The sequence below is a fragment of the Somniosus microcephalus genome, unplaced genomic scaffold (assembly GCF_052327205.1).
Source record: "Somniosus microcephalus isolate GS21.2 unplaced genomic scaffold, FLI_Smic_1.0 unresolved_chr1, whole genome shotgun sequence".
Classification (NCBI taxonomy): Eukaryota; Metazoa; Chordata; class Chondrichthyes; order Squaliformes; family Somniosidae; genus Somniosus; species Somniosus microcephalus.
In genome coordinates, this window is record NW_028225179.1 from 137,105,778 (window position 1) to 137,249,956 (window position 144,179).

The following is a 144,179-nucleotide window of genomic DNA, read 5'->3' on the forward strand; positions in this document are numbered from 1 at the left end:
TAGTTTGCAAATGGTAACCGTCAAGGCAGAGAAAGGCACACCCACACCACGCGCGCATCTGCGCATTCTTTGCTCAATGTTGCCAGAGAAATCGCGTGTTCAGCTTGTAAGATTCGAAATTTTCAGCAAAAATCACGCAAGAAAACTGGATAAAATAAGACTGTTTATTGACCAAAGTAAGCTTGCACAGAAAAACCTTTGATAAAAGGGCATACAAAATGGCCGCCAGGCCCCGTGATCAGTTTCTGAACCATTTTATTTCTGTTACTGCAAGCCAGACAGGCTTGTGGATTGAAGACAGTAAGCCCGCGAAAGCCAGTATCTGGGAACCGAAACTCAGGGAAACAGCATACATATTCAATGGATTCTAAGTACAGGATGGGGCCCATCAAGATATGGGCGGACAATGCAAAAACACTTATACCCATTTATTGTACAAAGGAAAAACCGTTTAGCAGCCATCAAGGAAAATCTCCGGACCGATCAATATGCGAACCGAGCCGCGGTGACAATGCAAAAGACATTAAAAGACATTATCGGCCAGGAAGGCCAATTAAGTCATCACCGGCTCCCGTTATAAGACAAAGCGCCCCTGCAGAGATTTCTGCCCACCAAAATTAATACAAAGACAGGACTATGATTTGGCGGGAGATAAGACTGTCCCAAAAGAGTATAACTATGGATTGAAAGTCCATCTACGTGACTACTGCTTCTTCTTGGACGACTTCAGACTTCTACTTCTTCAAGAACTTCTTCTACAAGGAATGAACGAACGAACGAAGGACGGACGGTGCCAGGATTGGCGCCTCTTCCACTTCGGTAGATGCGGAATCGATGAAGACGTTTTGTCTTTTTAAAGACAGACAATTTCGGTGAAAAGACAACGTGGTCGGTGTTCAGCCAAACAAGGCTCGGCCACGACGAGAAGACGACGAGGGTGGCCCGGGTACTGAGGTCGGGAGATCATCGACGACCCAGGCCGACGGAGAAGAAACCCTCTGGAAAACCGACGATCCAGGCCGGAGAGAAAGGACATTCCGGGCCTGACACTTCCGTGTCTCAACATCCCATCTGGTTGTTGGTCTGCTCCATGAACCAAAATCGACAACAGACTTAGGTATCTTCAACCTTGACGAGCGCTCATCGAGACTGTGTCTACCCCACCGCCTCGAGGGAGAGAAAATACCGACTGCGCCAGAAGTTTCCAAATCCACGTGACGACGGAAAGCGGTGCCAAAAGGCTGCGAACCCCCTTTTTCGCGATTTTGAGAGTGGTGAGCATGATCCCAGGTCCCCCAGGTCGAAACTTAGTTTAGGTATAGGGGAGGGAGTTAAGGGTATTCGTAATGTGTTTCCCCTTTTACGATGTGCCGTGTGTTCCCCATTTCCATAGAGTCAAATTCATAAATTTGTGCATGGTTGTAGTTACTTTAATCTGTGCCTATGACATGTATTTTGTAATGCTTCAAACTGTTTAAAAATAAAAGCATCCATTTCGTGCTATTCAACCTGGTCTATTGAGTCCTTTCTCTGCACTACTGTTCTCTGCATCTAAGTCCAAGGTCTAGAACCGTAGGGGGAGTGGGTCGAACCACTCAAGGGTAATTATTGCACGAAGCCTGGCAGGAGACCAGAACGAGCAAGAGAAACCCCCTACAAGCTACCGGAACGGGACGCACTGTGCACATTCCCGCACCACAACATTTCGGGATGGAGATGGCGGACGCCCACTCCCATGCTTGAATCAGACCACTGCGAAGACAGGTGGACGTCTCGGACTCACGCGAGAGTGTACAGACAAGAGGGTCAAGGGCAAGGAGAAACACTGGGATCCGTGCCGACAAAAAACACCCTCTCTGACTCGCTATGGGATGTCCGTCTTTCACCGGCGACAGAACAAGAGGAACCCTGAGCCTGAAAACCAGCCTTAACTGGACCGCCCTGGGCCCTCCCATGTCGGACGTGAGTCGCCAAATCGATCAGGTGGACACTGAGCGCACGACACAGAGGAACTTGGTGCAAAAATTGCGTGTTGCTCATCTGCTCAGTGGTCACAGGCCCTGACCGGTTCAGAGGCACCTGTGTGTTTGACAGACAGGAAATGAAACTTAGATGCTGGAATTATAGTTTGTTTCTGCTGTCTGTCTGCAATTTTAGATTCAAGAGTTCAAAAAGTCCACCATAAACAGTTATAATGACTTTCGATTACTCTTTGAAAGGTCTCTAGCTTGATAATAGGAGCCTTTCAGCAAAGTGACACTTTACGGGCATTTTTAAAAGGTTGCAACAGGAAATGGGATCAACCTCTGTAAAGACAGTTTGGATATTGGAGTAAATCAAATTGTCTGGGGAACTGTGTAACCTCAATTCATCCTAACAATCGATCCACGAAGGAGCAGTCCCCACCCAAAACACAGGACCCATCCAAAACATGCATAATGCAAATCACATCGCCAACCTACATAGAAATCTCAGGCTCAGACAGGATACTCGAAACCTGAATATAACTATGACAATGAACTAGGTGATCAACAACTCATTGACTAAACAGTACAACATCCCAAAATCATTTTTCAAATTTTAATCAAGTTACCTCAACGAGCCCGCCCAAATCAAACAATAAACTGGGACTGATTTTGCGCGCAGATTAGGAGGCCCCAATTAGTATAATTAAAGGCCTGTTTTCTAAAGAAGACACACTCTCCAGAAGTCTGAGACAACTCAAGAAGTTCTCTCTCAGAAAACTTGCCCTAGAAGCAACACACAAGAGAAACCGAAGCATCGCAACGGGGCAGCATTCTACTGTACACCCAAGTTCAACAGCTTCAGTGACCCAGGATATCGTCAGACACCCCGTGGCAACAAGAGCCTTACGAAACTACGAAAAAAACATTACCACCAACCAATCCGGTAATATTGAGCCACCGCGACCAAAGAAAAACAACTCAGGAGAAAAACCGAAGATTCAAAAGTTTCCACTCTACAATCTATTCCTGACTTGCCCCGGGTAAGATTTTACTTAAAAAGAACTCTAAACCCTAGCTCTACCGAAGAAAAGTGGGTACTCACCCCATAGATCCAAAACGCACCCTACTGCATCAGCGGACTCGCGAAGACTGACCAGCAGATAGTCAAAGTCCTCTACCGCATACAGGGTACGGCAGACACTGACCAACACATCCAGTGAACCCTGAAACCGTGAACCAGCTCAACTATCAAGGATTCGTTTTGGTGAGCATTTTCCCTGGCCCTCTAGAGTGAAACTTAGCTAGGAAGTGGGATTGGGAGGGGTGAGGTATTTTTCTACTGCATTTTCCCTCGTATGTATTGAAATGTTCCCCAATTTTATTAGAATAAAGATTGCTGTGTTATATTTTCTTTCTTGAATAAAAATCAAAGGGGGAGAAATTCGGTTGCTAGCGCAAGCGATTAGCGCCTAAAGAGGCCGAGAATTGGGGCGTTACCCAATTTTCGGGCGGGCGAAGTGAACCCAGTGCCTCTTGCCATATTGAGTAGGCTCTTAGCGCTGGCGCTAAATCTTAGCACCCACTTGTGGGCGCAGGCAGATCATGACGTCATTTCAGTGTGCAACGCCTTTCTGGCGCCCCGGACTGGAAATTCAGTGGCGCCCGCCTCCGTTCCACCTGGCGCTAATAGTGACAGCTTGTTGGAATGTTACCAAGTCGCTTTTGGGCTGGAGCAGCGTTATTTAAAGGGGACTGGTGTGGTTTAAAAGCGGCAGCCATTTTTGGAGCACAACTTCCTCGAGAGCTACAAAGAGTTGCTGAGCTGCACACTGAGAGCCATTTGACCACTGAGCCAGCGCAGGCAGATGACCTTCAGCCTTCTGACCATCACCTTGCTGTTGGTGAGCCTTGACAACAGGGAACCTTCCTGTGGGCACTTATTATGGGGGTTGCATTGGAGGGGAATGTCCTGCTGCTGAATCATCTGGAAAGGGCACTGAGACACTGGGAGAGGGGGGTGGGCCTGGCCAGACGGAGGAGGGCCAACAGACGTCGCCACAGCAGACCTTACGCTGGCAGGGTTTTCCGACAGCAGTTTTCCTACATGAACATGCCGGAGGAGCAGTGTGTCAGAAGGCTGCGATTTAGAAAGGAGGTGATGACTGAGCTGTGCCAGCAGCTTCAGCCAGATCTGCAGCCTCAGATAAGGTGCAGGACATCTCTGTCGGTGGCTGAGCAGATGTCTGCTGGCCTGAACTTCTACGCGAGCGGCTCTTCTCAGGCTGCGCGTCAGAGGCTGATCAGAAGTATCTTCTAGGCCCCTCTCATGGAATGCTTGCTGCCATTCCAAGAACAGGAATGGAACCGGTCTGACACCCCCAAGCCTGTGAAGGGCAATATAGTAATCTGGGATGTAATGTTTAAGTTATCCACCAGATGGAGCCAAAGATTAAGGTTTCACATTCACCAGTATTTAAGGCAATGGGTCATGTATTCAATGTCCTGGTACACCAGTTTATACGGTAATGTGGCATTGCATTATGGGTATGACTCAGAGGTTCTCCTCCATCTTGCCATCGTGCAGTTAGAATTGTGTGTTTTGCTTGCAGCCTGTAAGAGATGTTTCTCTGCTACACCGGGTAAATAAACAGTTGGGTTTCGTTCCTAGTATCTCGCTTCTCTCAGTTTCTGACCTTCCCACTCGGATATCACATATTGGCGACGAGGATCAACAGATCACATCTTGAAGAAGAAATAAGAAAAAAGAAAAAGAGCGCTGAATAGAGGATCATGGATGCTATGGTAGGAAAGATCTCTGCTTTTGATGTTCAGATGCAGACCTGGGATGAATACTGCGAGTTGCTGATGCATTTCTTTGAAGCAAATGATGTAAATGATGTCGGAAAAAGGAGAGCTATTTTGCTCACTTCCATGGGAAGCCAGACGTATAGGTTAATGAGAAATTTATGCAGTCCTGAAAAGCCTGGAGACATAACATTTGCTAACTTAGTGGCCTTGCTGAAGGACCATTTCAATCCCAGACCGAGTGAGATTGTACAGCGTTTCAAATTTAATTCACAGAACAGAAAACCGGGCGAGACTGTATTGGATTATGTAGCGGTGTTGTGAAAATTGGCACACGATTGCAATTATGGCACCAACCTGAAAGGCATGCTGAGAGATAGGCTAGTTTGCGGGATAATGGATGATCGAATGCAGCGGAGATTATTGTCCGAGACTGGGCTTACATATGAAAAAGCGTTGGAACTTGCTCAAGCCATAGAGACAGCAAACCGTGATGTAAAAGAAATACAAGGTTCCGACTGGGCTACCACAAAGCAAGTTGTAAGTCAGGTTGTTGTGCACAAGTTAAAAATGCATCAGAAACCACAACGTGAGCATGTAAAGGCATGTTATAGATGCAATGGTGATCACCTGGCGAGGGAATGCAGGTTTCTGGAGGAAAAGTGCCACAAGTGTGGGAAAAAAGGACATATAAAATGGGCATGCAGGGCAAAAGCAACCGTGGAGGAATACAAACCAAAAGGGGGAGGAAAGCAAAACCTAGGAAGAGAAGTGAAAAAACAGGGAGCACATCACATCAGCGGAGAAGCTGAGAAAGAAGACGACATGTTCATAATGCATAGTATGATAGAGAACATTCCAAAAGTGGATCCTATCACTTTGCAACTGACAATAAATGACTCTAAGGTCAACTTTGAAGTGGATACAAGATGCGGTGCAACCATAATGAACAGGGAGGAGTACTCAAAATTGTGGAACCGTGCAAAAGTTCCAGAGTTAAAGTCTTGCTCTATGCAGCTTAAAACATATACTGGTGAACGAGTGGCGACATTGGGTACAGCTACTGTAACTGTGCAACACAGGGACACCGTGGAACAGCTACCTGTAGTTGTAGTATCGGGTTCCGGACCAAACCTGTTAGGTCGGGGCTGGATACAAGAAATTAAATTAGATTGGGGAGCAATAAATCAAATAGAGGGAGGCAAACAGTTGTCTTTGCAAGAAGCGTTGATTGAACGTGTTCAAGGAAGAACTTGGCACATTTAATGGCCCCCCAGCTAAGATTTATGTAGACAAGGAGGCACTGCCAAGGTTTTTTAAACAACGACCTGTGCTGTATGCCATGAAACCGAAGGTAGAGGTTGAGCTTGACCGTCTTTTGAGAGAGAACATTCTGGAACCCGTGAAATGTTCAGAATGGGCAGCTCCCATTGTACCTGTTTTAAAACCGAACAATTTGGTAAGACTCTGTGGAGATTATAAATTGACTGTAAATAGGGTGTCTAAACTAGAACAGTATCCTATTCCCAAAACAGAGGATCTCTTTGTAAACCTGGCTGGATGGAAGAAATTCACAAAGCTGGATATGAGCCATGCATACTTGCAGATTACACTAGATGAGGAATCCAAGAAGTATGTAACCATAAATACACACAAGGGTTTGTTTACCTATAACTGCTTACCATTCGGTGTCTCATCTAGTCCAGCTATTTTCCAGAGGACTATCGAGGGTGTACTGCAAGGGATCCCACATGTTTCAATCTATCTGGATGACATTCTGGTGACGGGAAGAACTGACCAGGAGCATCTGAGCACTGTGAGAGAGGTACTACGAAGATTGGATAAGGCAGGGTTCCGGCTCAAGAGGAGAAAGTGCACTTTCCTGGGGAATGAGGCCGTGTTCCTGGGACACAGAGTGGATGCCACCGGGCTCCATCCAATCAAGGAGAAGGTACAAGCACTGCAGGAGGCCCCAGCTCGTACCAATGTGACTGAGTTAAAAGCTTACCTGGGACTGCTAAACTATTATAACAGATTTTTACCAAACTTGGCAACAGTGTTAGCACCTCTTCACAAACTTCTGTGCAAGGAGACACAGTGGCAGTGGGAAGAGGAACAGAGGGTTTCATTTGAACAGTCCAAGGAACTGACGCTGTCGTCGGATGTGCTAGTTCACTACAATGCAGAGAAATACATCATCCTCTCTTGTGATGCTTCACCTTATGGGGTGGGGGTGGTTCATTCACACAGCTTGGAAGATGGAACAGAAAGACCGATAGGGTTTATGTCTCGAACTCTGACACCAGCGGAAAAAAACTATTCCCAGTTAGATAAAGAGGGGTTAGCAGTAATGTTTGTGTTACAGAGATTTCGCAAGTACATATATGGCAGGAAATTCACCATATGCACCGATCATAAACCTCTTCTATCTCTTTTTAATTAAATGAAAGCAATACCACAGATGGTGTCACCCCGGATCCAGAGGTGGGCAGTGACATTGAGGGCATATGAGTATGTCATCGTTTACAAGGCGGGCAAGTACCATGGGAACGTAGATGCCTTGAGCCGTCTTCCACTGCCAGGTACACCTATCCGTGCAGATCCAGAGGACAGAGTTTTGATGTTGGAGGACACGGACACGGCAATTGTGACCGCAGAACAAGTAAGGACATGGACCGGTAAAGATCCAGTACTGTCTAGAGTCCGAGAATATGTGATGAGGGGCTGGCCACAGCATCTGGAAGGGACTGGTTTCACACCTTACAGTGTCAGGAAGACAGAGCTGAGTGTGTAGGATGGTTGCGTGTTGTGGGGAGCACGAGTGATTATTCCACAGCCAGCACGACAGTCTATCCTAGGGCAACTACATCAGTGTCATCCTGGAGTTTCGCGTATGAAAGCCTTGGCAAGGAGTTACTTGTGGTGGCCAAAGCTAGATGAGGAGATAGAACATCTAGTCAAGACATGCAGCACTTGTCAAGTACACAGGAAGGCACCAGCAGCGGCTCCTCTCCACCCCTGGGAGTGTCCGGGTAAACCATGGAGAAGATTACATGTAGATTATGCGGGTGCATTCTTGGGAAAGATGTTCCTCATAGTCATTGATGCCCATTCCAAATGGATGGATGTTTATCCTGTAAATTCTGCTTCATCTACTGTTACTATAGACTGCCTGCATAGGGGTTTTAGTAATCAAGGGCTACCGGAGATCGTAGTAAGTGACAATGCCACGTGTTTTGTGAGTACAGAAACAAAGAGTTCATGAGAAACAATGGCATAGTGCACATGACCTCAGCTCTATATCATCCATCTTCAAATGGACTTGCGGAGAGAGCCGTACAAACATTTAAGGAGATGATGAAAAAAAGTGCAGAAGGGAGTTTGGCAGACAAGGTGTCACGAGTTCTGTTCAGCTACAGAATAACACCTCAATCTACCACAGGACTCTCTCCTGCTGAGCTGTTGTTAGGACGTCGACTACGCTCCGCTCTTGACCTGGTTCACCCAGACCTAAAAAGGAAGGTGGAAAACCGACAAATCAAACAAAAGGAGAACCATGACAGAAGGACAAAGAGCCGCAGTTTTGGAGAAGGAGATGCGGTCCTTACCAGGAATTTCTGTTATGGTCCAAAATGTATTCCTGGCATCATAGACTCAATGACCGGTCCAGTATCATATACGGTCATGGTGGGAACTGGTCAGGTAGTACGCAGACATGTAGATCAGATACTGACCAGACAAGGGGAAATCGAAATGAAGGTTCCAGAGGAGATGTTGGAGGACAAGTTGGCCCCAAGTTATCCAAATGCATCGGTGGTACCACCACCACGAACAGAGCCAGTTCCACCTGGACCCCTTCGTCAAGAGGAAACCATTGTAGCAGAGTCAGATACTCTGAGTACTGCTCAGGAGCAGCAGGTGGCTCAACCACAACCAAGCAGGGACTTGACTGTAAGACATTCACCAAGAACTCACAAGCTGCCAGAGATTGATATCGACCTGCTAGATTCGTTCAGTATGGACTATTGTTAAAGGAGTTTCCTTAAGGGACATTTTAAGAATGTTGTTAAGAAATTAATGTTAAACTTAAGAGGGGGTGATATAGTATTCTGGGATGTAATGTTTAAGTTATCCACCAGATGGAGCCAAAGATTAAGGTTTCACATTCACCAGTATTTAAGGTAATGGGTCATGTATTCAATGTCCTGGTACACCAGTTTATACGGTAATGTGGCATTGCATTATGGGTATGGCTCAGAGGATCTCCTCCATCTTGCCATCATGCAGTTAGAATTGTGTGTTTTGCTTGCAGCCTGTAAGATATGCTTCTCTGCTACATCGGGTAAATAAACAGTTGGGTTTAGTTCCTAGTATCTCGCTTCTCTCAGTTTCTGACCTTACCACTCGGATATCACAGGCAAGATGCATGTAAATAGCAGGCATGGCCATTGTAAATGAAGAAAGTGTTTCATTACACAAAATGTGGTTCCTTCAAACATGAGAAAGCTATGGCAACAGAAAGCAAAACTAATACACTGACACATAACTGCCTCTCACACCCGGGAGACTGTCCAAAACATAAATCACATTCTGACCATCTTCCTTGGCCTTGATTCCACTGCACCAACCAAAGCATCCAATGCCCCATCAGTGAGGCGTTCCGCCCTCTGCCTCACCCTTTCCATGTCTTGCTAGGCTGGTGCGCCACAGGTAGGCTCCCACCACTTTGAAGGCCTACAAGGCAGTGAGTGTGTCTGGTGATGCCAATTGACCTGCCCCTTTAAGAGCTGGCCGGCGCCAGTGTGTCTCAGGGGAAGTGATTATTGACAGCACCTTCGCTGCTCCCTGCCGCGGCAAAATTGGGTTGCGCCGCCGGGTTAGCGCCTTAAGAGTAGCGTGCAGCACCTGATTTAGCGCCGCAATCACCTTTAGGGGCGCTGCAACCCAATATCGCACTAGGTGGCGCTAAATTGTGCCTGGCGCTAAACTTTGCACATCGCCAGGACTAGCGCCCCAAACGTGACTATACCGAATTTCTAGACCAAAGTTTCTTGCACCAAAACCAGTTGTCTGCTGCACTTTTGTCACAACCCCCAAATAAGCCCAAGGTCTAGAATCAAGGGAGTGGGAGCGATTCGAACCACTCAGAAGTCAGAGGGGAAGCTGACCCACACCCCACCCCCTACAGGGCACCCCGCCAATCCCCAAAGACAGGAATGACAAGTGTCAATTCAGCGGGTCAATTTGTCACCTCCTTCCAAACATCTGCACCCAAATCGCCGCAATGGAGGTTTTTAATTTTGGCACCTGCTAACTCATTAACCAGTGCTCGGGATCTTTCTGTGATAGATGCACAGGGACCTTTTTCCGGGAGCGACTCGCTAGCCTTCAGCCGCTGGTGGGTAAGGCGGCCGATTCCGATCCCATCGGACTTCCGAAAAGGGGTGGGATTTCACTCTCCCTCGCGGCCACGGCTCGCTCACTCACTTCAGCCCGGCCTGCACTTTGGTTAATCAGTTAGCCCTGGTCCAGGCTGTCTCTCCTTTTTAATTTTTGTTTAATGATTTGCCCAGCCTGGGACTTCGTCTCTCCAGCAACCAAGACCTTTACTGGTTAATGATTTGCCCAGCCTGGGATTTCATCTCTCCCGCAACCAAGACCTTTACTAGTTAATGATTTGCCCAGCCTGGGACTTCGTCTCTCCAGCAACCAAGACCTTTACTGGTTAATGAATTGCCCAGCCTGGGACTTTGTCTCTCCAACAACCCAAGCCTTTCTTTTTGGTTAATGATTTAGCCGCCGGGGCGTCCCCGGCCTGAACTCGGGTCTATCGGCTGACTTTGGATCTCCTTTCGGGGTTTAATCAGGTAGAATACGGTCCCTTACACAAGTGATCCGAAGTCCCAGCCTCTGTCAGGCGTCGGGCTACTGTTTTTTAAGCCTGATGAAAAACCGGAAAAATGGGTGAAAATTGAAAAACATTCTCACCCAAAAAGGGTTAAAAGTCAGTTGGACGGCGGCCCGGATCTGTCTCTACAGACCTGGAAGCTCTAGACATTAGTCTGGAGAACAGACCAAGTCTCGATTTGCCGACGTCTGGAACTAATTTACCGCAAACGCGTTCAGATCGTTCGGCTTCCGTACTTCCGATCCGACTTTGACAGGCCATATCTCGGCATTCACCAATCGCAGCCACCCCACTCTGACACCCATCGACGCAGCTCCCCGTGCCCAGTCGAATGCCGCCTCTGGCGGCGGCAAGGCACAAATACGCTAAAAAAAAATTTGAATTGTCTGAATCCATTCCCCGAGCGGCTTAACCAATTGGTCACCTTGGACTTTAACCCCACCGTGTTATTTGGACCTAATCAAAAGATGAGGTGCTGTTCCTCGAGCTTACATTGAGCTTCATTGGAACAGTGTAAGAGACCGAGGACAGAGAGGTCAGAGTGGGAGTGGAATGGAAAATTAGTGACAAGTGACCGGAAGCTCGGGGTCACCCTTACAGACTGAATGGAGGTGTTCCGCAAAGCGGTCACCCAATCTGCGTTTGGTCTCCCCAATGTAGAGGAGATTGCATCATGAGCAGCGAATACAGTGTACATTGATAGCGTCTTGTCTATTGCACACATCCACTTTACTTCATAACTTTGGGAAGAGAAGACCCCTCTCCTAACCACTCCTACTCCCCCCTCCACCCACTGCACACACATATTACAAAGCCCGTGCTGCTTCACTGGGAGGGAAGTGTGAATATAAAGTCACCAGTGGTTTGGAGCACAGATCCACAGTACAAAACTGACCCTAATCTGTGATGAAATGGGAATTCTCACTCAGTGCTCTACTGTCCCATTAATTAATGGTTCCCCAGGCCTCCCCTATTCCAATTATAGATTCACAGAATCTTACAGCACAGAAGGAGGTCATTCGGCCCATCGTGCCTGTGCCGGCTCTCTGAAAGAGCGATCCAATTAGTCCCACTCCACCCTGCTCCTTCCCCATAGTCCTGCAAAATTATCCTTCTCAAGCATTTATCCAATTCCCTTTTGAAGTCGCTATTGAATCTTTTTGATCTGAGATTGATTGGCACATTCCCAATCAAACACAAGAAGGAGATGAGGGAGCGATGGAAGGTGAGCTGGGTAACAGAGACAAAGGGAGGGCAGGTCACAGAGAGGAGCAGAACTTCCTCGCGGTGGACATTCCTGGAGAAGTGGCAGTGAATTAAACAATACCAACAAACAGCAACATCTGACGGTGATCTGACAAAGGCTCCACTGCTCAGACATCGAGCTGTCTGCTCTGTCCACAGTTGCTGCCTGGCCTGCTGTGTGTTTCCAGCACTTCCTGCTGTTGTTTGTGATCAGTCCTTGTTGCTTTGTCTACTGATGCCTCCTGTCTGATAAGAATAAGGAAAAATATCTCAAGAGATTGTTGACCGAAATATTTATCCGGAGTTCTTGCTAGACAGGAGTGATCTCTCAGCGTGCATTCAGTGTCTGCTGGGCACGTTCTCTGCACTGTGTGAAAGCAAAGCATCAGAGCAAATACCTGGAACAATTCTGACATCTGCTGGTGGCACTGAGAAGTGGTTTATTTATTCTAACTCATTCATGGTGGGTTTGTTAAATGCAATTCTCATTTTGAATGAACTTTGATTTATCACGGAATCATGCAGCACAGAAGCAGGCCATTTGGCCCATCGTGCCTGTACCAGCTCATTGAAAGAGCTATCCAATCAAGGGCAACGAGGGATGGGCAATAGATGCTGTCCCTGACAGAGACCCCCATATCCCCAGAATGAATTTAGAGAAGGACAAGGGGACACAGGATCAATATAGTAAAATGCAAGCTCGAGACTGAAAATAGGAAGTTCTTCTCCACACAAAGAGTGATTAACACTTGGAATGAGCTCCTCGATATAGTGGAAGTAGAAACTCTGAAATTATCCAATAGAAATTGGAATGCTGCAATGAAGGGGGAACAGTGGAGTCTTCCTGGATAGATCAAGTAAGATGGGTTGAAAGTGTTAGTAAAAGTTTACTTACCTTTGTTTCTTCCTGCAGGCTTCAAGAGTTGGGTATACGGAGAGTCTCGCACCTCCGCGTTGGGGATGACAGGTGGCCGTTGCATTCTCTAATGCAGCAACCATCGAATTTCTGCTAAAGAAAGAGGTTTGATGAGGTCTTGAATTCAAGAACTCATCAAACTACAGAGAATGTCAGTGACAGTTCATCTGTTCTCTGTAACCGGCTTTCCCTTAATTGGCCTGCTGGGCGGCTTAACAAGGTCAATCAAGGGACAATATCGTGGGTTGGCCAAAAGTTGATGGAGGCGGGACTAAAACTCGACAAGTGGGAGTCCCGCCTTCAAAAGCTCCCAATTGGCAAAATCCAGCCCAGAGAAACTATTTCTGCCGGTCGGGGAAGCAAGAAGAAGGAGACATAACCTTAAATTAGAGCCAGGCCATTTAGGAGGGAAATCAGGAAGCCCTTTCTCGCACAAAGGGCAGTAGAAATCTGGAACTCGCTTCCCCAAAAGACGGGATGTCGGGTCAATTGATATTTTCAAGGCTGAGATCGATAGATTTTTGTTGGGTAAGGGGAAAGGCCATGGAGGAATTTGAAAATTTGGATGAGAATTTAAAATTGATACATTGCTGTACTGGGAGCCAATGTAGGTCAGTGAGCACAGGGGGCAATGGGTGAACAGGACTTGGTGCGAGTTAGGAGACGGGGAGCTGAGTTTTGGATGAGCTGAAGTTTATGGAGGGTGGAAGATGGGAGGTCGGCCAGGAGAGCATTGGAATAGTCAAGTCTCGAGGTAACAAAGGCATGGATGAGGGTTTCAGCAACAGATGAGCTGAGGATGGGGCGGATTCGGGCAATATTACGGAGGTGGAAGTACACAGTCTTGGTGATGGAGTGGATGTGTGGTCGGAAGCTCAATTCAGGGTCAAATACAACCCCAAGGTTGCAAACTTGTTTCAGCCTCAGACAGTTGCTGGGGAAAGGGCTGGAGTCAGTGGCTGAGGAACGGAGTTCGTGGTGGGGACCGAAGACAATGGCTTCAGTCTTCTCAATAATTAGTTGGAGGAAATTCTGCTCATCCAGTATTGGATGTCAGACAAACAGTGTAACAAATTAGAGACAGTGGAGGGGTCAAGAAGGTAGTGGTGAGGTCGAGCTGGGAGTCGTCAGCGTACATGTGGAACCCAACATTATGTTTTCAGATGATGTCGCCGAGGGGCAGCATGTAGATGACCAATAGGAGGAGGCCAAGAATAGGACCTTGGGGGACACCAGGAAGAGAATCCATTGCAAGTGATTCTCTGGCTATGACTCAACAGATAAGAATGGAACCAGGCAACAGGAACTGATAACACCTGTTAGCCAAATGATGTACTGTGTCCCTAAATATAATTTGAGTTCAGGCCTGTTCAATCAGACACGACTACATAGATATTGATTAAAATCAATTGAAGCTTTATTTGCGAGAGACGTGAAACATACCAGCAAAGCAGCAACATGTCACAGCAGGTACAGGACATCGTACAACATTCCCGCCAGAAGACAGCCTCACCTAACAGGGCACAGTGATCACAATGATTGTCTCTGTCCTGGGAACTACGCCAACCAAGGCTTCTTCTGTGGAGGATTCACCGTAGCTCTCCTCCTCGGTTCAGGCTCTCTATTTTTATACCCTCTCTTATCATTGTCCTGTGATTGTCAGCATGTCTCAGCAGCTGCGTTGCCTGGTCCTTCCCACTCTTTGATTATCAGAAAGTGTCAACACAGATGTTTTTCTTCCTGCTGGACTGAGCACCCAAGTCCTTGTAGCTCCTGTCAATGGGTAACAGCACCTTCTCATCCCACCCATTCTTTCGTGTAGATGCTCAGTCCGTCCTCACTGGGAACCTGGTCGCCCCCAAGCTTGATTCTGAACTGTGTCTCTCTTTAGGCACTGGTTTGTCTGTCCCTGGCACCCTTTCTACATTCCTGTGCTGGCTTTACCTTGACTATAGTAATCTGGGATGTAATGTTTAAGTCATCCACCAGATGGAGCCAAATATTAAGGGTTCACATTCACCAGTATTTAAGGTAATGGGTCATGTATTCAATGTCCTGGTACACCAGTTAATACGGTAATGTGGCATTGCATTATGGGTATGACTCGGAGATGGGTCCTCCATCTTGTGCTCGTGCAATAAGAATGTGCCTTGCCTCCAGCTTGTAAGAGATATGTTTCTCTGCTACACCGTGTAAATAAACAGTTGGGTTTTGTTCCTAATATCTCGCTTCTCTCAGTTTCTGACCTCACCACTCGGATATCACATATTGGTGATGAGGATCAACAGATCACATCATGACGGAAAAAAAAAAGCACTGAATAACGGATCATAGCTGCTATGGTAGGAAAGGTCTCTGCTTTTGATGTTCAGATGCAGACCTGGGATGAATACTGCGAGGTGTTGATGCATTTCTTTGAAGCAAATGATATAAACGATGTCAGAAAAAGGAGAGCAATTTTGCTCACTTCCGTGGGAAGTCAGACGTATAGTTTAATGAGAAACTTATGCAGTCCTGTAAAGCTTGGAGACAGATCATTAGCTGACTTAGTGGCCTTGCTAAAGGACCATTTCAACTTCAGACCGAGTGAGATTGTACAGCGTTTCAAATTTAATTCACGGAACAGAAAACCGGGAGAGACTGTATTGGATTATGTAGCGGTGTTCGAAAATTGGCACATGATTGCAATTACGGCAACAACCTGAAAGACATGCTGAGAGATAGGCTAGTTTGCGGGATAATGGATGATCGAATGCAGCGGAGATTATTGTCTGAGACTGGGCTTACGTATGAAAAAGCGTTGGAACTTGCTCAAGCCATAGAGACAGCGAACTGAGATGTAAAAGAAATACAAGGTTCAGACTGGGCTACTACAAAGCAAGTTGGAGGTCAGGTTATTGTGCACAAGTTAAACATGCATCAGAAACCACAAAGGGAGCATGTAAAGGCATGTTATAGATGCAATGGTGATCACCTGGCGAGGGAATGCAGGTTTCTGGAGGAAAAGTGCCACAAGTGTGGGAAAAAAGGACATATAAAACGTGCATGCAGGGCAAAAGCAACCGTGGAGGAATACAAACCAAAAGGAGAAGGAAAGCAAAACCTAGGAAGAGAAGTGAAAAAACAGGGAGCACATCACATCAGCGGAGAAGCTGAGAAAGAAGACGACATGTTCATAATGCATAGTATGGTAGAGTACATTCCAAAAGTGGATCCTATCACTTTGCAACTGACAGTAAATGACTCTAAGGTCAACTTTGAAGTGGATACAGGATGCGGTGCAACCATAATGAACAGGGAGGAGTACTCAAAATTGTGGAACCGTGCAAAAGTTCCAGAGTTAAAGTCTTGCTCTATGCAGCTTAAAACATATACCGGTGAACGAGTGGCGACATTGGGTACAGCTACTGTAACTGTGCAACACAGGGACACCGTGGAACAGCTACCTGTAGTTGTAGTATCGGGTTCCGGACCAAACCTGTTGGGTCGGGGCTGGATACAAGAACTTAAATTAGATTGGGGAGCAATAAATCAAATAGAGGGAGGCAAACAGTTGTCTTTGCAAAAAGTGGTGATTCAACATGAGAACGTGTTCAAGGAAGAACTTGGCACATTTAATGGCCCCCCAGCTAAGATTTATGTAGACAAGGAGGCACTGCCAAGGTTTTTTAAACAACGACCTGTGCCGTATACCATGTAACCGAAGGTAGAGGTTGAGCTTGATCGTCTTTTGAGAGAGAACATACTGGAACCCGTGAAATGTTCAGAATTGGCAGCTGCCATTGTACCTGTTTTAAAACCGGACAATTTGGTAAGACTCTGTGGAGATTATAAATTGACTGTAAATAGGGTGTCTAAACTAGAACAGTATCCTATTCCCAAAACAGAGGATCTCTTTGCAAACCTGGCTGGAGGGAAGAAATTCACAAAGCTGGATATGAGCCATGCATACTTGCAGATTACACTAGATGAGGAATCCAAGAAGTATGTAACCATAAATACACGCAAGGGTTTGTTTACCTATAATCGCTTACCATTCGGTGTCTCATCTAGTCCAGCTATTTTCCAGAGGACTATCGAGGGTGTACTGCAAGTGATCCCACATGTTTCAATCTATCTGGATGACATTCTGGTGACAGGAAGAACCGACCAGGAGCATCTGAGCACTGTGAGAGAGGTACTACGAAGATTTGATAAGGCTGGGTTACGGCTCAAGAGGAGAAAGTGCACTTTCCTGGGGAATGAGGCCGTGTTCCTGGGACACAGAGTGGACGCCACCGGGCTCCATCCAATCAAGGAGAAGGCACAAGCACTGCAGGAGGCCCCAGCTCCTACCAATGTGACTGAGTTAAAGGCTTACCTGGGACTGCTAAACTATTATAACAGATTTTTACCAAACTTGGGAACAGAGTTAGCACCTCTTCAAAAACTTCTGCGCAAGGAGACAGAGTGGCAGTGGGAAGAGGAACAGAGGGTTTCATTTGAACAGTCCAAGAAACTGATGCTGTCCTCGGATGTGCTGCTTCACTACAATGCAGAGAAAGACATCATCCTCTCTTGTGATGCTTCACCTTACGGGGTGGGGGTGGTTCTTTCACACAGCTTGGAAGATGGAACAGAAAGACCGATAGGGTTTATGTCTCGAACTCTGACACCAGTGGAAAAAAACTATTCCCAGTTAGATAAAGAGGGGTTAGCAGTAATGTTTGGGTTACAGAGGTTTCACAAGTACATATATAGCAGGAAATTCACCCTATGCACTGATCATAAACCTCTTCTATCTCTTTTTAATGAAATTAAAGCAGTACCACAGATGGTGTCACCCCGGATCCAGAGGTGGGCAGTGACGTTGAGGGCTTTTGAGTATATCATTGTTTACAAGGCGGGCAAGTACCATGGGAACGCAGATGCCTTGAGCCATCTTCCAATGCCAGGTACACCTATCCATGCAGCTCCAGAGGACAGAGTTTTGATGTTGGAGGACACGGACATGGCAATTCTGACCGCAGAACAAGTAAGGACATGGACCGGTAAAGATCCAGTACTGTCTAGAGTCCGAGAATATGTGATGAGGGGTTGGCCACAGCATCCGGAAGGGACTGATTTCACACCTTACAGTGTCAGGAAGACAGAGCTGAGTGTGCAGGATGGTTGCGTGTTGTGGGGAGCACGAGTGATTATTCCACAGCCAGCACGACAGTCTATCCTAGGGCAACTACATCAGTGTCATCCTGGAGTTTCGCGTATGAAAGCTTTGGCAAGGAGTTACTTGTAGTGGCCAAAGTTAGATGAGGAGATAGAAAATCTAGTCAAGACATGCAGCACTTGTCAAGTGCACAGGAAGGCACCAGCAGCGGCTCCTCTCCACCCCTGGGAGTGTCCGGATAAACCATGGAGAAGATTACATGTAGATTATGCGGGTCCATTCATGGGAAAGATGTTCCTCATAATCATTGATGCCCATTCCAAATGGATGGATGTTTATCCTGTAAATTCTGCTTCATCTACTGTTACTATAGACTGCCTGCGTAGGAGTTTTAGTAATCAAGGGCTACCGGAGATCGTAGTAAGTGACAATGCCACGTCTTTTGTGAGTACAGAAACAAAAGAGTTCATGAGAAACAATGGCATAGTGCACATGACCTCAACTCCATATCATCCATCTTCAAATGGACTTGCAGAGAGAGCCGTACAAACATTTAAGGAGATGATGAAAAAAAGTGCGGAAGGGAGTTTGGCAGCCAAGGTGTCACGAGTTCTGTTCAGCTACAGAATAACACCTCAATCTACCACAGGACTCTCTCCTGCTGAGCTGTTGTTAGGACATCGACTACGCTCCATTCTTGACCTGGTTCACCCAGACCTAAAGAGGAAGGTGGAAAACCGACAAATCAAACAAAAGGAGAACCATGACAGAAGGACAAAGAGCCGCAGTTTTGGAGAAGGAGATGCGGTCCTTACCAGGAATTTCTGTTATGGTCCAAAATGGATTCCTGGCGTCATCGACTCAATGACCGGTCCAGCTTCATATACGGTCATGGTGGGATCTGGTCAGGTAGTATGCAGACATGTAGACCAGATACTGACCAGACAAGGGGAAATCGAAATGGAGGTTCCAGAGGAGATGTCGGAGGACAAGTTGGCCCCCAGTTATCCAAATGCATCGGTGCTACCACCACCACGAACAGAGCCAGTTCCACCTGGACCCCTTCATCAAGAGGAAACCATCGTAGCAGAGTCAGATACTCTGAGTACTGCTCAGGAGCAGCAGGTGGCTCAACCACAATCAAGCAGGGACTTGACTGTAAGACGTTCACCAAGAACTCACAAGCCGCCAGAGAGATTGATAACGACCTGCTAGATTCATTCAGTATGGACTATCGTTAAAGGAGTTTCCTTATGGGACTTTTTAAGAATGTTGTTAAGAAATTAATGTTCAACTTAAGAGGGGAGGGATATAGTAATCTGGGATGTAATGTTTAAGTCATCCACCAGATGGAGCCAAATATTAAGGGTTCACATTCACCAGTATTTAAGGTAATGGGTCATGTATTCAATGTCCTGGTGCACCAGTTAATACGGTAATGTGGCATTACATTATGGGTATGACTCGGAGGTGGGTCCTCCATCTTGTGCTCGTGCAATAAGAATGTGCCTTGCCTCCAGCTTGTAAGAGATACGTTTCTCTGCTACACCGTGTAAATAAACAGTTGGGTTTTGTTCCTAATATCTCGCTTCTCTCAGTTTCTGACCTTACCACTCGGATATCACATTGACCAAATAACATTCATGTGTCCCTCCTGTGTCAAGTCAATAAATAGCAAGTAATTCCCCTGGACACACAATGCTAACATTGATTTGATGTTCTAAGACACCATGGTTTGGAGTATTGCATCCAGTTCTGGTCACCTCACTTTAGGAAGGAAGTGAAGGCCCTTGAGAAGGGGCAGAGGAGATTTACCAGAATGGTTCTGGGGATGGGGGATCTTAGCTACAAGGACAGGTTGGAGAAGCTGGATTTGTTTTCATTGGAGCAAAGGAGGTTGAGGGGTGATTTGATAGAGGTGTACAAGATTATGACGGGTTTGGATAGGCTAGACGGGGAAAGGCTGTTCCCTGTAGTTGATGGTACAAGGATTAGGGAACACAGATTTTAGGTTTTGGGCAAGAGATGTGAGGAAAAAAAATTTATGCAGCGATTGGTGAGGACCTGGAACCGGCTGCTGACAGAAGTGGTGGAAGTGGAGACACTCTGGCCTAGAAATTGAGTGCCCTTAGCACCGATTTTGCGGCGCTAGAGGGCCTAGCGCTGCAATTGGCGCTGACGCCGAAATTGCCTGGGGCCCTTACGCCGCGGTAGACCGGTAGCGCTGCGCCGGCACCGATGACGTCATCGGTGTGCGCAGCGTCCCGGTTGCCATGCCGACGGGCCCCAGCGCCGAAATTCAGTTGCGGCCGCCTCGCCCGTGACAGCCGCAACTAAGACTCTGGCAACAGAGTCTTACGAGTCTTTGCGCCGGCGCATTAAAGGCCCCGCGGCGGCCGGCCGCTTTCCCGCCGGCCGCCTGGCCGCAGCTCCCTCCCCGGACTTCCCCCCCCCCCCCCCGGAACAGAAGCAAGCCCGGCACTTGTCCGAGGTGCCGGGCTCATTTTTTAAAAGATTTTCGCGGGCCACGATCGGGTGCAGGCAGCTCCTCCTTAAGGGAAGGAGGAGGCCTGCACTTCCCGAGCCTGCCGCACCGCATCGGGTGCCGCAGCGCCGGAATTGCGGCGCGAAACGGCAGTTAGCGCCGATTTACCGCCGCAAAGACCCTTCAGTAGCGCCGGCAGCCGTTTGGGCGCGGCCCTGCTGAATTTTTGGCGCGCGCAGGGGGACTTAGCGCCGGCACTAACTTCCGGCGCTAAAGCCCTGGCTAAGCCAAAACTCAATTTCTAGGCCTCAATGTTTTCAAGGGGAGACTGGATAGGCACTTGAGGGAAATAAACTTGCAGGGCTACGGGAATAGAGTGGGGCAATGGGACTGACTGGGTTGTTCTACAGAGAGCCGGCACGGAATTGATGAGCCAAATGGCCACCTTCTGTGCCATTATGACTCTGACTCTATATTATAGATACATAGATACATAGAAGATAGGAGCAGGAGTAGGCCATTCGGCCCTTCGTGCCTGCTCCGCCATTTAATGAGATCATGGCTGATCCTTTAATTCAGTATCCCGTCCCCGCCTTCTCTCCGTAACCCTTAACCCCTTTTGCCCGTAGAAATATATCTAATTCCCTCTTAAATATATTTAATGAGCTGGCGTACACTGCCCTCTGTGGCAATGAGTTCCACAGGTTCACCACTCTCTGAGTGAAGAAATTCCCCCTCATCTCTGTCCTAAATGGTTTAGCCCTTATCCTTAAATTATGTCCTCTAGTTCTGTTCTCACCCGCCAAGGGAAACATTCCTTCTGCATCCAGTCTGTCTAGACCTGTCAGAATTTTATACACTTCTATGAGGTCCCCTCTCAATCTTCTAAACTCCAGTGTGTACATCCCTAAACTACATAGTCTCTCCTCATAGGTCATTCCCGCCATTCCTGGTATCAGCCTGGTGAATCGCCGCTGCACCCCCTCCATGGCAAGAACATCCTTCCTCAGATGAGGCGACCAAAACTGTACACAGTACTCGAGGTGTGGTCTCACCAGTGCCCTGTACAGCTGCAGCAAGGTATCCCTGTTCCTGTATTCTAACCCTTTTGCTATGAAGGCCAGCATACCGTTTGCCTTCTTGACCGCCTGTTGCACCTGCATGCTCGCCTTCAGTGACTGGTGTACAGGAACACCCAGGTCTCTCTGTACTTCCCCCTCTCCCAATCTATTGCCATTTAAATAATAATTTGCCCTCCCGTTCCTGCACCCAAGGTGGATAACTTCGCACTTGTCCACATTATAGTGCATCTGCCATTTATCCGCCCAATCGCCCAGTCTGTCCAAATCGCTCTGGAGCTTCCTGGTCTCTTCCTCTGAGCCCACCCCACCTCCTAGTTTAGTGTCGTCTGCAAATTTGGAAATGCTGCATCCGACTCCCTGATCCAGGTCATTAATGTAAATTGTGAACAGCTGGGGGCCCAGGACAGATCCCTGTGGTACCCCACTTGTTACTGCCTGCCATTCAGAAAATGAGCCGTTTATTCCAACTCTCTGTTTTCTATCTGACAGCCAGTTCCCTATCCACGCCAAAACTTTCCCCTTTATCCCATGAGCCTCAATTTTCCATGCTAATCTTTTATGTGGGACCTTATCGAAGGCCTTTTGGAAGTCCAGGTACACCACATCCACCGGCTCTCCCCCATCTATTCTACCAGTTACTCCCTCAAAAAATTCCAATAGATTAGTCAAGCACGATTTACCCTTTGTAAATCCATGTTGACTCTGTCCTATCCTGTCCCCATTTGCTAAGTGCTCCGCTATTTCATCCTTAATGATGGACTCCAGCATTTTGCCCACAACTGATGTAAGGCTTACAGGTCTGTAATTACCTGCTTTTTCCCTACCCCCCTTTTTGAATAGTGGGGTAACGTTAGCTACCCTCCAATCCATCGGCACTGTTCCCGAGTCTAATGAATTCTGAAAAATCATCCTTAGTGCATCCGCTATCTCTAGGGCCACCTCCTTCAGTACCCTAGGATGCATGTTATCAGGCCCTGGGGATTTGTCCACCTTCAATCCCTTTAGCTTCCTTAACACCATATCCTTAGAGATATTGATTTGCGTCAGTTCCTCCTTTGCCAATGTCCCTATTTTTCCCGATATCCCAGGGAGGTTTTTTGTGTCTTCCTTCGTAAAGACTGACCCAAAGTATGCATTTAGTTGATCTGCCATTTCCTTATTTCCCATTATATATTCCCCCGTATCTGACTGCAATGGACCAACTTTGGTTTTCACCAGTCTTTTCCTTTTGATATATTTATAAAAGCTTTTGGAGTTAGTTTTTATATTTTCCGCCAGCTTGTTTTCGTAAGCTATTTTGCCCCTCTTGATCATGCCCTTTGCCCTCCTTTGCTCTATCTTAAACTGTTCCCAATCTTCCGCTCTGGCGCTTTTTTTGGCTATTTTATACGCCCTATCTTTGGATTTTATGCTGTCTCTAATTTCCCCTGTTATCCACGGTTGAGTCACCTTTTTAGATTTCCTTTTATGCCAGATTGGTATAAACAATTTTTGCAATTTTGTCATTCTATCTTTAAATGTTTGCCATTGTTTATCTACCTCCAGTCCTCTCAGGAACGTTGTCCAATCAGACCTACTCAGTTCCCGTCTCATGGCATCATAATTCCCCTTGTTTAAATTCAGGACCTTAGTCTCTGAGTCAATTTCTTCGCTCTCCATTTCGAGTGAGAAATCGATCATGTTATGATCGCTCTGACCCAAGGGTCCCCGTACAACAAGATTACTGATTAGTCCCTTCTCATTGCACAGTACCCAGTCCAATATAGCCTGTTCCCGAGTTGGTTCCTCGACATATTGATCCAGATAACCATCCCTTAAACACTCAAGGAATTCCTCCTCCTCATTATTTTTACTGATTAGGCTAGTCCAATCTATATGTAAGTTAAAGTCACCTATGATGACAGCTGTGCTCTTATTGCACGCTTCTCTAATTTCCCTCGTGATGCCTTCCCTAACCTCTATTTTACTATTTGGAGGCCTATATACCACTCCTATTAATGTTTTTCGCCCCTCGCTATTTCTTAGCTCCACCCATATAGATTCTGTATTAACTGAGTTAATATCCTTCCTTTCAATTGCATTTATCCCCTCTTTTACTAGCAATGCTACCCCTCCTCCCTTTCTTTTTTGTCGATCCTTCCTAAATACTGAATACCCCTGTATGTTAAGCTCCCAGCCCTGCTCACCCTGCAACCATGTTTCCGTAATCCCAATTAGATCATAATTATTAACCTCTATTTCCACAGCTAATTCATCTACCTTGTTCCTGATGCTTCTCGCATTAAGGTATAAAACCCTCAGGCTTTTTTTATGCTCACATTTTTTATGAATTAGTTTGGCCCTTTGTTTTTTGTTCCTCACCCTTTTACCATTTATTTCTGTCTGCCTTTCACTTTCCTCTATTTCACTACATAGGTTTCTAGCCCCCTGCCATACTAGTTTAAATGCTCCCGAACTGCTTTATCAAAAATTACCCCGAGAACATCAGTTCCATCTCTGCACAGGTGTAGACCGTCCCTTTTGTATAGGTCACACCTACCACAAAACTGGTTCCAATGCCTCAAAAATTTAAAACCCTCCCTCTTACACCACTGCTCAAGCCACGTATTTAGCCTAACTATCCTGTTCTCTGTACTCTTACTAGCACGTGGCACTGGTAGTAATCCAGAGATTACTACCTTCGAGGTCCTACTTTTTAGCTTGGCTCCTAACTCCCTAAATTCTACTTGTAGGACCTCTTCCCTTTTTTTAGCTACGTCGTTGGTACCAACATGTATCACGACAACTGGCTGTTCCCCCTCCCCCTCCAGAATGTTCTGCACCCGCGCCGAGACATCCTTGACCCTTGCACCAGGGAGGCAACATACCATCCTGGAGTCTCGGTCGCGACCACAGAAACCCCTATCTATTCCCCTTACAATCGAATCCCCTATTACTATAGCCCTGCCACTCTTTTTCCCTCCCTTCTTTGCAACAGAGCCAGTCATGGTGCCATGAGCCTGGCTGCTGGTGCCTTCCCCCGATGCGTCACCCCCCCCGACAACAGTACCTAAGACGGTGAACCTGTTGCTAAGGGAGACAACCCCAGGGGATTTCTGCACTACCTTCCTGCCCTTGCTCTGCCTTTTGGTCACCCATGTACTGTCTACGCTGGCCTTAACCTGCGGTGTGACCAACTCACTAAATGTGCTATCCACACCCCTCTCAGAATCGTGGATGCTCCAAAGTGAGTCCATCTGCAGCTCAAGGGCCGTCATGCGGTCCCACATGAGCTGCAGCTGGACACACTTCCCGCACACATAGTCGTCAGGGACACAGGAAGCGTCCCTGATTTCCCACATGTTACAGGAGGAGCATGACACAGGTCCGAGCTCTACTGCCATGACTTAACCCTTATATTACTTTTTAATTTTCTAGTTTTAGTTTATTTATCGACTTTTGTTTTCCCGAAGCTTACTTAGACCAATGTATACTGTACTCCTCTTATTCCTTTTTAAACTAACCAAATCCCACTAGTTTTGGTTTTACTTTCTAGGAAGGTTTGAGGAAAGTACTTACCAGTTAGTCTTACCTCCCTGGTCTTTCGCTGACTTCCCGGTCTTGTGTCCCCTTGGTCCTACGCCGACTTCCCGCTCCTCCCGGTTCCTGCCCTGCTGAAAAGAAACTGAGACCAAAAAATTTGTGACCTCTGTTTTTAGACAGCTGCTAAAAGACTACTAGGTTAGAGGAGGAGGGTGGGTGGGGTTTCCTACTCTGTAGGAACTCGGGTTTAAGCCACCACCCTCCTTAAATACCTTTCACCTGGGTGCTTCCCACCAGGTCCGCTTCTGAAAAAAAGCTCACGAGCTGGACTTCCGCCTCAGCTGTTTTTTTAAATGGCTTTTTAACTCTCTCCTTCCCTGAGATTGGAGATTGGTGAGGCCTACCTGGGCCTCTGGAGCCTCTTGTAGTCGCTCTGCCGCTCAGCTCCGCCTCCACCCGCTGCCGATGCCGCACTGGGGCCTACCTGGGCCTCTGGAGCCTCTTGTAGTCGCTCTGCCGCTCAGCTCCGCCTCCACCCGCTGCCGATGCCGCACTGGGGCCTACCTGGGCCTCTGGAGCCTCTTGTAGTCGCTCTGCCGCTCAGCTCCGCCTCCACCCGCTGCCGATGCCGCACTGGGGCCTACCTGGGCCTCTGGAGCCTCTTGTAGTCGCTCTGCCGCTCAGCTCCGCCTCCACCCGCTGCCGATGCCGCACTGGGGCCTACCTGGGCCTCTGGAGCCTCTTGTAGTCGCTCTGCCGCTCAGCTCCGCCTCCACCCGCTGCCGATGCCGCACTGGGGCCTACCTGGGCCTCTGGAGCCTCTTGTAGTCGCTCTGCCGCTCAGCTCCGCCTCCACCCGCTGCCGATGCCGCACTGGGGCCTACCTGGGCCTCTGGAGCCTCTTGTAGTCGCTCTGCCGCTCAGCTCCGCCTCCACCCGCAGCCGATGCCGCACTGGGGCCTACCTGGGCCTCTGGAGCCTCTTGTAGTCGCTCTGCCGCTCAGCTCCGCCTCCACCCGCTGCCGATGCCGCACTGGGGCCTACCTGGGCCTCTGGAGCCTCTTGTAGTCGCTCTGCCGCTCAGCTCCGCCTCCACCCGCTGCCGATGCCGCACTGGGGCCTACCTGGGCCTCTGGAGCCTCTTGTAGTCGCTCTGCCGCTCAGCTCCGCCTCCACCCGCTGCCGATGCCGCACTGGGGCCTACCTGGGCCTCTGGAGCCTCTTGTAGTCGCTCTGCCGCTCAGCTCCGCCTCCACCCGCTGCCGATGCCGCACTGGGGCCTACCTGGGCCTCTGGAGCCTCTTGTAGTCGCTCTGCCGCTCAGCTCCGCCTCCACCCGCTGCCGATGCCGCACTGGGGCCTACCTGGGCCTCTGGAGCCTCTTGTAGTCGCTCTGCCGCTCAGCTCCGCCTCCACCCGCTGCCGATGCCGCACTGGGGCCTACCTGGGCCTCTGGAGCCTCTTGTAGTCGCTCTGCCGCTCAGCTCCGCCTCCACCCGCTGCCGATGCCGCACTGGGGCCTACCTGGGCCTCTGGAGCCTCTTGTAGTCGCTCTGCCGCTCAGCTCCGCCTCCACCCGCTGCCGATGCCGCACTGGGGCCTACCTGGGCCTCTGGAGCCTCTTGTAGTCGCTCTGCCGCTCAGCTCCGCCTCCACCCGCTGCCGATGCCGCACTGGGGCCTACCTGGGCCTCTGGAGCCTCTTGTAGTCGCTCTGCCGCTCAGCTCCGCCTCCACCCGCTGCCGATGCCGCACTGGGGCCTACCTGGGCCTCTGGAGCCTCTTGTAGTCGCTCTGCCGCTCAGCTCCGCCTCCACCCGCTGCCGATGCCGCACTGGGGCCTACCTGGGCCTCTGGAGCCTCTTGTAGTCGCTCTGCCGCTCAGCTCCGCCTCCACCCGCTGCCGATGCCGCACTGGGGCCTACCTGGGCCTCTGGAGCCTCTTGTAGTCGCTCTGCCGCTCAGCTCCGCCTCCACCCGCTGCCGATGCCGCACTGGGGCCTACCTGGGCCTCTGGAGCCTCTTGTAGTCGCTCTGCCGCTCAGCTCCGCCTCCACCCGCTGCCGATGCCGCACTGGGGCCTACCTGGGCCTCTGGAGCCTCTTGTAGTCGCTCTGCCGCTCAGCTCCGCCTCCACCCGCTGCCGATGCCGCACTGGGGCCTACCTGGGCATACGTGACAGACTAAAGCTGAGACTTGACATTGCTCATTGACATTCATAGAACCTTACAGCACAGAAGGAGGCCATTCGGTCCATCGAGCCTCTTTGAAAGAGCTATCCAATCAGTCCCACTCCCCGCTCTTTCCCCATAGCCCTGCAAGTTCCTCCCTTTCAAGTATTTATCCAATTCCCTTTTGAAAGTTACTATTGAATCTGCTTACACCCCGCTTTCAGGCAGTGCATTCCAGATCATAACAACTCGCTGCATCAAGTATCTCCTCATCTCCCCTCTGCTTCATTACTGCACTAACAAACTTCATGAATTCACTTCAGCTTAGCTGCAGGAATCCCTGATTAACCCTTTCCATCCCTGGTCTGTTACATTCATCCGATGTTAACTGGAGTCTGATCACCTATCAGACTAACGCGGTCACTCTGTCAGACGGGAATAATTGTAATAAGTGCGTCGGCAGGAATCTTGAGCGGCAGAGCGGGGCTATAAAAGTCCCAGAGACCAGGTAAGGTCTCAGAGCGTCAGCGGGAATCTCGAGCGGCAGAGCGGGGCTATAAAAGTCCCAGAGACCAGGTAAGGCCTCACAGCGTTGGCGGGAATCCTGAGCGGCAGAGTGGGGCTATAAAAGTCCCAGAGACCAGGTAAGGCCTCACAGCGTCGGCGGGAATCCTGAGCGGCAGAGCGGCGCTGTAAAAGGCCCAGAGACCAGGTAAGGCCTCACAGCGTCAGCGGGAATCCTGAGCGGCAGAGCAGCGCTGTAAAAGGCCCCAGAGACCAGGTAAGGCCTCACAGCATCGGCGGGAATCCTGAGCGGCAGAGCGGCGCTATAAAAGTCCCAGAGACCAGGTAAGGCCTCACAGCGTCGGCGGGAATCCTGAGCGGCAGAGCGGCGCTATAAAAGTCCCAGAGACCAGGTAAGGCCTCACAGTGTCGGCGGGAATCTCGAGCAGCAGAGCGGGGCTATAAAAGTCCCAGAGACCAGGTAAGGTCTCAGAACGTCGGCGGGAATCTCGAGCGGCAGAGCGGGGCTATAAAAGTCCCAGAGACCAGGTAAGGCCTCACAGCGTCGGCGGGAATCCTGAGCGGCAGAGCGGGGCTATAAAAGTCCCAGAGACCAGGTAAGGCCTCACAGCGTCGGCGGGAATCCTGAGCGGCAGAGCGGCGCTGTAAAAGGCCCAGAGACCAGGTAAGGCCTCACAGCGTCAGCGGGAATCCTGAGCGGCAGAGCAGCGCTGTAAAAGGCCCCAGAGACCAGGTAAGGCCTCACAGCGTCGGCGGGAATCCTGAGCGGCAGAGCGGCGCTATAAAAGTCCCAGAGACCAGGTAAGGCCTCACAGCGTCGGCGGGAATCCTGAGCGGCAGAGCGGCGCTATAAAAGTCCCAGAGACCAGGTAAGGCCTCACAGTGTCGGCGGGAATCTCGAGCAGCAGAGCGGGGCTATAAAAGTCCCACAGACCAGGTAAGGCGTACCAGTCTCCAGTCTGGGAACTCGGAGGGAAGGAGAGAGGTAAAAAGTAATCCAAGTGTGACGTCACCAGAAAGCGGGTAAGTGATTGGTTGGTAAGTATTTCTCCCTTTTTAAGCTTAAATCTCTTTGGTTTATAGTTTCTAAGGTGTGATATTCACCATCTAGATTCGGGGCAGAGGGTATTTAAGAATAATATTAATAAATTTAATTAATTACATAGAATGGGAGATCAGGTGATGTGTTGCTGCTGCAATATGTGGGAGCTGGTGAACACCATTGATGCTCACGGTGATCACATTTGCAGTAAGTGTTGGCTGCTCGAGGAACTCCGGCTCCGTGTTGAAGAGCTGGAGACCGAGCTTCAAACACTGAGACACATCAGGGAGCGGGAGAGTTACCTGGACTCTGTGTATCACGAGGTATTCACACCAATTAGATTAATTAATTCAGATGTAGTCCGTGGCCAGGGTCAGGATGGTGTGACTAGAAGTGAGGCAGGTACGGGGATCCAGGAGGTAGTGTTGGAGGAGCCGCAGCCCTTGCACTTGTCCAACAGGTTCGAGGCTCTTACTCCCTGTGAGGATGGGAACAGGGACTGCGGGGAGGATGAGCAACCTGACCACAGCACCGTGGAGCAGGGGGCCATTCAAGTGGGGGGTGTTAAAAGAAATGTTGTAGTGGTAGGGGATAGTATCGTTAGGGGGATAGATAGAGCTCTTTGCAGCCGAGAGCGAGAGTCCCGAAGGCTGTGTTGCCTGCCCGGTGCCAGGATTAAGGATATCTCCTCTGGACTGGAGAGAAACTTGGAGTGGGAGGGGGAGGATCCAGTTGTCGTGGTCCATGTTGGTACCAACGACATAGATAGGACAAGGAAGGAGGTTCTGCTGAGGGAGTTTGAGCAGCTAGGGGCCAAATTAAAAAGCAGAACCACAAGGGTAATAATCTCTGAATACCTGAGCCATGAGCGAATTTGGGTAGGACAAATAAAATTAGAGAGTTATATGCGTGGCTCAAAGACTGGTGTGGGAGAAATGGGTTTTGCTTCCTGGGACACTGGCACCAGTACTGGGGCAGGAGGGAGCTGTTCCGTTGGGACGGGCTTCACTTGGCCAGTGCTGGGACTAGAGACCTGGCGGATCATATAACTAGGGCCGTAGAGAGGGCTTTAAACTAACTAGTGTGGGGGAGGTTCCTAGAGAGCAAATAATATAAATGACAACAGAGAAGGTCATAGACTTAGGTAGCAGTGGGGAAATGAAAAACCAGAGCGTGTCAGGAAGGGGCAGAAGGTATGGAGTAAAAGGTAAAGTAATAAAAAGGGCAAAAGCAGGAACTAAGTGTCACAAAACATATTTGAAAGTTCTCTATCTGAATGCACGTAGCATTCGTAACAAAATAGACGAGTTAATGGCACAAATAACTACATATGGGTATGATCTTGTGGCCATTACAGAAACATGGCTGCAGGGTGACAATGCCTGGGAATTAAACATACCAGGTTATTTAATGATCAGGAAGGACAGGCAGGAAGGAAGGGGAGGTGGGGTGGCTATGTTAATAAAGGAAGGAATCACTGTAATACAGAGAAATGATATTGGGTCAAAAGATCAGGATAATGAAACAGTTTGGGTGGAGGTAAGGAATAATAAGGGGAAAAAAACACTAGTGGGCGTAGTCTATAGGCCTCCGAACAGTGGCAACTCTGTTGGACGGAGTATCAATCAGGAAATAGTTGAGGCTTGTAATAAGGGAACATCTATAATTATGGGGGATTTTAACTATCATATTAATTGGACAAATCAAATTGGGCAGGGCTGCCTGAGGATGAGTTCATTGAGTGTATTAGGGATGGGTTTCTTGAGCAGTATGTAACTGAACCGACCAGGGGGCAAGCAACCTTAGATCTGGTCCTGTGTAACGAGACGGGATTAATTAAAAATGTACTAGTAAAGGATCCCCTTGGAATGAGTGACCATAACATGGTTGAATTCCATATTCAATTAGAGGGTGAGAAGGTTGGATCTCAAACAAGCGTGCTAAGCTTGAATAAAGGAGACTATGAAGGTATGAGAGCGGAATTGAGTAGAGTGGATTGGGAAAATAGATTAAAGGGTAAGACGATACATGATCAGTGGTGTACATTTAAGGAGTTATTTTACAACTTGCAAAAAAAATATATTCCACTGAGAAGAAAAGGGTGTAAAAGAAAAGACAGCCATCCGTGGCTAAGGAAAGAAATTAAGGATAGTATTCAACTAAAATCAAGGGCATATAAGGTAGCCAAATCTAGTGGGAGGATAGAGGATTGGGAAAACTTTAAAAGACAGCAAAAAATAACAAAAAGATTGATTAAGAAAGGGAAGATTATGAAAGTAAATTAGCAAAAAATATAAAAACAGATAGTAAGAGTTTTTATAGTTATATAAAAAGAAAAAGGGTGGCTAAAGTAAATTTTGGTCACTTAGAGGATGAGACCGGGAAATTAATGGTGGGAAATATGGAGATGGCAAAAACACTGAATGAATATTTTACATCAGTCTTTACAGTAGAAGACACTAAGAATATCCCAACACTGGACAAACAGGGGGCTAAAGGGGGGGAGGAGCTTAACACGATCAAAATCACTAAGGAAGAGGTACTCGGTAAAATAATGGGGCTCAAGGCGGATAAATCACCTGGACCTGATGGCTTACATCCTAGGGTCTTGAGGGAAGTGGCGGTAGGGATTGTGGATGCATTGGTAATAATTTTCCAAAACTCCCTGGACTCGGCAAAGGTCCCGGCAGACTGGAAAACTGCTCATGTAACAACCTTAATTAAAAAGGGCAGTAGACAGAAGGCTGGAAACTATAGACCGGTTAGCCTAACATCTGTGGTAGGTAAAATTTTGGAGTCTATTATTAAGGAGACAGTAACAGGACATTTGGATAATCATAATTTAATAGGACAAAGTCAGCATGGTCTTATGAAGGGGAAGTCATGTTTGACAAATTTGCTGGAGTTCTTTGAGGAAGTAACGTATAGGGTGGATAAAGGGCAACCAGTGGACGTAGTGTATTTAGACTTCCAAAAGGCATTTGACAAGGTGCCACACAAAAGATTATTGCTTAAGATAAAAAATCATGGGATTGGGGGTAATATTCTGGCATGGATAGAGGATTGGCTATCTAACAGAAGGCAGAGAGTTGGGATAAATGGTTCATTCTCAGACTGGCAATCAGTAACTAGTGGTGTTCCGCAGGGGTCAGTGCTGGTTCCCCAACTCTTTACAATCTATATTAACGATTTGGAGGAGGGGACCGAGTGTATCATATCAAAGTTTGCAGATGATACTAAGATGGGAGGGAAAGTAGTGAGTGAGGAGGACATAAAAAACCTGCAAGGGGACATCGACAGGCTAAGTAAGTGGGCAGAGATTTGGCAGATGGAATACAATACTGGAAAGTGAGAGGTTATGCACTTTGGCAGGAAAAATCGTAGAGCAAGTTATTATCTTAATGGCAAGAAACTTTAAAGTACTGAAGTACAAAGGGATCTGGGGGTCCTGGTGCACGAAACTCAAAAGGTTAGTATGCAGGTGCAGCAAGTGATTAAGAAGGCCAATGGAATGTTGGCTTTCATTGCTAGGGGGATAGAATATAAAAATAGGGAGGTATTGCTTCAGTTGTACAAGGTATTGGTGAGACCGCACCTGGAATACTGCATACAGTTTTGGTGCTCATACTTAAGAAAGGACATACTTGCTCTCGAGTCATTACAAAGAAGGTTCACTCGGTTAATCCCGGGGATGAGGGGATGGACATATGAGGAGAGGTTGAGTAGATTGGGACTCTACTCATTGGAGTTCAGAAGAATGAGAGGTGATCTTATTGAAACATATAAGATTGTGAAGGGGTTGGAACGGGTGGATGCGTGGAAGATGTTCCCGATGATGTGTGAAACTAGAACTAGGGGGCATAGTCTTAGAATAAGGGGCCGCTCTTTCAAAACTGAGATGAGGAGGAACTACTTCACTCAGAGGGTGGTAGGTCCATGGAATATGCTGCCCCAAAAAGCTGTAGAAGCTACACCATTACATAAATTTAAAACAGAAATAGACAGTTTCCTAGAAGTAAAGGGAATTAAGGGTTACGGGGAGCGGGCAGGAATTTGGACATGAGTCTAGGTTCGGATCGGTCATGGCCCTGTGGGTAGCGGAGCGGGCGCAGGGGCCGTGTAGCCTGATCCTGCTCCTATTTCGTGTGTCTAATTCTGTTAGATTCAGGAGATGGTTCTGTGATAGTGGATTGGCGGTTAGGATCAGATCAGCCATGATCTTATTGAATGGCGGAGCAGGCTCGAGGGGCCGATTGGCCTACTCCTGCTCCTATTTTTTATGTTCTTATGTTCTTATGTAAGGAACTTTGTTATAGATCCCAAACTCTTACATTACACACTCATCACAGGAATCACACACATGTTGTAAATAGAGAGATGCTTTAAATGACCAACAAGTAAACCCGTGACCAGATTGCATCGCAAGTATTTCTACAAAGCACCGGACCTATATTGCAGTGACCTTACATCACATGTCAAACACAGTCAGTGAAGCTCAGGGACCCCACATAAAGATCACCTCCAGAGTGATGTGCCTCAATGAATCCGAGACTCGACGTTAACGGAGCAAAGCAATGCTTTTATTAACTCAGAAAGTAATACACATTGGAGAAGTGTCTCTCATCCAGAGATCTGCTGTACTGCTGTGAGACACGCTGGGGCTTGCTTAAGTAGGGGCCAGGTATGGGCGGAGCCCTACACACAATACAATACAGGTAAGGAAATGAAACTGAAACTAAACTAAACACAGGGAATACAGTGCCTGATGAATGGCATATTTCATCACACAGAGATATAGAGCAGAGCACTAAATACATGTAGAGAAATACATTCAGGACCACAGGGAATGGAATAATTATACAGACCCGATACGCCATCAATTCAGCAGTTTCCAACATCTTATACAGGACATTATTCTTAAAGCAATGTGTTAGCGTGTGTGAGCCTATTCTATCACTGTGGTTCAGTTCATTGTTTACTGATACTCATACAATTTACTATTATAAACAGAAGCTGGGATCCTAAAATCAAACTATTTTCTCAAAATCGCTGAGGCACTGGGCGATGGCAAAGAGCAGATATTCAGATTATTGCAGTTATTTATTAAAGTGGGCGTGATTTTCCCAGACTCTGCGGGTATTTATCAGTGGTTATTGGTGTTATCGGGGTGGGAATGCCCCAGACATTGCGGGTATTTATCGGTGATTATTGCTGTTATCGGGCGGGATTTTCCCAGACCCTGCAGGTATTTATCAGTGATTATTTGGGTGGGATTTTCCCAGACTCCTGCTCCACTGCCGGGACCTGGTACTCACCGGGTGAGTCAATGGGTGGAGTATCGGTCCGGTGCACCGCGGGTTTCCAATAAGCTTCGGGCTACCTGCGCGGTCTCACCGGAGGTGCCGAGTCTGGGAATATTGTGCCTGGTATAAGAAGCCGTTTTATTTTTATAAAGGGATAAAACCCTCATCCTCCTGGATTGTTACTGTCCGGGGACAGATTTTCAGTGGGTCTTTGTCTTTATCCGCCTCAGTGAGAGATGGAAAGAAGTAAGGATAGAGTTTCTCAGTGAATGTACCAGTGAAAGTGTAGATATGGGACTTGTTATCTGAGTTATAAAAGGACACCTTCCCTCCCTCATAATCCAGGCAGACTCGAATCTTTCTCGGGTTCACACTCAGCGCTGAGCTATTCAATGATTCGCCACAAGCCCAGTATTTATTCCCAACTCTCACCGTCACTGCCCAGAATCCGTTACCTGGAGTCAGGGTGATTTTCCCCTTTCTGTTGATGGACTCCTTGGCCACACCCACATCCCATTCAGTCTTGTTCCCCACCTCCACCTCCCAGGAATGTTTCCCTGATGTGAATCCCTCTGATCCCAGGATACAGGAAGAGGTATCAAATCTCCCTGGATTGTCGGGGATCTGCTGCCATTTCCCTGTGTTTCTCACGGTGTTCAGGTCCTCAGACAGGAGAAGGTAAGGATTGGCTGTATTAGGGTCCAAGGTGACTGGAGCTGGCAACAGAGGGACACAGATAGAAAGTTAGTCACTCACTGCAACTTTCACAGCCGGTGAGTGATTGGTAAAATCGGCAATTATCCAGAATTAGAAATTAATTCAGCAAAGCACAGGGGAAATGGGAAGACACTGGCGGGAGAAGGTTTTACTGGGTGGACACACCCTGCAGTGAGAGAGAGAAAGAGAGAGAGGCACAGAGTGAGAGAGAGATAGAGAGGGACAGGCACAGAGAGCGAGATGGGGGGAGAGAGACAGAGGGAGGGACAGGGGGAGAGAGAGAGTGACAGGGAGAGAGAGAGAGACAGGCAGAGAGAGGGAGAGAGACAGACAAGTAGAGAGACAGGTACTGAGAGACAGACATACAGAGAGACAGGGAGAGAGAGAGAGAGAGGGAGGGTCAAGCACAGAGAGAGAGACAGAGACAGACAGAGACACAGACGAGAGAGAGAATGACAGACAGGGAGAGGCACAGAGAGAAAGAGACAGGGAGAGAGAGAGACAGGGAGAGAGAGAGAGTGACAGAGTGAGAGTGAGGGACAGGCACAGAGAGAGAGACAGAGAGACAGGCACAGAGACGGAGAGACAGACAGAGACAGAGAGGGAGGGAGAGAGGGAGACAGACATAGAGAGAGAGAGAGAGAGAGGCACAGAGAGAGAGAGAGAGACAGGCGGAGAGAAAGACAGACAGGCACAGAGAGAGACAGAGACAGGGAGAGAGACACAGACATGGAGAGAGAGAAAGAGAAAGACACAGAGACAGGGACTGTAGTTTATGTGCCTTTAAGTCAGAACTACTTTTACAGCTCCTGTATACTGTAGTACCGGCAGTGACCACACCTGTATATAAGCTTTGTGCATGCCTCTGTACCCCCAGTCTTGAGACTACCCTCCTCCAGTAAAGACCTGTTTATTGTTAATGTACAGCATCCATGTGATTATTTAATAACAGCATATCCACTGAACCACGGATCCAACAGTGGCGACGAGTGTCGATTCAAATCTACCTGCAACATAAAAAAAATATATATAGTCGAGGCCAGGAACACGGGCGTCGACCACGAGCAACCACCCAGCAGTCAGGCAGAGATTGAACTTCGCAGAGGAGGCTGTGGAGAGCCGGGCTTGGTTCCCCAGCCACGACGAGCAGCAAGAGACCGACGACAGGTCCAGCACAGACACTTCCCGAGCAGCGGCGGCTGGAGCCGACCGACGGCGGAGAGAAAGCTGAGCAGCGTCGACGGGGTAAGACAGAGGGTGAAGAGCGCAGGGTGCAGCCGGGGGTTGAACACTGAGCGGCGTCAAGAAAAAGAAAACAAACCGGAGAGAGAGAGGGTAGAGAAACAGCCGGGTTCTAGACTGAGTGGCGTCGAAAAATATAAACAGAAGAACGCACAGAGCACAGCCAGGGCTCACTGGCTGAACAGGGTCCGCGGGGCGAAGAAAGGGGAGCGCGGGAGATGCCATTGAGCCGCGGAGAAGAAAGAGCGCGGGAGACGCCATTTTTAGAAGCCGCAGCGGAGAAGAAGGGCGAGCGCGGGAAGGAAGGAAAGCGCGGGAGACGCCATTTTGTGCCAGTGGAGAAGAAGGGGAAGCACGGGAGGCGCCATTTTTGACAGTTAACTCACACCCAAGGATGCCGAAGAGTGGCAGTATCTCTACGTTCGACAATGAAGTCGAAGATTGGGCGACATATGTGGAACGTATTGACATGTACTGCAGGGCGAATGAAGTGCCAGATGCTAATAAGGCACTGGTTCTGTTAAATTCCATGGGTGCAAAAACTTATGGGTTACTGCGAAATCTAATAACCCCAGAGAAGCTGGTAAACAAGAATTTTGAAAGCATAGTAGAAATCCTACAGGACCTGTTAAACCCCACACCGCTGCTGATAGCAGAACGATTTAAGTTCCATAAAAGGAACCAACACAAAGACGAAAGCAATGCTGAGTACCTAACGGAACTGCGCAAGCTATCGAAACACTGCCAGTTTGGAGCGGGACTAGCAGATATGTTAAGGGACAAGTTTGTGTGTGGGCTACAAAGTGAAGGAACCCAGAAACGGCTTCTATCAGAAAAGGACCTTACGCTGGACAAAGCTTTCAGTATGGCAGTATCACACGAAGCAGCCGCAAGGGGCGCTGCAGAGATACAATGGAGACCGCAAGAATATGGCACCAATGAAATGTCCTATGGAACAGGGAAGCGCTATCACTGCGGCAGAACAACACATGACCAGAAAGATTGTTGGTTCAAGGGCCAAGTGTGCAGACAGTGTGGGAAAGCAGGACACATAGCAAGAGTCTGCAGGTCTGGGAAGAAAACCAACAGTAAGAAATCTCCACAGGAGAAGTACAAAAAGGTACACCAGGTGATGGACAGTGGTTCAGATGAACAGAAAAGTGACACAGACTCCAGAATCAAGGAGCTGGGTTGTCTGAAACTACATAAGGTAACAGAAATGGACGATCACCAGACTATCTGGGTTACACTCAAGATAGACAGAGTCCAAGTGAAAATGGAATTGGACACAGGGTCAGCGCTAACAGTCATAAATCAAAGAGTCTACAAGCGGCTATTTTCACACATACCCTTGAAAGCTACAGAGATTGTCTTGAAGTCGTATACGGGGCAAAAAGTCTACCCCAAAGGAAAAATAAGTGTGAAAGTGACATATAAAGGCCAGGAAATACCTAAAATGGATATATATGTATTGCCAGATGGAGGACCACCACTGCTAGGACGTGAATGGATCCGGAAGATACAATTAGATTGGCATTCCATGCAGGCACTGAAGGTTGAGGCCAAAAAGGATGACGACGTCACACCTGGTCGACTGTCAAAAATGCTAACTGACGCAAAAGAAGTGTTCCAGGAGGGACTAGGAACACTAAAAGGAATAACAGCAACAATTAAAATAGAGGAAAATGCAAACCCAAAGTTTCTGAAGGCCAGACCAGTGCCTTATACGATCAGACCAGCTGTTGAAGCAGAGCTGGAAGGGTTGGAACGTTCAGGAGTACTGTCCAAAGTGGACTGGAGCGAGTGGGCTACACCCACCATTCCTGTAATGAAGAGGTCGTTGAGTAATACGCCTGGGGAACCAAAGAAGGTCCGCATCTGTGGGGATTTTAAGGTGACATTGAACCCAGTCCTTCACACGGTACAATATCCGCTTCCACGAATTGAGGATATTTTCACCTCGCTATCTGGAGGTAAACACTTCACCAAAATTGATCTAGCCCAGGCGTACTTGCAAATGGAGGTAGATGAAGCTTCGAAACAATACCTTACGATCAACACTCATAATGGTCTCTATCAATACAACCGGCTGGTGTTTGGAGTAGCCTCGGCTCTGGCTATCTGGCAAAGGGTGATGGATCAGGTCCTGCAAGGGATTCCAGGGACCCAGTGTTATTTGGACGACATCTTGGTCACGGGCGAAAATGCCGGTGATCACCTCGACAACTTGGAGAAGGTGCTCACCAGATTAAAGGAGTATGGGCTACGAGCTAATCGCCACAAGTGCGAGTTTTTCCAGAAACAGATCTCGTATTGTGGCCACATCATCGATGAAGAGGGGCTACATAAGTCCCCTGACAAGATTGAGGCAGTAGTCAAGGCTCCAGCACCAGAAAATGTGTCACAACTGAGGTCGTTCCTCGGGCTGGTAAACTACTACCACAAGTTCTTACCAAATTTGTCTACGGTATTACACCCACTGAACACCCTACTGCAAACAGGGGTACCATGGAAGTGGGATGATGAATGTAGACGAGCTTTCCAGAAGTGTAAGGAATTGATCACATCAAAAGAGGTGTTGGCCCATTTCAACCCAGCACTACCAATTCGTTTGGCATGTGATGCATCAACCTATGGTATTGGAGCGGTGCTGTCGCACAAATTCCCTGACGGGTTGGAGAGGCTAGTAGCCTTTGCGTCTCGGTCACTAACCTCAGCCGAGCGCAACTACGCCCAGATTGACAGGGAGGCCCTCAGCCTAGTATGGGGAGTAAAAAAATTCAACCACTATCCGCATGGGCAGAAGTTCACCTTGCTGACTGACCACCAACCACTTGTCTCCATCTTTAATCCTAAGAAGAGCGTTCCAGTGATGACTGCACAGCCATTACAAAGATGGTCCCTGTTTCTAGGGGCAACTCAATATGAAATAGAATATAAAGGCATGAAACAGCATGGGAATGCTGAGGGGCTATCGCGCCTGCCACTGCCGACTGTGGAGGAAGCACCAGCAGTGGACCCTATCGAGATATTTTATTCGTCAATAATTGAACGATTGCCAGAAACGAACGCGGATATAGAGAAGGAGACCCGCGATGATCCGACGCTGTCTTGGGTACATGAATTGACGGTGAGGGGATGGCCAACTCATGGCGACTCACTGTTGCCAGCATTCTCATCCAGAAGAGAACAGCTGTCAGTATGCCAGGGGACAGTGATGTGTGGATCCAGAGTGGTGTTTCCACCCAAGTTAGGGGAGAGAGTGCTAAATGAGCTACATGAAGGTCATCTGGGGGGAGTGAAAATGAAAAGCCTTGCTAGGGCTTATGTGTGGTGGCCGGGAATCGATCAACAAATCAAAGACCTAACTAAGAGCTGCTTAGGATGCCAGAAGGTCCAAAATGCACCACCACATGCCCCTCTACACCCATGGGAGTGGCCCTCCTCTCCATGGCAACGGGTGCATATTGATTTCGCTGGTCCATTCATGGACTCAATGTTCTTAATAGCAGTGGATGCTCATTCAAAGTGGCCTGAGGTGATAAAAATGTCTTCAACCACTACAGAGAAAACGATTGCAGTCCTACGGGCCATATTTGCCAGAAACGGTTTGCCAGAGCAGATTTGCTCTGATAATGGACCACAGTTTGTGTCCGACGAGTTCCAAAAATTTATGAGAAGGAATGGGGTAAGGCATTACACATCCGCCCCGTATCATCCAGCCACAAATGGATTGGCTGAGAGGTTCATACAAACCTTTAAGAAGGCGATAAAGGCCATGTGCGATGATGAAATTCCACTACAGCATAAGATGGACAATTTCTTATTAGCCTACCGAACACGACACATGCAGTTACCAATCAGACCCCGGCCATGATGTTCTTTAACCGAAGGTTGAGATCTCGTCTGGACTTGCTCAGACCAAATGTGCGAAGAAATGTTGAGGACAAACAATTCCAGCACATCAATGAGAAGCCGACAAGGAGCTTCAATGTAGGACAACCAGTCTTGGCCCATGACTATCGAACAGAGAAATGGCAACCCGGAACGATATGTACAAGGCAGGGGCCATTAATGTACACAGTGGATGTCGGGGAGAACATTGTGAGACACGTCGATCAGATCTTAGCGTCACAGGAACGCGTCAACCCCATGTCTCGAGTACCTGGGGATGAACCCGACATACCAGTAGCATCTACCTCAGACCCAGTAGCAGTGGAACCCGATGAACTACCCGACGAAAAGGGGTCAGAATCGCCGCTGCACCAAGAACAAGAACCTCTGGAAAGGCACTTTCCCGAAAGGGTCAGGAAGCCGCCCCAAAGACTGAGACTATAAATGGACTTTTGTTGTTTAATGTACATGTTGAAATGTTTATTGTTATTTGAATATTAGGGGTACTACTAATCTAAAAGGGGAGGAATTGTAGTGTATGTGCCTTTAAGTCAGAACTACTTTTACAGCTCCTGTATACTGTAGTACTGGCAGTGACCACACCTGTATATAAGCTTTGCACATGCCTCTTTAACCCCAGTCTTGAGACTACCCTCCTCCAGTAAAGACCTGTTTATTGTTAATGTACAGCATCCGTGTGATTATTTAATAACAGCATATCCACTGAACCATGGATCCAACAGGGACAGGCACAGAGAGAGACAGGGAGAGACAGGCAGAGTGAGAGAGAGAAAGAGAGAGCCAGAGAGGGAGAGAGAGGGGAAGAGAGAGAGAGTGAGGGAGAGAGTAAGCGTGGCAAACAAATTATCCCCTTCACACAACAGGAGAGAAAGTATATACAGGTAGTTATCAGATAGGCAAATGGAAAAGGGATAAACAGTCAGGAGGATTGAAAGAAACTGAGACAGAGGAAGTGAAGGACCAGGTCATTGAACTGAACGAGAAAATGTAATCAACAGCTTCCAGCAGTTACACATGCAGAACTGGTCAATATCAGTTTGATGTCATTGAATACATTTCTACCTGATGAACAAATAGATTGGGTAAAATTTAAATCATTCTGGTTAAAAACATAGGATGTAATCCTGCGTGTGGTGTGGTATAACTGTGCCAGTCACTTTGATTGATGGGGTCGATATCCTTAGAATAGGATCCCATGAAATTATTACAATTCTACATTTACAGACTCAGCTTTTGTAAAGATTGATCTGTGCACAAAATGATTCTCAGGTACCAACATTTAACTTCAACAGTTATCGTATTTATTATAAAAACAGAAAATGCTGGAAATATACCGCACGACAAAAAGCATCTGAAACAAGAACAGACAAGTTAACATCTTGGGTGTCGACCCTTCATCAGAACTGAAAACTGAAATATAAGTAAATCCCGGAGTAGAGGGGGAGAAAGAAAAAGGGGAGAAGAAATAGCAGATGCTCCAATCACAGAGAGAACATTAATGGGCTGAGTGACCTGCTAACTGCAGGAAGTGGGACTAAGTGGCGACAAATCCCCTGGACCCGACGACCTGCATCCTAGGATTTTAAAAGAGGTAGCTGCAGAGATAGTGGGTGTACTGGTATTAATCTTCCAGAAATCCCTAGAATCCAGAACAGTCCCCAAGGATTGGAAGGTAGTAAACATAACCCCGCTATTTAAGAAAGAAGGAAGAGAAAAAATGGGGAACTATAGGTCAATTAGCCTGACATCAGTAGTAGGCGAAATGCTAGAATCTATTATTAGAGACGTGGTAACAGGGCACTCAGAAAATCGTAATATGATTAGGCAGAGTCAACATGGTTTTATGAAAGGGACATCGTGTTTGACCACAATGATCAGTGCTTGGGCCTCAGCTATTTAGTCTACATTAATGACTTAGATGAAGGGACTGAGTGTAACGTATCCACGTTTGCTGATGATACAAAGTTAGGTTGTAAAGTAAGCTGTGAGGAGGACGCAAAGAGGCTGCAGAGAGATATAGACAGGGTGACTGAGTGGGCAAGAACATGGCAAAGGGAATACAATGTGGGGAAGTGTGAAGTTATCCACTTTGGTAGGAAAAAGGAAAAAGTAGAATATTTTTGAATGGTGAGAGACTGAGAAATGTTTGCATTCAGAGGGACCTGGGTGTCCTTGTACATGAATCACAGAAAGTTACAGCAAGTAGTTAGGAAAATAAATGGTATGTTAGCTTTTGTTACAAAGGGATTGAGTATAAGAGAAAAGAAGTCTTACTACAATTATACAGGACATTGGTGAGGCCACACCTGGAGTACTGTGTACAGTTCTGGTCTCCTTACCTAAGGAAAGATATACTTGCCTTAGAGGGAGTGCAATGAAGATTCACCAGACTGGTTCCCGGGATGAGGGGTTTGCCCTATAAGGAGAGACTGAATAGACTAGAGCTATATTCCCAAGAGTTTAGAAGAATGAGAGGTGATCTGATAGAAAAATATAAAATTCTTACGGGGCTTGACAGGGTTAATGCTGAGAAAATGTTTCCCCTGGCTGGAGAATCTAGAACACGGGGTCACAGTCTGAGAATAAGGGGTCGGCCATTTAGGATTGAGATGAGGAGAAATTTCTTCACTCAAAGGGTTGTGAATCTTTGGAATTCTCTACCCCAGAGAGCTGTGGATGCTCAGTCATTGAGTATATTCAAGAGAGAGGTCGATAGATTTTTGGGAACTAAGGAAATTAAGGGAGATGGGGATAGTGCGGGAAGGTGGAGTTGAGGTAGAAGATCAGCCATGATCTAGTTGAATGGCAGAGCAGGCTCGAAGGGCCAAATGGCCTATTCCAGCTCCTATTTGTTATGTTCTTATGAAGTCTGAAATGTAAACAGAATATGCTGCAAACACAGACCTCACCCACATTTCCTGTCACCTCTCACTGCAGTGTTTTATTAATTTCTATCCAATTTCTACCAAATCTTGCCTCTTTTCCTTATGAAATCTTTCCCATCCTATCTTAGCTGGCTACACACTCTTTGCTTCTCTTAATGACCTTTCATTGCCTCACTGACAGTATCTTGTACAATCTAATAGGTTCTCCCTTTACTACGGAGCAGTTTTCAGTTCATTGAATGCAGGAACTTTCTCTCTGATTAAACTATCTGTGGCTTGTTTGTCTCTTTATTCCGCCCTGCAAAGTGTTTTACTTATCTACCAGTCTTCAGTTCCGAAGTAGGATGTAACTAAAACACCAGTCTGTTTTTTGAATGCAGACTGATAAAAGCATAACATTCTATAAATACATATATTTCAGAAGTCCAACACTCAGTTTATTTTTTTTTACTTTTATTTGTCCCATTCTTTACTGACATTGAGAGGAATGTTTCATCGTCCTTACAGGTAACTGCAGTAATCATGTTTATTATTAAACCATTCTTTTGGTGAATGTTCTTGAGCTAGTTATAGTTTGGGCTTTCCATTACCCTCTTTATTGGTGTGAACATCAAATTGCAGTTTCCATAAGCAGACTGTGTGTTCTGTGCAGAGCTCAGAGACGTCTAGGACTCAGGCCAGCTATCAGCTGTGGCTCAGTGGGCAGCACTCTCTAGGTGGGAGAGGCTAGGAGTGAGCCAGGTGTTACTGGTTGCCTGATAGCAGCTGGGTGTTGGAGGGAGTTTTGTAAAAATTTGGTGGTGGGTTTTGGGGTTTTGTTTTCAGGTTTTAGGGCCTTTGTGGCCCACAAAAACAGCCAGATGGCTGCGGAGGGGTCCGGAGAGCTGGGCCCCTCATAGGACAGTGTTCCCGAGAGGAATTTAATTAGGGGAGAAACTGTGGTGGGAAAGGAAAAAAAAGGCCCAAAGATTGGGGCCGGGACCCCAGGAGGTTTGGTGAAGACAACACGGTGGTGGTGCAGTGTGAGGATAAGAAGATTCAAGCCTGGGATATAATCCAGGAGGTTCATGAGGACTGTGGCGAGGGAAGCTGCTTTGCCTGCCGACCAAAGCCGAATGTGGGATTTGAGGTGACGGTCAGTCGCCGTGAGGAGGTGGAAAAACTGCTACTCAGTCTGAAAGTTGGTGAGAAATTCTTGGAAGTGACTCTGCTATATTCAGAGGAGGTAGTGGTTTCATTTTTGAACTTGCCAGTGTACATTGAGGATGAAGTGCTGAGCAAAAAGTTGGAGTCGTGGGAGATTAAAATCTGCTCTGCAATAAAGAGGTACTATCCGGGAACACGGTTAGCAGACGGAACCCGGTATGTAAAGGTGCGGTTCCCAGAGGGGGTGAGGTCATTGCCGTACAGTATGAAGTTCGAGACACTGGAAGGAGTGCAGTACTTTCGTGTGCTGCACGATAACCAAGTAAAGGTGTGCTATTATTGTCTGGGACATGACCATCTCGTAAGAAACTGTCCAGATTTATATTGTTACAATTGCGGTGAGTCGGGACTTAGCGCTCGAAGCTGCAAGGCGGAGAGCTGTGGGGTGTGTCACAAAGGCCCCACCCGCTGTGAGTGTGTGGCAGAAGGGCGCGATATGAGTGATGAGGAGATGGGAGAAGGAGAAGGAGATGAGAGTGGAACGGCCGGAGGAGCGGTGCAGTCGGAGGACACAGCCGGTAAAATGAAGGAGAAAGGAGCACAGGAAGAGGCAGAGGATGGAGGAGCAGAGGACGGGATGGAGATGGTGGAAAACACATCGAGTGCTGTGGAGGGGAACAAAGACAGCAGCGGGCAGCGAGGGTCGAGTGCAGACTTGAGCCTTAGTGCGGTTCGGCTCCCCCTGGGGAGTCTGGTGGCTGCAGGGGGAGAGGAGGCGGGAGCGGGGTGTGTGGTGGATGTGGGTGCTCTGGGGAGAGGCGGGGAGTCGGATATCTTGATGAGCGGGAGGGGGCAGGACGGGGAGAGGATCCAAGAGGCAGGAGCCTTAAAGGGACAGCAGGATGGGATCGGCAAGATAGAGACGTCAGAAGGGAACAATTTAGGTGCGCCATTGTCCCATGGAGAGAGGGAACAGGGTGCAAGGGTCAGAGGTGGCGATCTGGTCAAAGGAGCAGCACAGTGGGAGAAACTGCGATAGCAGGAAGACTCTCTATGGGAGATGAAGTATCTGACGGGGGGCAGGTTTATGTATCTGACGGGGAGCAGGCACGGGGGTTGCAGAAGAGCTTGAGTGTGAGGAATTAGAGAGGGACAGAGACATGGAAGTTGGCAGTGGGGTTGCATCATGTGGAAAGGGAAAGGTTAGTGAGGGGCAGAAGGAGGGAGGAAGGGCAGCTCCTGGGTCCAAACTTAATGCAAAGAGGCTGAAACAGCAGGGAAAGTTTAAACAGGAGGGGAAAAAGAGTCGGAGGCTGCAGGAAAAAGCAACAGCTGCCCGAGAAGTTGGGAAGGAGCATGTGAGGAGGGAAGGGCCAGAGATTAAATGATGGGGAGATTATCAGGCATACTTCCCTTCTTTGGAGCCATGATTACATTGGTCTCGATTAATGTGAACGGACTGAGGGGTGAGAAGAAATTGCAGCAGTTGTTGCAGGGTTTTAAAGGCACGGACTTGTTGTGTCTGCAAGAAACCTTTTGGGATGAGGATATCCTAGAAAGAGTTCAGAAGGTTTGGAAGGGAGAGGTGTTTGCAAGTTGTGCAAACAATAACCGTAGCGGGGTGGCTGTTTTGGTGAGTCCGCCCATAAAAGAGAACGTTGCCTTGATGGACAAGGACGCTGAGGGAAGATTTTTACGGCCAAGGGTAAAAATGGAGGGATTTAATTGCGAACTCTTTAATATCTATGCACCGAGCAACCATTGCAAGCGTCGCAAATTTTTTCGGGGGTTATTCACTGAAGCGGCAGAGGTGGAAAATCCTTGTATAGTGAGGGATTTTAATGTATTTTTTTCTCGGATGGACATTTCAGCCCAGATGACCATTAAGGATGATAACTCCAGAGGGATGATTGTAAAAATGATGGCAAATTTAAATTTGAGAGACTTATGGAGGGACCGGAACCCCATAAAAAGGGAGTTCTCCAGATCAGGTTGGGTGGATGATGTTTTAAAACAGAGCCGAATAGATTTTGTGTTAATGCGGGAAGGGTTAAGTTCTGAGGTGATGGAGATTTATTATAAAAAGTATTTTTTAGTGATCACTCGGCTTTGGTTCTTAGAATTAGGAACAGCAGAGTTAAGATCGGTTCAGGGGTGTGGATTTTAAACAATCAATACCTGAAAGAAATTGCTTATAAAGAAGGGATTATAAATATAATAAAGGATGCTCGGAAGGAACCTTTGTTTTTGAAAGAAAGAAGAGTTTGGTGGGATAATTTCAAATATGAGGTAAAAGTTTTTTCGGTATGTTATGGGAAAAAGAGGGCGGCAGCTAACTAGCGTCGAGAAGAGAATATAAATAAAAGGTTTACGGATGTCTGTAAAGCAGTGGAAGGAGGGGATAAGGGAGCGGTGACTAAGTTCCGGGTGCTAAAGGAAGAGTGGGAATTATTGCAAGCTGAAAAATGCATGGGGGCCATTCTCTGTGCAAAAGCTAGAGATGCATTGGAGGGCAAAAGATGCACTAGATATTTTCTAGAGCAAGAAAAGCCGCGACAGAGATTATCGTTAATTGAAGAGTTGAAGGTTGGGGAGAAGATCATTCATGAAAGTGGGGAGATTTTAGAGGCGGCTAGCAGCTTTTATCAAAAGTTATATACTAAAGAAGACATTTCCAATTTGGCGATGGAGAAGGTTACTGCTTTTATGGAAGAGGGTTTAAAGGAGGATGAGAGAAGCATGTGTGACAAAGAAGTAGGATTAGCGGAAATAAAAGTAGCAATAAGTGGAATGAAGGGGGGGAAAAGCCCAGGGTCCGATGGACTAAGTGCAGAATTTTATAAAGAATTTTGCGAGATTTTAAGTCCATTGCTCTTAGAAGTTAATTAAAATTAGAAAAGCTGGGATTATATCTGTGAAAGATGTATTATACGAGGTAATTCCAGGTTGGTTGCCGAAAGCGACAGTGAGGGACTTGGTGTGGGAGGAGGATCAGGAGGTAGAGGAAAAAGCTATAGGAATTATGTATGAGAAGATTGTGAGGGCAATGCCACAGGATTGGATGGAAGAAATAAATGCGGAAATCTCCAAAGGAAGTAAAATGCATCCTGCTTTTCCAAGCGTTGTACTGGAGAAAGGGGGAGAGTTGGTCCAATTTGACAACTGTAATACTCGAGATTTCTATGAGGTATTTAGAGAATGGAGATTCAAGACACCTGCTGGTCAGGAGTTTTGGCAGAGTATATACCCACAGCTGGACTTCAACAGGATTTGGAAGGGAGTGTGGGCGAATTTTCAATGTCCAGAGTGGATTGAACTGGATTTTAAATTGGCTCATAACCGGACTTTTTTCCATGACGGTCTTGTGCAAGATTGGGCGAGTGGAGGCGGCAACTTGCCCAGTGTATGGGGCACGGGATGAGACTGTCTCATTTACTGGTGTTATGTCCGTAGTTAAATGACTTTAAATACTATGTTCGACAGTTGTGTGAAGCTTTTTTGCTGGGTGGGGACCGAAGAGCGAGAATGGGAATCCCGTGGGACTCAATTTTGAGATGGGGATTGCAGGAGAGTCTGCCCGAGTCTAGCGGAGCGGCAATTAATTTAATGTTCAGTTTGGCTAGATTCGTGATTGTGCAAAGAAGGAATGCTCTGTTTTTTAAGGGGAGGAGAACCAATCTAAAAGAGTATTTTAAATATAAGCTAAAAGATCATTATAAGGCTCTGTGGATGCTTTATTCAGAAAGGAATTTAGGGATAGTATTTTACAACCAGTTTTTAAAGTACAATCAATTAATATATGTTACAGGAGACAAATTAAACTTTAGGTTTTGATGTTAAAATGTGGTGGCGGAATGGCGGTGCAGAGCGGCGGAATTGATTTGTATCATACAATGAAATGATCAAGATGTTGTAAATGTTCTTAATGTTCAATAAAGTATATTTATTAAAAAAAAGTGTTAGCACTCTCACCTCTGAGTCAGAAGGTCGTGGGTTCAAGTCCCAACTCCAGAGACTTGAGCACAAAATCCAGGCTGACATTCCAGTGCAGTACTGAGGGAGTGCTGCAGTGTCGGACAAGACATTAAACCGAGGTCCCGTCTGCTCTCTCAGCTGGACATGGATTTCAATCTACAGCACAACACTAGAGATGTTGGGGGTACACCAGGAGACCCTGAGAAGGGAGAGATGTAGTTTTTTGAAGGAAAAGCTACACAGAGATTTGCTTATTGGGAAAAGAGTCATGGAGAAAATTGATGGAGAAGTCAAGGAATCCCAGAATGCTCAATGACAGAATCAGGCCATGTCCATGCCTGTGTCTTTTATTTCGATGTGAGGGGCAGGATTCTCGCCAGTTGCTGGTTTAGCCCACGTTTCTCTGCCACTAACCCACTGATGTCCTGGGGCCCTAATTATTCAAACAGGGCGAGTTAGGAGCAGTGATAGTGCTCCTCATTGAGAGACTGAGTTAGCAGGGAGGGAATAGAGCGCTGTTGCTGCCTGTTAATTAAAGGACAGGTGACTTCTTAAACAGCAGGAAACACAAGTGGCAAGATGTCTGAAGGAGTAGCAGGAAGGACACACTGAATCTTTGATACATCGATGGAAGTGTGTCAGCTTTTAATCATTGAAAGCACTGCGCTATAATTGGTGTCCTGTCTCTGGCTGCTGGTCTTGTACCACATTCTCCCCTTCCTGTGCACCCTGCTCATGCTGTGTGAATGGATATTCTTCCCTCGTCTTCATCATCATCCCCTTCCAGTAGTAGCAAGCTCGTCTTCACTGCGATATTATGTCGTACGTAGCAAGCTGCAGTGACTCTGGAGACTCTCGACAGACTGTATTGCAGGGGGGAAATTGGGTATTGGCCATTTTGGGGCACTAATATCGGCCGGGCGTAAACTTTAGCGCCCGGCGCTAATTATCACCTCCGACTGCAAAATTCGCCTCTATCGCCCTCTGGAGGTGATTTGAGCTCTAAATCAGGCGCTACACACCTCTCTTAAGGTGCTAACGTCGGGGAGCGAGGCGCTACCTCAGACCGCTACCGAAGCTCAGGCGAGGACCGTTACCATGGAAGCCAGACAGACCGGCGCAGTCCAGTTCTTAAAGGGGAGGGGCCATCTTGCTGGCCAGCCACACCCTGCTCAGTGCAGCCTTGAATCTCAGCCTGGAGAGACCTTGAAAGTAATTGTGTTGGAAGCACTAATGGATAGGCCCAGGGAAAGAGATCAGCGCTTAGGAACCTCAAAAGTGGTGCTGAAGGCCAAAACTCCTTAGGAAGGTGTTAAATCTCTCCAGACGTCTCTCTCCTTCTCAACCTGTGTGTAGTAAAAATTTTGCCGACAAGAAGACAGGAAGCGCCCGCCTTTAAATAGCGCTCTCCCAGCCCCTTCCCGACTTGAAAACGTTCCCCTCTACCTGCTGTTCCTAGGGGCAGGAGCTAAGGCAGGGGGCGCAACTCAATATCCGGTCTGGGGTGCTGCACGCTCGACTGACATCACGATCTCCATGCGCAGGAGAATGTGGCGGTAGTGTTTAATGCTGCCGCAAAACGACTGGTCAATTTTGTGAGCGGCGCTAAAATCTCCGCGCTCGGGCGCTAAATTCCTACCGCCCCGTTAGCGCCCCCCGCAGGCGCTAACCGACCAAATTTTTACCCCCGATGGTCTTCTCTATCGCACTCCTTTTACTGACATGGGTCTCATTATGTCTGGTGTCCCCCTCTGTCTGTAGAAACCTTACTGCAGTTGTAAGCCATGACTGCTGGGGATAACCCTGATCACCAATCAACCATTTTGAAACTTGGTTTGAGTCACAGGAGCTGGTGTGGTAGATTAACACATGATGGAAGCATCAACACAGCTTCCCAGATAGTGGGCTTAATGTTCAATATTAGATGTGGGACATCACACACGAGTTGCCCATGAATCAAATTAAAGCATGTGTTCATGATACTGAGCAGGTTTTCATACAGGGCTTTGATATGTATTCAGTCAATTGCTCCTTGTACCTGTGGAAACACTGCCAGTCTGTAGCACTGGACAGCTCGTCCTCATTGTTTTGCTGGTTCCATTGGGAAGAAAATGAAGTGAATGACCCACAGTTTTTTTTTATTCGTTCATGGGATGTGGGCATCGCTGGCAAGGCCAGCATTTATTGCCCATCCCAAATTGCCCTTGAGAAGGTGGCGGTGAGACGCCTTATTTGAACAGCTGCACTCCGTGTGGTGAAGGTCCTCCCACAGTGCTCTTCGGGAGGGAGTTCCAGGGTTTTGACCCAGCGACGATAAAGGAATGCCAAAATACTTCCAAGTCAGGAGCTTGTGTGACTTGGAGGGGAACGTGGAGGTGGTGGTGGTGGTGTTCCCATGCGCCTGTTGCTCTTGTCCTTCTAGGTGGAAGAGGTCGCGGGTTTGGGAGGTGCTGACGAAGAAACCTTGGTGAGTTACTGCAGGCATCTTGTAGACGGTACACACTGCAGCCACGGTACGCCGGTGGTGGAGGGAGTGAATGTTTAAGGTAGTGGATGGGGTGCCAATCAAGCGGGCTGCTTTATCTTGGATAGTGTCGAGCTTCTTGAGTGTTATTGGAGCTGCACTTACCAAGCAAGTGGAGAGTATTCTATCACACTCCTTACTTGTGCCTTTTAGATGGTGGAAAGGCTTTGGGGAGTCAGGATGTGAGACACTCGCCACAGAATACCTAGCCTCTAACCTGCTCTTGTTGCCACAGTATTTATGTGGCTGGTCCAATTAAATTTCTGGTCAATGGTGACTCCCAGGATGTTGACAGTGGGGGATTCGGCAATGGTAATGCTGTTGAATGTCAAGGGGCAGCGGTTAGACCCTCGCTTTTTGGAGATAGTCATTGCCTGGCACTTCTGTGGCGCGAATGTTACCTGCCACTTATCAGCCCAAGCCTGAACGTCGTCCAGGCCTTGTTGCATACGGGCATGGACTGCTTCATTATCTGAGGAGTTGTGAATGGCTATAAACACTGTGCAGTCATTAGTGAACATCCCCATTTCTGACCTTATGTTGGAGGAAAGGTCATTGATGAAACAGCTGAAGATGGTTGAGCCTAGGACACTGCCCTGAGGAACTCATGCAGCGATGTTCTGGGGCTGTGATGATTAACGTTTAATCACCACAAACTTATTCCTTTGTGCTAGGGCTCCTTGATGCCACACTCGGTCAAATGCTGCCATGATGTCACGGGCAATCACTCTCACCTCACCTCTGGAATTCAGCTCCTTTGTCCATGTTTGGAGCAAGGCTGTAATGAGGTCGGGAGCCGAGTGGTCTTGGCGGAACCCAAACTGGGCATCAGTGAGCAGGTTATTGGAGAGCAAGTGACGCTTGATAGCACTGTCGATGACACCTTCCAGCACTTTGCTGATGATTGAGAGTAGACTGATGGGTGGTGATTGGATTTGTCCTGCTTTTTGTGGGCAGGGCATACCTGGCCAGTTTTCCACATTGTCGGATAGATGCCAGTGTTGTAGCTGTACTGGAACAGCTTGGCTAGAGGCGCGGGTAGTTCTGGAGCTTGAAGAGAGCATCAGTCACTTTCTTTATGCAATGGTGCATGGCCAATGTGGTAAAGGTCACCAGATGCTGCCTGGAAGGATCCCGGTCCAGATGCAATAAAATTCAAGACAGCAGTGACTTTGACTGCCAGACAGTACTACTGTCCAAGTGGATGTTAGCTGCAGGTCATCGGCAAGCAGTGGACGAATCGACCCAAAAGTTCTGGGGGAGGGCTGCATCTTCATGGGAGGAGAGGCACTGAGAAATCCAGGAATGGCCTTCTTGGTGATCAACCCTGGTGAGCGAGTATCTTCCCTGCCCCAATATAATGGTGGTGGGATTAATTAGGGTTGAGTTTGGGGCATAAGTTGGGGAAAATAGAGTGGAAGGGTTGACCACCCACATTGTGGTGGAGCAGGCTCTGGATGGACATTCAGGAAAGGCCGCTTTGTGTTGAGGACAATTGTGGTGTAATTTTAAACCGGCAGAGTTGAGGCAGTAGCACTTGTTGCCTGTTTAACTCAGATTAGTGCCCCACAATGTGAGGTGAATCATAAATTTCTCATCTCCCATCTAGACTTTTTGCCAATGATTTTAAATCTATGACCTATGATTATTGACCATTATAGGCCAATCCAGACAAACAAATTCTACTGTCCCACTCACTCCCCCTACACTTTAATATGCTTCTTTTCAAGCAATTATCTAATTTCCTTTTAAATAATTTACTGACTCCATTTCCCCTGTCCCTGGTGTCCAGTGTTGCTGAAGACATGGGGGGTATTTAACATTTAAAAGGCTAAATTCCAAAATGTAATAAGAACATAAGAAATAGGAGCAGGAGTCGGCCATACAGCCCTTCGAGCCTGCTCTGCCATTCAATAAGATCGTGGATGATCTTCGACCTCAACTCCACTTTCCCGCCCAATCCCCATATCACTTGATTCCCCTAGAGTCCAAAAATCATTCTATTTCAGCCTTGAATATACTCAACGACTCAGCATCCACAGCCCTTTCGGGTAGAGAATTCCAAAGATTCACAACACTCAGAGTGAATAAATGGTTTTAAATGGCTGACTGCTTATCCTGAGACTATGCCCCCTAGTTCTAGACTCTCCAGCCAGGGGAAACAACCTCTCAGCATCTACCCTGTCAACCTCCCTCAGAATCTTATATGTTTCAATGAGATCACCGCTCATTCTTCTAAACTCCAGAGAGTATAATCCCAATCTGCTCAATCTCTCCTCATAGGACAACCCTCTCATCCCAGGGATCAATCAAGTGAACCTTCGTTGCACCGCCTCTAAGGCATGTATGTCCTTTCTCAGATAAAGGAGACCAGAACTGTGCACAGTGCTCCAGGTGTGGTCTCACCAAAGCCCTGTACAATTGTAGTAAGATTTCCTTACTCTTGTACTCCACATCCCTTGTAATAAAGGCCAACATGCCATTTGCCTTCCTAATTTCTTGCTGTACCTTCATGCTAACTTTCTGTGTTTCCTGTACGAGGACACCCAAATCTCTCTGAACACCAACATTTAATAGTTTCTCACCATTTAAAAAATATTCTATTTTTCCATTCTTCCTACCAAAGTGAATAACGTCACATTTCCCCACATTAGACTCCATCTGCCAACTTATTGCACACTCACTTAACCTGTCTATATCCCTTTGCAGGCTCTTTGTGTGCTCCACACAGCTTACTTTCCCACCTAGCTTTGTATCGTCAGCAAACTTGGATACATTACACTTGGTCCCTTCATCGAAGTCATTAATATAGATTGTAAATAGCGGAGGCCCAAGCACTGATCCTTGCAGCACCCACTAGTTACAGTCTGTCAACCGGAAAATGACCCGTTTATCGCTGATTGATCGTGAGCTTTCAGAAAACCGGCCTCCAGCAGCAGCAGTTTTCAGTTTTCAAATGTAGCTCCTCATGTCCCTTACATTTCTGACCTGTCTACTCTCACCTAAAGTTGGCTCCCTATTCAAGCGGGACATAGTATTGGCACCGACTCACAATATGGAAATAGCCAAGACTCCAGGATTTGGGACAGGGACACATCCATGGGGCAGACAGAAGTTCAGCACAGCCCACATCTGTCCTGAAAACGCTCCCACTGGAATTTCTGCTAATTATTCAGCAAAAATGTCAAATGGAAGCTGATCTGACAATTATGTATTGTAACAGAAAACCGACAAGTAAAATCTAGTCATTTACAAATACAATTCTATATTTATTATAAACAGATTGGTCTCTTCTACTAATAGAGAGAGCTGTTTAATAGCTGGTGTCAGGAAGCTCACACCCACCTGTATTAATCACCGTCAGCATCTTTCTCCACACTCTGTACTGCAGTGACCCAATGTACTTCCCCACATTTATTAAAGGGTAAACCTTCTGCGGCTCTGGGAGAGTTCGCTTCGCTCTGGAACAGGAGATAAAGGTCAGTGTTGGATCATTCCGGGGGGGGCGAGAGATGTTAGAAATTCAAATATCGACTCAAATCAAGGGTGTAAATTATACCTTTTCTCAGTTTCTGGAAATTTCTGCGGAACAAGAACAATTATTACTATTTGTGTTTAGAGAACATTTTATCACTAAAAGAAAGTAACAGACTGGATTCCACAGAAAAGTACATTCTAAATATGGAAAGTTATTGGACTGCCTCTTCCTGTCCTCACTGTACTGTGAGTTACTCCCCAACATTACAACTGACTCGATCTGACTGCACAACACAACCCACAGAGCTACAATCCAATTGTAAAATCCTGAAGTCTCAAATTATGAGAATTAAAATATTATTTAAAGAGAGTCACTTTAATCTATTCAAGTTGTAACCTGCATGTGTCCTTTGCCCAAAGGAGATGAATGTATCTGTGAATCTATACCAGTGTTGTCCAATAGAAATGGCTGACTAACCACAGGTGTGACCAGAGAGACACCGTTTTAACCACGTGAACTAATTCAGTAGAAAACACCTTACACACTCACACAATATAGGTACTTCACGTGTATATTTACTGAACAAACATGTTTCACCAATCAGTAATCACAGAAGTAAAGCACACACAACAATCACAAAACACTGGCACACTCTGCTTCTCGTCTCGCCATTTTACCATCAGATGCACAAAGAGGTTAAAGTACATCTGCTTAATGCATGTGAATATAACTATTGAACTATTGGGAGAAAGCTCTGCCTATCTGTGTATCTGACCCTGTGCAGAGCTCTCTCCTGGACAGAGTCAGTACAGTTCCAGCCAGGCAGGAGCCAAGCAATGTGAACACGGTCCTGCCTGGCTGATCCCGGACTGTAGTTACCGCTCTCTGACTAGCAGCTGCAGTGTAAATGCACTCTTGGGGGAGAATGGTCTGACCGTTCTGAGGATACAAAGATATTCATCGTTCCTCGAACTACTGCTCTCGCCACAACCTGAGATCCACGCTCAACGCCATGCGGCGCCACATGAACACTCTCGACCTCTCTCTTCAGCAACACTGGCGCACTCTATCACAAAGCTGTCCGGGTCCACAGTTCCATTTCATCCTTCGACTCATCCGACACTTCAACAAAAAACTTTTTTTCTTCCTTTCCGATGTCGAGGATCACAAGCTTCATCAACTCTTGGACACCAACACCCCTCCGGAACCTTCTTCCCCTTCACTTTCCTCTGAACCCCCTTCTCCCAATCTCACCCCCTGCCACGTTTTCACTATCCCCTCTGACCTTCCACTCTCTGACCCCGAACGATCAGTCCTCAGCAAAGGCCTGAGCTTCATCCCCTTACACCCCCACCTCAATGAATTTCGAGCTCGGCACGATGTTGAGCTCTTTTTCCGCCACCTTCGTCTCCGTGCCCACTTCTCTGGCCAGGAGTCATCCCCCTGCACAACTGACCCTTTCTCCCGCTTGCAGAATTCCCGTTCTACCTGGAGCCCTCCTCCTGGCCTCTTACCCTCTCTAGATCTTTTCATCGCTAACTGCCGCCGTGACATCGGCCGTCTCCATTTCTCTGCTCCCCTCACTCACTCCAACCTACCTCCCTCTGAACTTGCAGCACTCCATTCTCTTAGATCCAACCCTGACATTGTCATTAAACCCGCTGACAAGGGTTGTGCTGTTGTTGTTTGGCGTACTGACCTCTACCTAGCGGAAGCTGAACGCTAACTCTCCGACACCTCCTCCTGCCTCCACCTGGACCATGACACCACTACCGAACATCAAACCACCATTTCCAAGACTGTCACTGACCTCATCTCCTCTGGAGATCTTCCCCCCGCTGCCACCAACCTCATAGTTCCCCAACCCCGCACAGCCCGCTTCTACCTCCTTCCCAAGATCCACAAACAGGACTGCCCTGGTAGACCCATCGTTTCAGCCTGTTCTTGCCCCACGGAACTTATCTCTTCCTATCTTGACTCTATCTTTTCTCCCCTTGTCCAGTCTCTTCCCACCTACATCCGCGACTCTTCGGACGCCCTCTGCCACTTTAACAGTTTCCAGTTTCCTGGCCCCAACCGCCTCCTTTTCACCATGGACATACAATCCCTCTGCACCTCCATCCCCCACCAGGATGGCCTGAGGGCGCTCCGCTTCTTCCTTGAACAGAGGCCCGACCAGTCCCCATCCACCACCACCCTCCTCCGCCTGGCTGAACTTGTTCTCACATTGAACAATTTCTCCTTTAACTCCACTCATTTCCTCCAAATCAAAGGTGTTGCCATGGGTACCTACATGGGTCCTAGCTATGCCTGCCTTTTCGTGGGCTATGTGGAACAATCTTTGTTCCAGTCCTACTCGGGTCCCCTCCCTCACCTCTTTTTCCGATACATTGATGACTGTATCGGTGCCATTTCCTGCTCTCGCCCCGAACTTGACAATTTCATTCACTTTGCCTCCAATTTCCACACTTCCCTCACCTTCACATGGTCCATCTCTGACTCTTCCCTTCCCTTCCTCGACTTCTCCGTCTCCATCTCTGGGGATAGGTTATCGACCAGTATTCACTACAAGCCCACTGACTCCCACAGCTATCTGGACTACACTTCCTCCCACCCCGCTTCCTGTAAGGACTCTATTCCATTCTCCCAGTTTCTCCGTCTCCGCCGTATCTGCTCCGACGATGCCACCTTCCACACCAGTGCTTCAGACATGTCTTCCTTTTTCCGCAACCGAGGATTCCCCTCTACCGTGGTTGACACTGCCCTCGACCGTGTCAGTTCTATCTCCCGCACTTCTGCCCTCACCCCTGCCCCTCCCTCCCGGAACCATGATAGGGTTCCCCTTGTCCTCACCTTTCACCCCACCAGCCTCCACATTCAACGGATCATCCTCTGGCATTTCCACTACCTCCAAAGTGATCCCACCACCAAACGTATCTTCCCCTCCCCTTTCAGCATTCCGTAGGGACCGCTCCCTCCGAGACACCCTAGTCGACTCCTCTATCACCCCAAACAGCCCTTCCCCTTCGCCTGGCACCTTCCCGTGCAAGCGGAGGAGATGTAATACCTGCCCCTATACCTCCCCCCTTCCCACTGTCCAGGGCCCCAAACACCCCTTCCAGGTGAAACAGCGATTTACTTGTACTTCTCGCAATCTAGTATACTGTATTCGCTGCTCACGAGGCGGTCTCCTCCACATTGGGGAGACCAAACGCAGATTGGGTGACCGCTTTGCGGAACACCTCCGTTCAGTCCGTAAGGGTGACCCCGAGCTTCCGGTCGCCTGTCATTTTAATTCACCGCTCCATTCCCACTCGGACCTCACCGTCCTTGGCCTCTTGTATTGTTCCATGGAAGCTCAACGTAAACTCGAGGAACAGCACCTCATCTTCCGATTAGGCACTCTGCAGCCTTCCGGACTCAATATCGAGTTCAACAATTTCAGATCATAACCTCGGCCCCATTACATTTTTTCTTGTAATTTTTCCACTCCTTTTCCTCCCCCCCTTTCCTTTTGTTTCTCTCTCACACCTGGCAGCTAACTCTTGCCCTGCCAGTACACTTCACACCTAATCTCAGCCTATTACCATCTCATCTAGCTTCGAATACCTTTTATTGTCTCTTTTACTGCTTTTGTATCTTTTACTTCTTTTGCCCGATCGCAGCCCTGCCTTCGATCTATTTTCTTTTCTTTCCAGTTTTGAAGAAGGGTCCGACCCGAAACGTCAACTCAAATTTCTCTCCACGGATGTTGCCTGACCTGCTGAGTTTTTCCAGCATTTTCTGTTGTTATTTCGGATTTCCAACATCTGCAGTATTTTGCTATCGTACTTTTTATTTTCCTCAATGTTTGATTTGATAAAACTATCCCCTTATTATAATATTTCACAGCAAACAAGCTCCAGATTTAGGAACTTCCATGTTAAAGACAGCCGTTAGTGCTCTTGGGTGTGAGACAGAAAACCAAATGTCACAGGTGATTGGTCTTATTTTGGTTAGTGAGTGAGTTTTATATTAGTGAGTGAGATAGAACAAGTCCAGCGAACTATAGATCAATTAGCTGAACGTCGGTAGTAGGAAAGATAATGGAATCCTTACTCAAACATGCAATCGAAAAACATCTAGAATCTGAAAATATAATGAAGAATAGTCAGCACTGATTTCAAAAGGGAAGGTCATGCTTGACCAACCTTATTGAATTCTCTGAAGTAACAGAAAGGGTAGACAAGGGGAATTCAGTAGATGTAACATATTTGGATTTCCAAAAGGCCTTCGATAAGGTACCGCATAGTAGACTCGTGACTAAGGTCAGAACATGTGGAGTCAGGGGACAAGTAGCAGAATGGATAGCAAGCTGGCTACAGAACAGAAAACAGAGAGTAGGGGATAAAGGTAGTTACTCAGATTGACAAAAGGTGTAAAGTTGTGTTCCACAAGGATCGGTGCTGGGACCACTGTTGTTCACCATTTACAGAAAGCATTTGGACTCGGGAATTGGAAGTACAATTCCAAAATTTGCGGATGACACCTAATTGGGGGATATAGTTAATATCGAGAAGGACTGCGATAAAATACAGAAAGACATTAATAAACTTGCAGAATGGGCGTGTAATTGACAAATGAACTTCAATATAGGCAAGTGTGAGGTGGTACATTTTGGTAGGAAGAAAAGGAGGCCACATACTCCTTGGAAAATAAGTCTAAATGGGGAAGAGGAACCGAGGGATCTGGGGATACCGGATACACAAATCACTAGAAGTAGTGACACAGGTTAATAAGGCCATAAAAACAAACAAAGCACTGGGGTTCATTTCTAGTGAATTGTGAAGCAGAGAAGTTATCTTAAACTTGTATAGAACCTTGGTTAGACCACACTTGGAGAACTGGGAACGGTTCTGGTCTCCATATTATAAAAAAAAGATAGAGGCACTGGAGAAGGTGCACAAAAGATTTACTAGAATGATACCAGACCGGAGAGGTTGTACCAATCAGGAAAGAGTGAACAGGCTGGGGCTCTTTTCTCTAGAAAAGAGAAGACTGAGGGGTGACCTGATGGAGGTCTGTAAGATTATGAAAGGGTTTGATAGACGTAGAGAAGATGTTTCCACTTGTGTGGAAGACCAGAACTAGGGGCCATAAATACAAGAAAGTCACTAATAAATCCAATAGTGAATTCAACAACAACTTACATTCATATAGTGCCTTTAACGTAATAAAACTTCTTTACCCAGAGAGTGGTGAGAACGTGGAACGCGCTACCACATGGAGTGGTTGAGGTGAATAGTATAAATGCATTTAAGGGGAAGCTAGATAAACATGAGGGAGAAAGGAATAGAATATGTTGATGGGCTTAGGTTACGAAGGGTGGGAGGAGGCTCGTGTGGAGCACAAACACCAACATGGCCCTGTTGGGCCGAAAGGCCTGTTTCTGTGCTATAAATACTCTGTAATTCAATGTAATATTCTAAGTTTTGATGGCACACCCTGCACGATCTTGAAGACTGTGTCAAAGAGGGACGAAGGAAACAAAAAACAAATAAATATACATCTACCGTTAAAAACTTCATGCTGTCCTGTTCACTCAGCACTTGTTCAATATCCTGAACAGTGACTGAAAGCGATGAGATTTCCTCCGTTATCTTCTCAATCCTCCCCTTCATCTCCTGACTGTTTTTCTCTTTCTCCAGTTTCAGATCTTCCAACTCAATCCTCTCTTCCTCACGGAGAAACTGGTGAAGTTTTTCAAATTCTGCTTTAATCTGTTTCTCTGTCTTTACGCCTTGGTCCTTTGGAAAAGAATAGTGAGATTGAAAAAACAAATGAGCATTTTAAAAAGGTTGTGCAGCCTGTGCAGTTCTCTTCATACAAGAATCTTTTAGAGATAAACATTTTCTGCTGCAGTGAAATCCAGTTAATGGGGACCAGATGATAATTTATTCAGAAGAGGGAGCTCTAACTGAGGATCGAGCTGCTGTATTTTCTTTAACTCCGGTTTCACCAGCACAAGGGAAGTGTCTGTGCTAATTCAATGTTTTGCTAAATTTAGATTTTACTTTGGTAATGGACATTCAACAGTTCAAAGAAAAACAAATCGTGATTGGAAAATATACAACAAAGTGACATCAAATGTACCTGAATGTGGGCTAATGTTTCCACATAATCACTTTTTACAGCGTCACATTCCTTCTTCTTGTCCTGGACCGGCTTCAGTAAGGTTCGCAGTTCCTCCTGAACAAAGATCAGTTAATTTGTACACTTTTGTGCCATAAACAGCTGAAAATTAAATACCATTTAGTTTAATCAATGAAAATTCTCAGAGCATTCATTCCCTCGAATATAGAAGATTAAGGAGTGATCTAACTGAGGTGTTTAAGGTGATTAAAGGAGTTGAGAGGGGAGATAGAGAGAAACTATTTCCTCTGGTGGGAGAGTCCACAAGGGGGCAGAACCTTAAAATGAAAGCCAGGCCATTCAGGGGTGATGTCAGGGAGCACTTCTTCACACAAAGGGTAGTGGAAATCTGGAACTCTCTCCCCCAAAAAGCTGTAAGGCTGGGGGTCATTTGAAAATGTCAAAACTGAGATTGATGGATTTTTGTTAGCAAGGATATTAAGGGTTACAGAACCAAGGCAGCTACATGGAGTTAAGATACAGGTCAGCCATGATCGAACTGAATGGCAAAACAGGCTCAATGGTCTGAATGATCTATTCCTGCTCCTGTGTACAGCTCTCAGACTTTTATGGGGCCTCTTTTTCTTCACATTCAGCAGTTTCTGAGATAGATTTTCAGTTTGCTGTCTGGCATAAAACTGGCATTAGGGATCGGCCGCCCGCTACAGGAACCACCTGATTCCATTTCCTTTGCATCATGAATGTTTGATCCGAGATATGAAGTTAATAGAGAATTTGAGAGGCGCTTTTTTTAAGCTAATTTGAAGTACTAGCCATAAATTTACTCGACTATTACCCATGAGTAAATGCCACAGGAGTTCCACAGCTTTATAATACAATGTTAATCTAGTGAGTCGGTCATATCTCAGAGTGTTTCCCCCATCAACATAACCGTCGAGTCCTTCCTCCCTCATGTACTTGTCTAGCTTCCCCTTAAATGCATCTATGCTATTTGCCTCAACTACTCATTGTGGTAACAAGTTCCACATTTCTCCTGAATTGAACAGCAAGTGCGAAGCTTGGTTGATATACAAATGTCAATAGAACCCAGAATAATTCAATTCACTTCTCCAACAGGATTAAAAATAATCAAATGTTTGTTCTGAATCAGGCACAGAACAAAAGAGAGACTGAAGCAGCCTGATTGTCAAGTAGCTTTGCTCTAAAAAAAATCAGCTGATTGCCACATTGGCCATTGAAGCACAGGAGAGCTTCTTCACCAATACTACTTTTCCCTGCTACAGTTTTATATATGTAGGCATTAACCCCACACAGCCCTATGGTTGTAAGCAAGATAGATTTAGCTGTGAGGTCTGAAACCTTGCACTGACTGGTGAAGGGGACCTATCCAAAACATTTCCCCTGAAATTAGATCGGGGGCTTGCCACGCGTGCAAGCCCCCGATCTGCACTCACCCTGCGCGCCGACATCTGAAGCCCGGGCCTGCTTGCATTTCCTTTCACAGGCCCGGTTCAGCTGTCGGCGCGCTGTGCTAACCTGATCCAGCGGCGTAGTTAGGGCGATGTGCTGGCTGGGATCAGGTGAGCACTGTGCAGCCAATCAGGGGAGGGGAAACTCATTCATGAGTTTGACAATAAGAGCTGTCAAACTCATGAAAAGTATGGGCTGCCAAAACACTGCTTTAACTTTAAATAAAATTTTAAAAAACATCCCACTGATTATAATAACTATAAATAAGTTTTTAAAAATGTTTTAAACAATTAATCAATTGTTTGAAAAAAATTAAATTTTAAAAAATAGGGTCTAAAACTAAACTTACCATCCTGTAAATTCTTTAAAACTAACAAACCTGTGGGAAAAAAAATTCTACATTGTACTAAAAGCCCACTTACCTGAAAAACTAATACTTACGCCTTGTTTTTCCACGCGTAAAGACCGGAGGCCTTTACACGCGCGCAACTTTGAAAAAAAAAAGGAATTTTACTGCGCACGCGCTGCCTGTGCAGTCGCGCGCGTTCTGCCTCTGAACCCCTTCGCTCAGAGGGCAGGAAATGCCGGTTTTCCCCGCATGCGCTGTGCATGCTGAAAACTGGCATTTCCTCCGGCCAGACGCGTGAGTACCCCGACCGTACTCACGCGTTGGGACAGGAATTACTGGCTCATTATAACATGCCTTTGCTCCTTACAGATATTGACTGACTTGCTGTTTATTTCTAGCATTTTCTGTTTTTATTATCAGTTCCATCATTCTACGTTGAAGTATTTTCTGTTGTTCATGGAGAGGGGGAGGTGCAGTTTCTCTGTACAAGCCAAATGTGGTGCACCTGAAATTCACAAAGATATAGTTAGCAAACAATATTTAAATTTACCCATAAATTGGCCCAACTCCTGTTGGATGTAGATCCAGTAAGTTTTCTCCACGTAACCTCTCTCAGGGTCCTGGGTTTGAGTTTTGCTTTACTCATCTCTACTCTTGGTGCAGTTGTAGCTCGGTTTCCCCTCTGGTGTGGCTTCTGCTAGTATTGGTGCTCCTTTTGCAGCCATGACTATTTGTCCTGATGTGCCATAGAAACATAGAAGATAGGAGCAGGAGTAGGCCATTCGGCCCCTCGAGCCTGCTCCGCCATTCAATGAGATCATGGCTGATCATCCAAATTCAGTACCCTGTTCCTGCCTTCTCTCCATATCCCTTGATCCCTTTAGCCTTAAGAAATATATCCAACTCCTTCTTGAATATATTTAATGAATTGGCCTCTACTGCCTTCTTTGGTAGAGAATTCCACAGGTTCACCACTCTCTGGGTGAAGAAATTCCTCCTAATTTCTGTCCTAAATGGCTTACCCCTTATCCTTAGACTGTGACCCCTGGTTCTGGACTCACCGACCATCGGCAACATCCTTCCAGCATCTAATCTGTCTAGTCCTGTTAGAATTTTATAAGTTTCAATGAGATCCCCTCTCATTCTTCTAAACTCCAGCGAGTACAAGCCCAATCGACCCACTCTCTCCACATACGTCATTCCTGCCATCCCAGGTATCAGTCTGGTGAATCTTCGCTGCACTCCTTCCATGGCAAGAACATCCTTCCTCAGATAAGGCGACCAAAACTGCACACAATACTCAAGATGTGGTCTCACCAAGGCCCTGTACAACTGCAGCAAGACATCCTTGTTCCTGTACTCAAACCCTCTCGCTACGAAGACCAACATACCATTTGCCTTCTTAACCGCCTGCTGCACCTGCATGCTTACCTTCAGCGACTGGTGCACAAGGACTCCCAGGCTCGTTGCACTTCCCCTTCTCCCAATCTATTGCCATTCAGATAATTATCTGCCTTCCTGTTTTTGACGCCAAAGTGGATAACCTCGCATTTATCCACGTTATATTGCATCTGCCATGCTTCTGCCCAATCACCCAACCTGTCCAAATCATACTGGAGTTACTTGGCATCCTCCTCACAGCACACATGCCCACCCAGCTTTGTGTCGTCTGCAAACTTGGAGATATTACATCCAGTTCCCTCGTCCAGATCATTAATATATATTGTGAATAGCTGGGGTCCAAGGCCCGATCCCTGCCGTACCCCACTAGTCACTGCGTACCACTCGGAAAAAGAGCCGTTTATTCCAACTCTTTGCTTTCTGATCTCTGGTTATCTGGTGTGACCACATCTACAATTGATGCCCCTGTTGTGGCCGAGGCAGTTTTTGCCCTTTGTCCTCACCTGTTGCACCAACATTGTTTTCAGCTGCTGGACTCCTGGGCCTATACTGTATTCCCCATGAATGGCTCTCTAAACCCAGCACTGTCAAACCGCAAATCCTTCGCCCAGCGCTGCCACGTCTTGTGATCCCACTCCCTCAGTGTACAATATGTCCTGTTACTCCCTGTGAACAACCTACACCAGGATCTTCACAGCACTACAGAGTGTGCCGTGCATTGAAAGGGCCGATCAACTTGTACTGATCTGTAAACTGGTTTTTAGAGTAACGTGAAACTCCCACTTTCTTCCGCAACAACAATACAAAAGCAAGCCTGTGTTAAGGGTAAAGTATTTCAAAAATCCAAGCACTTTATCTAAATTACCCAGACTGTTCAACAATCCAAATCTACTGATGTAAAATGTTTATGGTCACTTTGGGGGAGAAATTCAGTAGGTTGCGCCACCCGTTAGCGCTTTAAGAGGGCGCTAAGTGGGTCGCAAGCCAACTGGCGCCCGGGCGCGACACTGCCCATGCCTCCCGCTAATTTCTGCGGGACGTTAGTGGTGGCGCAAACCGTTAGCGCTGCGCCGCTGCCGATGATGTCATCGGTGTGCACAGCGCCCCGCTGACGCCCCGGCTGCGATATTTGGCAGCACCCCCTGATTTACTGGGTACAGGGGAGCCTACCTGTGGTCGGGGAGGCGCAAATTAAAGGCGAGGTGCGGGGTGGCCATTTTTGTTGTTGGCCACCTGCCAGCACCTGCCTGCGCTCCCGTCCCCAGCCTCCTGAAACCCCCCCCCCCCCCCACGGAGTGCCGGCTGCGCTCCAAGAGCCCGGCACTTCTCTTCGGTGCTGGGCTCTTTTGCCTGCACTCCCGATCCTCGGGGGCCCAGCTGGGCCCCAGATCGCGCTGCACGAAGCCCCTCCCCTTTAAGAAGGGGAGGAAGGCCTGCAATACCGCAGCATGACGTGCCGCAGTGCCCCAAGAGGGATGTGTGGCGCCTCCAGTAGTGCCGCGCTTCCCTTTGGGGCACAACCACTCAATTTCCGGTGCAGGGGCGCGAATGTCTCCGGGGCGCTACTTTTAGTGCCCTGGCAAGGCTGGCGCCCCAAACGGGTCTATACTCAATTTCTCCCCCTTTGTCTCTCGATTTGAAGAGCGGCCAAGCAGAAATTACAAGATAATTACAATAAGGGGATGATTCCACTAGGGAGAGCTCAAGGCTGGAGCTGATATATGTAAGATGGTCACTAGTAAATCCAATGGGGAAGGTTCAGGAGCAACTTCTTTATCCAGAGGGGGGTTGGGGTGTGGACCTCGCTATCACAGAGAGTGGATGCGGTGATAGGGTGAGAGGAGGCCCGTGTGGAGCAAAAACCGCCATGGACCAGTTTTTTTATTATTTGTTTTGTGGGATGTGGTCGTCACTGGCAAGGCCAACATTTATTGCTCATCTCTAATTACCCTTGAGAAGGTGGTGGTGAGCCGCAGTCCGTGTGGTGAATGTGCTCCCACAATGATGTTAGGGAGGGAGTTCCCAGATTTTGACCAAGCGATGATGAAGGATCGGCGATATACTTCTAAGTCAGGATGGTGTGTGACTTGGAGGGGAACGTGGAGGTGGTGGTGTTCCCAGGCGCCTGCTACCCTTGTCCTTCTTGGTGAAAGAGTTCGCGGGTTTAGGAGGTTCTGCCGAAGAAACCTTGGCGAGTTGCTGCAGTGCATCTTGTAGATGGTACACACTGCAGCCACGGTACACCAGTGGTGGAGGGAGTGAATGTTTAAGGTGGTGGACGGGGTGCCAATCAAGTGGGCTGCTTTGTCCTGGATGGTGTCGCGCTTCTTGAGTGTTGTTGGAGCTGCACCCATCCAGGCAAGTGGAGAGTATTCCAGCACACTCCTGACTTGTGCCTTGTAGATGGTGGAAAGGCTTTGGGGAGTCAGGATGTGAGACACTCACCGCAGAATACCCAGCCTCTGACCTGCTCTTGTTGCCACAGTGTTTATGTGGCTGGTCCAGTTAAGTTTCTGGTCAATGGTGTCCCCCAGGATGTTGATGGTGGGGGATTTGGCGATGGTAATGCCATTGAATGTCAAGGGGCGGTGGTTAGACTCTCGCTTGTTGAGCCCGATGGCCTGTTTCTGTGCTGTAAATTCTATGTAATTCTATGCACTGCTCTTGTTCCAGGTTGGCAGCTCACCATCCTGCAGGTATTGTCCTGAAGACATGAATGGCCAGCCACATTCTTAGTGAACAATCACCTATGACTACAATCTCACTGTGACCTGCAAACTGCATCTTTGTTTGGCTGTCTCTGGTTTTCTATTGGCCTTTCCTTCTACGACCTTATGACCTTCTACCTACAGTAGCCTCGTGGTTATGTTCCTGGACTAATACTCCAGGGAAATTGAGCTCATATCTCACTATGGCTGTTTGAGAATTTGAATTCAGTTTAAAAAGCTGGTACCAGTAAAAGTGGCCATGAAGTTGTCGGATTGTGGTAAAAATCTAATTGCTGTCCTTACTCAGTCTGGCCTGTATGTGGCTCCAATCCCACACCAATGTGGTTCACTTTTAACTGTCCTTTGAAGAGGCCGAGCCACTCAGTTGTATAAAAACTGCTACTGTGGCGGAGCCACTAAGGGACTCCAATCAATTGTATATAATTCCCTTTAATAATATGTTGGCTGCAGCCTGAGTCTGTATCTTTGTTTTCACTGTTTACATGTACAGAGCGCGATCACCGGCGGGAAAAACGTGATGACATCATGACGTCAGCCACGGGACCGCCCTAGCAGTCCTGGTGGAGCCTCCGAACTGACTAGACCTATATTCGATGTTCTCCTGTAGTTATCTGTTAAACTCTGTTACTTTTCATTAAACCTCGTTTATTTCATCGCCTGAGTGGACCTCAGTCTTTTGGATAGGAACTAGACATTCCTACACTACAAAGAATAAGACTACAGAGGCCCACAAGGTCCACCACCACCTTCTCAGGTCGATTAATGCTACCTTGCCAGCAATGCACACATCCTGAGAATTATTTTAAAACTGGGCAGTGCCTGGTATCTGCTCACTAATTATAACCTCGAGTATCTTCACAGGGTTTCTGACCTTTCTTGCTTCTTTCAATAACTTCAATCCATCCAGCATTCCCCTATCATTGGCTCCCTTCAGCACGTGTCCCTCTATGATGAGAATCTGCTGCTGACTGTACTGGTCTCCAGCTACAGTCCCTGAAGGTTCCCTCTCCAAGTCTGATCCTATCCTGGCCTTATCACTTACTGAATCGAATTCTATCCACTCAGCCTCAGAAAATCTCTTGCCTTCTCTCCCTGTAAGTTCCTGCACCTCGAAGGTCAGAAATCCTTTTTAAGCTGCTGATTAACAGACACTTTTCATATCTCTTCACCTTTGTATTTATCCCTCTTTCTCCTTTATGAATATTGCACAATAACCAAACCTCATGGACTCCATCTTAGTTATAATTTTCTCAGCTGTTTCCCTTTCTTGTTCTATTTCTCCTGTTGTCCCTTTAGGTTTTACTTTATTTTAATTCCAAACACTCCCTTTTAATTTTCCTTCTGTCCACTATCCCTGTTTTTACCTTTTACTTCTCTGGGGTTTTCCTTCCTGTTTCTGGTCTCTGGTGGTGTGCTGTGTCACCTAATTCACACAGGGGTTTTATTTCACCTTACTTCTCCTCCACTCTATCCCTTTCTCCTTAACTTCTCAAGTGCTTTCCCGTTAAATACGCCTCTGTTCTTTAAGAAAATACCGAGAGTAATTGGTCTGCTTCTGTTTCCTGGTCCCTGTTGTTTTACCCGATTGCTGAAACTTTGCGCTGTTCGAGAGGCTTTGGAGGAAGTTTAACAAGTTCATGTCGACATTAAACGCTTCACATCTGGAATATAAATAGGAGACACGTTCCACAGAGTATCACTTGTCACGGAGACAGGATCGGTATCGATCTGATAACATACTGTACAAGAGACTTCACTTTGTATTCCAAGGGCTGATCAATTTACACTGATCTATTAAAATGGTGTTTAGAATAAAGTGAAACTCTCGCTTCCTGTCCCTGGTTCCTTCAGCAGCGATACTAATGGCAGTCTGTGTAAGGACTAAGTAATTAAATAAATACAAATCCATTATCTAAAGAGCTTTAAGTATTGAGAGACAGTCAAACCCGAATCTGTGAACGCTCCCTGTTCAGGATTCTGTTACCTGTGTCTGTATTTTATTTTACACGGTGTCTCACCTTAAACTCTTCAGTAGCTTCTTCCAGTGGCAGCACCTCATGGTTTTGATGACTTCTTGAAATCTGACAAACGACACAGATGGGCTGTTTGTCAGTTTTACAAAAAACCTTCAGCATCTCCTTGTGGCGGCTGCATTCCTGCTGACTTTTTACAAATGTCTCCACGATGTTGGCGAGGGTGCGGTTGGGTCTCAGGTTCCTGGAGGAAGTCTCCTTTCTGCAGGCGGGACAGACGGCGGTGACAGCGCTCTCCCAATACCGGGTTATACAGGATCGGCAGAAGTTGTGATCACAGTCGAGTAAGACAGGGTCTTTATACAGATCATGGCACACAGCACAGGAAAGTTCACCTTCCATCTCGAAGGACTGGTCACCTTGCACTGTGCTCCAAGTAAAATGGTGAACTGTGTAAAGTGAAATACTTTCAGTTTCACTTCCTGATTCCAGCAGCAACATTATAAACCACCGCCCAGAAAAGGGCAGGGAAGAGTGATAAATATAGACGGATGTTGAAAAAACCTGGCTGGTTGGTTCACTCATTTTGTTCAGGGAACCTGCCACCCCTTCCCAGTCTAGCCTGAATGTATCTCAGGTCCTGTAAGAATATAGATATGTTTTACATTATTCTAATACAGAACAAAGACAGAACAGCTAATCTAGATAGAATTGATTTAGACTGTGCTGGCAGGCTTTTGATCACAGCAAGGGCGAGTGTAAAAGAAGGAAATTACTGCAGTATAAATAAGGCAAGAGGTTCATTTTACTATAGAGCATAACATCAAAAATTTGTATAACATAGACTATGGGGGCTAAATTGGGCCATGTAGTTTTTTAGTTCCTATGCCGCCACCTAAGACTCGAAAATGGGGTCGGAGATGTGCACACAGTTCCGATGGGAAGTGCGTAGGGTGCCATCTTGGTAAAGGGGTTTGTGCGCGCATGTCAAATGACCGCCGGCAGCAGGTAGAGCAGAGAGATGATGACGTGAATCAGAGTGCAATGCTGATTTGAAGCCACCTCTGCTATTTTGAAACTCCTCACTCTACCCAACACCCTGTCTTAACCTCGCACAGCTGAACACAGCGTTAAAAAAGAAAAACTTGCATTTATATCGCGCCTTTCACAACCACCGGATGTCCCAAAGCGCTTTACAGTCAATGAAGTACTTTTTGAAGTGTAGTCACTGTTGTAATGCAGGAAATGTGGCAGCCAATTTATGCACAGCAGGCTCCCACAGTGCTCATGTGTCAGCCAGTAGCTCAGTGGGTAGCACCCGCGCTTCTGAGTCAGAAGGTTGTTGGTTCAAGTCTCACTCCAGAGACCTGAACGTTAAATCTAGGTTGACACCACAGGGGAGTGCTGCACTGTTGGAGGTGCTGTTTTTCGGATGAGACGTTAAACCGAGGCCCTATTAAGAACAAGGGAGTTATTCCAGGTGTCCTGGCCAATATTTATCCATCACTAAAACATTATCTGGTCATTCTCACATTTGCTTGCTGAGCACAAATTGGCTGCTACATTACAACAGTGAGTACACTTTGAAAAAGTACTTCATTGACTGTAAAGCGCTTTGTGATGTCCAGTGGTTGTTATTATGTCCGTGTATAATTGAGACACGGACTGCAGGAGTTGGTTATAACAGGTCTTTACTGAATGGAGGCAACCTGGAACTACTATGCAAATGTTACTACACAGGCTTATATACAGGGGTGGTCACTACTGGTACTGCAGTATACAGGGGCTGCAGAATATAGTTCCTTCTGCAAAATACATACACTACAATTCCTCCCCCTTTAGCTAAACAGTACATAACATTCGATTAACAATGAAATAACATATTTACAATTACAGTTGCTAGATACATTAGTTGAAGTTAAGCAATTATAAGTTCAGTCTTTGAGGAGGCTTCCTGATTCTGTCCGGATAACGCCTCTTTGGGGTATCAGGTTCTTCTGGCAAAGTTGAGTCGGGATCAATGTCGTTGTTTGGTTCGTCTGCTTCCAATATCACCAATTCTGAGGTAGATGCAACTGGCACCTCGGTTTCATCACCAGGTGTATAGGATCGTGGCGTAGATTTGACGCTCTCCAGTGACTCCAGAATCTGGTCAGCATGGCGTCCCACAATGCTCTCTCCAACGTCGACGGTATACATTAGAGGTCCTTGCCGTGTGCAGATCGTTCCTGGCTGCCATTTCTCTGTGCGGTAGTCCCGGGCCAAAACTGGTTGACCTATCTTAAAACTCCTGGTTGGCCCTTCATTCATATTCTGAAACTGCCTGTTCTCCACATCTCTTCTGATGTTTGGCTTAACTAAATCCAAGTGGCATCTTAGTCTTCGATTGAAGAACATCATGGCTGGAGTTTGGTTGGTAACCGCATGTGTCGCATTCCGGTAGGCAAACAAGAAGTTATCCACCTTGTGTTGTAGGGGTATATCTTCATTACACATTGCCTTGATAGCCTTCTTGAATGTTTGAACGAACCTCTCGGCCAATCCATTAGTGGCTGGATGATATGGGGCGGATGTGTAATGCTTAACACCATTGTTCTTTAAGAACCTCCGGAACTCTTCAGACACAAACTGTGGTGCATTGTCGGAGCAACTCTGTTCAGGCAGCCCATTCCTGGCGAATATGGTTCGTAAGACTGTGATAGTTTTTTCTGTGGCAGTTGAGGACATTTTTATTACCTCTGGCCACTTTGAATGTGCATCCACCGCAATTAAAAACATCGAGTCCATAAATGGACCAGCAAAATCAATGTGCACCCTTTGCCATGCAGATGAGGGCCACTCCCATGGATGTAGAGGGGCTTGTGGTGGGGCGTTTTGGACCTTTTGGCATCCTGTACAGCTCTTGGTCATCTCTTCGATTTCTCTATTGATTCCCAGCTACCACACAAACGCTCTGGCTAAGTTCTTCATTTTTACCCCTCCCAGATGACCCTAATGAAGCTCATTGAGCACTCTATCCTTCAATTTGGGTGGAATTACTACTCTGGATCCACACATCAAGGTTCCTCTGCACACTGACAGCTGTTCTCTTCTCGGCGAGAATGCTGGCAGCAGTGGTTCGCCATGTGCTGGCCATCCCTTCACCGTTAAATCATAGACCCAGGAGAGTGTCGGGTCATTTCGTGTTTCCTTTTCTATATTTGCATTCGTCACAGGGAGACATTCGACTATGGTCGAGTGGAATATCTCCACTGGATCCACTGCAGGTTCTTCTTCCACCGTCGGCAACGGTAGGCGCGACAATCCATCAACATTCCCATGCTGTTTAGTTCCTTTGTACTCGATGTCATATTGGTGTGCCCCTAGGAAAAGGGACCACCTCTGTAGCGTTGTGCTGTCATTATCGGTACGCCCTTCTGAGGGTTGAAAATGGAGACAAGAGGTTGATGATCAGTAAGTAGAGTAAATTTCTGACCGTCCAGGTAGTGATTGAACTTCTTCACCCCCCACACCAGGCTGAGGGCCTCTCTGTCAATCTGGGCGTAGTTACGCTCGGCTGAAGTTAACGAGCGTGACGCAAAAGCTATCGGCCTCTCTGAACCATCAAGGAATATAAGTGACAGTACCGCCCCAATGCCATAGGGAGACGCATCACACGCCAGTCTTATCGGTAGTGATGGGTTGTAGTGAGCCAATACTTCTCTTGAAGTGATTAGGTCCTTACTCTTCTGAAAGGCCCGCTTACATTCATCGCTCCATTTCCATGCTACTCCCGTTTGTAGTAGGGCATTCAGTGGGTGCAGAAAATTGTGGACAAATTCGGCAAAAACTTATGGTAGTAATTCACCAATCCAAGGAATGACCTCAGTTGCGACACATTTTCAGGCGCTGGAGCCTTAACTACCGCTTCAATTTTGTCAGGGGACTTATGTAGCCCCTCTTCATCAATCACGTGGCCACAATACGATATCTGTTTCTTAAAAAACTCGCACTTGGGGCGATTGGCCCGTAGCCCATGTTCACGTAGTCTAGTGAGCACCTGCTCTAGGTTGGCAAGGTGTTCACTGTCATCTTCACCTGTCACTAGGATGTCGTCCAAGTAACACTGAGTCCCCGGAATTCCTTGCAGGACTTGTTCCATCGCTCTTTGCCATATCGCCGGAGCTGATGCTACTCCGAATACCAGTCGATTATACTGGTAAAGACCTTTGTGAGTGTTTATCGTGAGATACTTCCTAGAGGATTCTTCAACCTCCATCTGCAAATATGCTTGTGCTAGGTCAATTTTTGTAAAACGCTTCCCTCCAGATAGTGTGGCTTTTGCTGTATTTTCGCAGCTCCCCTTGCTGCTGCTTCGTACGATACTGCCACTCTGAAAGCTTTATCTAGCGTCAGCTCTTTCTCTGAGAGTAACCTCTTCTGGGTTCCTTCACTCAGGAGTCCACAGACAAATTTGTCCCGTAAAGTATCTGCCAGTCCTGCTCCGAACTGGCAGTGCTTTGATAGCTTGCGTAGTTCCGTAAGGTAATCAGCATTGCTCTCATCTTTATGCTGATTTCTCCTGTGGAATTTAAATCTTTCTGCTATCAGCAGCGGTGTAGGATTTAGGTATTCCTGTAGGATAGCAACAATTTCGTTAAAACTCTTCGCCTTCGGTTTGGCTGGAGTAATCAGGTCCCGCAATAGGCCGTACATTCTTGTGCCCATTAAGTTTAGCAGTACCGATGCCTTTTTCTCATCGGCTACTTCGTTTGCCTCGCAATATACCTCGACTCTTTCCACATACGTGATCCAGTCTTCTATTGCATTATCAAAGGCAGTGATATTGCCAGTCTTCGGCATCTTGGAAATCTAAGATGGCGCCTCCCGCGCTTTGCCTTCTTCCCCGATTTAACAAAATGGCGCCTCCCGCGCTTTGCCTTCTTCCCCGCTGGATTAAGATGGCGCCTCCCGCGCTTTCTGTCTTCTCCGCTGTGGCTAGCGCTGTTGCTGGTGTTTTATGCCTTGATGGTGACGCCCTATGGTCTTCGCGCACTTCCCCCCGCGCTGCTGCTAACGCCGCTCTCCATGGTTCCCGTGGCAAACTGCAGCTCCTCGCGGCTTTCTGCGCGTTTAATTTTTATTATTTCCCCGTCGTCGGAACAACCCTGCGGGACACTTGCCTCCCTCTTCTCGGGTCTGTACGCTGCCCGGCTTCGTAGCACCGGCCGCGCCCTGTGTGCTCCACCCTCTCTCTCTCTCCTCTTCCCGACAACGCTGCTCGGCCCCATTGCAAAGCCACCCGCTCGAGCTCTAGACCGCCGCAGCCCAGGAAGGATCACCTGCCACCAGCCCGATTAGCTGAAGCACCATCGACAGGATAACCAAGCCCCGCTCTCGACAGCCTCTCCTGCAAATCTTCAACTCCGCTGACTCAGAGGCGGATGCCCACGGTCGACGCCCGTTTCTTCTGTTTCTTTCTTCCTTCTGGCCTCGACCTCTGATAACTTCGCTTCAGGGATGGATCCCCATGAGGTGGTGCAGACTGTAGGTAAGTTCGTATCTGCTCGTCGCCAGTATTATGTCCGTGTATAATTGAGACACGGACTGCAGGAGTTGGTTATAACAGGTCTTTACAGAATGGAGGCAACCTGGAACTACTATGCAAAAGTTACTACACAGGCTTATATACCGGGGTGGTCACTACTGGTACTGCAGTATACAGGGGCTGCAGAATATAGTTCCTTCTGCAAAGTACATACACTACAGTTGTGAAAAGCGCTATACAAATGCAAGTCTTTCTTTTCTTTCTGATGTTAAATGGAATGAAGGACCCCCCACCAGCACTATTTAAAGGGATCATCAAGTATTTACAAGTTAGTTCCTGGATTATTTTTTCTGGTTGCTGATGCAATTCTGTGTGTTTTTGGAGGTTTCCTGTACTTGGCTAATGTTTGAATACTCTACAGGGAGTGCTGTGGCTAATCCTGCTGTACTTCTTTTGTCATATAAAATATTGTGGTGAAAGAAGTTGTTTCCAGACATGGGTGGCCTGGTAGGGCTTCCTCTAGGAATTGAACACGACTGAGAGAATGAAGAGAAGTCACGCAGAGCAGGACAAGCTGCTAGAAGGGGGATGAAGTGGAGGAGGAGGAGGAAGTGGAAAAGGAAGGAAGGCTACAATGTACACAGCTCCTTCCTACGTCAACAGATTATTCATGAGCGATACCAGTAACCTCAACGATACCTCCCCATTCACCAACAGTCCCACACTCGTTACCTTTCCTCTATCACTGACCATCACATCGTCCTCTTTCTGACAACACAAAAGTAAAAACCACCAAAAAATGCACATTTTAATCCAATTTTATAAATTCACCCATTAAATAATATACAAAATGAAACAAATCCCTCTTGTGCATTCCCTTAGTGCCTGTCTTCAGTGTGCCTTTGCCTATCCTAGTGCTCCTACGAGGTGCTTCCTCAGTGTCTGCAGCATGGGTGGTGGAAGGCTTCTGGCCTTCAATTGAGGAGATGCCAGATGGCCTTGGAGGATGTCCTTGAGCAGCTCCGGGCCCAGAGGGCCTGGCTTCAGACTGCACCATCTCAGTATGGGCTACATCTGTCTGGGCCAGCTGACTGACAGGCAACAGCAAGGAGTGGCAGGCGTGGGAGCAGGAATGCTGTCATCCTGAGAGAGCACTGCAGGTTCCTGTTCCATGGAGCCACTGCCACTCTCCCGGGGCGGCGCCTCAGCAATCCTGCTGATCTGTTGGAAAACAGATTGATGGACCCCTGTGACACTGTGGAAGCCCCATTGAACAGTGGTATCCAGAGCCACAATTGCAGCAGTCTCAGATTCCACTGCAGCACTCAGACCTTTGCTGGAAGCTGTGACATCGGCCATCAGACGCTGCATCATGGTGGGTTCCACCTGTGTGCTGACGGAAGTGACACCCGTTCCATGTTTGACGGGGTGGCTCCAAGCTCTTTGGAAAGACCTGTGCAAAGTTGGAGCTGGACTTCTCCGTGCTCCTTGACATTGTGCGCAGGCTTTCCAGTGCACCAGGCATTTGGTTGTGCACACCCATCAGCCTTCTTCAGTAGCCTAGGTCACTGAAGTCCTCATCTGAAGAGAGGAGGAGGATTAGGTATGCCTTAGCGATGCCTATTCAATGATGGCCACCACTGTCTCCTCCATGGGGGTTAAAACATGCAGGAGCGCTTGTCCTCCTCCAGCTCCTTCCTGCTGCCACCTGTTATGCGCCACCTTATCCTGCAAGAAAGAGGCGTGAGGCTTGTAACAGTGCTAAGTGTGTGAGGGTTTGGTAAAGCATATGAACTCAATGGTCGAGTACTGCTTCCCACCGCCCCCTGAGCATATGTCTGGAGGGCCTCCTGCCCCCCTGCGGATAAAGGATGTCTCTCCTTATCTCCAAGTTTTGCACCAAGGCCTCCAGTCAATTATCAGAAAACAGCGATTTACTTGTACTTCTTGCAATCTAGTATACTGTATTCGCTGCTCACGATGTGGTCTCCTCTACACTAGGGAGACCAAACGCAGATTGGGTGACTACTTTGCGGAACACCTCCGTTCAGTCCGTAAGGATGACCCCGAGCTACCAGTCGCCTGTCATTTTAATTCACCGCCCCATTCCCACTCAGACCTCACTGTACTCGGGCTCTTGCATTGTTCCACGGAAGCTCAGCGTAAACTCGAGGAACAGCACCTCATCTTCCGATTAGGCACTTTACAGCCTTCCGGACTCAACATCGAGTTCAACAATTTCAGATCATAACCTCGGCCCCCATTACATTTTTACTTATTTTTTATCCACACCTTTGTTTTGGCCTTTTCCCCCCCTCCCTTTTTTCTCTCACATGGCAGCTGTCTCCCATTCTGCCAGCACATTTCACACCTAATCTAGAGCCGTCTTTTGTCTCCACTAGTCCTATCACCATCTCATCTCATTTTGAATACCTCTTAATGTCTCTTCATTTCTCTTTTGTTCTCTCCCAGCCTGGCCTCTTAATCTATTTCATTTCCTGTGCCTTTCCAGTCTCAACAAAGGGTTTGACTCAAAACGTTGACTCTATTTTCTCTCCATGGATGTTGTAGTGTATGTACCTTTAAGAGGAACTATGTTTTTGAAGCCCCTGTATACTGTAGTACCGGTAGTGACCACTCGGGTATATAAGCCTGTGTAGCATCTTGTGTAGTTAGTTCACCTCCAGACTTTGTTCAGTAAACACTTGTTAAATCAACTCCTGCATTCCATGTCTCCATTAATACACGGATCTAACAGTGGCGACGAGTTAGAAACGAACTTACCTGCAATTCGGCAGCACCTCAAGGGGATCGATTCCTCAGACGAAGGTCAAAGCCAGAAGCAAGAAAAAAAAAATAATAACTCGAAGAAACTCGAAAACGAGGGCCAGGCTTGGTCTCCAGTCTGTGGTTTCCCCAGCTAAACGGGCTGGTGGCAGGTAATGCACTGATCCTTCCTGGGCTGCGGCGGGCTAGAGCTCGATCGGGTGGCTCTGCAACGGGGCCGGGCAGCGAGTCAGGAAGCAGAAGCAAAGAGAGAGAGAGGGTGGAGCACTCAGGGCACGGCCGGTGCTGCAAAGCAGGTCGGCGTTCGGACCGAGCAGAGGGAGGGGAAAGTCCCAGAGGGTCCGCTCCACGACGGGAACGGTTCTCCAAGTAACGGAGAAACTATTGAAGCGATATATTAAAAAAAATAGAAATATCGCGAAAATCTGCAGGTCGCAACGGGAACCGCGGAGAACAGCATTGGCAGCAGCAGCAGTGGCGGGAAAGCGCGGGAGGCGCCATCTTAACTCGGCGGGGAAGAAAGAAAAGCGCAGGAGGTGACATTTTGATCCATCGGGGACGGAGGAAAAGCGCGGGAAGCGCCATTTTAGATTTTCAAGATGCCGAAGACTGGCAATATTACTGCTTTCGATAGTGATATAGAAGATTGGACCACATATGTGGAAAGAGTGGAGGTATATTGCAAGGCGAATGAAGTAGCGGATGATAAAAAGGCATCGGTACTTCTAAATCTGATGGGCGCAAGGACATACGGGCTGTTACGAAACTTGATCACTCCAGCCAAACCGATGGGCAAGAATTTTAATGAGATTGTTGATACCTTACAGGAGCACTTAAAACCAACACTGCTGCTGATAGCGGAACGATTCAAATTCTTCAGGAGGAATCAGCACAAGAATGAAAGTAACGCTGATTACCTCACCGAATTACGAAAGCTGTCAAAGCACTGCCATTTCGGGGCAGGACTGGCAGATTCTCTACGAGACAAATTCGCCTGCGGTCTCCTAAGCGAAGGAACACAGAAAAGACTACTTTCTGAGAAAGATTTAACACTGGACAAGGCTTTCAGTGTGGCTGTATCATACGAAGCAGCAGCAAGAGGAGCTGCAGAGATACAGCAAAAGCCACAGGACTTCGGCACCCATGAAATGACACGGGGTTTCGAGAGATGTTATCACTGCGGCAGATCCACCCATGACCAGAAGGACTGCTGGTTCAAGGACAAAGCATGCAGGCAATGCGGAAAGATGGGACATATTGGACACATTGCACGTGTATGCAGATCTGGAAAAAAATCCGCTGACGGTAAAAAGGTCAATAAGGAAAAGTACAGAAAGGTACAAATGATGACGGACAGTAGCTCCGAAGACCAGAAGAGCGATAGCGACTCCGGAAACAAGAGACTAAGCTGTCTCAAATTACATAATGTAATTGCCAAAGAAGATTACCAGACCATTTGGGTTACCCTCACGATAGCGGGGTCCCCAGTCAAAATGGAGCTAGATACAGGATCAGCACTGACCGTCATGAGTCGACGGGATTACAAGCGGCTATTTCCGTATATACCTTTGAAAGACACATCCATTGTCTTGAAGACATATATGGGGCAGAAAGTATACCCCAGAGGGAAAATAAGGGTGCCCGTTGTATACAACGGCAAGGAAATACAGAAGTTGTATTTATACGTTCTGCAAGATGGTGGTCCACCGTTGTTGGGACGTGAATGGATCAGAAAGATACGTTTAGACTGGCACTCCATTCAGGCACTGACGGTGACCAGTAAGAAAAAAAACGATGATGACGTCATACCTGGACGATTAAAAGAAATCTTGGCTAACGCCAAAGAAGTGTTTCAACAGGAACTAGGAACCCTGAAAGCGCCACCGCCTCAATAAAAGTGGAAGATGCGGCAATTCCCAAGTTTTTTAAGGCAAGGCCGGTGCCATACACAATTCGTCCAGCAGTCGAGGCAGAGCTGGAGAATTTGGAAAAAGCAGGCGTGTTATCCAAGGTAGATTGGAGCGAGTGGGCAACACCCATCGTCCCGGTCATGAAGAAAACGTTGAATAATGATAAATCTGAAGAACAGAGAAAAGTTCGCATCTGTGGGGACTTCAAGGTGACTGTAAACCTGGTTCTTCACACGGTACAGTATCCTCTTCCGAGGATAGAAGATATTTTCGCCTCACTATCCGGAGGGAAACGTTTCACCAAAATTGACTTAGCAACTATAGATGGAGGTTGAGGAGGCCTCTAAAAAGTATCTCACGATAAACACACACAAAGGCCTGTACCAGTACAATCGACTGGTTTTCGGAGTGGCATCAGCTCCGGCTATCTGGCGAAGAGCTATGGAGCAAGCCCTGCAAGGGATTCCGGGGACTCAATGCTACCTAGACGACATCCTTGTAACAGGAGAAAACGACAACGAGCACCTTGCCAACTTGGAGCATGTGCTCACGAGGCTGAGAGAACGGGGCCTACGAGCAAATCGCCCCAAGTGCGAATTTTTCCAGAAACAAATATCATATTGTGGCCATGTCATTAACGAAGAAGGGTTGCATAAGTCACCTGAAAAAATTGAAGCGGTCATAAAGGCCCCAGCGCCTGAAAATGTCTCACAATTAAGGTCGTTCCTGGGATTAGTAAATTACTATCATAAATTTTTACCAAACTTGTCGACGGTTCTGCACCCGCTTAACGCACTGCTACAAACGGGAGTAGTTTGGAAATGGAGCGAAGACTGTAAACGTGCCTTCCATAAATGCAAAGGCTTGATCACGTCCAGGGAAGTGTTGGCTCATTACAACCCATCACTGCCAATCAGACTGGCGTGCGATGCATCCCCTTACGGCGTGGGAGCGGTATTATCGCATAGATTCCCTGATGGCTCGGAGCGGCCGATAGCTTTTGCGTCACGCTCATTGAACTCAGCTGAGTGTAACTATGCCCAGATCGACAGGGAGGCACTCAGCCTGGTGTGGGGGGTGAAGAAATTCCACCATTACCTACACGGACAAAAATTTACCTTGTTGACTGACCATCAACCCCTCGTCTCCATATTCAACCCTAAAAAGGGCGTTCCCATTATGACAGCGCAAAGGCTACAGAGGTGGTCCCTTTTCCTAGGGGCACACCAATATGACATAGAGTACAAAGGAACAAAACAGCATGGGAATGCTGACGGGTTATCGCGCCTACCGTTGCCAATGGTGGAAGAGGCGCCTACAGTGGACCCAGTGGAGATGTTCCACTCGACCATAGTGGAATGTCTACCGGTGACAAATTCTACCATTGAAAAGGAAACGCGAAATGACCCGACTCTCTCACAAGTCTACGATTTAACGGTGAAGGGATGGCCAGCACACGGCGAACCACTGTTGCCAGCATTCCCGCAAAGAAGAGAACAGCTGTCAGCGTGCCGAGGAACCTTGATGTGTGGATCCAGAGTGGTGATTCCACCCAAACTCAAGGATAGAGTGCTAAAGGAGCTTCACGAGGGGCATCTGGGTAGAGTGAAAATGAAGAACTTAGCCAGAGCATTTGTGTGGTGGCCAGGTATCAATGGAGACATTGAAGAAATGACCAAGAGCTGTCTAGGATGCCAGAAGGTCCAAAACGTCCCACCACAAGCCCCTCTACATCCATGGGAGTGGCCCTCATCTCCATGGCAAAGGGTACATATCGACTTTGCTGGTCCATTTATGGACTCAATGTTCTTAATCGCGGTGGATGCCACACTCCAAGTGGCCGGAGGTAATAAAGATGTCCTCCACCACCACGGAAAAAACCATCACAGTATTAAGGACCATATTCGCCAGGAATGGGCTGCCTGAACAGATCTGTTCTGATAATGGACCGCAATTTGTATCCGAAGAATTCAGGAAGTTCTTAAAAAACAATGGGGTTAAGCACTACACGTCCGCCCCATACCATCCCGCCACCAATGGATTGGCTGAAAGGTTTGTCCAGACCTTCAAGAAGGCCATGGGTAATGAAGACATAAATCTACAACATAAGGTAGATAACTTCTTTTTTGCGTACAGGAATGCAACACATGTGGTTACAAACCAAACCCCCGCCATGATGTTTTTCAATAGAAGACTAAGATGCCGGCTGGATTTGGTCAAGCCAAACGTCAGAAGGGACGTAGAGAACCGGCAATTTCAAAGCATGAATGAAAGGCCAACTAAAACCTTCCAGATAGGTCAGCCAGTTTTGGCCCGGGACTACCATACCGAGAAATGGCAGCCTGGAACTATTTGCACACGACTAGGGCCGCTGATGTATACCGTGGACATTGGAGAAAGCATAATAAGGCGCCATGCTGACCAGATCATAGAGTCATCCGAAAAAGGACAACCTACACCACATCTCTCTACGCCTAGTGATGAAGCAGAGATACCCATAGTATCTACTGCCGATCCGGTGATACTGGAACCAGATGAACCCGACACTGGCATTGAAGCCGAATCGACATTGCCAAAAGAACCTACTACACCACCGAGGCGTTATCCGGACCGAGTCAGGAAGCCTCCAGAGAGACTGAATTTGTAATTGATTAACTTCAGCAAATGTGTATATTATTGTTCTTGTAAAAATGTTATTTAATGATTACTTAAAATGTTATGTACTATTTATCTAAAAGGGGAGGAATTGTAGTGTATGTACCTTTAAGAGGAACTATGTTTTTGAAGCCCCTGTATACTGTAGCACCGGTAGTGACCACTCGGGTATATAAGCCTGTGTAGCGTCTTGTGTAGTTAGTTCACCTCCAGACTTTGTTCAGTAAACACTTGTTAAATCAACTCCTGCATTCCATGTCTCCATTAACACATGGATCTAACAGATGTTGCCTGGCCTGCTGAGTTTTTCCAGCATTTTCTGTTGTTATATCAGAAAACCTTGCTGCACGTTCTCTCGCAGGTCGAGTCATCTTGACAAAAATGTTCAAAATCAATTTACTTCCTGACACCAATTCCAGCAGTCATAATGCAACTTCCCCTTTAAGACGCTCCTTAAAACCTACCTCTTTGACCAAGCTGTCCTAATACCTCTTTATGTGGCTTGGTGTCGAATTGTGTTTGATAACACTCATGTTTGTGAAGCACCATGGGATATTTTACTACATTAAAAGCACTATATAAATACAAGTTGTTGTTTTTGTTGAGTTGCAGGCTGCCTTTACGCAGCGATAGCCACTGGTGATATCGGGCCCACTGCTGAGTCCTTCTATTTTGGAGTCTGACACCTGAGTTTACAGACAGAGAGTTTGACCAAATTATCAAATTATCAATACTGCTTTTCTTTTGGTGGCCACTTTAGAAAACTGGTTATGTAAATTATGTGAACAACCTCTAGCTCACAATTCGGGATTATCACACAAACTTTTTCACTTTTGAGTTAATCAAGGAATCAATAATTTAAGGTGAATGAGAGCTAATAAGGCTTGAATGATGGAGTGTGATTAAGGTACCTGGCGTTATTGTGAGAGCGTGAATGTGCTTGTTAACAAGATGTTCATTTCAATTTAAGATTATTCCACCAGAAGGTAGGAGAATTAAGGAAAACTTTTGTGCTTTATGAAAGTAGCGCCACCTGTTAGCGCCTAAAGAGGCAGTCAGTGGCTGTAGCGCCACTGGCTGCGTCTCCGGCGATATTCAGTAGGGGCGCTAATGGTGGCGTTAGGCATTTGCGCTGCGCCGCCACCGATGACGTCATCGGTGTGCGCAGCGCCCCATTCGTGCCCAGTTCGCGATATTTGGTAACGAACGCCGCAGTTGCGCTACTCGCTACCCGCGCCCGGTTCACGGGGCCTTACTGCGCCAGCAGCGGCGCAAGTTAAGGTGGAGGTGCGGGGCGGCCGCTTTTTCGGCGGCCGCCTGCCAGCACCTCCGTCCCCGGCCTCCTAACCACCCCCCCCCCGCAGCATTGCTGGCTGTTTCCCGAGAGCCCGGCACTTCTCCTTGGTGCCGGGCTCATTTGCCGGCACTCGCGATCGGGGATCGTGCTGTTGCAGGCACCTCCCCCTTAACAGTGGGAGGAAGGCCTGCAGTACCGCAGCGTGCCGTGCCGCAGCATGTGGCGCTGCAGCACGTTGCGCTGCGATAATCAGTTTCAGCGCCCTAAGAGGGACGTGGAGCGCCTCGAGCCTCGCCCCGTCTCCCTCGAGGGGCACTGAAACTGAATTTCTGGCGATCGGTATCAGACCGATCGCTGCGCTAAATCCTGCGCTCAGCCGACTTTTGCGCCACTTTGGCGCCCCAACCCAATTTCTAGGCCTATACATTTTAAATTAGACATGTGGTTTGGATTTATTTTGATGAAATTTAAATACCACTGCTAAAATACACAAAGGTTTTTTAAAGAAGGGTAAAAAGCAGCTTTGGAGAAATACAAAGTTACAGTTTGAATTTTTGCCGCCCATTTTGTTATTGTCTTACCAGCAGGTCTGAAAGTGCTGTTGTGCTGGCTGACTCCTCCCCCACCCCCAAGGGCATTTCACAGTGCAGAAGTAATTAACCCCTTACTGCTATTTGCCAGATTGTAACCCTGAATGTAAAGACATGCTGGATTTGTTTATTGAAAGCATCAGCTCGAAGCGATACCCGCACGCTCACTACTGCGAAAGTTCTTGTGGAACAAGTTCTTTGAGTTGGGGAATTCGAGATGATCGATAATGATAATGGTGCATGATTTGTGGGCCAGGTCATTAAACAATGTGAACTATGTTAGGGATCGAGCAGAAATTCCACATCCCAGACCACCCGCTGGTGTCAGGCTTGGTGGAAAGAACAAACACAATGGTTAAAACTATTACGATAGCAAAATACTGCAGATGCTGGAAATCCAAAATAACAACAGAAAATGCTGGAAAAACTCAGCAGGCCAGGCAACATCCGTGGAGAGAAATTTGAGTCGACGTTTCGGGTGAACCCTTTTTCAAAACTGGAAAGGAAATGAAATAGATTGAAATAGATATTTCATTTCCTTTCCAGTTTTGAAAAAGGGTTCGACCCGAAACGTCGCCTCTTTTTTCTCTCCACGGATGTTGCCTGGCCTGCTGAGTTTTTCCAGCATTTTCTGTTGTTATTATGGTTAAAACGATGTTGGAGAAAGACGCCAGTGAGACTTGGATCGTAAAAGTACACCTGATAGGTGATAATAATGAAAGGAACTGTGTCTAAAGTACTGAAGTAACAGCTTTTGACTTTTGAAGCCATGACAGCTTCTCCCGGAACACCAATACGCTGTTTTTTTAAAAATCATTCATGGGATGTGGGTTTTCCTGTCAATGGCAGCATTTATTGCCCATCCCTAATTGCCCTTGAGAAGGTGATGGTGCGCTACCTTCTTGAACTGCTGCAGTCCGTGTGGTGAAGGTGCAGTTAGGGAGGGAGTTCCAGGATATTGACCTAACGACAATGAAGGAACGGCGATATATTTCCAAGTCAGGGTGATGTCGGGTCGATCCTGGGTGGTGTGTCCAATTTTTTTCTTACTATTGTTTTCTGTAGCGGTTTGTTACAACTGAGTGACTTGCTCGGCCATTTCAGAGGGCAGTTAAGAATCAACCACATTGCTGTGGGTCTGGAGTCACATATGGGCAGACCGGGTAAGGACGGCAGGTTTCCTTCCCTAAAGGACATTAGTGAACCAAATGGGTTTTTACCACAATCGGGTAGTTTCATGATCACCATTACTGATGATAGCTTTTTTATTCCAGATTTATTTAATTACCTAAATTTAAATTCCCCAACTGCCATGGTAGGATTTGAACTCATGTCTTTGGATTATTAGTCCAGGCCTCAGGATCACTGGTCCAGTAACATAACCAATATGCTACCCTGGCCATGTATGTTTACATTTTCTGTATGTTTTGGTGATGCTAAGAGAAAGATAAATTAACCTTGATCAATTGTGACAATTGTTTGAACTGCGGACTCATGTTAAATGCAAAAAGGCAAGATCCCACATGTAACGAAACTAAATTGCACCAGGGTGAATGAGCAAAATATCTGAGACAAGAAAAAGGACCAAATAATGGACCGATAGCGATTTGCGATTTGCAAATTTTCCTACTGTTAATGTTTTCTTTAGTATCTTTAGTACCTTGCGATTTATGTAATCGTATATTACATAATTTAATCAGGCAGTGCTCAGAGAAATGGTCCACAATCTTAAGTTCAATTCAGGAAGAAAATCAGGTGATTTGACAAAGAGAATGTGGGTAAATGATAAAACAATGCACAAGCAATTAAAGGGATGGTTTAAAGGAATAACTAGGCAGCTGGAATGTTATACCAGAACAACGAAGACCATAAGAAACAATTTATCTCAAAGGCAATACGCGTAGTATGTATCGCATTTTTTTTTACTTAATCTGATCCAAAAAAGGATTAAATGTATTAGCAAACAATGTGATACCAAATTTTATATTAGGCAAAGAAATGAGAATGTGGAAATCAGATGGGAATATGGATTGGCATAACGTTCAAAGATTCAGATTGGTGTATTATGCCAGGAAGCCTGCAAGCAGAGTGAGATTATTTTGGACTGATTCCCGGGATAATGGGAATCCTGTTGTATCTGCTGATGTGAGACCGATGGAAATATTTGAAGTGGACTTGATAGACTTGTTGGAAGATGAAATACACCGAGGAGTTTGTAAACTATCCAAGGGTATTGGTGAAATGGAATGAGGGAGTGTGGAAAGCCCCAGACACCTCTTGCTGTTCCAGGGACAGTGGTTCCTCACTATGTGACTGCGACGTGCTGCGGAGCTCAGCGTCACCATGTGGCTTCACCCTGGATGAAGAATCCCCTAACTGCACCATACAGGTTGATCGATGGAACTCAAAGAGAACTAATGTTTGGAGAGAGGAAGCTACTGTGTTACACACCATGTGTGGTCTGGTCAACCACATTTTGCCTTACACCAAACAAAATGACTAATATTGGGGATAAAAGATTGGTGCCTTTTAGGGCCCACAAAGTAACAGAATTTCAAGTAAACATTACCCTTCAGACAGAACCCCGAGGGGCAGTTGTAAATTTTGGCCATCCAATTGCGCTCCTTTCATGAGTCTTAAATCTATATTGCAACGCATCAGCACTTCTCAGGGACAGTATCGTCGTTATGCAGCAGCAGAATGATGATATTGATCAGTCTATCGGCACCCTGGGTAACCATGAATGGTGCGCGGTGCCTTGATGGCTACTGTGAGCTGTTATCGATTAAACATGCAGAAATCTAATGCCACAGTTATAGGCCCATTCTACTTTGATTTGACTCAAGTCGAATGAATGCATAGTCTGTGTTTACTTTGTCTGGCTGGCTTCCAGAGAGTCCTGTTCTCACAGATTCCTGCATTTTAAGTTTCATCTCCGGGCCTGCTTGCCTGCAGAACCTTGCTTTAAAAATCCTGTCAATTTTGGTCACGAGGTTTACAGAAGCCATTTTGGGTACACTGCTTTTAATAACTTGTCCAAAACAGGGTCCCTTGATCCATAACTCGGGGAGTGCGGGAATTTTGAGAACCCTGCAACTTACATGGTACAGAGCATCCCTGGACAAGAACAGCCTCTATGCTCCTGCTAGTAGCACAGCTATTCGGGACCATTGCCCTCGCAATAATGGTCTGCTTGATTTTGATTTTTTAAACCCTGAATCAAGTTAAGATCAGAGAGAATACGATATAAATATGAGCTCTGACCAGAAAATAAGTTTGCAAGGCCACAAAAAGGAGGTTCTTTTTAGCCTCGAAGTGGGGAATATAGGAATGTAGATTGTTTTCACATTATTCTAATACAGAACAAAGATAGAACCTCATCTAGATAGAATTAATTTGAATTGTGTGCTCGCAAATTCCAACCTTTTCCCTTCAATGACACTAATGACACTTGAGAAGGACATTGTACTGTAAGGATAAGCACATATAGGCCTAGAAATGGAGTTGACGCCGCGCCAGGGCTTTAGCGCCGGAAATTTAGCGCCGGCGCTAATTCCCTTGCGCGCGCCAAAAATTCAGTAGCGCCGCGCCCAGACGGCTGCCGGCGCTACTGGCGGGCGTGAGTGCCTCCCAATGGGCGCTGAGTGCCGCATTGCGGCGCTAATCTGGCGCTGCAGCACCCGATGCGGTGCGGCAGGCTGGGGAAGTGCAGGCCTCCTCCTCCCGTTAAGGAGGCGCTGCCTTCACCCGATCGCTGGCCGTTTGATTTTTGCAAAAATGAGCCCGGCACCTCGGACAAGTGCCGGGCTTGCAGGCCAGACGCATCTGTTCCGCGGGGGGGGGGGGGGGTGGAGGAGTCCGGGGAGGGAGGTGCGGGCAGGCGGCCGGCGGGAAAGCGGCCGGCCGCCACGCGACCTTAATGCGCCGGCGCTAACTTGTGTAAGACTCGGTTGCCAGAGTCTTAGTTGCGGCTGCCACGGGCGAGGCGGCCGCAACTGAATTTCGGCGTTCGGGCGCGTTGCCATGGCAACCGGGACGCTGCGCACACCGATGACGTCATCGGTGCCGGCACAGCGCAACCGGCTAACGCCGATGGCAGCGCCGAAGTGAATTTCAGAAACGGCTATCATTGCGGCGCTAGGCCCTCTAGCGCCGCAAAATGGGCGCTAACCCTACTGAATTTTCAGCCCATAGATTATTAAATAAATAAACTAGTTGGCATTAATATATGGAGCCAAAAGAGTTGTAAGGTTGAAAAATAAGCGTTTAAAACAAAGGCTCTTGTTCAGAGCAGGGGTGGGGGGCGGTGTCAGAGAAGGAAATTACTGCAGTATAAATAAGGCAATAGGTTCCTTTTACTATAGAGCATGACATCAAAGGAAAGGCTGTGACTTGGGAAAAGCAAGGATTGGTGATAACGGGGGTGATTTTCTGACGTCGGAGGAGGCGGGTTTGGAGTCGTGAAAGGTGGGAAAATTAGATTCCAAGAGGTCATGTTTGCAATCCGCCTCCAACCCGCCCCCGTGGGATTTTGCCAGTGCCGGTTTTGGAGGTCGGGAAATGCTCCTGCCTCCAGCTGGCCATTGCGCTAATTAACTTCGTTAAATGCTTGTTAAGGCTTCTCTAAGTCAGTTTTGAGAGGCCCTCGTGAATTTCTCAGCATTTCGGCATGCTCCTCTCAACTCCTGAGCCACGCCAGGTAAATCTGGTGGGTTGACTCGTGGGTGGCCTCCTCATTGCTGCAGGTCTAACAATACATCGTTTACTGCAGCAAGGATTACTTGCAGGTGCCAAACCTTGGCTTTAAAAGGTCTCTGAGCACTTTTAGAAGGCCTTCCAAAGTCAGAGGAGATGCAGCTTGACTCCATCAACTGTGGGACCTCCTTGGAAGACCCTCTCCCCGCTTGCAATGAGCGCTTCCCCAAAGGAGGCATCTACAAGCAGCATGGGAACCATTCATTTTCTTTAACCATGGACCTCAGATGAGGATGAGGACCATCCAGGGCAGCAGTAGAACCAAGCAGCACAGCAGCAACATCAGCAGGAGCCCCAACCTGCTGCTCAGCCACCTGATGCTGCACAGGGCAGAAGGCACCAGCGCATCAAGGCACCTTGTCGCGGCAGATAACCCCCACAAAGGGTTTATAGACAAAGGATGAGCTACCTCAACATGAGTGAGCAGCAGTACCAAAAGAGGTTGAGACTTTCACGAGAGGTTGTCCGAGAGACCTGCGGCCTGCTGCAACAAGACCTGGTGCCCAGAGGAATGGGTAGACACCCCTTACTAGTGGCTGTCAAAGTCACCACCGCACTCAACTTCTTTGTCTCAGGCTCCTTTCAGGGATCAGCAGCAGACATCAGCGGCATCTCCCAGTCAGCTGACCACAATTGCATCACCCAGGTTACTGATGCCCTTTTTGCTAAGGCCCACAATTACATCCAGTTCACAAGGGATCCAGCAAGTATAACCGCCCATTCGGTTGGATTTGCAAATATGCCAGGCATGCCAATGGTGCAGGGCATCATAGACTGCACACATGTGGCCCTTAGGGCACCCCATCACAACCCAGCTATCTTTGTCAACCGAAAGGGCTTCCACCCCCTCAACGTACAGCTGGTGTGTAACCACAAGAAGGAGTTTTTGCATGTTTGCGCCAATTTCTGTGGAAGTTGCCATGGCTCTTTCATCCTGCGGCACTCTAATGTTCCTCCGCTTTTCACACCAGCAAACCAACTTAATGGATGGCTCCTTGGTGACAAAGGTTATCCCCTGAAGAAGTGGCAAATGACGCCGATCAGGAGGCCAGCTAACAAGGCTCAAGAGCGCTACAACGCCAGCCACACTTCAACCAGGTCCATCATAGAGCAGACCATTGGGTTGTTGAAGATGCGCTTCCGTTGCCTTGACTGATCAGGTGGAGCCCTGCAGTATACACCATACAGGGTCTCCAGGATGGTCGTGGTCTGCTGTACACTGCACAACATCGCACGGCGTCGTGGCTTGCAGCTTCCTGATGGGCAAGCGGCTCAGTTCCAGCCCTCCTCAGATGAAGATGAGGAGGAGGAGCAGGAGCAGGAGGAAGAGGAGCAGGAGGAGGTCAGCGTGCCGGTGTATCGACCAGCGGCAGTGGCAGCAAGGGAGCACATGACTGCCAGGGATGCAAGGGATGAACTTATCATGGCCAGATTTGCATAGGTTGCCCAAGTTGGCAGATGTCCTTAGCTCCATCCTAGGACTTCATTGACAATGGACTTGACTCTCTGGCCTCCTTTCACTCAGGCCACCAACTAGACAATGCCAGTGTAGCGGTGCCCGCAATGTGGAGCTTCCAAAGGCGAAAGAACAGATGGCATAACGCCAACATTTTGGCTTCAAATCATTTTAATACTTTCCAACAGGGATGGCATTTCATCAATACACAGAAACAGTCTCCTAATCTGCACACAGATCTGGAGGTTATAACCCTTGCCAGCTGTACCCTCACAGCCTCTTCCTCCAAGATGAGTGGAAGAGCACCTCCATGCGAGCTCTCACTACCTCAAACAACATTTGCAGCGCCTCATCCGAGAGTCTCGGTTAGGCTCTTGCCTTGGAAACATAGAAACATAGAAGATAGGAGCAGGAGTAGGCCATTCGGCCCCTCGAGCCTGTTCCGCCATTTAATGAGATCATGGCTGATCATCCAAATTCAGTACCCGGTCCCTGCTTTCTCCCCATACCCCTTGATCCCTTTAGCCTTAAGATATATATCCAACTCCTTCTTGAATATATTTAATGTATTGGCCTCTACTGCCTTCTGTAGTAGAGAACTCCACAGGTTCACCACTCTCTGGGTGAAGAAATTCCTCCTCCTTTCTGTCCTAAATAGCCTACCCCTTATCCTTAGACTTTGACCCCTGGTTCTGGACTCCCCGACCATCGGGAACATCCTTCCTGCTTCTAGTCTGTCCAGTCCTGTCAGAATTTTATACGTTTCAATGAGATCCCCTCTCATTCTTCTAAACTCCAGCGAGTACAAGCCCAATCGACCCAATCTCTCCTCATACGTCATTCCTGCCATGCCAGGTATCAGCCTGGTGAATCTTCGCTGAACTCCTTCCAAGGCAAGAACATCCTTCCTCAGATAAGGCGACCAAAACTGCACACAATACTCAAGATGTGGTCTCACCAAGGCCCTGTACAACTGCAGCAAGACATCCTTGTTCCTGTACTCAAACCCTCTTGCTACGAAGGCCAACATACCATTTGCCTTCTTAATCGCCTGCTGCACCTGCATGCTTACCTTCAGCGACTGGTGCACAAGGACACCCAGGTCTCGTTGCACTTCCCCTTCTCCCAATCTATTGCCATTCAGATAATAATCTGCCTTCCTGTTTTTGCCACCAAAGTGGATAACTTCGCATTTATCCACATGATATTGCATCTGCCATGCTTTTGTCCAATCACCCAACCTGTCCAAATCATCCTGGAGTTTCTCGGCATCCTCCTCACAGCACACACACCCACCCAGCTTTGTGTCGTCTGCAAATTTGGAGATATTACATCTGGTTCCCTTGTCTAGATCATTAATATATATTGTGAATAGCTGGGGCCCAAGGACCGATCCCTGCGGTACCCCACTAGTCACTGCCTGCCACTCGGAAAATTACCCGTTTATTCCAACTCGTTGCTTTCTGTCTGCCAACCAGTTCTCTATCCAAGTCAATACCTTGCCCCCAATCCCATGTGCCATAACTTTACACGCTAATCTCTTATGCGGGACCTTATCAAAAGCCTTCTGAAAGTCCAAATACACCACATCCACTGGTTCTCCCTTATCTATTTTACCAGTTACAGCCTCAAAAAATTCCAGTAGATTAGTCAAGCATGATTTACCTTTTGTAAATCCATGTTGACTTTGTCCGATCCTGTCATTGTTTTCCAAGTGCTCTGCTATTATATCTTTTATAATGGACTCTATCATTTTCCCCACTACCGATGTCAGGCTTACCGGTCTGTAATTCCCCGTTTTCGCTCTACCACCTTTTTTGAATAGTGGGGTAATATTAGCTACCCTCCAATCCATGGGTACTGTTCCAGATTCCATTGAATGCTGGAAGATGATCAGCAAAGCATCAACTATTTCTAGGGCCACTTACTTAAGTACCCTAGTGTAATGATCAATAACATGTCATTCTATAGTGGACACTAGGTGGAGCCATAGAGCTGTGTAGAGCTGTATATAAGACTACACTACCCAGCTGTATGTATATTAAGACTACATTACCCATGAGGCACTAGGCTACCCACAAGGCAGCAGTCAAGATGGACGCCTCTACAGATACTGTACCTAGTCCACATGTGCTCAATAAAGTAACTAGCAAAAGCTAGCTGTGTTCATAATAAGAATGTCTATTTATTAATGAACATAAGATGGTACCAGGATGGTGAAGATCTGCTAAAAATTGTGAAAAGCGACATGGAGAATTTGAAGCCACCAGAGCGTTTGAAACTCACAGAAAAAATCGACTACAATTGGTAGACCTTTAAACAACAATTCGAACTCTACATTGCAGCCATCGGATTCGGGACAAAGCCAGACGCAAGGAAGATAGCGTTGCTGCTTACGGTTGCAGGCCCACAGGCGATAGAGGTATTTAATACATTTGTATTTAATCCAGAGGAGAACAGAGAAAAATTAGAAGATGTGCTAAAAAAATTTGATGCACATTGCTCTCCCAAAAAGAATGAGACCTATGAAAGATACATCTTCTGTTCTCGGACATAGCAGCAAAATGAGACTTTTGATAGCTTTATAACTGATCTGAAACTGAAAGCACAGACATGTAATTTCTCTGAGCTCAAAGCATCCATAATTCGTGACCAGATTGTGTTTGGTATTCATGATAAAAAAGTCAGGGAACGTTTGTTGAGAGAAACCGAACTAAATTTGGAAAATGCGGTGAAAATATGCCAAGCCAGCGAGCTAGCTCGAAAGCACGCGAAGACTTTCAGTGAAATCAATAATGATGCGATTGTAATGAGTGATAATGCTGCTGTCGGTGCTGTGTCCTACAAGGGGAAGAAATGTGGGCAGAACAGAAATGAAAAGCAATCGGATGATGAAATTTTTAATTGTAAACGCTGTGGTTACAAACACCAGTTAAGACAATGTCCAGCATTTGGAAAAATGTGCACAAAGTGTAATGGAAAGAATCACTTTGCCAAACAATGCTTTTCAAAAGTACAAACTAAGAAAGGGCAACAAGTTAATGTAATTGAGGACACTGATTTAAGTGAGACATTTTTTGTAGGAATGGTGTCATGTGACGATATCAAAAAAGATACAGAAAATGTGCAGCCCTCAGAAATGGACAATGCTGAACATAAAGTCAATGCAGTAAAAGTGGACAAATGGATGATCCCACTGCAGATAAATGGAGCATTAGTTACATTGAAACTGGACACTGGGGCAAAAGGAAACTTAATCAGTATGAGTGAAATAAAAAATATGAAAGAAAAGCCCAAAATACAGAAAAAGTCAGTACTACTGAAGAGCTATAATGGACAGAAAATAGATAGCTTAGGTGTATGCAGACTTAAAGTGACAGTCAAAGACAAAGTGCATCATCTCATGTTTTCTGTTGTGGCTGAAAGACTTGATTCGATACTAGGTGACAAAGCTTGTGAAGACTTAATAATAATAATAATAATAATTCAACTTTATTGTCATTGTACAATGCACAACGAAATGGTCAAGAGAGTCTACCATATAAACTGTGCCATAAGCAGACCAGATGACTCAGGTGATGAAGCAGAGAGCCCATCAAGGATGAAAAGGCCAAAGGGTATCCATGTCTTCAAAAAGCCCAGTTTCTCCAAGAAGAAAGAAAAAGACTTTAAGGTCAAAGGAAGAAAAGCACAAAGAGGAAAAACACAAGGAGAAAAAGTCCAAAGATATAACCGCAGCAGATGTTGTTAAGCAGTGGAAAGAGAAAAAGAAAAAGAAGAAGCCTGCACCAGAGCAGGAAGCAGTTCCGGTGGATACTCCTTCTTCCCTCAGGCCAATCTTTGGTGTTCCATTAGCCGAGGCTGCTGAGAGGACTATGCTGTATGATGGGATCCAGCTGTCAGCAGTTTTTTGAGAGTGCATTGACTACATTGAGAGTTATGGCATGAAGAGTGAAGGAAACACTGAAACCCTCTCCAAGCAAAGATCACAAGGAGACCTCGATCTATACAAGAGCAGATTGATGACAATGCCGCAACTGCATCTTGTCATTCACCGCCAGAACAATCTCATGAAGACACATCAGACTTACCCGTGTTGAGAAGATCCACACGTGAAGTAAAAAAAGCCTGATAGACTTAATCTTTGAGTACAATGTAAAGCTTTGAAAATGTGTTGACTGTTTTGAAAATGTTTATGTTTATAGAGCACTAACAAAAGTGTTACTGATATTATCTTTATTGTGAAAGTTGATTGATATTGATTTTTTTAAACCTCAAAGAAAGGAGGATGTAATGATCAATAACATGTCATTCTATAGTGGACACTAGGTGGAGCCGTAGAGCGGTGTAGAGATGTATATAAGACTACACTACCCAGCTGTATGTATATAAAGACTACATTACCCATGAGGCACTAGGCTACCCACAAGGCAGCAGTCAAGGTGGACGCCTCTACAGATACTGTACCTAGTCCACATGTGCTCAATAAAGTAACTAGCAAAAGCTAGCTGTGTTCATAATAAGAATGTCTATTTATTAATGAACATAAGACCTAGGATGTAGATTATCAGGCCCTGGGGATTTATCGGCCTTCAATCCCATCAATTTCCCTACACCATTTCCCGACAAATACTGATTTCTTTCAATTCCTCCCTTTCATCAGACCCTATATTCCCCGACATCTCTGGGATGTTATTTGTGTCGTCCTTTGTGAAGACAGAACCAAAATATGTATTTAATTGGTCTGCCATTTCTTTGTTCCCCATTATAAATTCCCCTGATTCTGACTGCAAGGGACCTACGCTTGACTTCACCAATCTTTTTCTCTTCACATATCTATAAAAGCTTTTACAGTCAGTTTTTATGTTCCCTGCAAGCTTACTCTCATATCCTATTTTCCCTTTCTTAATTAATCCCTTTGTCCTCCTTTGTTAAATCCTAAACTGCTCCCAATCCTCAGGTTTGCTGCTTTTTTTGGCCAATTTATATGCCCTCTCTTTGGATCTTATGCTATCCCTAATTTCCCTTGTTAGCCATGGTTGAGTCACCTTTTTTGTTTTATTTTTATGCCAAACTGGGATGAACAAATTCTGTAGTTCATCCATGCGGTCTTTGAATGTTTGCCATTCCCCAATCAATCCTACCCAACTCGCGCCTCAGACCATCGTAGTTTCCTTTATTTAAATTTAGGACCCTAGTCTCTGAGTCGACTACTTCGTTCTCCATCTTAATGAAGAATTCGATCATATTATGATCGCTCCGACCCTTGGGACCTCGTACAACAAGATTGCTAATTAATCCTTTCTCGTTACATAATACCCAGTCTAAGATGGCCTGATCTCTGGTTGGTTCCTCAACATATTGGTCCAGGAAACCGTCCCTTAAACACTCCAGGAATTCCTCCTCCACAGTATTGTTACTAATTTGGTTAGCCCAATCTATATGTAGATTAAAGTCACCCATGATGACTGCTGTGCCCTTATTGCACTCTTCTCTAATTTCCCTTTTAATGCCGTCCCCAACCTCCGCATTACTGTTTGGAGGTCTATATACCACTCCCACTAAAGTTTTCTGCCCCTTGGTGTTTCTCAGTTCTACCCATACAGATTCCACATCATCAGAGCTAATATCCTTCCTTACAATTGTGTTAATCCCTTCTTTAACCAGCAATGCTACCCCACCTCCCTTTCCTTTTTGCCTATCTTTCCTGAATATTGAATACCCCTGGATGTTGAGTTCCCAGCCTTGGCCACCCTGGAGCCATGTTTCCGTAATCCCAATCAAATCATATTCGTTTACCTCTATTTGCACAGCTAATTCATCCACCTTATTACGAATGCTCCTCGCATTAAGACACAAGGGGGGAGAAATTTGGTTGGTAGCGCCACCGATTAATGCCTAAAGAGGCCGAGAAGTGGGGCGCTAGCCAATTTCCGGGCGGACGCAAGAGCCTAGCACCTCGCCCCATATTGAGCATGCATTTAGCGCCGGCACAAAATCTTAGCGCCCGCTCATGGGCGCAGGCAGATTATGATGTAATTTGAGTGTGCAACGCCTTTTGGGTGCCCCGGACCGGAAATTCAGTGGCGCCCCCCTCGGTAGCGCCTGGCGCTAATAGTGACAGCTTACATGGAGCCTTACCCAATCGCTCTCGGCCTGGGGTGTGTTATTTGAAGGGCGCTGGTGTGGTTTAAAAGCGGCAGCCTTTTTGGCTCACAACTTCTTCGAGAGCTACAGAGAGTTGCTGGGCTGCACACTGCGAGCCATTTCACCACTGAGCCAGCGCTGGCAGAGGAACTTCAGTCTTCTGACCATCACCTTGCTGTTGGTGAGCATTTCCAACAGCAAAACTTCCTTTGCGCACTTATTATGGGGGCTGCATTGGAGGGGTACATCCTGCTGCTGAATCATCTGGAAAGGGCACAGAGACGCATGGAGAGAGGGGCAGGCATGGCCAGGCGGAGGAGGACCAACAGACGTCGCCACACCAGACCTTGCGCTGCCAGGGTTTTCCGACAGCAGTTTTCCTACATGAACATGTCGAAGGAGCAGTGTATCAGAAGGCTGCGCTTTAGAAAGGAGGTGGTGACTGAGCTGTGCCAACTGCTTCAGCCAGATCTGCAGCCTCAGATAAGGTGCAGGACATCTCTGTTGGTGGCTGTGAGGATGACTGTTGCCCTAAACTTCTACACAAGCGGCTCCTTTCAGGCCGCAACTGGGGACATAGCCAACATCTCGCAGTTGGCGGTGCATTGCTGCATCCGTCAAGTGACTGATGCCCTGTTTAAAAGGAGGCGGCAGTACATCTCCTTCCCAATGACCCCAGACAAGCAGCGGGAGCGCGCAGAGGGCTTCGCTGCAATAGAGGACTTCCCCATGGTGCAGGGTGCCATTGACTGCACGCACGTGGCTTTGCGGGCGCCTGTAGAGAATCCGGAGGAGTTCCGCAACCGCTAGGGGTTCCATTCCTTGAATGCCCAGCTGGTCTGTGACCACCGACAGCTGATCCTCGCAGTGAATGCGCAGTTCCCAGGAAGCAGCCACGACGCCTTCATCCTACGCCAGACTTCTGTTGCAGACCTTTTCGAGGCCCCGGCTCACCCAGGAGGCTGGCTTCTCGAGGACAAAGGCTATCCTCTGTGCCCGTGGCTGATGAGCCGCCCCATTAAGAGCTGGCCGGTGCCAGTGTGTCTCGGGGAAAGTGATTACTGCCAGCACCTGCGCTGCGCCCCGCCGCCACGAAATTGGGTTGCGCCGCCGGGCTAGCGTCTTAAGAGTCTCGTGCAGCGCTTGATTTAGCGCTGCAATCACCCTCAGGGGCACAACGACCCAATATCGCGCCAGGTGCCTGGCGCTAAGCTTTGCGCTTCGCCAGGACTAGCGCCCCAAATGGGGCTATATCGAATTTCTCCCCCAAAGCCTTCAGGCTTGTTTTTTTAATGCTCTTAGACCTATTAGAATTATTATTTACTGTTTGATTTAAACCATTGATTTCTCTGACTGCCACTTTTGTTTATCTCCTTCCTATCTTTTGCTTTTATCCTTGTTTCCCTTTCCTCTGTCCCCTTGCTCAGGTTCCCAACCCCCTGCCATTTTAGTTTAAACCCTCCCCCAGAGCACTAGCAAACACTCCCACTAGGACATCGGTCCCGGCCCTGCCCAGGTGCAAACCGTTCGGTTTGAACTGGTCCCACCTCCCCCAGAACCGGTTCCAATGTCCCAGGAATTTGAATCCCTCCCCCTTGCACCATTCCTCTAGCCACGTATTCATCTGAAATATCCTTCTATTTCTACTCTGACTAGCACGTGGCACTGGTAGCAATCCTGAGATTACTACCTTTGAGGTCCTACTTTTTAATTTACCTCCTAACTCCCTATATTCCACTTTTAGGACCTCATCCCGCTTTTTACCTATAGCGTTGGTACCTATATGCACCACGACAACTGGCTGTTCACCCTCCCCTTCCAAGATGTTCTGCAGCCGCTCTGAGACATCCTTGACGCTTGTACCAGGGAGGCAACACACCATCCTGGATTCTCATTTGCGGCCGCAGAAACGCCTATCTATTCCCCTTACAATAGAATCCCCTATTACTATAGCTCTCCCCCTCTTTTTCCTCAGGTCCTGTGCAGCAGAGCCACCCCTGGTGCCAGGAAGTTGGCTGCTGCTGCCTTCCTCTGGTAAGCCATCCCCCCCAACAGTACTCAGAGTGGTGTATCTGTTTGAGAAGGGGATGTCCACAGGGGACCGCTGCACTACCTGCCTGTGCCGAGTACTCTGTCTGTTGGTCACCCATTCCTTTTCTGCCTGTCCAACCTTTGCCTGTGGTGTGACCAACTGATCAAATGTGCTATTCACGACCTCCTCAGCCTTGCGAATGGTCCAGTATGAATCCAATCGCAGCTCCAATGCCGCAATGCGGTCTGCCAGTTGCTGCAGCTGGACACACTTCCTGCACACATAGTTGTCAGGGACACAGGAAGTGTCCCTGAAGTCCCACATAGCGCAGGAGGAGTATACAACGGGGCTGGACTCTCCTGCCATGACTTACCCTTTAATTAATTGCAATTAAATTAAATCAAATCAATCCCACCAATTACACTACCATTAAATAGTATATTTAAGGGCCCTGGATTATAAAGAGTCCCCACTGCACCACAGAGACTTTAGAAACTATAAACCACAGAGTTAAAGCTTATAAAGAGAGAAATACTCACCAACCAATCACTTTCTGGTGACGTCACACTTCGATTACTTTTTACTTCTTACCCTCTGAGATTGGAGATTAGAAAGCTCTGAGGCCTACCTGAGTCTCTAGGGCCTTTTGTACTGCCGCCGTGCCGCGATTCCCGCTGAGATTTTGCCCGCTGATGCTCTGAGGCCTTGGCATTGGACATAGGTATCTCAAAAGATATTGGAGGTGGTGCAGGAGAAGCAGAAATGCTGTGGAATGAGCCAAGGGAGCAAGATGCCATAAAATCAGACTGGAAAAGTGCTGTCAACAGAGGCGAGTTTCAGTCCCAAAACACTAATTGAGCAAGGCATCCCACACCTCTGAAATCAAGTTGACAATCATAGGTTTCAAAATTTTGCAATTTTTCCCATCAGTGGAGGCGAGTTTCAAACCCACCCAAACTGAAACTCGCCTCCATCGGGAAAATCGCCCCCAATGCTGTAGTATGACAAAACACGAGGCCCCTCAATTGTCCAGCAATCTGTTCGATGATCCAAGGGTCATATCACCCAATAGAGTTTGGATGTGCACTTGGGATGCTCTAACCTGCAGGGCTATGGACCAAGAGCTGGGAAGTAGGATTAGGCTGGATCACTCTTTGTTGGCTGGCACGGACACGATGGGCTGAACTGGCCTCCTTCCGTGCTGTAACTTTCTATGATTCTATGAGAGTTTGAATCCAGCAGGAAGCCAGACAATGACAGAAAATGGTATAAAGAGAGATAGAATGTTTCACTCAGTCGGAACTCTTTGACTACCTTCAAGGCCAGGTAATGTGAACAGGCTTGGAGAAGCCAAGCACATGATTTCCCGCTCAAAGTTCCCTACACAGATGGTTTTAGACATTGGGCTAAATGTGTTCTATTCTGTTTGAAGTTAATTGTCAGACATATTACTGTCTCTAGCTTTACGAATCTGTTTAAAGGACGAGGAAGGAATTAGCCAACAGGTTCCACAACATGTAAAACCACCGCTACAAAACAACAATACCTGAAATATCAGACGGAACCAGCAGCAACAACTAGGACAGGACTCAGACAATTCCAGTCAACCCTGCCAAGTCATCATCAACAGCGGGGGATGAGGGTCCAAATTAGAAAAGTTCTTCCACAGGCTAGTTGAGCAATAGCCTGACACAGAGTCCCATCAGCCAGATACCCAGACTCCCCCATCACCATCCCTGGGTATGTCCTGCCCCACTGATAAAATACACCCACCAGAGGTGGGGGCAGAACGGTGTAACATCGGCTGGATGTGGTCCTCAACATTGACTCCAGACCCCATGAAGTCTTGTGGCTTCAGGTCACAAAAGGCCAAGAAAAACTTCAACTGATCACTACCAACTGTCCCTCAACTAATGAATCAGGACTCTATGTTGGAGGAAGCAAGGAGGGAAGCAAGGACACAGAATGTACCCTGGGCAGGGGACTTTAAGGTAACACCACTGACCGAGCTAACCGAGTCCTGAAGGACATAGCTGCCAGACCGGGCCTGTGTCAGGTGGTGGGAAAACCAACATGAGGGAATAACCTACTCGACCTCATCCTGAAAAACCTACCTGTTGCAGACACATCTGTTCATGATCACATTGATAGGAATTAAGACCAAACAGTCTTTGTGAAGGTAAAGTCACATCTTCACACTGGGTAACCCTCCCTGTGGAACAGATGAAGGACAAAGCTCGGAAACAAAAACTAGTTATCCATGAGGCCCCCAGCAGCACCAGAATTGTAGATCACCTCATGGTCCACCACATCCTTCAGCTCCAACAAGCCAAAGACCAACCCTGGTTAACAGGGAGTGTAGAAGGACATTCCAAGAACAGCACCAGGCAAATGTCTAAATGATGGACGAACCAAGTGAAACTACAACACAGGACTACCTGCATCCAAAGCATAAAAAGGGACCGGCGATAGACAGACTAACCAACTGCACCACCATCACCAAATACTGCACCAACCTGAGGGTCACCATCGAACAGAAGCTTAAGTGGACCAGCCACGCCAACAACATGGCTACAAGAGACAGGCAGGGGCTTGCTACTCTGATCAGCGGCTCACCTCCTCACCACCCCCTGAAAAGCTTTCCACCATCTATCGGACTGAAGACAAGAGTGTGATGGAATACTCACCACTCGCCCGTATGGGTTCACTGAATCAACACTCAAGAAACTCATCATCATCCAGGACCAAGCAGTCAGTTTGACAGGGGCCCCTGCCAGTGAACAGAATATCCACCCTCTTCACCAGTGAATTGTGGTTGCAGTATATCCCGTCTACAGGATGCACTGCAGCAACCCGGCAAGTTTCATTCAGCAGCACCTCAAAATCACCTCAAACAACCTTAAAATCAGAGCCAGGCCATTCAGGACAGAAGTTAGGAGACACTTCTTCACACAAAGGGTGATAGAAATGTGGAACCCTCTCCCATAAAAAGCAGTAGATGCTAGCTCAAATAACAATTTTAATCGGAGATCGATAGATTTTTGCGAGCCAAGGATATTGAGAGTTCTGGAGCCAAGGCGGGTAAATGGAGTTAGGATACAGAGCACCCGTCATCTTATTGAATGGTGGAACAGCCACAAGGGGCTGAATGGCCTCCTCCTGTTCCTATGTTCCTGAAGCAGCAGTTGAGACCTGGATATAGAGACAGTTCAGGTCAGGTGGGACACACTTCAGGTGCGCTCCATCTGGTTTCTACCCAGGTGGGAGCAGGAGGAAAATCAGCTCTTACATTCTTGAAAAGTTGAGGTATCGCAATCCAAAGATGAATTCCAAACTCTTTATTGAAACTTGATGTGCTCCCTATGCCCCAGTCTAAGATATGTATTTATACCAAGAACAAAAGTGGACCTGGCACTGACCTCTCGGGGACACCACTTCCAATCTACCCCAATCGGAGCAACATCCATTTGTTTCCCGCCTGTCAACTAACTTTCTATCCAAGCTACAGAAAATGCTGGAAATACTCAGCAGGTCAGGCAGCACCTGTGGAGAGAGAAACAGAGTTAACGTTTCAGGTCGATGACCTTTCATCAGAACTGAAAGATGTTAGAAACAGTTTATAAGCCAGTGGAAAAGGGGAAAAGCAGGTGGAGAGAGAAAATAAAAGGGAAGGTCTGTGATAGGGTGGAGGGCAGGAGAGATTAAATGATAAAAGGGATGCTGGTGTAAAGCAAAAGAGGGTGGTAATGGGACAAGTAAAGGAACAAGAGATGGGTCGAGAGGAGCTGTAAATGGCAACAGCAGAACCATTACCAGCAGCTGCTGTCCGAGAAAAAGGGAGCAGTGGTTATGATCTGAAATTGTTGAACTCGATGTCGAGCCCGGCAGGCTGTAACTCGCCTCATCGAAAGACGAGATGCTGTTCCTCGAGCTTGTGTCGAGCGTCATTGGAACGGTGTCGGAGGCCGAGGACAGAGAGGTCAGAGCGGGAGCGGGACGGAGAATTCAAAGGACAAGCGAGCGGAAGCTCAGGGTCGGGCTGGCGGACTGAAGGGAGGTGTCCAGCGGAGCGACCGCCCAACCTGGGGGTTGGGTCTCCCCGATGTGGGGAGGGGATTGTAACCCCATTGCCCTCACATTCAATCTGCTTGTGGCACCGGGCGGGGGATGTTGGAGAGAGGCTGCGGCTGTGTCTCAGGGCCCTGGGGACAGGGACGGAGCCAGGCGGGGACAGCGCTCTCCCAGCACCGGCTGCTCCAGGCTGCTCAGGAGCAGTGAGCCGGGCTCTTTACCCCCGGGGCGTGCAGCCGCTGTTCAAACCACCTGGCCCCGCGCACACCCGCGCGCTTTTCAAACCCTCTGTGACGTCAGGCTGCACGCTTTTTCAAACCCTCTTTGACGTCAGATGCTTAGGCCGCTTTTTTCTCTCTTGCCCCGCTCAGTTACGTCACTCCGGTGTTTTTTTCGGATGCATGCGCCTTCTCGCAACTCCCCACCCCCCCCCGCCCCCCACCGCTGGCGCCAAATTCAAACTGGCTCCGGGGCAGCGCATCGGCCTTTGCTGCTTCTGTCGCTCAAATCGGTACAAAAACAGAGACTCTGTTGGTTCCTGCTACTGATTCCAACAACAGCCCAGGACAACTGACAAATATACAGACGCATTATATCCCATCAAAATGATCGAATGGTTCTATATTCGAACATTTTAATTCCAGGCAAAGTTATGTTTGGAATTTTAAAAAAACACCAAATTCTATAAAACTGAAAGTAAAAATCGCGGTAGATGCTGGAAACAAACATCAGGAGAAACACTGTCAAGAGAAAAGACTCATCAATATAGCATGAATTCTCCACTATTTATACAGTGCCTTTCACAACCTCAAGATGTCCCAAAGTGCTTCACAGTCAATTACTTATTTTTGAAGTGTGGTCACTGTTGTAATGTAGGAAACACTGCAGCCAATTTTCACACAGCAAGATCCCACAGACAGCAACATGATTAATGACCAGATAATCTGGTTTTTAGTGATGTTGGTTGAGGGATATATATTGGTCAGGATACCGGAGAGAACTCCCCTGCTCTTCTTCCAAATAGTGCCATAGGATCTTTTACATCAACCCGAGACGGCAGGAGAGGCTTTGGTTTAACATCTCATCTGAAAGATGCCACCTCCGACAGTGCAGCGCTCCCTCAGTACTACAGTGGGAGTGTCAGCCTGGATTTTGTGCTCAAGTCTCCGGAGTGGGACTTGAACCCACAACCTTCTAACTCAGAGGTGAGGGTGCTACTCAATGAGCCAAGGCTGACACTCCAATGTCAACACACATGCTCGTTTCCAACAAGAGTCACAGGATAGTGATCAGGAGCACCCTGTCTGACTTTCCCCTTCCTTCCCTGAGGGCACTGACACAACTTGGGGCACCACTGCCGCTGCCTGATCTGAGAATCTCGACATGGAACCTGGGATCCTCCTGGTCTGTGTGGCTCAGTGCAACAGTGAACAGCACCTCTGCCAACTGGGACATTGATATAACAACAGAAAATGCTGGAAACACTCAGCAGGCCAGGCAGCATCCGTGGAGAGAGAAACAGAGTTAACATTTCATGTCAGTGACCCTTCGTCAGAACTGGTAAAAGTTGGAGATGTAACAGGCTTTAAGCAGGTGCAGAGGGAGGGAAGGTGGGTGGAGGGGAGGAAGGAACAAAAGGGATGGTCTGTGCTAGGATTGAACTCAGGAGAGATAAAATGTTGCAAATGAGGATGGCAGAATCATCAACAGCTGCTGCCTGAAAAAATGGGGGCAGGAGTTATAGTCTGAAATTGTTGAACTCAATGTTGAGTGCAACAACATAGCAAGCACCCGCGCCGGGGATTTCCAACCAGCCATGCCCTGAGGAATTTGGAGAAGGAACTCCAGAACAAAACGCCTTGGACAGCGGCTCACTCGCCCGCGCAAATACTTAACTGGAAATAGTCGATTGGAGCTTTCCACCGCTGACACTGTAAATCGGCCGACCAAGCTCGCTTCCGAGGACCGACACTCGGCTTCCCTCTTCACCCTGAAAATCACACCCTCCCTCAGGCACATCAACTCAAACAGAAAAACAACACCGAAAAAACACCCTCCATCCCGACTACGGTCGGCTATGCACCCCTGTGGCGCGTATTAACACTGACAATACTAATTGTAACCAACCAGAGCCGCAAGTTGAAGTGGCAACTAATAAACCACATTTTTTTTTTGGAGCAACTCATTAACCAATTTCTGTCAAGGCAACTCATTAACCAACTTCTTTTGGAACAACTCAGTGACTGACTGGTTAATGATTTCTCTGATGCTACACTTCACCTCTGGCCCTTTTCCCAGCGGCTGCTACTTCACCAGACATACACCTCTGGCGCGTATTAAGCCCGGTAACACTATCTGTAAGAAAGTGCAGCCGGCTGCACAAGTGGCAACTCATTAACAAAACTCATATACAGCTTTTCCTGTTCTGTGCCTCACGTCATTAACAAGCAGCCCCTGCCCAAGTAACAAGATGCACGACAGCGCGAGTGAGCCCCGGCTGGCTGCTGCACTCTTGGCTCAATGTGAGCGTGGCAAATGATTAACCGGAGGTCCTGCCAGTGCAGTGGCGGAGGGGAGACAAATGATTAACCGGCGGTCCTGCCGGTGTAGTGGAGAGGAGACAAACGATTAACCGGAGGTCCTGCCAGTGTAGTGGCGGAGGGGAGACAAATGATTAACCGGAGGTCCTGCCAGAGTGTAGTGGAGAGGAGACAAATGATTAACCGGAGGTCCTGCCAGAGTGTAGTGGTGGAGGGGAGACAAACGATTAACCAGAGATCCTGCCAGTGTAGTGGCGGAGGGAAGACAAATGATTAACCGGAGGTCCTGACAGTGTAGTGGCGGAGGGAAGACAAATGATTAACCGGAGGTCCTGCCAGAGTGCAGTTGCGGAGGGGAGAAAAATGATTAACCGGAGGTCCGGCCAGTGTAGTGGCGGAGGGGAGACAAATGATTAACCAAAAGTACTTTTGGAAAAAAAGAGAAAGGGAAAGAGGAGCGGTAACGGGAAGAAAACCAGAAGTCAAACGCCTGGCCAAGGTGACGACCCAGGTTCCACTCCGGCCTTAGTCGAATAAAGCCCGACCGGTGAAGTCCTCGTACTGCAGCTGGCCAGGAAGCAGGAGAGGCTTTCATACAGAACGTGCCATGTGTTACTGTTGCGAGATGTGGGAGCCGGTGAACCCCATTGAGGCTCACGGTGATTACGTCTGTGACAAGTGTCTGCTGCTACAGGAGCTCCAGCTCCGTGTTGATGAGCTGGAGTCTGAGCTTCAGACACTGCGACACATCAGGGAGGGGGAGAAGTACCTGGACTCTGTGTATCAGGAGGTGGTCACACCTATGAAGTTAATTAATTCAGATGTAGCCCATGGTCAGGGACAGGATGGTGTGACTACGAGTGAGGCAGGTACGGGGATCCAGGAGATAGAGCTGGAGGAGCCGCAGCCCTTGCTCTTGTCCAACAGGTTCGAGGTTCTTACTCCCTGTGGGGACAGGAGCAGGGACTGCAGGGAGGATGAGCAACCTGGCCACAGCACCGTGGAACGGGGGGCCATTCAAGAGGGGGGAGTAAATAGAAATGTTGTAGTGGTAGGGGATAGTATTATTAGGGGGATAGTTAGAGTTCTCTGCAGCCGAGAGCGAGAGTCGCGAAGGCTGTGTTGCCTACCCGGTGCCAGGGTTAAGGACATCTCCTCTGGGCTGGAAAGGAACTTGCAGTGGGAGGGGGTGGATCCAGTTGTTGTGGTCCATGTTGGTACAAACGACGTAGATAGGACTAGGAAGCCGGTTCTGTTAAAGGAGTATGAGCAGCTAGGGGTTAAATTAAAAAACAGAACCTCAAGGGTAATAATCTCTGGATTATTACCTGAGCCACGAGCGAATTTGGCTAGGACAAATAAAATTAGTGAGTTAAATGCGTGGCTCAAAGACTGGTGTGGGAGAAATGGGTTTTGCTTCCTGGGACACTGGCACCAGTACTGGGGCAGGAGGGAGCTGTTCCATTGGGACGGGCTTCACTTGGCCAGTGCTGGGACTAGAGTCCTGGCGGATCATATAACTAGGGCTGTAGAGAGGGCTTTAAACTAACTAGTGGGGGGGGGGAGATTCCTAGAGAGCAAATAATAAAAATGACAACAGAGAAGGCCATAGACTTAGGTAGCAGTGGGGAAATTAAAAACCAGAGCGTGTCAGGAAGGGGCAGAAGGTATGGAGTAAAAGGTAAAGTAATAAAAAGGGCAAAAGCAGGAACTAAGTGTCACAAAACATATTTGAAAGTTCTCTATCTGAATGCACGTAGCATTCGTAACAAAATAGACGAGTTAATGGCACAAATAACTACATATGGGTATGATCTTGTGGCCATTACAGAAACATGGCTGCAGGGTGACAATGCCTGGGAATTAAACATACCAGGTTATTTAACGATCAGGAAGGACAGGCAGGAAGGAAGGGGAGGTGGGGTGGCTATGTTAATAAAGGAAGGAATCATTGTAATACAGAGAAATGATATTGGGTCAAAAGATCAGGATAATGAAACAGTTTGGGTGGAGGTAAGGAATAATAAGGGGAGAAAAACACTAGTGGGCGTAGTCGATAGGCCTCCGAACAGTTGCAACTCTGTTGGACGGGGTATCAATCAGGAAATAGTTGAGGCTTGTAATAAGGGAACATCTATAATTATGGGGGATTTTAATTATCATATTAATTGGACAAATCAAATTGGGCAGGGCTGCCTTGAGGATGAGTTCATTGAGTGTATTAGGGATGGGTTTCTTGAGCAGTATGTAACTGAACCGACCAGGGGGCAAGCAACCTTAGATCTGGTCCTGTGTAACGAGACAGGATTAATTAAAAATGTCCTAGTAAAGGATCCCCTTGGAATGAGTGACCATAACATGGTTGAATTCCATATTCAATTAGAGGGTGAGAAGGTTGGATCTCAAACAAGCGTGCTAAACTTGAATAAAGGAGACTATGAAGGTATGAGAGTGGAATTGAGTAGAGTGGATTGGGAAAATAGATTAAAGGGTAAGACGATACATGATCAGTGGTGTACATTTAAGGAGTTATTTTACAATTACAAAAAATATATATTCCACTGAGAAGAAAAGTGTGATAAAAATGCTAACTTCCGGGAAGTTATGTCATCACTTCCTGTGAACTATGAACTGTGTACATACCTCACTTCCTGTCATATGTCACTTCCTGTTGGACTGGTATAAATACTGGTCTGTTCAGTATTGTAAGAGGCTTCTACCAGAGGCATGGTAAAGACCTCTCTTGTATATAGTGTGTTTATAAGTTACTTAAAGCTTACTTTAAAGTTACTTGATGGTAAGTCTCCTTTTTCTTACATCAATTTAAGTAACTTAGTATTTACACTGACAAATACTAGACCTTCAGACAAACTCGGAAGTTAAGGATCCAGGGAACCACCCATCATGGAGAAAATCCTTAGACCTATTCGTCTGGACTTGGACCCGAATACACCAGCAGCTGGCAGGGTATGGAAGCATTGGTATCGTACTTTTGAGAATTTTCTGGATGAATGTAAAGTGGATGCTCCTGCTAAATTGAAGATACTTGTCAATTATGTGACCCCAAAAGTGTTTGAATATGTTGATACATAGATACATAGAGATAGGAACAGGAGTAGGCCATTCGGCCCTTCGAGCCTGCTCCGCCATTCAATGAGATCATGGCTGATCTTCGTCTGAGATCATAGCTGATCTTACCAGTTCAGTACCCCGTCCCCGCCTTTTCTCCGTAACCCTTAATCCCCTTAGCCTTCAGAAATATATCCAATTCTCTCTTGAAAATATTTATTGAATTAGCCTTCACAGCCCTCTGTGGCAGGGAATTCCACAGGCTCACCACTCTTTGAGTGAAGAAATTCTTCCTCATCTCTGTTTTAAATGATTTGCCCGCTATTTTTAGACTGTGGCCCCTGGTTCTGTGCTCCCCGGCCATTGGAAACATTCTCTCTGAATTCAGCCTGTCCAGGCCTGCCATAATTTTATATGTTTCGATGAGATCCCCTCTCAATCTTCTAAACTCCAGTGAGTACAAGCCCAAACTATTTAATCTCTCTTCGTAGGTCATTCCCGCCTTTCCAGGTATCAGCCTGGTGAATCGCCGTTGCACTCTTTCCATGGCAAGAACATCCTTCCGCAGATGGGGCGACCAAAACTGTACACAATACTCCAGATGCGGGCTCACCAGCACCTTGTACAGCTGTAGTAAGGTATCCCTATTCCTATACTCGAACCCCCTTGATATGAAGGCCAACATACCATTTGCCTTCTTAATCGCCTGTTGCACCTGCATGCTCTCCTTCAGTGACTGGTGCACAAGAACACCCAGGTCCCTCTGCACTTCCCCATCTCCCAATCTATTGCCATTTAGATAATAATCTACCCTCCTGTTTTTACCCCCAAAGTGGATAACCTCGCATTTATCCACATTATAGTGCATCTGCCACGTATCCGCCCATTCCCCCAACCTGTCCAAATCACACTGTAGCCTCCTGACATCCTCATCAGAGCCCACCCCTCCTCCTAGTTTAGTGTCGTCAGCGAATTTGGAAATATTGCATCCAATTCCCTGATCCAGATCATTTATATATATTGTGAACAGCTGGGGTCCCAGGACAGATCCTTGCGGCACCCCGCTGGTCACTGCCTGCCACTCCGAAAACGAGCCGTTTATTCCAACTCTCTGTTTTCTATCCGCCAGCCAGTTCTCTATCCACGTTAATACTTTGCCCCCAATCCCATGAGCCTTAATTTTGCATGATAATCTTTTGTGTGGAACCTTATCGAAGGCTTTCTGGAAGTCAAGGTACACCACATCCACTGGCTCTCCCCCATCTATTCTACCAGTTACCTCCTCAAAAAATTCCAGCAGATTAGTCAAACACGATTTACCCTTTGTAAATCCATGTTGACTCTGTCCGATCCTTTCCCCATTTGTCAAGTGCTCCGCTATTTTATCCTTAATAATGGACTCTAGCATTTTGCCCACAACCGATGTAAGGCTTACTGGTCTATAATTCCCTGCTTTCTCTCTACCCCCCTTTTTAAATATTGGGGTAACATTAGCTACCCTCCAATCCACGGGTACTGTTCCCGAGTCAATGGAGTTCCGGAAGATGATCCTTAGAGCATCTGCTATCTCCAGGGCCACCTCCTTAAGTACCCTAGGATGTAGTTTATCAGGCCCTGGGGATTTGTCGGCCTTCAGTCCCCTCAACTTACCCAACACCATATCCCTAGAGATACTAATTTCTGTCAGCTCCTCCCTCTCATTAGTCCCTATGTTTGCCGATATTCCTGGGAGGTTATTTGTGTCCTCCTTTGTGAATACAGAACCAAAGTATGAGTTTAATTGGTCTGCCATTTCCTTATTCTCCATTATATATTCTCCCGAATCGGACTGCAAGGGACCGACTTGGGATTTTACCAGTCTTTTCCTCCTGATATACCGATAAAAGCTTTTGCAGTCTGTCTTTATGTTTGCTGCAAGTTTACTTTCGTATTCTATTTTCCCCTTCCTGATTAATCCCTTTGTCCTCTTTTGCTGTATCCTGTACTGCCCCCAATCTTCCGGTCTGGTGCTTTTTTTTGCCAGTTGATATGCCCTTTTTTTTGATTTTATGCTGTCCCTAATTTCCCTCGTTATCCACGGTTGAGTCACCTTTTTAGGTTTATTTTTATGCCAAACCGGTATAAACATGTTCTGGAATTCTTCCATTCTATCTTTGAATGCTTGCCATTGTCTCTCCACTGTCAATCCCCCCAGAAACACCACCCAATCAATCTTACCCAATTCCCGTCTCATACCCTCGTAATTCCCTTTATTTAAGTTCTGGACCTTAGTCTCTGATTCAATTTCCTCACTCTCCATCTCGACTGAGAGCTCGATCATATTATGATCGCTCTGACCCAAGGGGCCTCGTACAAGAAGATTGCTGATAAGTCCCTTCTCATTGCACAATACCCAGTCTAAAATGGCCTGGGATAATTACGAAGAGGTGATTCGGGCACTTAAGAAACTGTATGCGAAGACCCCAAATGAGGTCTATGCTAGACATCTACTGGCCACAGCCCGACAAGGGCCAGGGGAATCAATTGACGAATTCCTGCAAGAACTTCGCAGGCTCAGCGTAGATTGTAACTTTCAGGCAGCCTCAGCTGAGCTGTACCGCCAAGAAATGATTCGTGATGCTTTCATCTGCGGGATTGCCTCTCCATTTATACGCCAGCGTCTACTAGAAAGTAAAACACTTGAGCTACAAAAAGCTTTTGACCTAGCTTGTTCACTGGATTTGGCAAAGAGAAATGCAGACCTCTATCAGCTGCCCAGATCTCGATCTGCTGCTGTAGCTGCAACCAGACAATTCAAGCGGTCTCAGGTGAACCCTATCATGGGGGAATCTAATTCTGATAATTCTGATGAAGAAGAGGAGGACGACCCCACTTTAGCAGCCTCTTGGCAATCTAGGAAGGAATGCTTCTTTTGTGGAGATGCTTTTCACCCTAGGAAAACCTGCCCTGCTCGCAATGCAATCTGCAGTTATTGCGGGAAAAAAGGACACTTTGCTAAAGTTTGCCTATCAAGGGCCTCTACGAGGGCCAATCCAGCTAAGACCTACCGAACTGCCCCAATTAGGGCCTATCAAGATGCTCCAGCTAGGACCTATCAAGCTTCCTCTCGAGCTCTCTCCCGAAGAAGCACACCGAGAGTTTTAGCCACTCTCTGTGCAACGACACCAATTACAGCTGCTTGCCCACAGAACCTGTCTCAGGCAGCCACAAAAATTTCAATTAAAGGGCATACCTTAGATGCCTTAATTGACTCAGGAAGTACTGATAGTTTCATTAAGGAACAGATTGTTGCGAAATTGAAACTACATGTCTTCCCATCGGACCAGGCAATTGCGATGGCCCAGTCATCACTTAATACCAGAATCTCCGGCTTTTGTGTTGTTGATATGACACTTCATGGTCGTATGTATCCCTCCACCCGACTTTCGGTGCTCAAAGACTTATGTAGTGATCTCCTCTTAGGGCTGGACTTCCAAAAACAGCATAAGAAACTCACCATTGAGTTTGGTGGATCCAAACCCGGACTTACTATTTCTAATATACCATCTAAATTACCTTTTTGTGCATTATCAGCAGCTTCACTTGATGAACCCTCATTATTTGCCAGTATTCCGCCTCAATGCCAACCGATAATAACGAAATCGCGGCGCTTTAATCAGGAAGACCAATCTTTTATTGCGGCTGAAATCTCTCGACTTCTAGCAGAGGATATCATTGAACCATGTTCGTCGCCCTGGCGGGCTCAAGTCGTCATTGTCAAGAACCCTCTAAAACCTCACAAACAGCGACTATGCATCGATTATTCGCAAACCATCAATCAATATACCGACTTGGACGCCTACCCATTGCCACGCATTGATGATATGGTTAATAAACTGGCCGAATACAAAGTGTTCTCAACTTACGATTTAAAAAGTGCCTATCATCAGTTACCCTTGAAGGTCTCAGATAAGCAGTACACAGCCTTTGAGGCTAATGGACGGCTGTACCAATTTTGTCGCCTCCCATTCGGGGTTACTAATGGAGTGGCTGCCTTTCAATGGGCAATGGATGGCCTGGTTAAGCAGGAAAACCTAAGGGACACTTTTCCCTATCTTGATAACATTACCATTGCAGGTCACGATCAACAGGAACACGACTCCAACCTCCAAAAATTTCGGGATGCCCTCCATCACCGTAATTTGACCCTGAATGAATCCAAATCTGTTGAGTCGCAACCGACCATCAACATCCTTGGCTACTGCGTAGGCAATGGTATCATTAAGCCAGACCCAGAAAGACTTCGCCCGCTCCAAGAGCTCCCGTCACCTAAGAATCCGGCTTCTTTACGTCGGGCTCTCGGTCTGTTTGCATACTACGCTAAATGGATTCCTCATTTTTCGGACAAAATCCAACCCTTGCTGCATGCTAGATCATTTCCACTGGGAACAGCGGCTGTTGCAGCCTTTAACCTTCTCAAAAAACAGTTGGAGAAAGCGGCTCTTCACTCCATCGATGAGAATCTCCCTTTCGTGGTTGAATGTGATGCCTCGGAGGTGGCGATCTCGGCTACTCTGAATCAGGAAGGTCGTCCTGTAGCATTTATGTCCAGGACCTTACAAGGTGCTGAGCTACATTATCCTCCGGTTGAGAAAGAAGCCACAGCCATCATAGAGGCAGTACGGAAGTGGAACCATTTTCTAGCTCGCCAGCACTTTACATTGATCACGGACCAACGATCAGTCGCCTTCATGCTCGATAATCGAAAACGAACCAAAATTAAGAATAATAAAATACAACTTTGGAGGATGGAACTGGCCTCTTTTGGTTATACCATTCTCTATCGGCCTGGCAAGGAGAATGTGGCCCCGGACACCCTCACACGGGCATTCTGCTCCACTATGTCATCCTCCACTCTCATGGATATCCACAATGGTTTGTGTCATCCTGGCGTTACGCGCATGCTACATTTCGTACGATCACGGAATCTCCCTTTTTCCACTGGAGATGTAAAGAAAATATGCTCAGAATGCCGGCTTTGTGCGGAATTAAAACCTCAGTTCTTCCGCCCCTCAGCTGGTATACTCATACATGCAACCCAACCGATGCAACGACTTAGCATCGATTTTAAGGGCCCAGTGCCCTCTTCAACTCGGAACACATATTTGCTCACCATGATCGACGAATATTCACGTTTTCCGTTTGCCTTCCCCTGCTCCAATATGCTGGCGTCCACAGTAATCTGCTGCCTTGAGCAGGTATTTTCTCTCTGTGGCATGCCGGCTTATATTCACTCAGATCGGGGTCCATCCTTTATGTCAAGGGAACTCAAGGACTACCTCTCAGAACGGGGAATTGCTACAAGCAAAACAACACCATACCATCCCATCGGAAATGGGCAGGTAGAGAGGTATAACGGTATCATCTGGAATTCCGTACATCTCGCTTTAAGATCTCGGGGCCTACCAGACCAGCAATGGGAAACAGTGCTTCCGGATGCATTGCACTCTATACGGTCCCTGCTTTCTACAGCCACAAATACTACACCTCATGAGCGGTTCTTTGGATTCCAGCGTCGCTCATCTCATGGGACATCACTACCGTCATGGCTAACTACTCCTGGACCTGTATTACTCCGAAGATACGTTCGGACGTCTAAAAATGACCCTCTCGTAGACGAGGTTGAACTAACCGATGCCAACCCCACCTATGCAAACATACGATATTCCGACGGCCGAGAATCTACCGTATCATTACGGGATCTGGCTCCCTGCCCACCAGGACCTAGTGGGACATCGGGTGATGGCATTTCACCAGGAAACTCTTGGGACCTATCGGGTACCCCTCTCCAGGATCCTGATCGGACACCAACTAGCTTGGTGCCGGTAGAACCCCGTGCTCAAGGTTGCGACCCTCCCAGTACCGCGCATGAAAGTACTGATCCACCACAGACCAGCTCTGCACCTCCCTCTGAACAGAGGCAGTCCGACTTTGAACCTATTGGGGCTCGTACTCGAAGCCATGATCTCCCCGACCCTTCACAGGGCAATCCAGGCCACACAGACTCTGACCAATGGCCAACCGCATGTAAGCGGACCAGCGACCCTCTACGATGGGAATCCAAACGGGTGCGACTCTTCCTTGTTCGGCGGCTGCGGACCAAAAGGTAGACCACAGCCTTCTAATCCTGCAGGAGGGAAGAATGTGATAAAAATGCTAACTTCCGGGAAGTTATGTCATCACTTCCTGTGAACTATGAACTGTGAACTATGAACTGTGTACATACCTCACTTCCTGTCATATGTCACTTCCTGTTGGACTGGTATAAATACTGGTCTGTTCAGTATTGTAAGAGGCTTCTACCAGAGGCATGGTAAAGACCTCTCTTGTATATAGTGTGTTTATAAGTTACTTAAAGCTTACTTTAAAGTTACTTGATGGTAAGTCTCCTTTTTCTTACATCAAAAAGGGTGTAAAAGAAAAGACAGCCATCCGTGGCTAAGTAAAGAAATTAAGGATAGTATTCGACTAAAAACAAGGGCATATAAGGTAGCCAAATCTAGTGGGAGGATAGAGGATTGGGAAAACTTTAAAAGACAGCAAAAAAATAACAAAAAGATTGATTAAGAAAGGGAAGATAGATTATGAAAGTAAATTAGCAAAAAATATAAAAACAGATAGTAAGAATTTTTATAGTTATATAAAAAGAAAAAGGGTGGCTAAAGTAAATGTTGGTCCCTTAGAGGATGAGACCGGGAAATTAATGGTGGGAAATATGGAGATGGCAAAAACACTGAATGAATATTTTGTATCAGTCTTTACAGTAGAGGACACTAAGAATATCCCAACACTGGACAAACAGGGGGCTATGGGGGGGAGGAGCTAAACACGATCAAAATCACTAAGGAAGTGGTACTCGGTAAAATAATGGGACTCAAGGCGGATAAATCACCTGGACCTGATGGCTTACATCCTAGGGTCTTGAGGTAAGTGGCGGTAGGGATTGTGGATGCATTGGTAATAATTTTCCAAAACTCCCTGGACTCAGCAAAGGTCCCGGCAGACTGGAAAACTGCTAATACATAGATACATAGATACATAGAAGATAGGAGCAGGAGTAGGCCATTCGGCCCTTCGTGCCTGCTCCGCCATTCGATGAGATCATGGCTGATCCTTTAATTCAGTATCCCGTCCCCGCCTTCTCTCCGTAACCCTTAACCCCTTTTGCCCGTAGAAATATATCTAATTCCCTCTTAAATATATTTAATGAGCTGGCATACACTGCCCTCTGTGGCAATGAGTTCCACAGGTTCACCACTCTCTGAGTGAAGAAATTCCCCCTCATCTCTGTCCTAAATGGTTTAGCCCTTATCCTTAAATTATGTCCTCTAGTTCTGTTCTCACCCGCCAAGGGAAACATTCCTTCTGCATCCAGTCTGTCTAGACCTGTCAGAATTTTATACACTTCTATGAGGTCCCCTCTCAATCTTCTAAACTCCAGTGTGTACATCCCTAAACTACATAGTCTCTCCTCATAGGTCATTCCCGCCATTCCTGGTATCAGCCTGGTGAATCGCCGCTGCACCCCCTCCATGGCAAGAACATCCTTCCTCAGATGAGGCGACCAAAACTGTACACAGTACTCGAGGTGTGGTCTCACCAGTGCCCTGTACAGCTGCAGCAAGGTATCCCTGTTCCTGTATTCTAACCCTTTTGCTATGAAGGCCAGCATACCGTTTGCCTTCTTGACCGCCTGTTGCACCTGCATGCTCGCCTTCAGTGACTGGTGTACAAGAACACCCAGGTCTCTCTGTACTTCCCCCTCTCCCAATCTATTGCCATTTAAATAATAATTTGCCCTCCCGTTCCTGCACCCAAGGTGGATAACTTCGCACTTGTCCACATTATAGTGCATCTGCCATTTATCCGCCCAATCGCCCAGTCTGTCCAAATCGCTCTGGAGCTTCCTGGTCTCTTCCTCTGAGCCCACCCCCCCTCCTAGTTTAGTGTCGTCTGCAAATTTGGAAATGCTGCATCCGACTCCCTGATCCAGGTCATTAATGTAAATTGTGAACAGCTGGGGGCCCAGGACAGATCCCTGTGGTACCCCACTTGTTACTGCCTGCCATTCAGAAAATGAGCCGTTTATTCCAACTCTCTGTTTTCTATCTGACAGCCAGTTCCCTATCCACGCCAAAACTTTCCCCTTTATCCCATGAGCCTCAATTTTCCATGCTAATCTTTTATGTGGGACCTTATCGAAGGCCTTTTGGAAGTCCAGGTACACCACATCTACTGGCTCTCCCCCATCTATTCTACCAGTTACTCCCTCAAAAAATTCCAATAGATTAGTCAAGCACGATTTACCCTTTGTAAATCCATGTTGACTCTGTCCTATCCTGTCCCCATTTGCTAAGTGCTCCGCTATTTCATCCTTAATGATGGACTCCAGCATTTTGCCCACAACTGATGTAAGGCTTACAGGTCTGTAATTACCTGCTTTTTCCCTACCCCCCTTTTTGAATAGTGGGGTAACGTTAGCTACCCTCCAATCCATCGGCACTGTTCCCGAGTCTAATGAATTCTGAAAAATCATCCTTAGTGCATCCGCTATCTCTAGGGCCACCTCCTTCAGTACCCTAGGATGCATGTTATCAGGCCCTGGGGATTTGTCCACCTTCAATCCCTTTAGCTTCCTTAACACCATATCCTTAGAGATATTGATTTGCGTCAGTTCCTCCTTTGCCAATGTCCCTATTTTTCCCGATATCCCAGGGAGGTTTTTTGTGTCTTCCTTCGTAAAGACTGACCCAAAGTATGTATTTAGTTGATCTGCCATTTCCTTATTTCCCATTATATATTCCCCCGTATCTGACTGCAATGGACCAACTTTGGTTTTCACCAGTCTTTTCCTTTTGATATATTTATAAAAGCTTTTGGAGTTAGTTTTTATATTTTCCGCCAGCTTGTTTTCGTAAGCTATTTTGCCCCTCTTGATCATGCCCTTTGCCCTCCTTTGCTCTATCTTAAACTGTTCCCAATCTTCCGCTCTGGCGCTTTTTTTGGCTATTTTATACGCCCTATCTTTGGATTTTATGCTGTCTCTAATTTCCCCTGTTATCCACGGTTGAGTCACCTTTTTAGATTTCCTTTTATGCCAGATTGGTATAAACAATTTTTGCAATTTTGTCATTCTATCTTTAAATGTTTGCCATTGTTTATCTACCTCCAGTCCTCCCAGGAACGTTGTCCAATCAGACCTACTCAGTTCCCGTCTCATGGCATCATAATTCCCCTTGTTTAAATTCAGGACCTTAGTCTCTGAGTCAATTTCTTCGCTCTCCATTTCGAGTGAGAAATCGATCATGTTATGATCGCTCTGACCCAATGTAACACCCTTATTTACAAAGGGCAGTAGACAGAAGGCTGGAAACTATAGACCGGTTAGCCTAACATCTGTGGTAGGTAAAATTTTGGAGTCCATTATTAAGGAGGCAGTAACAGGACATTTGGATAATCATAATTTAATAGGACAAAGTCAGCATGGTTTTATGAAGGGGAAGTCATGTTTGACAAATTTGCTGGAGTTCTTTGAGGAAGTAACATATAGGGTGGATAAAGGGGAACCAGTGGACGTAGTGTGTTTAGACTTCCAAAAGGCATTTGACAAGGTGCCACACAAAAGATTATTGCATAAGATAAAAAATCACGGGATTGGGGGTAATATTCTGGCATGGATAGAGGATTGGCTATCTAACAGAAGGCAGAGAGTTGGGATAAATGGTTCATTCTCAGACTGGCAATCAGTAACTAATGGTGTTCCGCAGGGGTCAGTGCTGGGTCCCCAACTCTTTACAATCTACATGAACGATTTGGAGGAGGGGACCGAGTGTAACATATCAAAGTTTGCAGATGATACTAAGATGGGAGGGAAAGTAGTGAGCGAGGAGGACATAAAAAACCTGCAAGGGGACATAGACAGGCTAAGTAAGTGGGCAGAGATTTGGCAGATGGAATACAATACTGGAAAGTGTGAGGTTATGCACTTTGGCAGGAAAAATCGTAGAGCAAGTTATTATCTTAATGGCAAGAAACTGGAAAGTACTGAAGTACAAAGGGATCTGGGGGTCCTGGTACACGAAACTCAAAAGGTTAGTATGCAGGTGCAGCAAGTGATTAAGAAGGCCAATGGAATGTTGGCTTTCATTGCTAGGGGGATAGAATATAAAAATAGGGAGGTATTGCTTCAGTTGTACAAGGTATTGGTGAGACCGCACCTGGAATATTGCATACAGTTTTGGTGTCCATACTTAAGAAAAGACATACTTGCTCTCGAGTCAGTACAAAGAAGGTTCACTCAGTTAATTCCGAGGATGAGGGGATGGACATATGAGGAGAGGTTGAGTAGATTGGGACTCTACTCATTGGAGTTCAGAAGAATGAGAGGCGATCTTATTGAAACATATAAGATTGTGAAGGGGTTGGATCGGGTGGATGCGGGGAGGATTTTCCCGATGATGGGTGAAACTAGAACTAGGGGGCATAGTCTTAGAATAAGGGGCTGCTCTTTCAAAACTGAGATGAGGAGGAACTACTTCACTCAGAGGGTGGTAGGTCCATGGAATATGCTGCCCCAAAAAGCTGTAGAAGCTACATCATTACATAAATTTAAAACAGAAATAGACAGTTTCCTAGAAGTAAAGGGAATTAAGGGTTACGGGGAGCGGGCAGGAATTTGGACATGATAGTATTCGACTAAAAACAAGGGCATATAAGGTAGCCAAATCTAGTGGGAGGATAGAGGATTGGGAAAACTTTAAAAGACAGCAAAAAATACCAAAAAGATTGATTAAGAAAGGGAAGATAGAATATGAAAGTAAATTAGCAAAAAATATAAAGACAGATAGTAAGAGTTTTTATAGTTATATAAAAAGAAAAATGGTGGCTAAAGTAAATGTTGGTCCCTTAGAGGATGAGACTGGGAAATTAATGGTGGGAAATATGGAGATGGCAAAAACACTGAATGAATATTTTGTATCAGTCTTTACAGTAGAGGACACCAAGAATATCCCAACACTTGACAAGCAGGGGGCTATAGGGGGGGAGGAGCTAAATACGATTAAAATCACTAAGGAAGTAGTACTTGGTAAAATAATGGGACTCAAGGCGGATAAATCACCTGGACCTGATGGCTTACATCCCAGGGTTTTGAGGGAAGTGGCGGTAGGGATTGTGGATGCATTGGTAATAATCTTCCAAAACTCCCTGGACTCAGCAAAGGTCCCGGCAGACTGGAAAACTGCTAATGTAACACCCTTATTTAAAAAGGGCAGTAGACAGAAGGCTGGAAACTATAGACCGGTTAGCCTAACATCTGTGGTAGGTAAAATTTTGGAGTCCATTATTAAGGAGACAGTAACAGGACATTTGGATAATCATAATTTAATAAGACAAAGTCAGCATGGTTTTATGAAGGGGAAGTCATGTTTGACAAATTTGCTGGAGTTCTTTGAGGAAGTAACATATAGGGTGGATAAAGGTGAACCAGTGGACGTAGTGCATTTAGACTTCCAAAAGGCATTTGACAAGGTGCCACACAAAAGATTATTGCTTAAGATAAAAAATCACGGGATTGGGGGTAATATTCTGGCATGGATAGAGGATTGGCTATCTAACAGAAGGCAGAGAGTTGGGATAAATGGTTCATATTCAGACTGGCAATCAGTAACCAGTGGTGTTCCGCAGGGGTCAGTGCTGGGTCCCCAACTCTTTACAATCTATATTAACGATTTGGAGGAGGGGACCGAGTGTAACACATCAAAGTTTGCAGATGATACTAAGATGGGAGGGAAAGTAGTGAGTGAGGAGGACATAAAAAACCTGCAAGGGGACATAGACAGGCTAAGTAAGTGGGCAGAGATTTGGCAGATGGAATACAATACTGGAAAGTGTGAGGTTATGCACTTTGGCAGGAAAAATCGTAGAGCAAGTTATTATCTTAATGGCAAGAAACTTGAAAGTACTGAAGTACAAAGGGATCTGGGGGTCCTGGTGCACGAAACTCAAAAGGTTAGTATGCAGGTGCAGCAAGTGATTAAGAAGGCCAATGGAATGTTGGCTTTCATTGCTAGGGGGATAGAATATAAAAATAGGGAGGTATTGCTTCAGTTGTACAAAGTATTGGTGAGACCGCACCTGGAATACTGCATACAGTTTTGGTGTCCATACTTAAGAAAGGACATACTTGCTCTAGAGTCAGTACAAAGAAGGTTCACTCGATTAATCCCGGGGATGAGGGGATGGACATATGAGGAGAGGTTGAGTAGATTGGAACTCTACTCATTGGAGTTCAGAAGAATGAGAGGCGATCTTATTGAAACATATAAGATTATGAAGGGGTTGGATCGGGTGGATGCAGGGAGGATGTTCCAGATGATGGGTGAAACTAGAACTAGGGGGCATAGTCTTAGAATAAGGGGCTGCTCTTTCAAAACTGAGATGAGGAGGAACTACTTCACTCAGAGGGTGGTAGGTCCATGGAATATGCTGCCCCAAAAAGCTGTCGAAGCTGCATCATTACATAAATTTAAAACAGAAATAGACAGTTTCCTAATAGAAAAGGGAATTAAGGGTTACGGGGAGCGGGCAGGAATTTGGACATGAGTCTAGGTTCGGATAGGTCATGGCCCTGTGGGTAGCGGAGCGGGCCCAGGGGCCGTGTAGCCTGATCCTGCTCCTGTTTTCGTGTGTCTAATGCTGTTCGATTCAGGAGATAGTCCTGTCATAGTGGATTGGCGGTTAGGATCAGATCAGCCATGATCTTATTGAATGGCGGAGCAGGCTCGAGGGGCCAATTGGCCTACTCCTGCTCCTATTTCTTATGTTCTTATGTTCTTATGAGTCTAGGTTCGGATCGGACATGGCCCTGTGGGTAGCAGAGCGGGCCCAGGGGCCGTGTAGCCTGATCCTGCTCCTATTTCGTGTGTCTAATTCTGTTAGAGTCAGGAGATGGTTCTGTGATAGTAGATTGGCGGTTAGGATCAGTTCAGCCATGATCTTATTGAATGGCGGAGCAGGCTCGAGGGGCCGATTGGCCTGCTCCTGCTCCTATTTCTTATGTTCTTATGTTCTTATGATTCTCAAAGTCCTGCAGTGACCTTTTAAGCGGTTGAGAAGGTTTGGTTACCTGGCCTATTTATGGAGTTACTCGGCAGTCGTTTAGCCAGCACCGAAGTGCTGCCCAGCGGGACCACGTGGAGGTATGACTCACTGTCATTAAGAACCCCAAAGATTGTCACAGCTACTTTGTGACCTTAGACTCAACTCAAGAGCGTCATAGTTACTCCCGCCGTTTACCCGCGCTTCATTGAATTTCTTCACTTTGACATTCACATCGCGTCAACACCCGCCTGCGGCCTTCGTGAATCCCCTGGTCTGCACCAGTTCTCAGTCAGCTGCTAGGCGGCGGCAGAGGCCACTCGCCAGCCCGGAGCCCGACAGGCATCGTAGCTGGGATGATCCACAGGAAGGGCCCGGCGCGCGTCTAGAGTCGCCACCACCCAAGAGGGTGGCCCCTCGTCCAGCCGCGGCACGTGCCCAGCCCCGCTTCGCACCCCAGCCCGACCGACCCAGCCCTTCGAGCCAATCCTTATCCCGAAGTTACGGATCTGACTTGCCGACTTCCCTTACCTACATTGTTCCAACATGCCAGAGGCTGTTCACGTTGGAGACCAGCTGTGGATATGGGTACGGCCCCGGGCCGAGATTTACACCATCTCCCCCGGATTTTCAAGGGCCAGCGAGAGCTCACCGGACGCCGCCGGAACCGTGACGCTTTCCAAGGCACGGGCCCCTCTCTCGGAGCAAATCCATTCTGGGGCGCCCTGCCCTTCACAAAGAAAAGAGAACTCTCCCCAGGGCTCCCGCCGGCTTCTCCGGGATCGTTTGCGTTACCGCACTAGACGCCGTGAGGCGCCCGTCTCCGCCACTCCAGGTTCGGGGATCTGAACCCGACTCCCTTTTGATCGGCTGAGGGTAACGGAGGCAATTGCCCGTCCCTTCAACACTGACGGAGGAAATGTGCCCAGCGATGGCCGAGCCCGTGTGGGACGTGGGCCCACAGAGGAGATCCGCCGAGCCCGGTGCGACCGACCTAGCTGCCGAGCTGAATCCTCCGGGCAGACTGCGCAGACCCCACCCGTTTACTTTCTTAACGGTTTCACCCCCTCTTAAACTGTCTCTTCAAAGTTATTTTCAACTTTCCCTTATGGTACTTGTTGACTATCGGTCTCATGCCAGTATTTAGCCTTAGATGGAGGTTACCACCCGCTTTGGGCTGCATTCACAAGCAACCCGACTCCAAGAAGACTCGATCCTGATGAGCCGGGGGCCGCTACTGGCCTCACACCGTCCACAGGCTAAGCCTCAATCAAAAGGACTTGGGCCCCGGAGCGTCGTTGGGGAAAGAGATCTTCTATACGCCACATTTCCCACGCCCGCCAGGCGAGCGGGGATTCCGCACTGGGCTCTTCCCTCTTCACTCGCAGTTACTAGGGGAATCCTCGTTAGTTTCTTTTCCTCCGCTTAGTAATATGCTTAAGTTCAGCGGGTTGTCACGTCTGATCTGAGGTTGTAGGCAGAAAAGGTTACTGGCACCGGCCGGCATTATCTCCAAGCTTAACAACAAGCTGCAGCACCTCGTCCTCAAAAGCACCAGTGGCGAGGTTAGTATGAGTGGACTCGTGTGCGCGCGAGTGTGCGCTGGAGCCCCAGGCTCGGCTCACACCATTCCGGAGTCCCGATTCAGCGAGAAAAAGAGAGAGAGCCAGAGGGACAGGCGGCATTGGAGGAAAAGGCCAGAAGCAGTGGCTGGGCAGCCTGTGTGCGTGTGGAGTGTTTTTTGAGGAAAAGCAGGCCAGCAGGGATAGGGTCGAGACGTACGGGGCTGACCTAGGTGCACGCTCAGCAGTCGGCAAGTGTGCTAGAGCCAAACGGGCCAAATGTGTGGAAGGACATTGAGGTCCAGCGCAACACAAAGGCACTGCAGGGTCTCTTGGCAAACCACCACCCACCAAACGCACGTAAAAGCCAGCACAGCACAGCAAGCCCATCGCTATGTCAATCTATTCCTCGCTCCAACCCACCAAAACTGCAGCCAAAGATGACCTCACCTCTCTCTCTGCCACGTTTATCTGTCTGCTCTCTCCAACTCCAAAGAGACAACCCTACCCCGAGGGGGGATGCCTCGGGTGAGGCCGAACAGTCCCAACACCGACGCCGTCAATCGTTTTTGCAACCCAACGACAGCCGTGCTGGGAAAGGCTGGCCCCGACCGTGCTGACGTTCCCTGAGGCGACGCTGTACAGACATGCCCAAACCCAAAGGTCACAGGTCAAACTCTCCAAGGGGGGAGAAACTCTAGGTCTGCACTTGGGGAGGGACAAAGAGGACCAGGCCTCTGCGACACCCCAGCTGCACTCCCACCTCACCCGACGGCAAGGCGAGTGCGATTGATGGTCAAGCGACCCTCAGACAGGCATAGCCCTGGGACCAACCCGGGGCCACAAAGTGCGTTCGAAGTGTCGATGATCAACGTGTCCCGCAATTCACATTAATTCTCGTAGCTAGCTGCGTTCTTCATCGACGCACGAGCTGAGTGATCCACCGCTAAGAGTGGTATGATTTTTTCAGCTTGGTGTCTTTCCCCGGAGGGCCCAAGCCCGGACCGCCCAACACTTCTCTCCCTCTTGGCACACAATAACCTCGAGTTGGGAGAAGCCCCAGCCTGGCACGGCCCGGAGGTGTGGACCAGTCGATCATCAAATGACAAGGGTGTCACCGAAATTTTGTAGTCAGGGCGCTCGCGAGGCGACGCGCGTCGGGTCAAAGGCCTGAGCTCACCGTCCGACACGCACCACGGCCAACAGAGGCAGGGTCTCTGATGCCACCATTGCCGGGAGGAAGAGAGAGAGAAGTAGAACAGGCCAGAAATACAAACTGAGTGGGGTACAAGCCGACCGTGTGACACACCCCACTGTGGGGGTAGAAATCCGCGGGGATGGGCAGGTAAATTCCCTCCAACGTTGAACGTGGCTGCTGCTGCTGCAGCTCCCGACACCGACAAGCAGACACTCAAGTCATTAAACCGCCGCCCCCCCAAACAGCTCGCGGGAGCCGGAGTGGGGGAGCGTCGAGGTACCCTGTACTGGTAAAGGGAGAGTGACTAGATCGAGCAAAGTGTCACTAGGTGGGGAAAAGAAAGCCGGGCCTGCATCACCGGTTCAAATCCCAGCAGAGCTCACAGTGGCCGTTCGCCGAGGTCCCGACCACGAGCCGCCAGGCAGCACCCGAGCCTGCACAAGCTCCCTTAAATTTCACTGCGGTGTAAATGCTTGCAAGACGGTGGCAAAGTCCATTGTTGGCCGGTCCGGACGAGAAGAGGGGAGCAGCAGAACGAGAGAGAGAGAGAGAGCGTGGCTCACCGTGGATGGACACAGACTGGATGAGATGGAAGTCGAAAGAAGGGCCGCAGGCCAAGGTCACACACGGCCAATGAACAGCGGAGACATGCGGAGGCAGCAGTCGGCAGCAGAATAAAAAGACGAGGACAAGGCTTTTTGGTGATCAATCCAGGACATTTCCATCTCTCTTCTTTGCCTGTCATCGAACCGCAGACCTGCTGAACGGAAACACCCAAGCATGCCAGAGCCGTCCCTGTCTCCAGTCGACCAAAACCACCTGCCGTGCGCCGCTATCTTGGTGGACGTTCAACTCAACTCAACTCAACTCGGCTCTCGAACCGATCTTACTCGTTTTATAGTTTGCTTCCCGAGCCGATACAGGAGCAACTTTGCCTGTTCGTGCGAGTTCGGCCAGTTTTGTTTTTTTCGGAATGAAACCTCTCACCTGCGCAAGAGGCGCCGGATGCGGTGGCCCACGGCTCCGGGCCTGCACCATCCCGGGAGCGCTCCTGCTGGCCTCCGCGCCTCAGGCTCAAAATTAAAACGGATGACGGGCCGCCACGTGCGAGACCCCCAGCCGATAATGATCTTTCCGCAGGTTCACCAACGGAAACCTTGTTACGACTTTTACTTCCTCTAGATGGTCAAGTTTGATGGTCTTCTCGGTGCTCCGCCAGGGCCGTCGCCGACTCCGGACGCCTGCTCCAGTGCTTGAATCAGACCAGTGCGAAGACAGGTGGACATCTCTGTAATGTATGTACCTTTAAGGGGAGAATTACTTTTTACAGCTCCTGTATACTGTAGTACCGGCAGTGACCACACCTGTATATAAACCCTGAGTAGTGATCTGTACAGTTAGTTCTAGAGTAACCCTCATTCAGTAAACACCTGTTGAATCGTTCCCTGCAGTCTTGTTGTCTAATTATTGAAGGACACAACATCAAGATACACGGATCTAACATTGGCGACGAGCAGATTCGTACCTACCTACAGCTCTGCATCACATCCCAGGGATTCGCTCCTGGAGAACAGTGGAAGGAGGTCGAGTCCAGAAGCACGGGCGTCGACCATGGGCAACCGCCCAGTCATCCAGCGGAGATTTGAGCATCGCAGGGGAGGCTGTCGAGAGCCAGGCTTGGCTTTCCAGTCACGGTGGTCCAGCGGAACGGGCTGGCAACAGGTACTGCGCAGACCCTTCCCGGACAGCGGCGGCTAGAGCCGACCGAGCGGCACAGAAAAAGGCCGAGCAGCGTCGACGGGGGAGAGAGAGAGAGGGTAGAGCGCACAGGGCGCAGCCGGTGTTCAGGACCAAGCGGCGTCAACGGGGGAGAGAGGCGAGAGAGAGCAGAGTGCAGCCGGTGTTCAAGGGCCGAGCAGCGTCAACAGGGGAGAGAGGCGCGCAGGAAAACACCGAGGCACTGCCATTTGCCACGAGGACCGCCGAGAGCGGCGTTGGCAGCAGCGCGGGAGACGCCATTTTAAGCCGCAGCGGGGAAGAAAGGAAAGAGTGGGAGACGCCATTTTAAGCCAGTCTAACCACACACAAAAATGCCGAAGAGTGGCAGTATCACAGCGTTCGACAATGAAGTCGAAGATTGGACGACATATGTTGAACGCATAGAAGTATACTGCAAGGCGAATGAAGTGCCAGATGACAAGAAAGCGCTGGTATTGTTGAATTCAATGGGTGCAAAAATGTATGGCTTACTACGAAACCTAGTAACCCCAGAGAAGCCAGTAGAAAAGGATTTTGAAAACATAGTGTCAATCCTACAGGACCACTTAAACCCCACACCGCTGCTGATAGCTTTTAGCATTGCAGTATCACACGAAGCAGCAGCACAAGGCGCGGCAGAGATACAACGGAGACCGGAAGAATATGGCACAAATGAAATGTCATACGGAACAGTGAAGTGCTATCGCTGCGGCAGAACAACACACGACCATAATGATTGCTGGTTCAAGGGCAAAGTGTGCAGGCAGTGTGGAAAAGTAGGACACATAGCAAGAGTCTGCAGGTCGGGAAAGAAAACCAGCAGCAAGAAATCTCCACAGGAGAAGTACAAGAAGGTACATAAGGTGACGGAGAGTAGTTCAGACGAACAGAAAAGTGATACAAACTCCGGAAGCAAGGAGCTGGTGTTGTGTATGTACCTTTAAGAGAAGAACTGATTTTATACCGCAGTACTGGCAGTGACCACACCTGTATAAAAAGCCCTAGCAGGCTTCTGTACTTCAGTCTGACATTACCCTCTGTTGAGCACCTCATTCTCAGCATTGCTGGCTGTGCAGCTGCCTCAGCAAGCAGAAGGAGAAGCCCGACCAGGAGAGTGCAGAGTGGAAAGTGGTGGTCTCCTGACCAGGGAGAGGAGGAGAAGGAGAATGCCAGACCACCACTACCACTATCACAACAACAACTACTGAGGTGCCCGGAGAGAGAGGACAGAGGAGAGGAGAGGGAAAAAGGAGGCCAAAACCTACCAGAGGAGAGGCCTTTCCACCACTGCCTCCCCAAATCGGCCTCCATTCCAGGAGAGGGAGAGAGGGGAGAGAAGCAACGACCAACGCTCACCATCAACTGCTTGGAAGGAGGGAAGGATAACATCTTCACTGAACATCTGCAGGTGGGTGTTATTTGGTGCACTCTCCAAAAGACTTTGTATTGTAGGTGGGGGGAGGAAGGAAGACCGGAACACTAAGGGGTGTCTGTGTGTGTGTGTGGCCCTTGTTGAATACTAGGCCACACACACCACTAATAAGCACCCGTTCTCTTGCCTGGCCTGGGACAGCTGGAGATGCCTAGGTGAAGTCTTTGATTCCATTAAACATCGTTAAGACCTGGTGCAGGACTGAGCCTGGGCATCTCCAGCTTTCCCAGGTGAAGACATCTTCTCCCCCTGCCAGAAGACCACCACCATCAAAGACTTTTAATTCCCATCGGAGAGTGCACCCCTGCCAACACCCACCCACCCACCATCCTGAGTGGCAACCCTGCCCTTGCGGCCTCCCTCCTTCCCACCCCCCCTCTCTCTCTCTCTTTGTCTCGCTCTGCCTCTTTCTCTAAGGCACTTCAAGTTCATCTTTATTTATTAATTGCCTATTGAGCAGAGGGGAGAAGGCCCCTCTCCCAATTTCAATCAATAAGGGGAGAGGTGTGCCTTCAATCTAAACAGCTCCCTCTGCTCAATAGAGGACCAAAAAAATATATACCTGAGGCCATTAACACCTTCAGGCCTGTGACTTGGGGTGAGTGTAGCCCTTATAAAAACACCCCATAATGGCGACTGCATCTTCGCCGGTGGCGGGGCTAGCCAGGACTTATGCGGGAGTGGCAGCCACAGCCACAGCTGCTCCCGCGGCTTCTGCTGCCCCGTCACCCTTTAAAGTTATAACAAAAAAGCTTGGGGTGAAGAGCTACACTCACCCCACTATGACCATTGAGGCCTGCGTTAAAGCCATGGCTGGGGTTGTCGGCCCCTCAGCCATCGTCGCGGCCTCAAAAATGTATGGGAAGGCTGTATTCTTCCTGGGGTCGGAGCGGGCGGTGCCCCTGGCCGTCGCCAACGGGCTCACCGTGGGCGGGACCTTCCTGCCGGTGGATCCTCTCGAGGCCACCGCGCAGAGGATCGTCATTTCTAACGTCCCGCCCTATGTTCCTGGTGCGCTCCTCCTCCCCCATTTACGCCAACTTGGGGAGGTGAGGTCAGGGATCACAGCCATCCCGCTCGGCTTCCGGGAGGCCAGCCTTCGCCACGTCTTCTCCTTCCGGCGCCAGCTGTTTATCCAGCTGGCGCGGGAGGAGGACACCGACGGGACGTTCGTCGTCCTCCACGAGGGGACCGCCTATCGCGTCTTCTGGACATCGGACGGTGTGCGGTGCCACGCCTGCAAGGAGGTGGGGCACATCAGGAAAAACTGCCCCGCTTCCAAGGCCGCCAGATCGTCTAGTGCGGCCGAGGCTGGCGTTGCCGCCGCTCCTCCCCCCGGGTCTGCCCGCGCATCCCGAGTAACCGATGCGCGGTCGACACCGGAGGCCGATGCCACCAAGGCCTCTGGCAGGGGGGGAGGGAGCGCGTCCGGCCGGAAAGAAGGCGCGGAATAAAACTAAACACCTTAGGGCGGGTCCCCCCGTGGGGGGCCAGCCCTTGCCCCTTGAGCCCCTTACACCCGCGCTCCTCGCGGAGTTAATCGGGGCAGACGCGAGTGGGAGGGGCCTCGTGCCCGAGCCTGTGGCCACAACCGCCGTAGCGGAAACGCCAATACCTGCGGCCGGGCTCGGGCCCGGGGAACCCGACAAACCTGCTCTGCCGGAGGCAGCGGACAGGGAGGCCCCTGCAGACATGGAGGTCTCCCTCGCTCCCTCCGTGCTAAAAAGAAGGCACGACCCCCTGGAAGAGGAGGAGGACCGGGAGGAGGAAGGTCCCTCCGAGCAGGGGGAGTCATCGCCCGCTGCGGGTACTGCGCCCCCCCCTCCCGCCGCTGTCATCACCACCGGCGATTGGCGGGGGTCGCCTGTCCCTCGGGAGGCTGAGGCAGATGTGTCCGTCCAGCACGTGCCTCCCGGGGATGGGGACGAGACCCTGCCCATGGGGGTGGGCGCGGGACAACCCGCGGCAATTGACATTTTATCGGTGCCGTTACCCCTCGCCGGGTCGGGCGGCCTGGGGTCTGGGTCGGGCGAGCTCGAGGATAATGAGCTCGCCCAATGCGACCCAGACATCTCCCAGGGGCTGCTCGACCTGGTAGAGGTTTTAATCCAAAACACCCCATCCGCTGGGCCGGAGGTTGATGGCGGGGAGGAGGATGGCTCCCTGGCAGTGTCTCTGGTGCCGGACGTACTGGAGGAGCTGGGAATCGTTCTCTCCCCGGTTTCTCCGGTCGTTCCGGCGTCTGAGGCGGAGAGGAGCTCTGAACCGCCGCCGTCTTCTGGCCCGGCGCCCCTAGAGGAGCCCAGGGGGGAATCCTCTGCCGCCGATCCTGGGGGTGGGATCCGAGTGGAGGCGGGGCTGGCTGGTGCGGCCGAGCCGTTCGCTGCGCACCACGCGGCGGACAGGTCGGCCGCTGGTGACGACCCACTGGAGGAGGATGGGGACTCGGTGATGGGCACGGAGGACGATTTGGACGCCAGCGCTGACGAGGTGATGGATGACCTCGTGCCCCTTGCCGAGTCTCCCCTCATTCCTGTAAGGGAACTCTGGGATTTTATGGTCACGTGCCTGGGTCGGCGCAATAAAGTCCGGCTGGCCCTCGACAGGTGGTCGGAGCTGGCGCTGCTCATCATGTCCGTCCGCGCCGCCATTAAGATCATGGGCGCGGACGAGGGCGTGAACCCGCTCAAGCTGCGTCGGCTCAGAACATTCCTTACTGGGCTGCTGAGGAAGTGGCGGCTGACCAGCGGCTGTGCTTCCTCCCCCCGTTAGGTGTAGGTAGAGGTTGCACTATGCTTCTGACATGAAGATAACCATAGCCAGCCTCAACATCAACGGCAGCAGGGAGGTGCGCCGCAGATTCAATAACTTCTCGGTCCTTCGGGACGGGAAGTATGCGGTGTGCTTCCTGCAAGAAACCTACACCGTTCCGGGAGACGAAGCCACGTGGCTCCTGGAGTGGCAAGGAGGGGTCAGCATGAGTCACCTCTCCAACAATTCCAGCGGGGTGGCTATCATGCAGGCCCCGCATTTTCAGCTGGAGATCTTGGGGGTCAAGGAGCACGTGCCAGGCCGTTTGTTCCAGGTCACTGTTCACCTGGGGGGCGTGCCGCTCCATCTAGTGAACGTGTACGCCCCTCAGACTGGTGCGCAGCAAGTGCGCTTCTTCGAAGAAGTGTCCACTCTTTTGGGCTCCGTCGACGTGGGCGAGTGCATCATCCTCGGGGGGGGATTTTAACTGCACCCTTGAGGCGAGGGACCGTTCGGGTCCTCCTTCGAAGCCCGGCGGCGATGGAGAAGTTAAGGGACCTGGTCGGGTCCTTCGACTTGGTGGACGTCTGGCGAAATCTCCACCCCGACTCCAGCACCTTCACTAGCGTGAGGTCTGGGGGAGGAAGGTCCAGAATCGACCGCCTCTACATTTCCCGGGCGTACGTCTCCTGTGTACCGGCGGCTTCCATGCGGCCAGTGCCATGCACGGACCACCACCTGGTGTGGGCGGAGCTCGCTCCGCTGCGCGCGCGGCGGGTGTCCACGTACTGCCATTTTAACAACCTGCTGCTGGAGGACGCGCGGTTCCGGGATTCGTTTCGTCGGTTCTGGGCCGACTGGAGAAGGAAGCGGGAGGGCTTCACCTCCTTGAGGCTATGCTGGGACGTGGGCAAGGCTCACATCCGTCTCTTCTGTCAGGAGTGTACGCGAAGGGGTCGACCAAGAGGCAGGAGGCCCAGGTCGGGCAATTGGAGAAGGAGGTGCTCGACCTGGAGTCCCGTCTCGGTCATGGCGTCGAGGACCCGGCCCTGCGGAAGGTGTATGAAGAGAAGAAGGGCGCACTGAAGGACCTGCAGCTTGACGGGTCCCGAGGCGCGTATGTGAGGTCGCGGATCCAGCTGCTGCGGGACCTGGACCACGGCTCCCCCTTCTTCTACTCGCTGGAAAAAAGACGGGGGGTTCGTAAGCAGCTCTTGGGGCTGCTGGCCGACGACGGATCTCTGCTCTCGGATCTGGAGGGAATCAGCGCAGAGACCCGCGCCTATTACGGGGCTCTGTTCTCTCCGGATCCGTCCAGCGAGGATGCGCACAGAGTTATGTGGGAGGACCTGCCGAAGGTCAGCCCGGAAGGCGCCGAAAAATTGGACGCTCCGCTAAGCCTGGCGGAGCTGACCGGCGCCCTCCACCAGCTCTCTAGGGGAAAGTCCCCGGGGCTGGACGGGCTGACCGTGGAGTTCCACAGGGCGTTCTAGCACATCTTGGGGGGCGACTATGCACGGGTCCTGGGGGAAAGTTTGGCGACCGGGAAGATGCCCCTCTCTTGGCACAGGGCGGTCATTGTCCTGCTGCCTAAGAAGGGCGATCTCCGCCTCCTTAAGAACTGGCGCCCGGTCTCCCTCCTCAGCACGGACTATAACATCTTTGCCAGGGCCATGTCTGCTAGCCTTGGCACCATGCTGGCCCAGATGATCCACCCCGACCAGTCCTACACGGTCCCAGGCCGGACCATCCACGATAACGTGGGTTTTCTCCGGGTGCTCCGGTTTCCTCCCACAGTCCAAAGATGTGCGGGTTAGGTTGATTGGCTATGATAAATTGACCCTTAGTGTTAGGGGGATTAAATACGTGGGGTTACAGGGATAGGGTGGGATATGTGTTGGTGTAGGGGTTACGGGGATCGGGTGGGATATGTGTCGGTGCAGGCTCGATGGGCCGAAATGGCCTCTATCTGCACTGTGGGGTTTCTGTGATTTCTGTGATTTCTGTGAACATCCATCTGGTCCGGGACCTGGTCCACCACTCCCAGAGGGCTGGTCTGTCGGTCGCCTTCCTTTCCCTGGATCAGGAGAAGACGTTCGACAGGGTGGATCACGAGTATCTCTTCGGGACTCTGTGCGCATTCGGGTTCGGCACGCATTTCGTCGCCCGGATCCGACTTCTGTACGCCACCGCGGAGTGTCTGATTAAAGTTAATGGGTCCTTGACGGCGCCCCTTCGCTTCGGGAGGGGGGTGCGTCAGGGATGCCCCATGTCCGGTCAGTTATACGCTGTTTGCGTGGAGCCATTCCTGCGCCTCTTGCGGAAGAGGTTGACGGGACTGGCTCTGCAAGGGCCGGACGTGGAGGTGGTCCTCTCGGCTTACGCCGATGACGTGCTCCTCATGGTCACGGATCCCGCTGACTTGCGGAGGATGCGCGAATGCCAGCAGATTTACTCGGACGCATCCTCCGCCAAGATCAACTAGGAGAAATGTTCCGGACTCCTGGTTGGTCAGTGGCGGGTGGACTCCCTGCCGGAGGAGTTCAGGCCTTTCGCCTGGAGCACCACACACCTCCTCTATTTGGGAGTCTACCTCAGCCCTGCCGAGGACGCCTGGCCGGCGAACTGGCAAGATCTGGAGGCCAAAGTCACCGCTCGCCTAGGGCGCTGGACAGGACTGCTCCGAGTGTTGTCCTACAGGGGTTGAGCGCTGGTCATAAACCAGCTGGTGGCCGCCATGTTGTGGTACCGGTTGGTCACTTTGATCCCTCCCCCTGCGTTTGTCGCCAAGATGCAGAAGAAGCTCATCGACTTCTTCTGGGACAAAAGGAAGCACTGGGTCTCTGCCACGGTTCTGTGTCTCCCGCTTAGGGTGGGCGGTCAGGCGCTGGTGTGCCTTCGCACCCAGGCTGCGACTTTCCGTCTTCAGACTCTGCAGAGATACCTGTACGTCGAGAATCCTCCGAGATGGTGTGCGCTGGCGACGTATTTCTTCCGCCAGCTGCACGGCCTCAATTACGACACGCAGCTCCTGTTTGTGAAAGTGAGTGGCAGGCATGCCGGCCTGCGGGAGCTGCCTGTCTTCTACCAGAAACTACTATGGGTTTGGAACTACGTCGCTTCCAGGCGGAGCTCTCCCCCGTCAGGAGCGGCGGCTCTCCTTCGGGAGCCGCTGCTCAGGAATCCGCACCTCCACGACCGCGGGTTCGGGCGGCTGGCGGAGGGCAGGGCTGTGCCTGGCAAGGTGACCAGAGTCTGGGGCCTGCTCGATGGTGGAGCAGCGGGCTGGATGGCGCCGGAGGAGCTGGCGCAGCGCCTGTCCTGGGCCAACGTCCGGCTCGCGGTCGAAGCCATCGAATCAGTGAAAGTAGCTCTGGGCCCCGACTCCACTAGGTGTATCGAGGCGGCTCAAGCACGTGGGCCGATCCCGTCCGAGCTTACCCCCGTTCGGACGGAATTCCTCATTGGCGCCCGGCCCCAAAACTCCCCTCGGGAACCGGCGCCTCACAACTTGAGCAGTCTCGAGGAAATACCCTCCGTGCCTTTTCATTCCGCGCAGAGGGGTTTCCTGTACAGGCTGCTCCTGCACACTCTCCACTTTGCCATCTTCGTCTACCGTCCGGACACGCCTTGGCGTGGCCTCTTGCCAACCGGCAGAAGCGGAGGTCCCCAATGGAGGGCTCTCTACGCGGGAGTCCTTCCTTGTTACATCGGGGACTTGGCCTGGAGGGTGTTGCACGGAGTGGTCCCGTGCAATAAGGTTTTAAGTAGGTTCACGGACTCCCAGGCCGCCTGCATTTTTTGCGGCCTGGAGGAGTCCATGTTTCACGTTTATATGGAGTGTGAGAGGTTGCAGCCCGTCTTTCACTACTTGAAGGGGCTGCTCCTCGATTTTTGGTTGCACTTCAGTCCCACGCTCTTGATCTACGGTCACCCGGTGCGGAGGGGAACGGGCAGGTTGGAGGACCTCCTTGTGGGCCTGCTCCTGGGCCTGGCTAAAAAAGCCATCAATTGGTCCAGGCAGCAGGCGGTCGAGGGGGTCGTCCAGCCGGATTGCCTGCCTCTCTTCCGTGGCCATGTTCGCGCCCGGGTGGCCCTGGAGATGGAGCACGTAGTGTCCGCCGGTGCGCTTGAGTATTTCCACGACCGGTGGGCGCCGCAGGGACTGGAGTGCATCATCAACCCGGAAAACCAAATTTTAATTTGATTTGTTAAGTTTTAGTTGAACTTTTGTTAATTTACAGTCCAATTTGTTTTGGGGGTTTTTTTGGGTCCAAACTAAAGAGTACACTCTGTTCAGTAAATACCTGTTTTATTGTTCTCCTGCAGTCCGTGTATTATTGATACTCGGACACTACACTGGCGATGAAGATGGGAACACAGAAACTGTATCTATATATACTACAAGATGGAAGACCACCATTATTGGGACGTGAATTGATCCAAAAAATACAATTAGATTGGCATTCCATTCAGGCGCTAACTGTGACTGAAAAAAGGATGATGACCTCACACCTGGACGACTATCAAAAATTCGAACCGACGCGAACGAGGTGTTCCAACAAGGACTTGGGACTCGATAAGGAGTAAAGGCAACGATAAAAATCAAAGATAACGCAAACCCAAAATTTTTTAAGGCCAGACCGGTATCGTACGCAATCCGCCAGCCGTTGAAGCAGAACTGGAGAGTCTGGAGCGTTCGGGTGTGCTGTCCAAGGTGGACTGGAGCGAGTGGGCCACACCCATTGTTCCTGTAATGAAGAAATCATTGAGCAGCACGCCCGGGGAGCCGAAGAAGGCTCGCATCTGTGGGGACTTCAAGGTAACTGTGAACCCAGTCCTGCACACAGTACAATATCCACTTCCACGGATAGAAGATATTTTCGCCTCACTATCTGGAGGGAAACGTTTTACGAAGATTGAACTGGCCCAAGCGTATCTACAAATGGACGTGGAAGAAGCATCTAGGAAATACCTCATGATAAACACTCACAAAGGCCTTTACCAGTACAATCGACTGGTATTCGGGGAAGCATCAGCCCCGGCTATTTGGCAGAGGGCGATGGAACAAGTCCTGCAAGGGATCCCGGGGACCCAGTGTTATTTGGACGACATCCTGGTTACGGGCGAAAATGACAGTGAATACCTTGCCAACCTGGAGCAGGTGCTCACTAGATTGCAGGAATATGGGCTACGAGCCAACCGCCCCAAATGCGAGTTCTTCAGGAGACAAATCTCGTATTGTGGCCACATGATTGATGAGGAAGGGTTGCATAAGTCGCCAGACAAGATTGAGGCTGTAGTCAAGGCTCCAGCACCGGAAAATGTGTCGCAACTGAGGTCGTTTCTCGGGTTGGTGAACTACTACCATAAGTTCTTGCTGAATTTATCTACTGTTCTGCACCCACTGAATGCCCTGCTGCAAACTGGAGTAACATGGAAATGGAGTGATGAGTGTAAGCGTGCCTTTCAGAAATGTAAATGCCTAATCACTTCAAAAGAAGTATTGGCCCACTACAACCTAACACTATCGATTCGGTTGGCATGTGATGTGTCTCCCCACGGCATTGGAGCGGTGCTGTCACACAAATTCCTTGATGGTTCAGAGAGGCCAATAGCCTTTGCGTCGCGCTCGTTAACCTCAACCGAGCGTAACTCCGCCCAGATTGACAGGGAGGCCCTCAGCCTGGTGTGGGGGGTGAAGAAGTTCAATCACTATCTGCACGGGCAGAAATTCACCCTACTGACTGATCATCAGCCCCTGGTCTCCATTTTTAACCCAAACAAGGGCGCTCTGGTGATGACGGCGCAACGGCTGCAAAGATGGTCACTTTTTCTAGGGGCACATCAGTACGACATAGAGTACAAGGGTACGAAACAGCATGGAAACGCTGATGGGCTGTCGCGCCTACCGTTGCCTACGGTAGAGGAAGCACCTGCAGTGGACCCTGTTGAGATATTCCATGCGACCATAGTCAAATGTCTGCCTGTTACAAACTCAAGTATAGAGAAGGAAACCCGAAATGACCCGACACTCTCTCGGGTCTATGATTTGACGGTGAAGGGATGGCCAGCACATGGCGACTCACTGTTGCCAGCATTCTCGCCAAGGAGGGAACAGCTGTCAGTGTGCCGGGGGACCTTGATGTGTGGATCCCGAGTGGTAATTCCACCCAAGTTGAGAGACAGAGTGCTCAATGAGCTTCATGAGGGTCATCTGGGAGGGGTAAAAATGAAAAGCCTAGCCAGGGCTTATCTGTGGTGGCCGGGAATCGATAAACAAATTGAGAACCTGACCAAGAGCTGCTCAGGATGCCAGAAAGTCCAAAATGCACCACCACAGGCCCCTCTACACCCATGGGAGTTCCCCTCATCTCCATGGCAACGGGTACACATTGATTTTGCTGGTCCATTTATGGACTCAATGTTTCTAATCGCCGCGGATGCCCATTCGAAATGGCCAGAGGTCATCAAAATGTCCTCCACCACCACGGAGAAAACTATTGCAGTCCTACGGACCATCTTCACCAGGAATGGCTTGCCAGAACAGATTTGCTCCGACAATGGGCCACAGTTTGTGTCCGAGGATTTCCGGAGGTTTCTGAGGAATAATGGGGTGAAACATTACACATCTGCCCCATATCATCCAGCCACAAATGGATAGGCTGAGAGGTTTGTTCAGACCTTTAAAAAGGCAATAAAGGTGATGTATAACGACGACATACCACTACAACACAAGGTAGATAATTTATTGTTTGCTTACTGGAATGCGACACATGCAGTCACCAACCAAGCTCCAGCCATAATGTTCTTCAACCAAAGGCTAAGATGTCGCCTGGATTTGCTCAAACCAAACATAAGACGAGATGTTGAGGATAAGCAATTCCAGCACATCAACGAGAAGCCAACCCGGAGCTTCAAGATAGGGCAACCAGTCTTGGCCCGCGACTACCGAACAGAAAAATGGCAGCCAGGAACGATATGCACACAGCAGGGACCACTAATATACACAGTGGACGTTGGAGAGAGCATCGTGAGACGCCATGCTGACCAGATTCTAGAGTCACAGGAACAAGCCAAACCTATACCACGAGCATGTGCACCTGGTAATGAACCCGAAGTACAGATTGCGTCTACCTCAGAAGCAGTGGTATAGGAAGCTGACGAACCAACCAATGACAATGAGCCAGAATCGACTCCGCCGCAAGAACAGGATACTCGAGAAAGGCGCTATCCAGTCAGAATCAGGAAGCCTCCTCAAAGACTGAACTTATAAATAATTATTTCAGTTGATGTATATAGTACAGAGAAAATTGTAATTGTAATTAGTTATTATTTAGTTGATAAATGAATGTTATGTACTGTTTATCTAAAAGGGAAGGAATTGTTGTGTATGTACCTTTAAGAGAAGAACAGATTTTATACTGCAGTACCGGCAGTGACCACACCTGTATAAAATGCCCTAGCAGGCTTCTGTACTTCAGTCTGACGTTACCCTCTGTTGAGCACCTCATTCTCAGCATTGCTGGCTGTGCAGCTGCCTCAGTCAGCAGGAGGAGCAGACAAGGAGAAGGAGCAGCCAAACCAGGAGAGTGGAGAGTGGACTAGAGTGGTGGTCTCCTGACCAGGAAGAGGAGGAGAACGAAAGACCACCACCACCTCCACCATCATCATCATAACAACTGGGGTGCCTGGAGAGAGAGGACAGAGGAGGAGAAGGAGAAAGGAGGCCATCAACAACACCAACCAGGGGAGAGGCCTTTCCAATCACTGCGTCCGCAAATTGGCCTCCACTTCAGGAGAAGGAGAGACGGGAGAAAAACCACCATCAACCACAACTGATTGGAAGGAGGGAAGGATAACATCTTTTGATCATCTACAGGTGGGTGTTATCTGGTGCACTCTCCTAAAGACTTTGTTTTGCAGGTGGGGGGAGGAAATAAGAAACAAGGCCGGAACATCCAGGGGTGTCTGTGTGTGTGTGTGGCTCTTGTTAAAAACTAGGCCACACACACCACTAATAAGCACCCCTTCTATTGCCTGGCCTGGGACAGCTGGAGCTGCCTAGGTGAAGTCCAATTCAACTAAACATCGTTAAGACCTGGTGTGGGACTGAGCCTGGGGCATCTCCAGCTTTCCCAGGTGAAGACATCTTCTCCCCCTGCCAGAAGACCATCAAAGACTTTAAATTTTCCATCGGAGAGTTCACCCCTGCCGACACCCACCCACCCACCATCCTGAGTGACGACCCTGCCCTTGCGGCCTCCCTCCTTCCCACGCCCTCCCTCTCTCTCTTTGTTCTCTCTCTGCCTCTTTCTCTGAGGCACCTCAATTTATTCTACTTATTAATTGCCGATTGAGCAGAGGGGAGAAGGCCCCTCTCCCAGTTTCAATCAATAAGGGGAGAGGTGTGCCTTCAATCTAAACAGCTCCCTCTGCTCAAATAGAAGACATACAAATAACTGAGGCCATTAACACCTTCAGGCCTGTGACTTGGGGTGAGTGTAGCCCTTTTTAGAAAACACCCCAAAATGGCGACTGCATCTTCGCTAGTGGCGGACCCAGCCAGGACTTATGCGGAAGTGGCAGCCACAGCCACAGCTGCTCCCGCTGCTCCATCACCTTTTAGATTAATCACAAAAAAGCTTGGAGTGTAGAGCTACACTCACCCCACTATGACCATTGAGGCCTGCGTAAAAGCCATGGCTGGGGTTGTCGGCCCCTCAGCCATCGTCGTGGCCTCAAAAATGTACGGGAAGGCTGTGTTCTTCCTGGAGTCGGAGCGGGCGGTGTCCCTGGCCATCGGCAAGGGGCTTTCCGTGGGCGGGACCTTCCTGCCGGTGGATCCTCTCGAGGCCACCGCGCAGAGAATTGTCATCTCGAACGTCCCGCCCTATGTTCCTGGTGAGCTCCTCCTCCCACATTTGTGCCAACTTGGGGAGGTGAGGTCGGGGATCACACCCATCCCGCTCGGCTTCCGGGAAGCCAGCCTTCGCCACGTCTTCTCCTTCCGGCGCCAGCTGTTTATCCAGCTGGCGTGGGAGGAGGACACCACAAGGGGACCGCCTATCGCGTCTTCTGGACGTCGGACGGTGTGCGGTGCCACGCCTGCAAGGAGGTGGGGCACATTCGCAAAAACTGCCCCGCCTCCAAGTCCGCCAGATCATCTAGTGCGGCCGAGGCTGGCGCCACCGCCGCTTCTCCCCCCAGATCTGCCCGCGCATCGGGAACCGCTGATGCGCAGTCGACGTCGGAGGCCGATGCCACCAAGGCCTCCGGCAGGGGGGAGGGAGCACGTCCGGCCGGAAGGAAGGCGCGGCAAAAATCAAAACACCTTAGGGCGGGTCCCCCCGTGGAGGGCCAGCCCTGTCCCCTTAAGCCCCTTACACCCACGCTCCTCGCGGAGTTAATCGGGGCGGATGGGAGTGGGAGGGGCCTCGTGCCCGAGCCTGTGGCCGCAACCGCCGTTGCGGAAATGCCAATACCTGCGGCCGGGCTCGGGCCCGGGGAGCCCGACAAACCTGCTCCGCCGGAGGGAGCAGAGGAGGAGGCCTCTGCAGAAATGGAGGTCTCCCTCGCTCCCTCGGCACTTAAAAAGAAGGCGCGACCCCCTGGAAGAGGAGGAGGACCGGGAGGACGAAGGTCCCTCCGGGCAGGGGGAGTCGTCGCCCGCCGCGGGTACTGTGCCCCCCCCGCCCCCCGCTGTCATCATCATCAGCGATCGGCAGGGGTCGCCTGTCCCTCGGGAGGCTGAGGCAGATGTGTCTGTCCGGCACGTACCTCCCGGGGATGGGGATGAGACCCTGCCTGTGGGGGGGGCCGCGGATCAACCCGCGGAAATTGACATTTTATCTGTGCCGTTACCCCTCGCCGGGTCGGGCGGCCTACTGTCTGGGTCGGGCGAGTTCGAAGAAAATGAGCTCGCCCAATGCGACCCGGACATCTCCCAGGGGCTGCTCGACCTGGTCGAGGTTTTAATTCAAGACACCCCACCCGCTGGGTCGGAGGTTGGTGGCGGGGATGAGGATGGCCCCCTGGCTGCGTCTCTGGTGCTGGACGTACTGGAGGAGCTGGGATTTGTTCTCTCCCCGGTTTCTCCGGTCGTTCCGGCGTCTGGGGTGGAGGGGAACTCTGAACTGCCGCCGTCTTCTGGCCCGGCGCCCCTAGAGGAGCCCGGGGAGGAATCCTCTGCCGCCGATCCTGGGGGTGGGATCCGGGCGGAGGCGGGGCGGGCTGGTGCGGCCGAGCCGTTCGCTGCACCCTGCGCGACGGACAGGTTGGCTGCTGGTGGCGACCCCCCGGAGGAGGACGGGGACTCGGTGATGGGCGCAGAGGACGACTTGGACTCCGTCGCCGATGAGGCGATGGATGACCTCGTGCCCCTCGCCGAGTCTCCCCTCATTCCCGTAGGGGAACTCCGGGACTTTATGGCCACGTGCCTGGGTCGGCACAATCCGGTCCAGCTGGCCCTTGACAGGTGGCCGGAGCTGGCGCTGCTCATCGTGTCCGTCCGCGCCGCCGTTAAAATCATGGGCGCGGACGAGGGCGTGAGCCCGCTCGAGCTGCGTCGGCTCAGAACATTCCTCACTGGGCTGCTGAGGAAGTGGCAGCTGACCAGCGGCTGCGCTCCCTCCCCCCCGTTAGGTGTAGGTAGAGGTTGCACTATGCTTCTGACATGAAGATAACCATAGCCTGCCTCAACATCAACGGCAGCAGGGAGGCGCGCCGCAGATGCAATAACTTCTCGGTCCTTCAGGACAGGAAGTATGCGGTGTGCTTCCTGCAAGAAACCCACACCATTCCGGGAGACAAAGCCACATGGCTCCTGGAGTGGCAAGGAGGGGCCAGCATGAGTCACCTCTCCAACAATTCCAGCGGGATGGCTATCTAGCTGGCCCCGCAATTTCAGCCGGAGAGCTTGGGGGTCAAGGAGCATGACCCGGGCCGCTTGCTCCAGGTCACTGTTCGCCTGGGGGCCGTGCCGCTCCATCTAGTGAACGTGTACGCACCTCAGACCGGTGCGCAGCAAGTGCGATTCTTCGAAGAAGTGTCCGCTCTTTTGGGCTCTGTCAACGTGGGCGAGTGCGTCATCCTCGGGGGGGGATTTTAACTGCACCCTCGAGGCGAGGGACCGTTCGGGTCCCCTGCGAAGCCCGGCGGCAGTGGAGAAGTTGAGGGACCTGGTCGGGTCCTTCGACTTGGTGGACGTCTGGCGAAATCTCCACCCCGACTCCAGCGCCTTCACAAGCGTGAGGTCTGGGGGAGGAAGGTCCAGAATCGACCGCCTCTACATATCCCAGGCGTACGTCTCCTGCGTTCCGGCGGCTTCCATGCGGCCGGTGCCATGCACGGACCACCGCCAGGTGTGGGCAGAGCTCGCTCCGCTGTACGCGCGGGGGGGGTCCGCGTACTGGCATTTTAAAAACCTGCTGCTGGAGGACACACGGTTCCGGGATTCATTTCGTCGGTTCTGGGCCGACTGGAGAAGGAAGCGGTGGGGCTTCCCCTCCTTGAGGCTATGGTGGGATGTGGGCAAGGCTCACGTCCGTCTCTTCTGTCAGGAGTACGCGAAGGGGTCGACCAAGAGGTGGGAGGCCCGGGTCGGGCGGTTGGAGAAGGAGGTGCTCGACCTGGAGTCCCGTCTCGGTCAGGTCGTCGAGGACCCGGCCCTGCGGAAGGTGTACGAAGAGGAGAAGGGCGCGCTGAAGGACCTGCAGCTCGTCGGGTCCCGAGGCGCATACGTGAGGTCACGGATACAGCTCCTGCGGGACCTGGACCGCGGCTCCCCCTCCTTCTACTCGCTGAAAAAACGACAGGGGGTCCGTAAGCAGCTCTTGGGGCTGCTGGCCGACGACGGATCTCTGGTCTCGGATCCGGAGGGAATCAGCGCAGAGACCCGCGCCAATTACGGGGCTCTGTTCTCTCCGGATCCATCCAGCGAGGATGTGTGCAGAGTTTTGTGGGAGGACCTGCCATGGGTAAGCCCGGAGGGCGCCGAAAAATTGGACGCTCCGCTAAGCCTGGCGGAGCTGACCGGCGCCCTCCGCCAGCTCTCCAGGGGATAGTCCCCGGGGCTGGACGGGCTGACCGTGGAGTTTCACAGGGTGTTCTGGGACGTCTTGGGGGGCGACTACGCGCGGGTCCTGGGGGAATGTTTGGTGACTGGGGAGATGCCCTTCTCTTGGCGCAGGGCGGTCATTGTCCTGCTGCTTAAGAAGGGCAATCTCCGCCTCCTTATGAACTGGCGCCCGGTCTCCCTCCTCAGCACGGACTATAAAATCTTTGCCAGGGCCATGTCTGCTCGCCTTGGCACCGTGCTGGCCCACATGATCCACCCCGACCAGTCCTACATGGTCCCGGGCCGGACCATCCACGATAACATCCATCTGGTCTGGGACCTGGTCCACCACTCCCAGAGGGCTGGTCTGTCGGTCGCCTTCCTTTCCCTGGATAAGGAGAAGGTGTTCGACAGGGTGGATCACGAGTATCTCTTCGGGACTCTGCGCGCATTCAGGTTCAGGACGCATTTCATTGCCCGGATCCGACTTCTGTACGCTGTTGCGGAGTGTCTGATTAAAGTTAACGGGTCCTTGGCGGCGCCCCTTCGCTTTGGGAGGGGGGTGCGTCAGGGATGCCCCATGTCCGGTTAGTTAAACGCCGTTCGCGTGGAGCCTTTCCTGCGCCTCTTGCGGAAGCGGTTGACGGGACTGGCTCTGCAAGGGCTGGGCGTGGAGGTGGTCCTCTCGGCTTACGCCGATGACATGCTCCTCACGGTCACGGATCCCGCTGACTTGCGGATGATGCGGGAATGCCAGCAGATTTACTCGGACGCATCCTCCGCCAAGATCAACTGGGAGAAATGTCCGGACTCCTGGTAGGTCAGTGGCAGGTGGACACCCTGCCGGAGGAGTTTAGGCCTTTCGCCTGGAGCACCACGCACCTCCTCTATTTGGGAGTCTACCTTAGCCGTGCTGAGGACGCCTGGCCGGCGAACTGGCTAGAGCTGGAGGCCAAAGTCACCACTCACCTAGGACGCTGGACAGGACTGCTCCGAGTGTTGTCCTACAGGGGTCGAGCGCTGGTCATAAACCAGCTGGTGGCCGCCATGTTGTGGTACCGGTTGGTCACTTTGATCCCTCCCCCTGCATTTGTCGCCAAGATTCAGAAGAAGCTCATCGACTTCTTCTAGGACAAAAGGAAGCACTGGGTCTCTGCCGCAGTTCTGTGTCTCCCGCTTAGGGAGGGCGGTCAGGCGCTGGTGTGCCTTCGCACCCAGGCTGCGACTTTCCGTCTTCAGACGCTGCAGAGATACCTGTACGTCGAGAATCCTCCAAGATGGTGTGCGCTGGCGACGTATTTATTCTGCCAGCTGCACGGCCTCAAATACGACACGCAGCTGCTGTTTGTGAAAGTGGGCGGCAGGCGTGCCAGCCTGCGGGAGCTGCCTGTCTTCTACCAGGAACTGCTGTGGGTTTGGAACTACGTCGCTTCCAGGCAGAGCTCTCCCCCGTCAGGAGCGGCGGCTCTCCTTCAGGAGCCGCTGCTCAGGAATCTGCACCTCCACGACCGCGGGTTTGGGTGGTTGGCGGAGTGCAGGGCTGTGCCTGGCAAGGTGACCAGAGTCGGGGACTTGCTTGATGGCGGAGGAGCGGGCTGGATGGCGCTGGAGGAGCTGGCGCGGCGTCTTCCTGGGCCAACGTCCGGCTCGCAGTCGAAGCCATCGAGTCGGTGAAAGTGGCACTGGGCCCCGGCTCCACTAGGTGTATCGAGGCGGCTCAGGCATGTGGGGCGATCCCGTCCGAGCTTACCCCCGTTCGGACGGAATTCCTCATCGGCGCCCGGCCCCGAAACTCCCCTCGGGAACCGGCGCCTCACAACTTGAGCCGTCTCGAGGAAATACCCTCCGTGCCTTTTCATTCCGCGCGGAGGGGTTTCCTGTACGGGCTGCTCCTGCACACTCTCCACTTTGCCATCTTCGTCTGCCGTCCAGACACGCCTTGGCGTGGCATCTTGCCAACCGGCAGAGGCGGAGGTCCCCAATGGAGGGCTCTCTACGCGGGAGTCCTCCCTTGTTCCATTGGGGACTTGGCCTGGAGGGTGTTCCACGGAGCGGTCCCATGCAATATGGTTTTAAATAGGTTCACGGACTCCCAGGCAGCCTGTATTTTCGGCGGCCTGGAGGAGTCCGTGTTTCACGTATATATGGAGTGCGAGAGGTTACAGCCCCTCTTTCACTACTTGAAGGGGCTGCTCCTCGATTTTTGGTTGCACTTCTGTCCCACGCTCTTGATCTACGGTCACCCGGTGCGGAGGGGAGTGGGCAGGTTGGAGGACCTCCTTGTGGGCCTGCTCCTGGGCCTGGCTAAAAATGCCATCAATTGGTCCAGGCAGCGGGCGGTCGAGGGGGTCGTCCAGCCAGATTGCCTGCCTCTCTTCCGCGGCCAAGTTTGCGCCTGGGTGGCCCTGGAGATGGAGCACGTGGTGTCCGCCGGCGCGCTTGAGTATTTCCGCGACCGGTGGGCGCCGCGGGGACTGGAGTGCATCATCAACCCGGCCAACACAATTTTAATTTGATTTGTTGAAGTTTCAGTTGAAGTTTGTTTAATTTACAGTCAAAATTGTTTAAGCATCAACCAAAAAGACTACCCTCTGTTCAGTAAATACCTGTTTTATTGTTCTCCTGCAGTCTGTGTATTATTGATACTCGGACACTACAGCTGGGTTGTCTGAAACTACATAATGTGATCAAAACGGAGGATCACCAAACTATCTGGGTCACGCTCAAGATAGCAGGAGTCCAAGTGAAAATGGAATTGGACACAGGATCAGCCGATCCGACAGTCATAAACCGAAGGGACTACAAGCGGCTATTCTCACATATACCCTTGAGAGATACAAAGATTGTCTTGAAGACGTACACGGGGCAAAAAGTCTACCCCAAAGGAAAAATAAGGGTGAACGTTATATATAACGGCAAGGAAACACCAAAAATGGACCTATATGTATTGACAGATGGAGGACCACCACTGCTAGGATGTGAATGGATCCGGAAGATACAATTAGATTGGCATTCCATACAAGCACTGACTGTAGATGCCAAAAAGGATGACGACGTCACACCTGGATGACTGTCAAAAATGCTAACTGACGCACAAGAAGTGTTCCAGCAGAGACTCGGAACACTAAAAGGCATAACAGCGATGATCAAAATAGAGGAAAATGCAAGCCGAAAGTTTTTTAAGGCCAGACCAGTACCTTATGCGATCCGCCCAGCCGTCGAAGCAGAGCTGGAAGGTTTGGAACGTTCAGGAGTACCGTTCAAAGTGGACTGGAGCGAGTGGGCTACACCCATTGTTCCTGTAATGAAGAGGTCATTGAGTAATACGCCTGGGGAACCAAAGAAGGTTCGCATCTGTGGGGACTTTAAGGTGACAGTGAACCCACTCCTTCACA

The 144,179-nt window shown here is 48.8% G+C and overlaps 1 protein-coding gene and 1 non-coding gene across 3 annotated transcripts; both read right to left on the reverse strand.

Moving 5' to 3' along the window:
• Window positions 1–33,371: 33,371 nt before the first annotated feature.
• Window positions 33,372–103,354, reverse strand: LOC147095984 (zinc-binding protein A33-like). 2 transcript variants are annotated; one of them, XM_085974942.1, is made up of 6 exons: window positions 103,176–103,354; window positions 60,131–60,226; window positions 59,551–59,784; window positions 54,080–54,102; window positions 53,866–53,981; window positions 33,372–34,832 (listed from the first exon to the last, which is right to left on the reverse strand). In XM_085974942.1, the coding sequence occupies exons 1-6, from the start codon at window positions 103,296–103,298 to the stop codon at window positions 34,261–34,263; spliced, it is 1,164 nt and encodes a 387-aa protein (XP_085831068.1). In that variant the 5' UTR covers window positions 103,299–103,354; the 3' UTR covers window positions 33,372–34,260. The 2 variants fall into 2 exon arrangements, with proteins under 2 accessions (XP_085831068.1, XP_085831067.1); XM_085974941.1 differs by lacking the exon at window positions 103,176–103,354 and adding an exon at window positions 68,098–68,531.
• Window positions 103,355–122,388: 19,034 nt separating this feature from the next.
• Window positions 122,389–122,542, reverse strand: LOC147095985 (5.8S ribosomal RNA). Its single transcript, XR_015074959.1, has one exon. It is a non-coding gene; the product is annotated as a 5.8S ribosomal RNA (ribosomal RNA).
• Window positions 122,543–144,179: the final 21,637 nt, after the last annotated feature.

Coding starts and splice junctions, on each gene's coding strand:
- LOC147095984 (XM_085974941.1), bottom strand. CDS start 68,454: ATGGAAGGTGAACTTTCCTGTGCTGTGTGCCATGATCTGTATAAAGAC. Junction 54,103..59,550: donor ACAGCATGAAGTTTTTAACG/GTAGATGTATAT, acceptor CTTGTTCCGCAG/AAATTTCCAGAAACTGAGAA. Junction 53,982..54,079: donor TTTCCAGAAACTGAGAAAAG/GTATAATTTACA, acceptor CTCCTGTTCCAG/AGCGAAGCGAACTCTCCCAG.